General features: G+C 32.8%; 3 protein-coding genes, 1 long non-coding RNA gene and 1 other non-coding gene across 7 annotated transcripts; 2 read left to right on the top strand and 3 right to left on the bottom strand.

Annotated features, from left to right (window-relative positions):
* Window positions 1-1,508: 1,508 nt before the first annotated feature.
* Window positions 1,509-40,218, bottom strand: LOC126892921 (uncharacterized). The gene is made up of 5 exons (XM_050662836.1): window positions 39,542-40,218; window positions 35,150-35,314; window positions 31,518-34,877; window positions 16,932-17,009; window positions 1,509-2,027 (listed from the first exon to the last, which is right to left on the bottom strand). The coding sequence occupies exons 1-5, from the start codon at window positions 40,103-40,105 to the stop codon at window positions 1,719-1,721; spliced, it is 4,476 nt and encodes a 1,491-aa protein (XP_050518793.1). The 5' UTR covers window positions 40,106-40,218; the 3' UTR covers window positions 1,509-1,718.
* A 2,988-nt stretch (window positions 40,219-43,206) lies between these two features.
* LOC126892922 (uncharacterized) lies at window positions 43,207-47,918 on the bottom strand. Of its 2 annotated transcripts, none has more exons than XR_007701045.1 (2): window positions 47,557-47,918; window positions 43,207-44,088 (listed from the first exon to the last, which is right to left on the bottom strand). It is a non-coding gene; the product is annotated as an uncharacterized LOC126892922 (long non-coding RNA). The 2 variants fall into 2 exon arrangements; XR_007701044.1 differs by having other exon boundaries at window positions 47,547-47,918.
* A 3,100-nt stretch (window positions 47,919-51,018) lies between these two features.
* LOC126892923 (uncharacterized) lies at window positions 51,019-61,432 on the top strand. 2 transcript variants are annotated; one of them, XM_050662837.1, is made up of 4 exons: window positions 51,022-51,408; window positions 58,307-58,431; window positions 58,487-58,561; window positions 61,274-61,432. In XM_050662837.1, the coding sequence occupies exons 1-4, from the start codon at window positions 51,135-51,137 to the stop codon at window positions 61,331-61,333; spliced, it is 534 nt and encodes a 177-aa protein (XP_050518794.1). In that variant the 5' UTR covers window positions 51,022-51,134; the 3' UTR covers window positions 61,334-61,432. The 2 variants fall into 2 exon arrangements, with proteins under 2 accessions (XP_050518795.1, XP_050518794.1); XM_050662838.1 differs by lacking the exon at window positions 58,487-58,561 and having other exon boundaries at window positions 51,019-51,408.
* Window positions 61,433-62,131: 699 nt separating this feature from the next.
* LOC126892924 (uncharacterized) lies at window positions 62,132-69,526 on the bottom strand. The gene is made up of 3 exons (XM_050662840.1): window positions 69,411-69,526; window positions 69,126-69,337; window positions 62,132-62,275 (listed from the first exon to the last, which is right to left on the bottom strand). The coding sequence occupies exons 1-3, from the start codon at window positions 69,412-69,414 to the stop codon at window positions 62,147-62,149; spliced, it is 345 nt and encodes a 114-aa protein (XP_050518797.1). The 5' UTR covers window positions 69,415-69,526; the 3' UTR covers window positions 62,132-62,146.
* A 203-nt stretch (window positions 69,527-69,729) lies between these two features.
* Window positions 69,730-69,803, top strand: Trnai-aau (transfer RNA isoleucine (anticodon AAU)). Its single transcript has one exon. It is a non-coding gene; the product is annotated as a tRNA-Ile (tRNA).
* Window positions 69,804-127,812: the final 58,009 nt, after the last annotated feature.

The following is a 127,812-nucleotide window of genomic DNA, read 5'->3' on the forward strand; positions in this document are numbered from 1 at the left end:
TCAAGTCGAACGTAGTTTAAACTGCCATCGCATTGGTTGAACGTGAATTGAGAAAGACGATTTTGACTTTAAACTGACGTTCACTAAAAGTTAAAGTAGGTTAAACTGGAGTTGAACTCGATATGAGAAATTGGCCCTTTAGGTCATCTGTGTATCGTGGTTACCCCGAATATTTCAAAACTACAGATAGCCTGCTTCTTTCATATTTGCTACCATTCTTAGTCTATGCTACCTGTACTTTCACTTGTAGGTACTGTTAAAAAATAGTTTTTTTTAGCTCATATTCGATCTTCATACGATTTGTCCTAATATATACTAGTTGAATAAACTTTCGTTGATAGCGGATGCCCTTGTTTTAAACCTCTATTCCCTGTGGACTGTCTTGAAAACATTTTCTTTATTGTTGCCCTATTTATCGTGTTACACGCTGCTGGGAAAGAGTGTGACGTGCTAGGAGAAATCTGGCAACACTGCCTTAAACATCAACTCTTGCTGTCTGTTACCCGAACACTTTCTCCTAGCCAGGGCCGCCGAGAGGAATGAGCGGGCCCCGGTAAGAAGTGAAGAGCGGGCCCTCGGGAAGAAGTGAAGAGCGAAAACAATTGTTTAATTTTTATAGAAATAAAATTATCAATAATAATAAGAAGCCTTTCAAATATACATTTTATTAAATTTTGATTAAGTAGGTATATTTATAAAAGTGAAAATATTTATAATACAGGTGCGTTTCGAGTTTTCTAATTTGCAAAGGCAAAAGATGTCTACATTTTTCGAAAAATGGCATGATTTTACTAAATCATTCTCAATGCACAAGTTGCTAGGCCAGTTAACCTGTCCTGTTTCATTATAAATCTCATAGCATTTTTTATGCGAGAAAGAGAACAAAAGCATCTTTTGCTTCTGCGACTGTCACGTGGGTAATATGCAAAATATTCTTTTAACGCAATAACGACGTCGACGTTTAGAAAATAATGAATCCAATTTTGTTTTTGTTCAAATTCAGATGTTCAATCTAGTGGAGTTCGAGATTCATGAATATTATCCTGCTTGTATATCGCTCTCAAATGAAAAGTTTCATCTATCAATTCTTGGCTGATGTCTTCTTTATAAAGCTCGCACAATATATCAATTATTTCTCTTAAATTGTCGTCATCTTGATCTCGGAATGTCCATAAAATCTTAAATAGGGAATAAATTTCATTGCTGAATTAAATCTTCTGATAAAATTTCTTATTATACAATCAACGACAATGTCAAATATTTCACAGCCTAACTATTGCGTCGGGCTCAAAATTATCAGTCACTACTGAGTGACATTCCACAAACTGGTGGAATGAGAGGGAGAATTTATGTGTAAGGCAGTGTTGCCAGATCCCAGCACGTAGCACTCGTTCTGAGCAGCATAGGGAACTCCTTTTTACGAAAGACCCTCGTATGTACATGGCCTAATTCTACAACTTCTGTCAAAACAATGCCAAGCTGAGAGGAGAGGTAAAACAAATAATAAATACGTCAAAAATAAAATATATTCAATAGTACATAAAAACTATTAGTTTTAATAGTAAATAAATAAAAAAGTACATATAAAAAACACAGTCCTGTAAAGCATGCTTCTGTAAAGTCTGGACACCGAACAATTTTTTCGGGAACTACTCGTATCTAAGATTTTTCAACTTATGAGTTTCTTCTAAATAAAAATCGAGACAAATCACAATTGATCAAACTCCTCCGCTTTTTCTATTAGACGGAATAAGATATTTTTTGAAAGACAGTTTTCTATTTTGAGTTATACTGTCCAGAATCCATGCTTCACTGACACAAACGCCACCTTCGCTCTTAACATATTCTCCTACGACTACGGAAGCATTGCGGGGAATGGTTGTGGTTTTCCCTTTGCACAAGCTAATAAGCTCACGGATATCGGAACATCTGGGAGTACTTCCTTTGGCGACGTATATTGGACCGCAGTTTTGAAAAATGTCCATCGTATAAGTTGGGCCAAAAGCTTGCCGTTGTAAATGATTTTTCTAAAAATAAGAATAGTTATTAGCATTCTGTTTAAACAGTATTGTTTGTTATTACTGTAACAATATAGCTTTATAGTGAATATATATATATATAGGTCGCTGTTTAAATACTGCTTAAAGGACCACATGTATAAATTGAAGACCTAAGTGGAAGAAGGAAGTATGTGACATTCTCTAAAATTCTGTGACTTTACATCGTGAGATGTAATGTTGTTTGAAGTTCGCTATAAAAGTAATCATGGGTGATTTCAATGCAAAAATTGGCGAAGGAAAATGCTACCCTAATGTTTTTTTTTCATCTTTAAAGAGGGGCGGTCTGGAATCTTCAAAAGACATCTCAGTCCAGAACGCCGCCTGACTGACCTTAGTGCAGGATTCATTCTTCGTAGCCCCAGCGATAGTTCCCGAAGTACTTTAAAAACGCTCTCTCGTCGCCGAGGCTACGCCGAATGCCTACCTGCTAAACCAGACCCTCCTCTGTCATCCAGCGCTCCGAAAGCGGAATGGCCGCTGCAAGGTCGACATCGCTTCTGAAGCACTTTACCTTCATTTATCCACAGACTGTAAGCAAGGAGGCCCTTCCTTTTCCCCGTTTCCCCCTTTTTTTGGTAAAAAAATTGGGTTTTTGTTTGTATGTTTTTTTAGAGCTTCTTTACCACAGTCTCTCATACAATCTAACTCACCTATTCGCCTCACGCTAATGTAGGACCATATGGGCTTGGCGAACGAAACGACAGAGGGGATCGCCTAATAGAATTTTGCCAGGAGCATAATGTTATAGCCGCAAATACATTCTTTAAATTACCTAAGCGACGTCTTTATACATGGAAATCGCCAGCTGACAAAAACAACAAAATCGTCAGAAATCAAATTGACTACATCCTAATAAAGCACAGATATCGAAACTCAATTCAGGCAGTCAAGACATATCCAGGAGCAGACGTATCTTCTGATCACCGTCTTCTTATTGCTAGGTTTCAACTTCAACTAAAAAGAGACGCAAGAAAGCCGCAACAACAATAAACTTAACATACAGAAACTAAAGTCAGAAGAAACAAAAGAAAATCTGAAACATGAAACCAACACAAATCTAGACAAAAACCCAGGAAATAATTGCAACGTAGAACAGCAGTGGCAATTCTTCAAAACCTCTGTATTAGAGCCAAGTAAGAAAGTACTTACAACAACCAAATGTAAGAAAGAAGAATGGATGACGGAGGAAATTCTAGAGTTGACGAATGAAAGAAGAAAAAACAAAAACATCAATAAGACCCGCTATAAACAGCTTCAAAACCAAAAAAGAAGAAAAATTAGGGAGGCTAAAGAAACCTACTTCTCTGAAAAATGTAAAGAAATAGAATAACTGCAAAACAGATATCACAACTTCAACTTACATAAAAAAGTCAAAGAACTAGCCGGAATAGGAAATAAAAGAACCTCAAATATATTGCTCGACAAAAATGGAAGTATTATAATGGAAACAGAACGAAAACTACGACGATGGAAAGAGTACATCGAGGAACTATTTCATGACCAGAGAGAAGCTAGTAAATCCGTAGATAGCCAAATCGGAGATGTGGGCCCAGAGATAACCAAATCAGAGGTTAGTCAGGCAATAGACTCTATAAAAACCAATAAATCTGCTGGTCCAGATGAATTACCTCGCGATCTGATAAAGTTGGTCAACGAGAAAAACCTGGACATAATAGTAGAACTATTCAACGCTATCTATACTACGTGAATTATCCCTAGAGAAATGTTGACATGAGCATTTGTGTGTTTGCCAAAAAAAGTGAATGCCCAAGAATGCAGTGACTATCGAACCATAAGCTTAATGTCACATACCTTGAAAATTCTGCTGAAAATTATCCACTCCAGAATACACTCTAAACTGGAGCTGGATATTATTGACACTCAATACGGGTTCCGCAATGGTATGGGTACCAGAGAAGCATTATTCTCCTTCAACGTGCTGACACAGTGATGTTTGGATGTTAACCGTCCCCTTTACGTCTATTTTATAGACTACAATAAAGCGTTTGATAAAGTAAAACATGATCGACTCATGGAAATTCTGAAAACTAAAAACCTAGATGAAAGAGATTTAAGACTAATAACACTCCTCTATTACAATCAGCGAGCAATAATAAGAACTGAAAAAGAAACATCTGAAGAAATGGAAATAAAGAGAGGAGTCCGGCAAGGCTGCATACTATCAAGTCTGTTATTTAACGCGTATTCTGAAAAGGTAATGCGAGAAACTCTGGAAGATGAAACAGTCGGCATACGAGTAAATGGAGTCTTAGTTAACAACATCAGACATGCAGATGATACAGTAATAATAGCCGATAGTTTTCAAGACCTGCAAAGACTCACGAGTAAAATAGTAAGGTGTAGTAGGGAGTATGGACTCTCTCTCAATATCAAAAAGACGAAGTTTATGAAAATGAGTAAAAACAACCATAATACTAACGAAATCTTGATAGTAGAGGGCCAGCAGATCGAAAGAGTAAAAAAGTACACTTACCTAGGAACACTTATAACAGAAAATAATGACTACACTGCAGAAATCAAAGTCAGAATCGAAAAAGCACATTCTAATTTTATGAAAATGAAAAAGGTCCTATGTAGCAAAGATTTAACATTAGCTCTTAAAGTACGCCTAACAAAATGTTACGTATACAGTGACCTATACTATGGAGTGGAATCGTGGACGTTAAATGTAGAGACAATGAGACGACTTAACGCCTTTGAAATGTGGACCTATAGAAGAATTATGAGGGTTTCCTGGGTAGAGTTACGAAGTACTAAGAAGAATAGGTAAAGAGAAGGAAGTTGAACTTACAATTAAAGAAATAAAACTACAGTATCTCGGACATGTGATACGGGGCGAGAAGTATGGCATCCTGCGACTCATAATGCCAGGAAAGATAGATGACAGAAGAAGCATCGGAAGAAGACGAATTTCATGGCTGAAGAACCTGCGAGAATGGTTTGGATGAAGCTCAAAACCAAAACAACTATTTAGAGCTACTGCCCCAAAAATTAAAATAGCTATGATGATTGCCAACCTCTGTAGCGGAGATGGCACCTGAAGAAGAAGAAGAAGAAGAGAATAAGGTGCATTAGCATGGGAAGAGGGGATCGTTTCGTAGTCGACGTCGTGCAGTGTTGCCATGTAAAAGGTGTACACTGTATATCTAATTTAAAACTAAACGTGCTGTATAAGACACGTTATGATCTTTTTTGCACGATTGATCATTTTTATCTGTTTACCGTGACAGATTTTACGTCAGTAGGTGACATTTACTAGCAACTCGACGGTAAGTAATCCAACTCGACGGTAAGTACTCCAACTCGACGGTAAGTAATTCACTTACCGTCGAGTTAAAAAATCTCTTAATTTTAATTTATTTTTTGAAAGAATAAAGAAAACTAACGAATTATTTATTAATATTGAAACTTATGGTACAATTTGTTAAATTATTTAATGAAATCCCACTTGTTTGGGCTGTGTTTTCACTTCTAACAGAAACTCCTGCAGAATCGCATACATTAGTAGTATCCAACATTTTTTCTCTTCAAATACGCGATCAAAGTTGAAAACTTGGAAATATCAATACCATCATAAAGAAAAACGGTGGATTTAATCATTGAATATTCTGCCCAGAGGCTTCCAGGAGCTTTCAACTGCATATGTCTTTGAACGAAATATGCCAATAGAGTCTTTTCTTCGATTCTTAAATTCTTGCCTTCGCACCATTTTTTAAAACTTTGGTAGGTATTTTGATAACGGATTTTGGATTTTTCGGGAATAATTGCGGAACACCCTTCTTCCCAAGCCCGTTCAATTTCTTCAAATTCACTTTCGCTCATATTTTAATTTATAATAATCAAAATTGTACTTAAAATTATTGACAACTAAATAAAAACTCAATTCTCCATTGTTGTTATGCACCCTAGTTACTACCAAAGTATGTAACAACCAAAGTATCTATCTTGATAAAATAAATGAAACTAGTCAATATGACGAAAATGTTTAATTTTATAATTTATAATGGTATCAATCGTGCAAAAAACGTTATAAGCATGTCGAACGTTAAGGGTAACCGATCTCAGACAACAATTGTCTTCGATCGGTATAAAACCCTTACCGTTCTCCATACTTAATATACTGTGGCGTTCCGCCCCTTATAGAATCAAGTATTGATGGGAAAATAATATTTAATCATTGAAAATATTATTTAAATATTTTCGGGATTAACTTCTTTCAATGTTTATTAAGATACAACGTAAAGCAATCACATAATTGTTAAATGCTTACTGATGTCACATTTAAACGTGGCAACCTTGGTTCCCTCGCGTTGACAGTTAATGATTAGGAGAGGGGTACGAAGAATTTCAGCTGGTAACTGAAGGCCGTGAACGCGCCATTGTTCTCCAGTGTACGGTCTGGGTAGCGTTGCGGGGTCGTTTGAACGAAATTATTCACCTATAATTCAAAGTTCCAAATTTATTAAAGATTACCATAAATACTATAGTGAAGTTATCCAGCAGTGAACAGTGAATTTGAAGAATTTTGGAGAATATTATATACAATGAGTTCCGCCCCGGTAAATACACATTTTATTAATTAGTTTATTCAGCCATTTTGGAAGTCCTTGACATTTGCTAATTAAGTTTCACATAGTCTGTTTTCATGGTTTATTTTCATGAATCAAACTCATCTAGAGATAATTGAATGTTCGTTGTTAATTTGTGCTTCCAGTTGGAAAATAGAGCTAATTTAAACTCAATTTTTTATATTCCTTTCAAGTCTACAGATCTCCTATCTTTTGAACGATGATCAAATAAGTATCCATTGCCTAGTCATACTATATTTCATCCTTGTATAATATATATATATATATATATATATATATATATATATATATATATATATATATATATATATAGACTTTAGTTTTTTATTGAGGTTGCAGTCATTTATTTCTAAGGGGCAGGGTAAGAGAAACTCTGTGTTATAATCAAGCTTTCGCAAAATTTATTTGCTTGATTTGTTATTACTTTTGTTTTGCTGTAATTCATATTTAATCCAACTTTACTGGCTTCTTGGTCTAATTGTTGTATCATTATTTGTATTTATCCCGTATCTGTAGCGATAAGGACGATGTCGTCAGCGTACCTTAAGTGATTTAAATATTGGCCGTTAATAATGATTCCATATTCTTCCCATTGTAATCTCTTAAAAATGTCTTCTAGTGCTTGGTTAAAGAGTTTCGGCGAAATCGTATCTCCCTATCTAACGCCCCTTTTGATAGATATGAGATATGTATTCTGTTTCAAGTTGGATCGTAGTTGTGGCCTTACTATATATATTAGAGATTAGTTCTGTATACCTATAATCTACTCTGCTATTGTGTAGTGATTGTTTCACTGCCCAGTGTTCTATAGAGTCGAATGCCTTTTCAAAATCTATAAATGCCATATATATGGGTATTTGGTATTCATTCATTCATTTACATATTCATTTGGTATTTAATATATTTTTGGTTATTGGGTATTTGGTATTCAATATATATATATCTATAACTTCTAAAATTTTAAAATGCACAAGCAAGTAATAATCAAAAATCTAGTTCTTAACAACTTAAAATCAAATAAACAAATACCTACGAGTGTCTTTTTGACATTATTTAAGTGTCTTTCTGGCATTAGTCAAATTTAGAACTAAATTATTAAATCATATTTTTTATCATGAATTGTAAAAATTAAAACATTGAAACTTGAAAACCATTAGGATAAAGATTTTTTTAGATATTTTATGTTTTGTAGAAATGTCAAATTAAGGAACAAACCTCACGTTGTAAGTTTTTGTACTAATTTTTATGCAATGTTCTTTCATTTCGTTGTATTTATTTATAACTATATAATAATTTTAGCTAATCCTGACGAAGCAAATAAATTTTGCGAAAGCTTGATTATAACACAGAGTTTCTCTTACCCTGCCCCTTAGAAATAAATGACTGCAACCTCAATAAAAAACTAAAGTCTACATATTGTCAGTCAATAATACCAAACTTCTCTATATATATATATATTGCAATATATATATATATATATATATATATATATATATATATATATATATATATATATATATACCTGTGTATATATTATAATAAAATATTGAATAAAATTAACATGAAGTAAAACTCCCTAGTGTAGTTGGTATATTTAATAAAAATTATAAAAATTTTTAAAAATCCAAACGGATTACGTTCAAAACGTTTTCGGACTTATCAGTCCATCATCAGTGAACCTAAAAGTAAGTAATCTCACTTAGTAAAATTGAAAAGGGTGAAATTTTGAATGTTAAAAATTGAAAAGTGTGGTTACGATTACTTACTCTCTGTCCTTGCTAAATAGCCACAATGCCAAACACTGGTCAAGATGTATGTTCTAACTACATGGTGAAATCTGATCTACAATTTGGCTTACATTGGATGCCAACGGATTAGTACTAGGAACATGATGCTCTACTCCATTAATTAAGAGATTTTTTTTTTTATAATTAGGTCTACATTGAACTACGTTAAGGGCCGGTTGTTCGAACGCCAATCAACAATGATCATTATTAAATATTTAATTACTGTCACCAAAACTGTCAATGTCAACTTTGTTTGGGTTGCTGAAAACATAATTAATTACAATTATGAGATTTATTATTAATTATGTTAATAATTATTGTTATATTAATTGATTATAGTCTCAGAATTGTAATTAATTATGTTTTAACAATTGACATTGACAGTAATTAACCATTTGACAATGATCACCGTTGACTAGCGTTCGAACAACCGGCCCTTAGTCTGTCAATGATTTAGAAGGAAGTTGAAATACTTCAAATGTCAGTAACATTGACATCCAGGAAAGGGAATTTTTAAGGTATTAACCAAGGTCAAGATCCAATGTGGTTACGGAACTTTAAGTTTAAGACTGTGTTGGAATTTTAATTTTTAATATTAGAATTTAAAATTTACTATTTTTATAAAAATATTACAACCATTACCATAAACTTGACTATAAAATTAAATTTGATCGAACTTATTGTCATAATATTGTAATGAAAAAAATGTAGGATAGAATTATTGGTTAATGAAAGTTAATAATTTTTTTGGCCTAAAATAGCCTTGTGGGTGAAAGTTAAAACGTTGAAGTGATACAACCGTTGTTTAGTGTGTATAGAAATATAAATTTGTTAACTGTAATGTTGGTTGTATAAGTCTAGTAAGATATTGATTCTGTATGAAATTAACCAATTAAAAAATTTGGTGAGAATTGAGGTAACTGATATAAGATTGTTAAGTGAAAAATATAAATAATTGACGGGATGTGAAAATGTGTTAGTTATAGTCAAAAATATAGGAAGTATTATAACATTATGCATATAAAAGAAAATGGAATTATTTGATTGTTAAATTAAAACTAAGTTGATAAAATGTGTAAATGAACAAAAGATTCAAAAGAAGTGCGTCAACCGGATGCACAAGACACAAACTGTATTTGGAAAATAATTAAAAGTTAAAAATAGTAAAATAAGAATAAAGTTGTAAAGTTAGAGATTAGAGTGGCTAGAAAGATAGATGCAACATATTAAAATTTTTTGAATTTTTAAGAAAAAATGTTTTTTAAAAAAGAAGAAAAATGAAAAATAAAAGAAAAAGAAAGAGAAAAATAAACTAAAAAGGAAAAAGGACCTGTATGAAAAAGGAAGAATTAAATGAATAGCGTAGTAAAACATTTTGGAAAAGATCAAGGAACGAAGTAAAGACCCAAGCGGCGAATAGACAAATAGATAAGGTCAATGATTTATGAAGGGAAAAGTAGGGTGAGAAAATGGCAAAGGGTGAATTAGTTGTGTTGGTGTTACTGGGGGTTATAGAGTAAATGATTAGTATGAAAGGAGATTTTGGAAATAGAAGGAAGTGAAGTATGAAAAAGAATGAAAAAGAAGGTTAAGTTAAAGGTTTTGGGTGAGGTCAGGAAAGTTGCTAAGAGTGAAGGATAAATTGAAAAAACAAGGAATTTAGGAAAAAAGTTGACGGTGAATGGGAGTAAAATTGCGATTAAGGGAGGTTTGTCTATTCACACAATTGGGACTGGACCTCAAGTCTCGGATAATCTCCAAATCCTCATACAAGTCCAATCGGAGTGTGTTTTTCTGCTGTATATTGTGCACCAACTGGACACCCTCAGGAATCTTAAGTTCATGTCTATTGACTTTAAGGTGATGTGAGAAGGAGGAAGTAGTATCTCTCTTACTATGTTCTAGGGATCTGGTGGCAAGAGATCTACAAGTTCTACCGATGTAGGTAGCATCACAATCTGAGCAAGAGAGTTTATATACACCACTACGGTTCATGTAGTTGATTGGATCCTTAGTATTGGTCAAACTCTTGTTAAGGGTGTTATTAACTTTAAAAGAAATTTTTATATTATCACAGGAGTTGGTAATAATGTATTTAACTCTTTCAGATAGATTAGGGTTATGGAAAGGCAATGAAGCATAAATCGGAGTTGTTGTAGATGAAGTAGAAGAAAAAGCTGACTGTTGAAGTAATCTGAGCTCTCTTTTATGTTGGAGTTTATTGATGATATCAGGGTCATAACCATTGTTTATAGCAATCTGTTTAATGATGTTTAATTCTTTGTTAAATTCTGTTGATGAAAGAGGAATAGAATTTAATCTGTGGATAAAACTACGGAATGAAGAAAGTTTGTGGGAAAGAGGATGATTAGATGATGAATGAATTACCTGATCTGTTTGAGTAGGTTTACGGTAGATCCCAAAGCTGAAATGGTCATCTAGTCTGGTGATAGAAAGGTCTAAGAAATTAATGGAGTTAGAAGTTTCTAGTTCCATAGTGAAAGTGATTTTTGGATGAATTTGATTTATTTTATGAAGTAAATTCTGTGCTGAGTTGGAATCGCCTGAGATCAGAAGTAAACAATCATCTACAAAACGGAACCAGTGTAAAATCTCAGTATTTTTTATGATATAGTTGGATTCTAATATAGATATAGAATATAGATATAGGGATATAGAATCCAACTATATCATAAAAAATACTGAGATTTTACACTGGTTCCGTTTTGTAGATGATTGTTTACTTCTGATCTCAGGCGATTCCAACTCAGCACAGAATTTACTTCATAAAATAAATCAAATTCATCCAAAAATCACTTTCACTATGGAACTAGAAACTTCTAACTCCATTAATTTCTTAGACCTTTCTATCACCAGACTAGATGACCATTTCAGCTTTGGGATCTACCGTAAACCTACTCAAACAGATCAGGTAATTCATTCATCATCTAATCATCCTCTTTCCCACAAACTTTCTTCATTCCGTAGTTTTATCCACAGATTAAATTCTATTCCTCTTTCATCAACAGAATTTAACAAAGAATTAAACATCATTAAACAGATTGCTATAAACAATGGTTATGACCCTGATATCATCAATAAACTCCAACATAAAAGAGAGCTCAGATTACTTCAACAGTCAGCTTTTTCTTCTACTTCATCTACAACAACTCCGATTTATGCTTCATTGCCTTTCCATAACCCTAATCTATCTGAAAGAGTTAAATACATTATTACCAACTCCTGTGATAATATAAAAATTTCTTTTAAAGTTAATAACACCCTTAACAAGAGTTTGACCAATACTAAGGATCCAATCAACTACATGAACCGTAGTGGTGTATATAAACTCTCTTGCTCAGATTGTGATGCTACCTACATCGGTAGAACTTGTAGATCTCTTGCCACCAGATCCCTAGAACATAGTAAGAGAGATACTACTTCCTCCTTCTCACATCACCTTAAAGTCAATAGACATGAACTTAAGATTCCTGAGGGTGTCCAGTTGGTGCACAATATACAGCAGAAAAACACACTCCGATTGGACTTGTATGAGGATTTGGAGATTATCCGAGACTTGAGGTCCAGTCCCAATTGTGTGAATAGACAAACCTCCCTTAATCGCAATTTTACTCCCATTCACCGTCAACTTTTTTCCTAAATTCCTTGTTTTTTCAATTTATCCTTCACTCTTAGCAACTTTCCTGACCTCACCCAAAACCTTTAACTTAACCTTCTTTTTCATTCTTTTTCATACTTCACTTCCTTCTATTTCCAAAATCTCCTTTCATACTAATCATTTACTCTATAACCCCCAGTAACACCAACACAACTAATTCACCCTTTGCCATTTTCTCACCCTACTTTTCCCTTCATAAATCATTGACCTTATCTATTTGTCTATTCGCCGCTTGGGTCTTTACTTCGTTCCTTGATCTTTTCCAAAATGTTTTACTACGCTATTCATTTAATTCTTCCTTTTTCATACAGGTCCTTTTTCCTTTTTAGTTTATTTTTCTCTTTCTTTTTCTTTTATTTTTCATTTTTCTTCTTTTTTAAAAAACATTTTTTCTTAAAAATTCAAAAAATTTTAATATGTTGCATCTATCTTTCTAGCCACTCTAATCTCTAACTTTACAACTTTATTCTTATTTTACTATTTTTAACTTTTAATTATTTTCCAAATACAGTTTGTGTCTTGTGCATCCGGTTGACGCACTTCTTTTGAATCTTTTGTTCATTTACACATTTTATCAACTTAGTTTTAATTTAACAATCAAATAATTCCATTTTCTTTTATATGCATAATGTTATAATACTTCCTATATTTTTGACTATAACTAACACATTTTCACATCCCGTCAATTATTTATATTTTTCACTTAACAATCTTATATCAGTTACCTCAATTCTCACCAAATTTTTTAATTGGTTAATTTCATACAGAATCAATATCTTACTAGACTTATACAACCAACATTACAGTTAACAAATTTATATTTCTATACACACTAAACAACGGTTGTATCACTTCAACGTTTTAACTTTCACCCACAAGGCTATTTTAGGCCAAAAAAATTATTAACTTTCATTAACCAATAATTCTATCCTACATTTTTTTCATTACAATATTATGACAATAAGTTCGATCAAATTTAATTTTATAGTCAAGTTTATGGTAATGGTTGTAATATTTTTATAAAAATAGTAAATTTTAAATTCTAATATTAAAAATTAAAATTCCAACACAGTCTTAAACTTAAAGTTCCGTAACCACATTGGATCTTGACCTTGGTTAATACCTTAAAAATTCCCTTTCCTGGATGTCAATGTTACTGACATTTGAAGTATTTCAACTTCCTTCTAAATCATTGACAGACTAAGGGCCGGTTGTTCGAACGCTAGTCAACGGTGATCATTGTCAAATGGTTAATTACTGTCAATGTCAATTGTTAAAACATAATTAATTACAATTCTGAGACTATAATCAATTAATATAACAATAATTATTAACATAATTAATAATAAATCTCATAATTGTAATTAATTATGTTTTCAGCAACCCAAACAAAGTTGACATTGACAGTTTTGGTGACAGTAATTAAATATTTAATAATGATCATTGTTGATTGGCGTTCGAACAACCGGCCCTTAACGTAGTTCAATGTAGACCTAATTATAAAAAAAAAAAAAAAAAAAAAAAATCTCTTATATAAAAAAAAAATATAAAAAAAAAAAAAAAAAAAAAAAAAAAAAAAAAATCTCTTAATTAATGGAGTAGAGCATCATGTTCCTAGTACTAATCCGTTGGCATCCAATGTAAGCCAAATTGTAGATCAGATTTCACCATGTAGTTAGAACATACATCTTGACCAGTGTTTGGCATTGTGGCTATTTAGCAAGGACAGAGAGTAAGTAATCGTAACCACACTTTTCAATTTTTAACATTCAAAATTTCACCCTTTTCAATTTTACTAAGTGAGATTACTTACTTTTAGGTTCACTGATGATGGACTGATAAGTCCGAAAACGTTTTGAACGTAATCCGTTTGGATTTTTAAAAATTTTTATAATTTTTATTAAATATACCAACTACACTAGGGAGTTTTACTTCATGTTAATTTTATTTAACTAGATGGTATACAGCCAACCTTCGGGTATTATCCCGTTTTATTAATAAAATATTGTTCCACAGTAATTATATTTTGTATTTAAATTGGAAATTACATGTGTTATTTGACCAAGGTCATCTGATAACAACTTGATAAAAGGTCAAGCTGTCTAGTCATTCAAGTTTTTGGACTTAATGACCTATTTCTTCTTATTCCCATAGGAATAAAAACACTTCCTCGTATCTCTTGCTTCTTTTTTTGACATTGGTAGATTGGTAGTAACACCACACTGTGTTTTTTTTAGCACCTACCATGAAATCTTAAATCACCTAACTACAACACCAAGGCCAGACCACACTGAGAGAAACAATCACTAGGCGACCAGCCTGGATTATTTCCACACATTTTCTTTTGAGTACCTCCAGCTGCTTTCCACCAGTCTCGAGTACCTTCAGCTGCTTTCTACCAGTCTTCCTCTCCTGTACGTCCAGCAGGACAGCTGCTAGCGAGAGTTAGCACCCTTGGGTGCTCATTACATCAACTCGAAGATTGTGTAAAAGGGGTTTGTTTGGGAACATTTACTGTGCTCTTAGTAAAGACAGACTGTTTTTGTAATATTTAGTACATTTTTATAGTTCAATTGCACACACATTTTTCCTGTTTTATATTTTTATGGTATTTTTTTCCTTAACAACATAATATTTAATTGATAGCGTTCCCCAATACTCTGCAATATCTAAGGTAAAGATCTCTGAGCTCAGATATTTTCCCCTACAATAGTAGTCGGTACTCATATGTTGATTATTTTTATGCTGGTTTCCATTTTTATATAATTATTTAAACTCATTTCATTATTTTAGTATAGGTTGAATTATATTTTTCAAAATTACCTTCAAATATTATTCAAAATTTCAATTATTAACTTTATTTTAACTTTAACTTATTAAATTCCTATGAACTTCTGGACTCTATTCCCTCAGAATAGTTTCTGGTTTCACTTGTTATTATTATTATAAACTACGAGTTAGAAAAAGGATCTGTTGTATCCAACCGTAGGTTTATTTATTCGATAAAGGCTTGTGCCTGTCCAACTCACATTGAGTTATTTATATATTATTTACAATATCAGGTAGTATTTAATTAAGGTGTACGTATTATAAACGTACAATTATTATTTGGTGAAGGTTCTACTAACCTAGGTGTAAGTTGTACTTTCTGTATTAGAGGTACCCTTATTCAGATTTTCTAACCTTATTAAGATCATTCTTAGATCACATTTGTGTGATAATTTTGTAATTGACTTTCACTAGTATCATTTTTTTTGTCATGTTAGAGTCACATACTAGTTACTTGTCTTAAGGCTGTATGACACTATGCATTTTCTTGTATCATTTCTAATATCGTTTCTGATATCGTTTCTTGTATACATTTTCTTGTATCATTTCTTGTACGTACATTTGTGCCCTGTATGACACTATGCAAGTTCTTGTATCCAAAACTGTATGAAATTCGGCACGTGATTGGTCGAAATTTTGTTTGTCACCCTGTCACGTTACATTGGTATGGTAGTACTGCGTCTACACCTGATTTTAAGTATTTTATAAAATTTATAAACTTTTAAAAACAAATATTTTAATGTTATAATAACTAGAATTTTTACGTTGACTGTTGATTATTTGTGTTTTTTATTTTGTTTTGATATTTGTGCTAAAATATTTGCATTATAATTATCTTCAGTTTGATCCAAATTGGAACTAACTATTGTATTTTCCTCTATTAAAAAATTATGCAATATGAAACCCAAAGTTATTCTAATATGGTTATTAGTAGAACAGTAGTCCATACCAAACGGTATATTAAGTATCAATAAAATATTTATAAATAATACTTGCAAAACACAAATAAATTCATCAAGACATAAATCATATGATCTCATTTTCAGCCGCCATTATGACATTTAGAAGCACAGTAAAGGACAGAACTGTGTTTAGAAGTTTTACCAGCAGGTTTTACGTTTTTGCTCTTTGCGCAGAAATTGGCGCAGTTATTGTACAAGAATCTGTGCCTGACACAAATTCTTGTATCGTTTCTGATATCGTTTCTTGTATCTGTGTATGACACTATACATTTTTTTGACATATCAGAAACGATATTAGAAATGATACAAGAAAATGCATAGTGTCATACAGCCTTTAACTCGGAGATTGTGAACATCTAGTAGTTAAATTTAATAAATATATATTTATTGTGCATATTTTTTTTCTCATATTACTCCTTTATATTTGTACATTTAATATACTTTTATTACAAATTTAATATACTCTATAGCAGCGTAGAATACCTGGAAGAGGGTTAACCCAGTTATCCTTCTTCTGGCGCCCAAAAATTTATTCTATTTTCATTATATTATTATATTTACTCTATCTATTTTGTGAACATTGTCTTAATATCTTCTTTTCTAGCCATCATAGTCATTTCCTTTAATTTATTGTCTAGCCAGAAATAGCCGTGCAAATTGGCCGAATCCTTCCTTGAGTGTCAAGTGGCCATTCTCTTGCATATTGAGCTAGCTATTCAAGTTACATCTATCTATTCATAATTTTCATCTTCAGTCCTATATCAATTCTATACTCTTCGTCTTGGCATCTTTCCATACAAGTACTACTGCAAAGTAGTATTTTAGACTTCAGCTTCTTCAACGCAGAAGCCACATTTTTGTTCCTTTGGCTACATTAAGTAGATCTTCTGTTTCCTACTTCTGTTGGAGTTTATCACTCTCTGTGCATTCACTCCAACAGAAAATCTTCTTCTTTCTGGTTACAATACTATTACGCAAGGTTTAAATGAATAACAATAACTTACTTCCACAGCTGGAGAGAATTCAGTTGCTTGAAAATCTTCTTCCGGCAACCATCTTTCACTTTCTAATGACTTAAATAACTAAAAAAAAAATAATTCTATTATACATACTTATATATGAATATTTAATTATAAAAAAATAAAAGCGAAAATCTCAGTAGCTGCTCCCAGATCCAAACAATAAATCTAACACTTTATAGTCCAGAGAAATAAGGTTTTTGTCGGGACACTTAGCGGCCAGGTTGCAAATGGATTTTTTGGGATATACCTATACTTCGTCTAATTTACTAACCGTTGCACGTCATCGGTGTCATAGCCTGTGACGTCGCATGATACCAACACGGAATATTTAGGCGGTAGGTGTGTTCTTTTTTAGAATCACTTTGCCGAGTACACTGGAATTACAGCCACTAGACACATTTTATTATATACGCGTAGAAATAATATTTGAAGGTTTCTATTAATGTTAACCTAAAGAAATACACAATATTATGTTTCATTTAATTTGTATAAAAGGATAAAGCGTTTTTATGAAGCACATTTGCTCGGATCACACTGTAAGTGTAATCGAACGAAGGTGACATTTTAGAATAAATTGGTAACATTTATTTGACAGTTGCGGTGGTGACACTTCATATTTGTTTATATTCTTTACTATAAGTATCTGTTTTATTATATTTACTGTTTTTATTATTTACTTTACTATAAAAAGATCCTCTACAATAAAAATATAAATTTCACCTAATTTTATCACGACTTGGAATAATCGAGGTATCTGACAACTTTTTAAATTGTTATTGTAGACATAATACAAAGAAACCTATTCCCGGCTTCATGCCAAGAGTTCGGAGCCGTTTTTTAATTATTAACAATGCAGTGCAAAAACGCTTGCACTGAAAATCTTAAAAGATTATAACTTAATTCTTGTTCTCTATTTCTTAAGTTTTTACTTATTGACATTGAATAATAATTTGTTTTGTTGACAACGTTTACAATAATTATGTGATCTACTTGATTTGAAATGGATTCAGGATTTTTTTATACTTTGGCAACTATGTCAACTTAGATCTCTGGCGCAGATAATGACGTGCAACGGTAAGTATATAAATTAGATGGACTGTAATACATTATAAATACAAAAATGCCCGTCACAGTTCGGACGAGAAACTTAGTTATTAACAAATAAGGGTCAAAAATGGCAATTTTTTCGATTAAATCGCTACAGGTAAAAATGGGGTAATTAAATATCGTATTTATAATTTCTTCTTTTAGTAGGTGAGCCAAGGTTTAAAATGGCACTTTTTGAATTTTGGTCCGATCATTTTTTAATGATCGGAAATTGCAAAATAAGACTAAAATTTCAATAATTAAAAATGTGCTATAACTTTTGCGAAAATGGCCTTAACACTTTCATATTGCATAAAAAGTTGAGTCGAAATTTCCGTATAATGCACAAAATATTCTTCTTGCATGTGGAAACCACATGCAAGAAGAATAGTTATATTTTTAAAGTATTGAAAAAATCATTAAAAAGTCGTTTTTATCACTCCGAAAACAGTTTAGTAAAATAGAGTCATTTTTGGCTTATAAACAATTTGAATAGCTTTGTTAATATTGACTATAGAGTATCGAGTAAATCTACTTTTGGATTTCAAAAGCTGTTATTTTTACACGAATTTTCAAAAAAAAAACTTTTTGCCTAGGTTAATTAGGGTCAAAGTTAGCCACTTTTATTATTTAATTCACAGTTACTTCTACCGGGTGTCCATTTATATTTTCCCCCATTTTAACTACCTATAACTTCTAAACGGCTCAAGATAGAAACATGCGGTTTTCGCTGAAATGTTTTATTTTACTAAAAGTTTTGTATGAATCGATTGAGTTTTTTATATCGCTTTCAATTACGAAAATTAAAATTGCGGATTTTTGAAAAAAACTTTGTTGACTTTTTTTTAATGGAACACCCAGTATATTTTTTTGTAAATTGAAAGAACGATCATTCACCTATCCAGCGATATAAAGTTTTTTAAAATCGGTTGTCAAATCACTGAGTAAATAATTTTTAAAATGAGAGGTGCAGCGTGGATATCACATACCTAAATAACATGTAACTAAGCAAAATGATATTATGTTGTGATTTTCACATTGCATCTCTCATTTTAAAAATTAATTTCTGTCATTTGACAACCGATTTAAAAAAAAATTATATCGCTGGATAGGTAAATGACCACTTTTTCAAGTTACAAAAAAATATACTGGCTGTTTTAATAAAAAAAGTCAACAACGTTTTTTTTTTCAAAAATCCGCCATTTTTTATTTAAAAGCGATATGAAAAATGGCCATTTACCTAAAAAATTGAAAAAACGATCATTTACCTATCTAGCGATATAAAAATTTTCAAAATCGGTTGTCAAATGACTGAGCAATTAATTTTTAAAATGAGAGATGCAATGTGGAAATCACATAACATAATATCAATTTGCTTAGTTAGAGAGTTGCACCTCTCATTTTAAAAATTAATTACTCAGTCATTTGACAACCGATTTTGAAAAACTTTATATCGTTGGATAGGTGAATGACCTTTCTTTCAATTTACAAAAAAATATACTGGGTGTTCCATTAAAAAAAAGTCAACAGTTTTTTTCAAAAATCCGCCATTTTTTTTCGTATTTGAAAGCGATATAAAAATATTAATCCATTCAGACAAAACTTTTACTAAAATAAAACATTTCAGCGAAAACCGCATATTTCTATCTTGAGCCGTTTAGAAGTTATAGGCAGTTAAAACGGGGGAAAATATAAATGGACACCCGGTATAACATCAAATTCTCCTGTAACAGTGTTAGTTACCATACTACTCCAAAAAGGTTTGGTCGATTTTTATGAAATTTTACACGTATATCCTATAGGATGGAGAATAGTCTTTAGTCTATTTTTTATACCCATAAGTTATAAGGGGGGTTGCCCCCTAAAATTTTATTTTTATTTTTTTAGACAAAATTATCTACCTTAATTTTATATGATGTAGAATTAAAAAATACATACAACCCTTAATTTTCACTCTTCTATCACTAACCCCTATTTGTTAATAGCCATCTATATATTTACATCTATAAAATTCTCCTGTCACAGTGTTAGTTTCCATACTCCTCCGAGACCGCTTGACCCATTTTTATAAAATTAGATATGTATATTCGGTAGGTCTTAAAATCGGTCGTAATCTATTTTTCATATCCCTAAGTGATAAGCGGAGTTCCCCCTAACATTTTGTAATGTTAGGTGGGGATGTCTGTACATAACGTACTCTATAAGACTACGAGTACAACATACAAATTAAAAAAATTATGATCAAAATCCATCAACAAGCTCCGGCGATATTAATCGCAGCATATGTTTGAAGACACAGTTTCATTTTTTGAGTGCACGGATTTTTTAATAATTTCCCTCTACCGACCACGAATCCATTCCGTTAGGACGCCATTTTTAAAACTTTATTACCCACTCTGTTGAGGTTCAAAGTTTACTCAAACAAAGTAGACGTCAATTAAATAAAAAAAGTGGCTAACTTTGACCGTAATTAACCTAGGCGAAAAGTTTTTCTTTAAAAATTCGTATAAAAATACCAGTTTTTCAAATCCCATAGTAGTTTTAGCCTACAGTCAATTTAACAAAGTTATTAAAATTGTTTATAAGCCAAAAATGGCTCTATTTTAGTAACATGTTTTCGGAGTGATAAAAATGACTTTTTATTGATTTTTGAAGTTATACTTCTTTACGATCGAGAGTGAAATTTTATAATGCCGGGCGCATGCGCACACAGACAGTATGTAGTTCGTTGCTAATCTTTCAAGATATGTATGTATCAGAGCTGTCAGCGCAAATAAGTCATTAAAAGGATATATTAGTGTTTTTAGTAAATGTATTATTTATTATAATTTTTGTGTCTTTGGATTCCTCGGAAATAAAATATTTTATAATAATAGTAAGTATATTTAAAGTATTCTTGTATACTTCACTTGGTCTATTAAATTTGTCAGTATGTATGAGACATCTTGTAAACTGTCAAAGCAACAGAAATATAGCTCAGTGGTAGAGCGTGTGACCCGAGATCGAGAGGTCCCGGGTTCAAATCCCGGACTATTCATATTAAATTCTGCATAGAGACGTGTTTTTTACGATTTACTTCGACGAAAACTTTCCCAGGAAAAAGCGGGTTTTTCCAACAAAATCTTTAATTTTCAACTAAACTTTTAGATAAGTAGTTGTTAATCAATAATTAAATAACTTGGTAACGTAAAAGCCCTTTCCGTATATATTATAATTCCAGAAGTCTATGGAAATTGAATGAACATTTTAGCAACAATTAAAATGTTAATTAAAAATTTACGGTCGCTATAATAACGACAATAATTGTGATGCATAAGAATAACTATGATTTTTTCATAAAAATACACTATACCTATCTAATGTACTTTACAGAATAGACTAATAAAATAAAATAAAGTCAAAATGTAAATTCGTACAGGTTAAAACAAATTTTATATCAAAGTTTAGGTGGGTACAAAAGATATTTTCAAGAAAGTATCCAAATCATACAAGGGGATCATTGTTTAAATAATTAAAAAGGGGTCATTTTTGCAAAAAAAAATACTTTTTTAACTGCTGAGGTAATTCACTTATCAATGAAGGTCTATGGGATTTTTTTCTACAAAGCTGAAGGGCAAATCTTTCACATAAGACTTACTAATTTAATTTGACCCCCTATTTATTTAAATAATTGTATATAAAACTTAAAAAACAAATTCGCAAATAATTATTTATAGCGTTTTAAATAAGCACTATAAAATATCTTATTTTACAGACTAAGTTGCGCTATGTCACCAGTATTAAGCAAAAAAAATTGGTCAAAAAATATTTAATATTTTTTGAGATATTGAAGTTGTTTATTAAATGTTACTATATTTTCAATTGCAAAAACGCGGTTGTTGCCAAAGAAATATTCACCTGGTTAAGATCTCATTATTTTTATTTTTATGTATATTGTCGATAGTTGTATGGATACATTCGAATTTCAATTAAACTCCCCCCTAAAATGGCATTTGAAAATCATACAAATTTGTTTATAATTTGTTTTTTTAATAACGTCGCGGGGATTAAGTATTTTAAAATGCCGTTTCGATAATTGGGTTCCTGGGAATTTTTTACTAATTAACACAATTTTTTTGTCGTTTTTTCTTCTTCTTTTTTTCCTTGGAGTTATATTACTACGGGCCCTTTTAGGGTTAAATTTTATTAAGAATGTCGAGTCTATGAGATCTAGATTGTAGACCTAAAAATATTAAGATTTAACTAAAATCTCTTAAATAAAATGTGGCTACTTACTGAGTTACGGGGTGTTTTATTTAAAAATTTAAAAATTATTGTTACCAAGTACTTTAAAACTATTTAACGTATCCTTATCATACTTGGCAGAAAGTGTGGCTATTATACACCCTACTAAATTGTGATTAATAAACGTTTCTAGCTAGTGCCAGAGGCGTACGACAGGGGATAGTGAATGATTGACACTTCCCAAATTCTACGCCACTGAGTGAATTACTATTTTAACGAAATTTTTCGATTCTCCAATACTTTGTATGTAAATAACTTTATTCGTATCAATAAAGTCATCAGTTTGAGAGATATTGGAAGTTTAAAATGAATGAATGAATGAATCAAAATAACTATGCCGTTTCATTTTTAACGTCCAATATCTCGAAAACTAATGACTTAATCGTTACCAGTAAAGAGTATATTATTTACATATAAAGTATTGGAGAATCGAAAAATTTCGCTAAAATAGTAATTCCCTCAGTGGCGTAGAATTTGGAAAGGGTCAACCATTAACTATCCCCTGTCGTACGCCTCTGGTAGTAGCTAGAAACTTTTATTTGTCACAATTTAGTAGACTGTATAGTACCCATACTTTCTGACAAGTATGATAAGGATGCGTCAAATAGTTTGAAAGTACTTGGTAAAAATAATTTTTAATTTTTAAATTAAACACCCTGTAACTCAGTAACCAGCCACATTTTATTTAAGTGATTTTAGACCAATCTTAATATTTTTAGGTCTAGAATCTATAACTTAGAGATTCGACATTCTTAATGAAACTTAACCCTAAAAGGGCCCGTAGTAATATAACTCAAAGAAAAAAAAAGAAGAGGAAAAAAAGACAAAAAAATTTGTTAATTAGTGAAAAATTCCCAGAAACCCAATTATCGAAACGGCATTTCAAAATATTTAATCCCCGCGACGTTATTAAAAAAACAAATTATAAACAAATTTGAATAATTTTCAAATGTCATTTTAGGGGGAAGTTTAATTGAAATTTGAATTTATCAATACATTTATCGAAAATATACATAAAAATAAAACTAATAAGATTTAATACAGGTGAATATTTCTTTGGCAACAACCGCGTTTTTGCATTTGAAAACATAGTAACATTTAATAAACAAATTCAATATCTCAAAAAATATTAAATATTTTTGGACTAATTTTTTTTTATTAATACTGATAACATAGTGCAACTTGTCCTGTAAAATAAAATATTTTATAGTGCTTATTTAAAACGCCAAAAATAATTTTTTGCAAATTTGTTTTTAAAGTTTCATGTATAATTATTTAAATAAATAGGGGGTCGAATTTAATTTAGTAAGCTAAATGTGAAAGATTAACCCTTCAACTTTGCAGAAAATAATCCTATAGACCTTCATTAGTAATTGAATGACCTCAGCAGTTAAAAAAGTAATTTTTTTGCAAAAATGACCCCTTTTTAATTATTTAAAGAATGATCCCCTTGTGTGATTTGGATACTTTCTTGAAAATATCTTTTGTACCCACCTAAACTTTGATATAAAATTTGTTTCAACCTGTACGAATTTACATTTTGTTTTACATGTAGTGAAATTTTATTTTACTAGACTAGAATTGAAATTGGACTATTTAGGCGGCCTCAGGAATATTTTAAAATTATAAACAATTTTTTGGTTTATAAACAAATATAATATCTCGGGAAATATTAAACTAAATTAAATTGTGAAAACGGTATTCAAAAGACAGCGCCAGGACGCTTCTTTTAAAGAAAAAACGTGTAATTATGACGAGTAGTTCCTGAGATACAACCGGTCAAAGTTGACCGAAATTTACGGCAAAGATATAAACAATAGGATCATAATTTTCAAAACCATGACCTTTTTATTTTTATCCTCTTTCTCCACACCAATTTTCATATCTTTAAAATCCTCATAACATATATTATTATAATAAAAACTATCGATAATACGTGTGAAAATTGCCAAAAATAGCAAAATTCCAATCAAAAATTAGGTTGGAGAAAATGTAACCCTCAAAGTTCAAAATCGGTATACGTTAAAAAAATGCATTTTCTCGGCTTCCCATGGAGCAATTTCCTTCATTCTTTTTTTGTTCTCAAGTAACTCGAGTAGAGCCATCGAACTAACGCATTATTAAATATCAAACTTTTCTTTTGTTATAATAAATTAATTTATTTATTATAACACAATATTTTAATTTGTTTAAATAAAAATTGTTTATATAATTATACAGCTTTCAAATGAGAATATTTATGTTTTTAACTTTAAAAGGTACACTTGTAGTAAGTTTATCTAAAAGAAAACCTACAACTGAAAAAAATATGTCATTTTCTGTTCTTATAAATAAATTAATCTATTATAACAAAACAAAAGCAAGTTTGACATTTAATAACTCGTTAGTTCGATGGCTCTACTACTCGAGTTATTAGGGAACAAAAAAAGAATGAAGGAAATTGCTCCATAGGAAGCCGAGAAAATGCATTTTGTTAACGTATACCGATTTTGAACTTTGAGGGTTACATTTTCTTCAACCTAATTTTTGATTGGAATTTTGCTATTTTTGGCAATTTTCACACGTATTATCGATAGTTTTTATTATAATAATATATGTTATGAGAATTTTAAAGATATGAAAATTGGTGTGGAGAAAGAGGACAAAAATAAAAAGGTGATGGTTTGAAAATTATGATCCTATTGTTTATATCTTTGCCGTAAATTCCGGTCAACTTTGACCGGTTGTATCTCACAAACCACTCGTCATAATTAAACGTTTTTTCTTTAAAAGAAGCGTCCTGCCGCTGTCTTTTGAATACCGTTTTCACAATTTAATTTAGTTTAATATTTCCCGAGATATTCTATTTGTTTATAAACCAAAAAATTGTTTATAATTTTAAAATATTCCTGAGGCCGCCTAAATAGTCCAATTTCAATTCTGTAAAGTACATTAGATAGGTATAGTGTCTTTTTATGAAAAAATCATAGTTATTCTTATGCATCATAATTATTGTCGTTATTATAGCGACCGTAAATTTTTAATTGACATTTTAATTGTTGCTAAAATGTTCATTCAATTTCCATAGACTTCTGGAATTATAATATATACGGAAAGGGCTTTTACGTTACCGAGTTATTTAATTATTGATTAACAACTACTTATCTAAAAGTTTAGTTGAAAATTAAAGATTTTGTTGGAAAAACCCGCTTTTTCCTGGGAAAGTTTTCGTCGAAGTAAATCGTAAAAAACACGTCTCTATGCAGAATTTAATTGCGGTGAATTTTTATTCGGGTGTTTTTGGTCTAAAGTTAAAATCTTTGGAGTTATAGAGCAAAAATTGAAAAAAACACGATTTTCGGGCGCCATTTTGTTTATAAAAAAAGTAGCACACTATCTGCGGACTTTGCATATCTATATTATTAATACATACAATAATAAGATTCGATTCCAGCAATAAAATTGCTGGTAAATAACTTTTCCTTGTATTTTGCTAATTAGCCCAGAGTATTTACTCACATTCTGAGTACAAGGAATCAACTTTCATTGAAATTTTTCCTAGACGAATAGACAGAATGTGACTGCATATTGTAGAGTCCCTATCGTCTTCTTTATTCGTCGTCTCCTAGCTTTATAAATGGTAAAAGGCAGAGATTAAGGATGTTATCAGAAAGTGGTTCCACGAGAAGTTTCAGATTTATTGTTTAGATCTGGGACTTCTCACTTCTCTGTAACATAATTCTCTCAAGAACACACTTGAGAACTTATAAGTTTTAAAATAATATGACAAACGTTAACGAAGTTGTGGGGTGTCAATTTTTCCAAAAAAGCACGTAAACGCAACGAGCTTTAAGTGCTGTTTCACATTATAAGAATTTTGAAGGTGCGAGGGTTTTCTCTAGCGATAGTTTTGACGCACCTATCCTTTTCACACAATAAGAATTGAGTCGCACAAAGATATTTTGCTGTGTTGTTTGGTATATTATTTTATTTACACTTTGTGGCTGAGGTAGGTACATGATACGATGTCGGATATGTATTATTACGATGTATCATTACAAATGAGTATTTTTTGTCAATACTTTTGTCCTAATGTACTGTAGTGCGTATTTAATTCATTTTTTGCAATTTCTATTTTGTCAGTTATTATTTCTTATGTTTTTAATTAAAAGCCTTAATTTGTTTTTATAATCGTTGTTATACTAAGTTATTTGTGGGATCTTGGATCAGTTCATCTAAGTAGCTCATACAATATATGTAATAAACTATTCTAAATGGGAAATAAGCCACAATTGAAATAAAAAAAAATGATTTTATTAACGTTTCGACATCCGATTTGAGCGTCGAAACGTTAATAAAATTATGTTTTAGTTAAATTGTGGCTTATGTCCCATTTAGAATAGTTTATTATAAAAATTCCACAAGGAAACAGCTTCAGAACAACATTACAATCTATGTTTTTCATGTACAGAATTTAAAAGAACCTCTGTCATCCATTCATTTTAAATGTTGTTCCCCTCGTTTTAAATGTTGTTTTTAGATAAATTCACACAAGACGTGACCGCCGCCCTACTACAGTTTTCACCGAGTTGTTTACCACATAAAACTAAATATAATTTCGTAGAATAAAAGGTATATTTTATATGGAGCGAAATCAAATTATAGCGTTGTGTTTACTTTATCGTGGAAGGAAGAGAAATAAGAGGAACCGAATTCATTGGGTCCATCCTATTAACACAAAAATATACGACTTATATATTTTTATATTCACACATCGTCGACTTACTGCCAAAACCAACCAACTCCATTTTTAAAAGTTTTGAGAAACCCACCTTTAAACTTTAATTTGAAATGAAAAAACGTCTGAATTTAAATAATGATTTAATAATTGAAAAGTATGACAAAAATATTTTTCAGTTATTAAATAATTTTTTCAAATTCAGTCGATTTTCAATTTCAAATTAAAGTTTAAAAGGTAGATTTCCCAAAACTTTTAAAATGGAGTTGGTTGGTTTTGGCAGTAAGCCGACGACATATTGATGGAACACCCTCTATACTCAACGTTAATTGCAACTATGTAAAATAAAGTTTATTATAATATACTTAGCAGTTTTAATTACTGTTGTTATCAGTAACATATAATTAATTTTGCTGTACTTATAAAATGTGTTTTTTTCTTTATCACCTAATTCGTCAAATTAATTAATTCAAATTAAGTGCACGGCATACACCATTCCAAGCATTTCTCGTCAAGTTTCTGTATTTATATATTTCTATTGTTTTGTCCCAAAGAACAGGTGTCGCTTCAATAAATGTTATTAATATTTCACTATCAATCTGAGATATCATAATATAAAATATATGCACCTACTTCAAACAGCCACAAAGTGTAAATGAAAATAATGTACCAAACAACCAAAGAAACTACCTTCGTGCGACTAAACGACAGTATCATATGAAAGGATGCATTAAGTCCCCTATGCTACTGGGTACGTTAAGACGGCACGGCTGCCGTCTGTCTGTTGTTGTAAGTGAGGGACGACATAAACACGGCGACTTCACCGAACGTTCCAACCACCGCGACCGTCTAGTGAGAAAGGCTCCATATGATTACATGAGCCACCATTGGAATGTCGTCGTGCGTTTTAACCCTCGCACGTTTAAATTCTTTTAATGTGAAATAGCACTATTAGTCCAGAAAGCCACTGCGCATCCGATAGGAAAAATATTCTAATTCGGATTTTTTGCACAATCTTACTCAAAAAGGACTAGTGCAGTCACTGAACGTGGATATGAGCTATTACCTCCGATTTCGTTGAACCTCCATCGATTTGCATGAAAATTGGTGAGTGGTTAGAGGATATCTCATGGAACAAAGGTGACATGGTGTCAACTTGCGCTTTTACCCTGAAGGTGGATGCCACCCCTCCTCGTGGGTGAAAATTATTTTATTAAAAATAACCCCACAATTCGATAGAGGGACAAATTATAAGCAAAATTTGTTATATAAAGTTATTTAAATAAATCAAAACTTTTTGAATTATTAAAGATCAAAGATTTTAATTTTTCGTTAGAAAAATGCATGTTTTTAACCTATTTTTCATAAATAAATCAAAAACTATAAGTTTTTACGAAAAAGTTATTATTATCAAAATTGAGGCTAATAAAAAATAAAATAAACTCCTTACTAGAAAGACCTTTCAATGTTAAATAAAAGTGAGTTATAGGTAATTGAATGTATATTTCTTTCGTCGAGTACCCAAATCTAAGTATTCAAGCTTAAATAATGGGAGAATGATGCATTTTATAACATAAACTTATTAAAGATTTGTCAAAGTTCTTAAAAATATATATCAAATAAGCCCTCAAACAAGTTGATAGCATTAACATTTATGCACCAAAAATGTTTCAAAATTTATCTTTTAAAATTTTTTCCAAAAAATGTTATTGTTTTTTTGTTTTTTGTAAATAAGTCCGTTAATTTTTAAGATATCAGCTTCACCTAAAAACTAATTAGATTTATTAAAAAACGTCGAATTTAGTCTTTTAGATCATTAACTTTTTTAAGAATAAAATGTTAAATGGCCCCGGTTACATGGTTATCGCAGCAAAATTGAAACTTTAAACGTTTCTATCTCGGTTATTTTTTACTCCTATGGAAATAGTAAGATGGGTACAGTATTTGGAAGAGAAAAAACTAAAATTTAGTTAAATATTATTTTTTACGTATATTGAGTATTTTTGGAGTTATTATCAAAAGAAAATGGAAAGTACGATAATTTTAAAAATTCTGATTTTTTAAATTATATCTTTTTTTTTTTCAAAAATATGCATTCTAAACCGGTCAAACTTGTTGAAATCAGTAACTATGTTACCCTATAGAAATTCTTGTGAGCATTACTACAAATTTTAATTTTTGTGGAAATGGCGTATGTTTTATTTTTCACTTTTTCCTAAAAAAATCGAAAGGGTTCTCTTATTTTCATCATAACTTGCTTAATTTTGATGATATTAACTTCTACTGAAACTTATTTGATAGGTATTTCGAAGTACTTTGAGAAGTGCTTAACAAGTATATTCTATAAAATGCATCGTTTTCCCGTTATGTAAGCTTGAATACTTAGATTTGAGTCCTCGTCGAAAAAAAATATACATTCAATTACCCATAACTCAGTTTGAAATAACATTAGTTTAGTTTTTTAAGTGGGAAGTGTATTAAAATTTTTATTATCTTTAATTTTGGTAATAGTAACTTTTTTACAAAAGCTTATAGTTTTTAAGTAATACGTGAAAAACAGTTTTAAAACATGCATTTTTTTCAAGAAAAAATCAAATTTTTGATATTTAATAACTCAAAAAGTATTGATTTATGTTAATAACTTTATATAAGAAATTTTGCTTAGAAGTTGCCCCTCTATCGATTTCTTATATTATTTTTAATAAAAAAAATTTCACTCCCGAGAAGGGGTGGCATCCACCCCCAGGGTAAAGCGCAAGTTGGCATCATGTCACCTATGTTCCTTGAAGTATCTTATAACTACTCACCAATTTTCATGAAAATCGATGAAGGTTCAACAAAATCGGACGTGAAAACCTTCAGTGACTCCACTAGACTCCTTTTAACAAATTTGCATGTTGCCAGGACCAAAGGGTGGTCAAAAATTTTTTAAACGTTTTTTTTTGTTTTTTTTTTAAATTATTTTTTTTGCATGGAAAAAAGTTTTTTTAGGTTTTTTGGATCATTCCAAACAGAAAAGGTCTTTAGTGACTTTTCTCTAAAAATGATAGTTTTTGACATATAAGCGTTTAAAAATTGAAAAATTGCGAAATCGGCCATTTTTAACCCTCAAAAACTATGTGAAAAACTGAAAATTTGAATGTTGCCAAGGTAGGTAGATATTTTTTAAACATCGATTGATGAAATCCCGAAGAGTTTTTTGCAATACAATATTCAAAACTCCTTTGTTTTTTAATTGCTAATCAAGCATGCGCGACACTATTTTCCACCGACAGTATGGTGCAAATGAAAGGAATAAATTCGTTATTTCGTAAACCGGCGAGATTAAGGAAAAATCCCGAAACAGGTCGATTTTTATTTTTAAGGTATGATATTGTGGCATATATGGTATACTAGTGACGTCATCCGTCTGGGCGTGATGACGTAATCGATGATTTTTTTTAATGAGAATAGGGGTCGTGTGGTAGCTCATTTAAAAGGCTCTTCAATTCTCTATTCAGTAATGTAAACATTTACATAATTATTTATACAGTGTGTCCTTCTACTTATGTTTTTGTCAAATAATTTAATTTAATAAAAATTTTTTGGACACCCTGTATAAATAATTATGTAAATGTTTATATTACTGAATAGAGAATTGAAGAACCTTTCAAATGAGCTAGCACACGACCCCTATTCTCATTTAAAAAATCATCGATTACGTCATCACGTCCAGATGGATGACGTCACTAGTATACCATATATGCCACAATATCATAACTTAAAAGTAAAAATCGACCTGTTTCGGGATTTTTCCTTAAAGTCGCCAGTTTATGAAATAACGAATTTATTCCTTTCATTTGCACCATACTGTCGGTGGAAAATAGTGCCGCGCACGCTTGATTAGCAATTAAAAAACAAAGGAGTTTTGAATATTGTATTGCAAAAAACTCTTCGGGATTTCATCAATCGATGTTTAAAGAATATGTACCTACCTTGGCAACATTAAAATTTTCAGTTTTTCACATAGTTTTTGAGGGTTAAAAATGCCCGATTTCGCAATTTTTCAATTTTTAATCGCTTATATGTCAAAAACTATCATTTTTAGAGAAAAGTCACTAAAGACCTTTTCTGTTTGGAATGATCCAAAAAACCTAAAAAAACTTTTTTCCATGCAAAAAAAATAATTTTAGAAAAAAAAGCAAAAAAAAAACGTTTAAAAAATGTTTGACCTTTTGGTCCTGGCAACATGCAAATTTGTTAAAAGGAGTCCTTTTTGAGTAAGATTGTGCAAAAAATCCGAATTAGAATATTTTTCCTAGCGGATGCGCAGTGGCTTTCTGGACTATATCGGGTAGAATGTGAGTAGAATTGAATTTAGAGAATAAAAAAATTGGCAAAAACAAAATTAATCAAAAAGACAGGTGAGAAAAAGTAAGTCTGGGGTGCAGCTGCACCTCGCACCGGCTTACGAGGGTTAATACAAAAATGTTAACACTTACCCACTCCTTTTTTAAAACCCAACAACCTCTGGTTAGGGCTCTCAACATATTGATAGTCCTTTTAGGTTCACCGACAACCAAATGTGTGGTCTTACTGGTAACCTCATCTTCAACTTGAAATCCACCTAATTTCTTGACAATCTGCATGAACGTTTGGACCTCTTCTTTGTGCATCTTGGTACATACTATGCTGGGCTGAACGGGTTTGTCAATTTTTAACCTTTTCTTCGCACTTTGTGTTATCAATTGGAATTCTTGTGTACTTCTTCTGTTTCTGACAGAAGTAGATGGAGTGCACTTCAATGTTAGATTTCGTTTTTGTGGAGTTTTTGGCGTTTTACTTACTGTTTGTGACTTCTCCTTTAATTTTATCCTTGTAGATAATCTTCGGTCGTTGCTCTTTATTTTCTGGTTATCAGTATTAGATTTGTCAATAACGGAAGATTTAGTACTCTCTTTTGGTGGTTCCATATTTTTCTTTTTGTTTAAAAGCTCATTTAAAAGGCTAACCTGTTCATCATCGTCACTGTTAAATTCTGGTTTATCGTCTTTTTTCTTCTTGTTTTTATTCGGTTTTTTGTTTAAGAGCTCATTTAAAAGCTCGAGCTCTTCATCATCGTCACTAGTAAATTCAGGTTTATCATCACTTTTCTCTTTATTCTTATTAGTTTTCAATGGATTTATAATGTTTTCAATGTCTATGTTGTTTTTATCTAAAAGATTTTGCATTTTTTGGGAAACGATAATAGGTTTTTTAAACACACCAGGGTCATCTATGACTTTTTTGGCAAGTCTTTTTTCTTGTCTATCTCGATTGTCATCTATGCAAATTTCTTGAAGAGCAGTAGGACTATACAACCTCCTGAATCTTCTTCTTGGTTGAGAATCAGGTGGAATACTGACGTCAATATTATTTACATCTGTCGAGCTCATTGTTCTCCGTAGGATCTCTTTATCATCTCTTTTTGGTTTAACAGCCGAAGCACTGATAGTCTGTCTTCTTGTACTAGCTTTAACAGGTGTTGTTTTAACCTTCTTTGCAGGACTACCTTGGTCGTTAGACGAAACATTTTCTGTCGTTGATGGTGCCACAGTTTTTCGACGATTTTCTCTAGATTTGGGTTCACTAAATTCACTCATTCCTTTATCAGGAGGTGAGGTTTTAGCTTTCTTTGCGGGACTACCTTTGTCACTAGCAGAAACCTTTTCTTTTGTTAATGCATCTGAAGATGCTAAAGTTTTTCGACGATTAGCTTTCGATTTGGCTTCATTAGGTTCATTCTTTTCGGGACTACGTTGGTCATTAGGAGAAACTTTTTCTGTCGTTGTTGCATCTGAAGATGCTAAAGTTTTTCGACGATTAGCTTTCCATTTGGCTTCATTAGATTCATTCTTTGCGGGACTACTTTGGTCATTAGCAGAAACCTTTTCTGTCGCTGTTGCATCTGAAGATGCTAAAGTTTTTCGACGATTAGCTTTCAATTTGGCTTCATTAGATTCAATTTTTGGGGGACTACTTTGATCATTAGCAGAAACCTTTTCTGTCGTTGTTGCATTTGAAGGTGCTAAAGTTTTTCGACGATTTGGTCTTGATTTTGGTTCATTAGATTCATTGTTGGTAGGACTACTTTTGTCAATAGCAGAAACCTTTTCCGTCGTTGAAGGTGCCAAAGTTTTTCGACGATTTGCTCTTGATTTGGGTTCACTGTACTCAATTTCTTGTAAACTTACTAAAGGACCCATTGTTTGCCTTCTATTTTGCTTTATTACTCGTTTTTCTCTTTTCTTGATGTTAGAGTCATCCTTGACTTGAACATTAGCTGTCTGTCCAATATTTTCTTTTACATCACTTCCACTCATGGTAGCCCTTTTATTTTTTGATTTGTCAGTTCCTTTAGGTTTTTCTATTGGAATATCTTCATCTGATGTTTCAAACTCTTTTTCCAAGGCGCGGGCCAAGTTTCTAATATTTGCTTGGACATTTTTGGATTTCCCTACCTTTTTACCATCATATTTGTTTTCACTGGAAACCTCTTTTTGATTTTCTGGTTGATTCTTACTAATTCCAGTAGAGGCAGCTAAGGTTTTTCTTCTAGTATTTCGAGATTGTTTTACTTCATTTAAACCGTTCTCAACTAGTTCATCTTCGCTTTGAAATAGGTCTTGCGTAATTTTAGATTCCTCTTCGTTGATAGTATCTTTTTCTTTGGGAATTCGTTTCTTTCTAAGAGTAACGTGCTCAAAAGAAAGACTTTTTGCCTTATCACTAGAGGTGTTTTTAGTCTCAATTTCCTCTACCTTTACTTTATCATAAGAAGTGTCCTTATTCTTGGATAAACTGGGGTTTTGGTTTGATGTATCATTTTCTAAATCCCCTGATTTATCAGCCATGGACGAATTATTTTGTAAAGTTTTTAAAATATTGTTTACTAAATTTGCTTGTAGAGGACTAAAAGATGTTTTACAAGATTCAAAACTTGTCTTTCCAGTGGACTTACTATTATTTTTTGATTCTTCTGATATTCGAAGAGAAGACATATTGGTACTTGTAGATTTTTCTGTAGGTTTGCTAAACGTTTGTGCTACTGAACTATCTGTTTCTGTAGTAAGGTTTGGAGCACTTCCTTTTTCTTTATTAGATTTTGTGATATCTGGTGTACCACGACTAATATTTTTGCTAAAAATATGAAGACTTCTTGGTGTTAAAGCATTTGATTCGTCAGGTGTTAGCACATCGTCTTTGTTAAAAATTCTACAGGTTCGTGGTGTTCGTACTCTAGATTTTCTACCATTTTCAGGTGTACAAATATTATCAACATCTAAATTGTTCAGAACTGCTGTTCTTCTCCTGTAGATATCATCATCATTAACTTCTTCATTCCTTGGAGTTTTTGAAACACTCTTACCAGCCTGTTGAGTTTGTATTGTATAAATTTCTGGTGAGCTGTCAGGAGAACTAAATCTAAATGGAGGAAGAAGTGGGCTCTTTTGTAGATCAGTTAATTCCATATCTTCATGATTATTGCTGGTTTTTGATAAAACTTCACCATTTTTGACAGGGGTAGTTTTTACAAAATCTTCAAATAAGTCACTACTTCTATCCACTATATCACCATCTATCAGAGGTCCCAAATCAGATTCATCATCTGTAATATCTCCATCTGGTGTCAGTCTAATGGTGCCAGAAGGACCAGCTTGTAAAGATCTTCTCGTAAAAGACTGTACTTCTTTTCCAGCTGGAGTCATGACTATTGTTCTTCTTCTGTCAATAAGAGCTTTGGCAGAAGGCAATGGTGTACCTGCTTGAATACTACGTTGAAATTCTTCATGGATAATGTCTTCATAATCTTTTTGCATTTGCTGGAAACAATTTTTAGAAATTTTAGTTTGAATATGAAAATAATTAGTAACAATTCATTACAAGACAGCTAATGGAAAAATATAGGAATGAAGAAACAGATATTTCTGTAGTTTATATGCGGACACTAGAAGTAAAACCGGAAGTTGTAAAATTTAACTCATAATGGGTTTTTTCCACATGCAAGTGTTTTTAAATAAAAAAGCTACAGCTTTCACAGATAGCTTATTATAATGACGAATTCCACTGTAGCAACAAACAAAAGTATACTTACTGAACAAAGGGCAGATACATTGTGATCATAGGCCTCAGTGCCAATGGCAGGATAGTTTTTCTCAGATACCTTCATATGGCTAGATTTGCATGCTTCAAGCCATAAAACTGACACTAAGTGAACCTTCAGTAGGTTTGCTTTTTGATAAGTAGTAAATGAACCATCCTAAAATAGATTTAGTTAGCTACTTCATATAATACCTATAAACATTAGGCAGTCGTCTCCATTAAACGCCATACGTTGTGTACAGAGTCACTCCGTGTATGTATGTTTAATACAATAAATAATAGTTGTGGTCTGTTATCATACTCCGAACATAGCATGAAAATACAGTAAAACCTCGATAGAACGGACCTCTATTTAACGGACTTTGGATATAACAGACAAAAAGTCTGATCAAACGTAAAAAAAATTGATTACAAAAAATAAGAAAAATCTAATTCTGGAAGAAAAATCAGCAAGGACAGGATCTCAGCACTGCTTTGTACTAATGCCGATGGATCGCATATCTTTGCCAACAATTAGAGGAGCATTGGCAAATCTCGTAAACCTAGAGTTGTCAAAGATATTTTTTTTTTATTTTATTTAAAACTTACAAACACCACCTAGGTAGTAATTACATGTAAGAGTGCTCATTACTTGGTATAACAATATACACACAAAAAGTACAAAAAAATACAATATACACACAAGTACAAAATAAAAGTACAGAAAGTAAACACATTAAAAAAAGACACAAGTTAATAAAATTTTAAAAATGAGCCCATTACTTATCTATTGATGATAACATTTTTTAATATCCCTTACACTGCAGTTAAAGAGGTCTATATCACAGATCTTTATTAATGCATTACACTGATATTGCATATAGTTTATTATTGCACAAGGATTATATGGACTACAAGAAAATAGGTCATTACTGTTTACTCTTAGGTTGACCTTTGGCACATGAAACCTAATAAAATTGATCAAACCACATGTCTTATATTTAACATTGTTAATAATATTATGTATAAACACAACACATTGCATATTTCTTCTTTGCTCTAATGACTGCAAGCCAAATATTTGAAGCAACTCTTTTGATGGCGTAAGGTGACTATACACATTGTATTTCTTAAGGTATAAATACCTTAGAAATCTTTTTTGTACCTTTTCTATATGATTAATATGAAATTTGGCTTCAGGAGCCCATACCACTGATGCATATTCCAAGTTTGGTCTGACTAAAGCGTTATATAGTCTAATGGTTGTATTTATACTAAAGCATATAATGCTATATAAAGCTATATAATGCATCATCTGCCTGTTTCATATTATAGCTCTAATAAGGCTTGGTTCACCACAGATATTTTCAGAAATTGGCTTTTTTGAAGAATTTGAACCTGCTGTTAGAGAATTTCAAGAGAAGAAACTGGAAATACAGCCGAAGAAAGGTGGTGAAATGTTTATTGAATTTAGACAACGCTCCTGCTAATCCCCCTGAAACTATTCGACATTCAGCAGACGGCAACTTTAATAATTGTATATGGTATTTTTCAACCCATGGGTCAGTGAATAATTTTGGCAACCAAACGAGTATACAGTAATCCCTCTTCAACCGCGGGGGTTACGTTCCGAAGAGAAAGGTGCAGTTGGTGAAACCGTGGTTGGCGAGAGATCCCCGATCCAAAGAAGAATATGACCTATAATCTCAATTTGGATACGTATATTAGATTAGTACATAGAAAGAAATATGATGAAATTATGTACATTATATATAAATGAAACAATAAAATAAGTAGTTAGATAGTCATATTTTTTAAATGTATACATAGCATAAAAATAATAAAACATTCTCATTAAATATTCAACAGATATCGCAACCGTGGATAAGTGAAACCGCGGTTGATGAGTCCGCGGATAATGAGGGATTACTGTATTGCAGAAAGTTCTTAGATGAAGTAAAAAAGTAAAAAATATTAAACAAAACTTGATTCCTTTTTTAACTAACAGCTTTATACACTGTGTCTAAATACAGTACATATTTTCAAAAATAAATTTTTGATTGATTTTAAACTTATTTTTATATAACGTGTTCTCCGATTTTCTTTGTTTTATTTGTAAATAGTATTTTTGAATGTTTTAAGAACTGTGAAGCCCTGGGTTTTGCAGATGATTTGAAATTTTTTAGAGTAATTGGCAGTTTGGAGGATCAAAAACTTCTGCAGGAAGGTGTTGATAGATTAGATCAATGGTGTAGGATAAATAAGCTAAGGTTAAACATTTCTAAATGTTGTCACATAAGCTTCTTTAAACGAATTAGAAAATTGAATACTTCTTATTCATTACAAGGGATAACACTGAATTATGTTTCTAAAATTAAGGATTTAGGGGTTATTTTTGATGAAAGCTTAACTTTTGTGGAACACATTAATACAATTACAGTGAAATCATCAAAAATGCTAGGTTTTATAGTTAGGAGTTGTAAAACTTTTTCTGTAAATACATTCAAAATTCTTTATTGTTCATTAGTTAGGTCTAGATTAGAGTATGCTTCGGTGATATGGTCTCCATATCATGCAGTGCACATTGCAACAATTGAAAGCATTCAGCATAAATTCTTGCGGGTGTGCTCTTATAAACTTAAGTTGATTATAGTAGATCATGAGTATAGTGAAATTGAAAAGCAACTTAAATTACAATCCCTGGTAGATCGCAGGATTTGTGCTGGATTAATATTTCTGTACAAATTAGTAAATTGTACAATATATTGTACAGATCTATTGAATCAATTACACATTGGGATTCCCTCAAGAAATAGGAGAAATCGTTCCATCTCATTTTTTGTACCATTTCACCAAACAAACTATGGTTACTACTCTCCTTTAGATAGATATGCAAGAATTATAAATCAGTATCATCTAGAGGTCTTTGGTATTAGTTTATATTATTTTAAAAGTCAGTTAAGGAGCATAAATTTTTAGATTGCAATATGACGTGATGTAACCTACAGTCGGAAAAATCAAAGAATACCCATGAATGAACATATACAACACTCTGTATTTTCCTGGCACCGTGTCACAAAGAAAATTGTCCAGTGCAAGTACATGTAACAATACTTATTACATGTACTTGCGCTGGCCAATTTTTTGTGTGACACAGTGACAGGAAAATACAGCGTGTTTTATATGTTCGTTCATGGGTATTCTTTCATTTTTCCTACTGTAGTGTCTATTTAAGGGTGTATATGATAATGTATAATGGAAATAATTTATTTTAAATTTTTAATTTAGAATTAAGTTTATTTTCAATCTGTTTACATATTGTTATTTATTTTGTTAATTGTAATTTGTTAATGGGGTTTTCTCGTAAATAAATAAATAAAAATAAATAACGGACTTTCAGCTTTAACGGACATCCCGTCCCCCCAATTAGTCCGTTATATCGAGGTTTTACTGTACTGTACATTGCTTCACAGGCGGTGAAGCAGTGTACAGTAGTTCTTATACAATACAGTAGCTTTTATACAATAAATGATAGATACAGTCTCTATTGAATGTTGAACCCAGTGTCTATCTGCTATGAGCAACTTTAATGTTGGAAGCAGGGTCTTTAATTTTTGATCATTGCAACGTACGACTGGTAGAGGTTTTAACCTAGCGAAATGAGTAAAACAAGTACAGTAGAACACCGCAAATCCGAACCCCGCTAATCTGAACGTTCAGCAAATCCAAACCAACGGAAAGTGAAAAAAATTAAATAATTCTACACAAAACCTTAAAAACATGTTAATTATACTCAGCAATACCAGAAAATTGAACAATGTATGATTAATAGGACTTTGACATTTAAAATTTCTTAAAAATAAATACATACTGTAATATGTAGTGCTTATACAGGTTAAACATAAACTTACTTTGGTTCTCTCGTAGTCAAATTGAGTCCAAAATTATTGTCCACACTCTTGCAAGAACGTTTTGCGACTCAAAATCAATGACAATGAAAGCTTTGAATTACTAGTTAGGCTAATTTTCGGATAATCCGAACTTTTCGGAATCTGAACAGGCTGTCCCAATTTGTTCGGATTTTCAGGGCTCCACTGTAGTAAAAAAGAACAAGATGAGTTGCTTATCAATAAGTTGAAATATTGCACTTGACTGATAACGAAAACAATCGGAATCTTGTTGCTGGCGATCGACAAACGCTGTACCTAAACTACGGCATTTATTGGTGACCAGAACTGATTCTGGACGCGACCTACAGTGCTTATTGATAATCATGGCCTATGTTTTGTATTCACTACATGAAGTTGCTGGTGACTGACAAAGTCTGTATGAAACATCAGGCTTGTTGCTGTACGTAACCTACGGCATTTATTGAAGACCACAGCCTTAAAAAAATAAAACTTACTTTAAAAATCACATGTGTCACATCTTTTGTAATTTTCTCTCTGATAACAGCACCCATTGTTTGTAAATGGGCTTTCACAGCATCTGAACGATCTTTAGTACCAGTCTTGACCTCAACGAAAGCTATGACACCCTCCAATATTTTATTGTAACTAACTGGAGATGGTACAGTAGACGCCCCAGACTGCCCAGATGTAGGTCTACTATTACTACCGCCTTCTGAGTTTTCTGATGATTGTGGGTTATTCATCTGTTCTAAAGCCCTTCTCCTTAATAACTGAGTTGGACTCTCACAAGGTCTTTTCATTGTTTTCAGCAATGGACTAGACGGGTGCTTTTTCGCAAGTTCTTTCTTATAGGCTTCAATTTTATCTTTCTCTTTAGTTATAAGATTAATTATCAAATTTCGTTTTATTGGATCCTTCATTAGTTCTGAAAAGTGTTCCTCATTGAACACCAAACCTGTGTTCAAGTTATCTCTTGATCTTGCATTATTGTTTTCCCTTTTATCTTTTTTCTTTGTTGGTTGAGGTGTTAAATACCCATGGCTAATTTTTGGTTTCATTGTTACATTCGTTTAAAAAACATAAAAAGACATAAAAAAGTTTTTTAGTTTTTATATTCGAAACTTTCAAAACTGAAGTAATGCGATGTTGTTTATAAATATTGACATTTGACAGAAATGTTCCTATGATGATGTTTGTCTTCTTTGTCTATTAAATTTAGACCTGCAGACCTGCTCCATAGCCCTTATACGCCTAGTACATTGAAATTTGGCAACCATGTCTAGAGGTCCTATAAAAATAATTATGTGTGTTTGATTATAGGCCATTCCACGAACATACACCTGTTTTGGATTACTTCGACAACGAATGTTTTACTGTGCAACATAAGAAGTACGAAAGTAAATGGCGCTAATAATTATTCCAATAAACAACAATGTAATTTGCAATTTACTTTCGTTCTTCTTAAGTTGGATTTATAGTTTGACGTAGCGTAGACGTAGACGCAACGTAGACGTAAAGGCGCAGTCTCTCTTATGTGATTGTCGCATGCGTTTGACGCAAGCAGCAGTCGCAAGCGATGTTCTGTGCACTCCTCAAATATAAACTTGATACGAGCGGTCTGGCTTGTGCGTCCGACGCGAGGAATCGCATGCGCCTGCTGCATCGACTGGTTATGATAGCAGTGCTTTGCAGTGACTGCATGCGTCCATTTCATAAAACAACAAAAAATTTGACATAGAATTTAAAAGTTTGTTGTTTATTGTTTATCAACTTATGATAACGAGGTTCGAGGTTTAAGAAGCTTTGTTAATTAATATTTTAATAATATGTAATTTACAGATATAAATAAGCAATGCTGTTGTTTTCATAATTGCACAGAGAATAAACATTTTGTACTAACCTATGTGACACCAAGTTTGTCTTCTGGTGTTATCACTCTCTTTACCATTCTTGTAGGAGATTTTGTTGTCTTCCTTAATAGCACATAACAAGAAATGGAACTGGTTCTTCGTCACGCGAAAGAAACTATGAAACTTGGTCTCATTATCAACCATATATTTACTTATTAAATTGGTTTGGTATCCTTCCTCAACCCTATTCAGATACATTTAATCAGTTTTACTCTTTTTTGGTTTACCATCATTTTTAAAATGTTCTCCTCCAATTCTTGCTCTTTTAATATGTGAAGATAAACCTGTCTCTGTAGATGCTCCATTATTATTATCACTAATTTAATTACTACTTACTACTATTACTACTACCTACTAATTATAAATTACTAAATATTAGTACCTATTATTATAAATTACTAAATATTACTATTATTATGAATGACTAATGAATATTATTAATTACTAAGCATTAGGTACTATTATTATAAATACTATATATTCCTATTATTATTAATTACTAAGTATTACTATAATTATAAATTACTAAATATTAATATTATTATAAATTACTATGAAGCAATGTTACTGTTATCGGTGCTATTAGATAATATATAACATAACCCATTATTTTTAAAATTCCCGCTTTTCATCAGCTGTTATATCTGCGGTGGGATCACGATCGGTAGAATGGTAGAATGCTGACGTCACGTTGCCTAGCAACCGTCGATTATCGCCTGCAAGCGTAAATTTGGTATCACGATGAATAGAATGGTCGTTTCCAGTCGAATTTTATCCCCACCCTTGTAGAATAAAAATCCTCCTCAAACTACCACTTCTTAGCTGTAGAAAGGACGGTTAATCTCTTTCTTTCTCATGTTAATAAACAAAAACAGAACCAATATGGCAATATGACAGATATTTATTTTTCCCGCTTCCGTATTTTTTGTCTTGTTTATTGTTATTGTTTATGTTCACTAATATGTTTTACATAATATTTCAATCAACGGTTTTTCTCATAGACATGTAAAGAAAGTTTCTCGTGGTTTTTCATAGTGACTGTTTTGCAAAAATACAATTAGTTTTTATTTTGAGATAACTAATAGCAGGATAACGAAGCAACAAACCTAAATAACATGTTTGGCTTTCCTTTATTTGGAGACATCAACTTTATTTCTTCGTGATACTGGTACCTTAAACCTGTACAGAATAGAATTTTGTCTCAAAATAGATTGGTGAATGTATCTACTTACACTGTATGTTTCTTAGATGAATAAAACTTTTTTCTACATAATTGTAGGTACATTTTGATTTTATATACTGTTTAACAACCCATACTTATAGTAAATATATAAACCTACCGCTAATAACCCTAGTGGTTGATGCAGATAAAAAAAAGTTTGACCTTCACTGTGATTGTTTTTAATAAGTTATTTAAATTATTTGTAGTTTTTTTATAAAAATTTGTTTGAATTTAATCTTTTGATTAAAATGCTTATTCTTTTGCACATTATTTGTATTCTGAAAGCTTACCTATATAAAGATGTTTAATGCCTGGTTGCACCAACAGATCTTATTAAACTTTAGACGTGCCTTAAGCTCAGATTGCGAAATATATGTATGTGTGGCATCATTGAGTCTTAGATCAGTTTTCAGCTTGTCACAATGGATTATTTAATTTATTTAGATAAGAATCGAAAATTATGGTGCAATGTGAGTGAAACTTAAAGCGGCCATATCTATGAGCTGAGCTGAGTTTAAGATTTGTTGGTGCTACCAGGCATAAGTTTAGTTAATAAAAATATATGATTTACTATTTTATTGGGAAAAAGCCACAATTTAAGTGAAAAATGAAATTTATTGATGTTTTAACTTCCACTTCCGAAGCAGTTATCGAAATATAAAATATAAATTAATATAATCAATTTTAATTCAACTTATTAATGAGTACTAAAATATTAATTAAGATTTTGTATTTCAATAACGATTTCCGACTTGGAAGTTGAAACGTTAATAAATTTTATTTTTAACTAAATCGTGGAATATTTCACAATAAAATAGTATATTGCATACGATATCACAAAGAAGCAGCTTCAGAACAATATAAAAATATATGTAAATTAACTACAGAGGACAGTCTGACTTTTACAAAATTAACCTTAATTTTTGTGAAATATTTTTTCTCAAAAAATGCATTGTTTCTGCAGAAAAACCTCAGAATCCTCTTACTATTATCATTATAATTTTCAGGTTGAAATAAAAATCAATAATGGGTAAAACATAAACTTTATTTAAACTGAAGAAAACATAAAAACAAATATAATCCATGAACATTATAAAAATAACATAAAGACAAATCTTCATAACAAAGTTGTAGTACTTCTCTATTACATCCAAAACATTTTCTTTCATAGGACTGAAAAAGCACACAGTATTGTCTTAACATTGTTTCATACCAAGACTAAAATAAGAACAAAGAATAAATCACAAATAAACCACAAATTTATGTAAATTGAAAAATAATGCAATTTTACTCTCTATGGCCAGTTTCACCAACAACAAATAAATCAGTGAATAGTTTGATAATTTAAAATTAAATTGACAAATTTTCTTTATATAGATATTTAAAGTGAGATTAACTCGTCAATTCATTTGAAGAGTAAATATTTATTTGATGAATAAATAAAATAAGTACTATTTGACGTTAGAGAAACATAGTTGTGTCAGTTTTATCAGTTGAATAATTTTATTCATCGAATAAACTACTATTCATCTTTGGTGAAACTGGCCATTAGTCAATGAAGCTTTACAATTATTATTTCTAGTGCAAAAATAAGTAATAATATTAAACTACTTATAAAAATTATTATGAAACTTTAAATAAACATTTCTTTAAGATATTTGATCAATGCATCCATAAAACAAAAGTTTTATGTTCAAAATACTTCATAATAAGATATAAAGCTTCACCGTCCAGCAAAGATAACTAAGAAGTGAAAGTAATCTTTGCCAGAATAGAAATGGAAAATGCTTTGATCTCTATTTTAAACGATCTGCTGCAAAAAAGTTTTACATTTGAGTTTCTCCACATCATGTGTTGCACCTCCCCATCTAGCATCGATGTTTAAAATTTTTAAGTCTGGATCACACACCTAAAAGATTGTAATTTTTTACTTATTCTTTATTTTGTTAGTCAAAGTTTTTTCAACACAAATATCAACAAACACTACAAATTTTTGTGATATTTGCAATATAATATATTATGTGATAATACATTATTTTTATAAATTGATTATTGGCAGCATATAGTACATAATATAATATTACAAGTAAGTAGTGTTATATAACGAGTGTTACAATTTCTACATTTTTAGAAAGATAACTTTTCTATTAAGATAGTTATGTTCCCGTTCCGTTGGAGCAATTATAGCAACATGTGTGCAAACTATGGCCCCTACACAGCCAGGAAAGTTAAACTTCTGCATAAATTTTCTTTTAAAATTCTCTTTTTGAACGAATGTAGTAGGAAAGATAATCGACTCTTCACTTAGATGTTCAATTGTTAAATTTGTTACATCATTTAAACGGTTGCTAACAGTATTTTAGGCAATTGATATAGTAGTTATATATAGGCATAAAGTGAAACGTACGCCGATGTGTTTAGTATATTAGTATACAAAATGTATATACACATCAACGTTCATTTCACTTTATGTTTTGACTTAATTTGTTTGAAAATGAATCGCTACACGTGGGAAAAGTTATAGCGGACGAAAAATAACTGATAGCTCTGACCGACTACTCTTTGATAGGAACTTATTGCATAAAAATAAGTGAGGTAAAAATTTACAGTGAAGGCTCAACACTGCTTGGATGAACGGATTATCACATATTATGAGGTATAAGCCTCTCAAAAAAATAGTTCACCATGTCTGTTGTTAATATAAATAAATCTACAAACTCCTAAAGTAAATGCATCACTTTCCCTTCTCATTATTGTCCTCTATATTATACCTATTTATTTCGTTTCTTAATTGCTCATTTCTTTGTATATGAGCAGGAAGCAGGGGTGGCTTTACCTATTGTGCAGGGTGTGCGGTGCACACGGGCGCCGGGATGTTGGGGGGCGCCGAGCGCCAAAGAGCGGGTCCTTTACTTTGTTTTTCAACAAAAAATATGCTTTAAAACGAATAATGAAAAATTACATTGGATTCTACTACACCTTTGGATATTTTAAATTACTTGTATACAAATAAAATACTTTCATTGTTCCCAAATTTGTTCACTGCTCTTAGAATTTACCTCACATTGCCAGTGACAGCAGCGCACAGTGAAAGATCATTTTCTAAATTAAAAATAATTGTCGCTAAGTAATAACAACATTGTCGCAAAGTCGATTGACAAATTTATCACTAGTAAGTATTGAACATGAAATAAAAATTGAAGTAGGTGATGATATATTTATTCAAGATTTTGCTAATGCAAAAGCACGAAATGTATCTATCTTTTTTATCTTGTAGTATGTGTGTCCTGTTATAATTCGTTAATAAATTATTTTTTTTAAATAATCACAAGTTTGTTCTTTTTTATTCATCTAACCAATTCCTTTCTAAAAGTAGGGGAGAGTCGGCTATTGGTGCGCACCTAAGGTTACTTCAGGATATTCCACAAACTTGAAACATTTCAGTTTCCAAATTTTTTGAAGATATACTTCAAAGGCTTAGGTATATTGATAGTGACCTCATTTAATGAATGGTTGAACAGTAGAAGAGTGAGAGGTGAAATTTCCAAAGAGTGTAATGCGCACAATTACTTGACCTATTCGGCTAATGGTGCGCATATGTCGGATAACTGTGCGCAATAATAGAACTTAAAAATGACCTTCGAAAATGTAGCTTATTGAATATAAATATTAAAGGGACAAACAAATATACGGAAAACGATAAGAAACCAAGTTACACATATTTAAAAAAAATCTAAGTATTGCAGAATTCACAAATATATCCTTCTGAACTATCCTGTCGTATACACATGGCACGAGACCATTGGCAATATATTGAATACTTGCACCATACCTCATATTTTTGCTATTATCACCGCAATACACAGAAGTCATTTTGATCTGACACGAGATCTTCCAACTCATCATTATGGCACAGTTAACTTTCTGAAATAACTTCGGAGCTGCTGTGTTCAAAAATTTTTCTTTTTATACCTTTTTTCAATTTCGTGGTTTTTTTTTGCCCCTTTTTCTACTTTGACGGTTGTTTAACGCTTGTTTACGATTTATGGCGCAGTCACAAAACGTAAAAAATGCCTTTATATACCTTGCCGGCTAATTATGGGCAATACGCACCATTAGACGACGTTACACTTCACCACAAAACACAAAATTTGATAAAAACAAAAAAGAATCGAGCAAAACTAACTATTTCAGTGTTTAAACGGTAAATAAATAAAGGATATAAGTATCTACTATTTAACCTTTATGTCTGTCAAGAAAAAAAGTTATCGCTTATTTTCTCAGACACACAAATAATATCATACCAAGCGAAAACCTGTAAACGATAACTGCCAACCGGTAAAGTATCTCCCGGCGTTTGTTTGTTTTTACCAAAATTGGCAAAATTGCTTACTAAAATCACTAGCCAGTTGTGTCTGAATTTAACGAACAGACTATACCTCCGCATACTATGATGTTATATCGAGCTCTCAAATAAAAATTGGAAAAATAAAAAGACTTTACTACATTCATGTCAACATTTTTTACAAGAATTCTCAAACCATAGCAAGCTCTGCTTAGTTCTTTGCAAAGATTCTCGATATGATATGTGAAATCAAAGTTTTGGTCAATCCAAACCCCTAAGCATTTGACATATTCAGAAAAGGGTATTAGATGTTCATTTAGGTTAATATTGTCAGGTGTGTCTGGACCGCGGTTTGTTTTAAAGAATACAGCTTTAGTTTTTTCAGGATTTAAAACTAGTCTTGAATTCAAGAACCAGTTTTCTACTTCTGACATCAAAGAGTTACCTTCCAGAACTAGTTCAGGTAAATTTCGAGCAGAAACCAACAGTGTACTGTCATCTGCATAATTAATAATTAATTCCTTAGTTTTAATACCCCATGTACTAGTACTAGGTAGGTACCTATTCGACTATTCCATTTTGACTGCGCATCCACCAAAGGGCGCCAGGGCATCGACTGCACACGGGCGCTACATGGGCTAGAGCCGCCTCTGGCAGGAAGCATCTAAAAGTCGAACTATATCAGTATTTAATATAAACATCAAAATATATTAATAATAATTAATAATTAAATAGTTCACTATGTCTGTTGTTGATATAAATAGATCTACAAACTCCTAAAGTAAATGCATCACTTTCCCTTCTCATTATTCTCCTCTATATTATACCTATTTATTTCATTTCTTAATTGCTCATTTCTTTGTATATGACCAAGTATCCGAGCAGGAAGCATCTGAACGTCGAACTATATCGGTATTTAATATAAACATCAAAATATATTAATAATAATGATATGAACCTACAACTTATTAATGTGTTATTTTTCCTTTACAGTAACAGGAATTTATAGAAAAAATACCTACATAAAAATACCTTAATATAACAATGTTCTCTAGTCACAGGTAAAATTTAAAAATTTAGTGATTTCTAATAAAATAGTTCCAAACAACCCAAGACAAAAATATACAAATTGAAAATAATCACAAATTATAATCTTTCTTTAGGTTAGCTTTTTGAATACAACCACCACAAAATAAAGACAACCACACGTCAAACAGCAATATTTTTAAGAAGAAGAAGCGATATTTTTAACATGGCTAGTAGAATATCCGAACATTGCCGAGCACCGATTCTACTTTCCCAAGCGTGTTAACGTGATACCAAAATTGTCGATTGTAGAATTATTTTTGTGACGTCAGCATTCTACCATTCTACTGATCGTGATCCCACCACTGATGCGTCTAAACGCACAAGAGAGACCACCCCAACCACTGCGTTAATTGCTTGCGGCTGCTGCTTGCGTCGAACGCATGCGACAATCGCATAAGAGAGACTGCGCCTTAAGAAACGGACTGGAGACGGAAGAAAATATTATTCAATTTATAGATCGACGTAGCGGAATTTTTGCGCATGAGTAGAAAGAGTAAACAATGACTTAATTCTAATTCAACAACATAGCCTATAAATTATACGAACAGTAAACAAACTTTGTGTTTATTTATTTATACTTATACTATTATTTATTATAATATTTATCTGTTTTGTGTGTTACATGGATTAAAGGGCGCTTTACAGCTTGCAATTCCACCTGCAAGACGCAAGAAAGTTGCCTAAAGGCATGCGCAGTATGTCGTCAGTTGATTATTGCATGCAACTTCTTGCAATTGCGCGATAATCGGTTTGGTGCCATTTTTTCTGCAAGTTTTCATGCAAGTCTAGGGGAATTTGATTTTTCCACAATATCAAATGTCATTGACGACACGGATTCACGAATACATGCCGATCAGCTGTTTTCTGTTTGTGAAATATATCAATGATGGAAATGAATGAATAATGAAATGGCACTTTCTGAGATTCTATAATTATTGTAAATTGTATATTAAGCTACGAAAGCTCTCTCTCCTCTAGCTAAGTACCTTAGGATAATAATTAATTTGTGTTTCGCAGAAATAGTATTTCGAAATATAGATTTCTTTGTAATTGTTCAATTTTTCCCAAGGGTTTATTAAAATGTACATTCATTCCTAGAAAATTAGAGTCATTTTCATCATCTACTTGGATAAATTCTTCTGTTGGAGATATATTATTACCCCTCTTCTTGTTCAACTAAGATCTTACTCACCATCTCCGATCTCGGCGTTCTAAATTAGTGACTAAAAGGCTGGCTGCAGCAATAATAATACTTAAAGTTGCTGCTACCGCCGTTTTCCTTTTATATTTGGTTATTTCTGATAGTCTTGGCATTTCGAAATTTACCAAGTTAAATAAACAGCAATAAAGTAATTAAAAAAAACAATAAGTTAGGTTAAGGGTAAAACTTTCAAATTGCATGCAAGCCGGGTTGCAAGCTGTAAAAGACCATGCAATAGACTTGCATGAAAGTCTTGCATGCAAGAAATTGCAGCAAGTTTTCTTGCAAGCTGTAAAGCGGTCTTTAGGAAATAAACGAAAGTATGCTCTTTGGTGCCGCATGCCGTGGGATTTCCAACTATTTTGTTCCATTTCCTGGTCTTTAAATGTTTATTGGATTTACCTATCGTATAATATGTGTGGATAACCACGAATTAGGCTAATAAACAACTCATATTTATCTGAAATATTGAAATGACTCTATGATATATTTTTATTAAATTAATAACTTAACATCCATTGTATTAACAAATAATTAACAAAATTCGAATATGTTGACAATCAACTTTTTACACAACACAAGGAATGAGAGGGCGGGGCGGGTCCACTTTGAGTGACAGAACAAAATTCTGCCTTATGATTGGCCAAACGGAAGAAACGCACTGTAAAAGATGAAAGTTGGTCATCTCTTATGTTACGTTACGTTTCTCTTACGTTCCGTCAGGCGCTTGCGTTCATCTATAAACACGAGTACACAAAATTCGGTGTTGATCTTTTCCAGTGCGTCTCCGTTGCGTCTACGTCTACGCTACGTCAAACTATAAATCCAACTTTATTTTGCTCAGTAAAATATTCGTTGTCGAAGTAATCCAAAACAGGCGTATGTTCAGGGGCGTCATTTGCCTGGCCCTAAAAAATGACTGAAATTTACAAAAAGTACATCAATATTCATCATAACATCATATTTATAATGTATTGTATATATAGTGCTTGCCCCCCAAACAAAATTTCAAATGACGCTCCTGCGTATGTTCGTGGAATAGGGTAATAAAGTATGCTGCAAAAGTATGGAATAAATTGATTGTTTGAGGAACAGGAACAGGAACAGACGACTTAAAAATACTTCAAAGTACGTCAGATTTCATTTTTAAAGTATTTCATAATTATTGGTACAGTCGTTACAACGGATCTTTGTACAAACGTAATTGATTTGCAAACAAAACAAGTTAAATAAAAGTATAGGTTCTTCTTCAGAACCAGAACAATAAAAGACTTAATTCGTCTTTTAATAAAAATCTAGGGTTAAAACCCACTTTAATTTCCATCCCTTCTTTAATTTTAATATTACATCTAAATTTTGCCACATCTATTTCTCCAGATAATAACTTAACTTACACTTAAAATTTTAACTCAAACTAAAAAATCTACAATCACATAACTTGACGCCATATTGGCTTTTTTATTGTTGCCTAGCTATTTATAATTAATTCTCTCCTTTTCACGGAACCTGTTCCTTTTACTTTTAGCACTATCTTATTGTTTTGTCAAATATTTTGGATGTCCTGGAAATATTTTTGGAACAGTATTTTCTTTAAAAGGAGGTCTTTTACTTGAAAAAGTATTAAAAAACCAACTAAATGCATAATATTATGTAAACATACACACACAGATATTTTTATAGGACCTCTAGCCCCCATTGCCAAATTTAAATGTTTTGGGCGTTTTCTACGGGAGCCAGACTAACTTCATGGTACTCATCAAAAATAAAAACATAACCCCAAATTTGATTCAACTTTAGACCACAGCATAGAAAACGCAACAGCAGTGACACACTAGAAGGCGGGAAAAGTTCGCGCACTATTACGGCGCAGATCGTCGGCCATTTTGTGCGTAGTACCAGACAATGTAGAAAATCGACAGTGTTGCCGATTTGTACATAATTATCAGATTTACTTAACTTTTATGACATTCTGATAATATTAAATATTTTTTAACATAATTTTATACGTATGCCTGTAAGAATTATGTCAATAATTGGGACATAACACAAAATATTGACGATGAATGGCGATTGTATTGTTAATCTTTTGCATAAATTCCAGAAATTATTCAAAAAGAATCTCTCACGAGTAATAAAGTTGGTGACATCGGCAACACTGATGAACTAACACATCACATCACCACTGACATGTACTACGCGAAAAACGGCGACCCTGTACTTTTCAACTTCAAAGGCGGCATCAGGGAGTGTCCTTGCTGATTTCGTTTATTATGCTGTGTTTAGACTAAAATTTATTTGTTGTTTTGAATATGTTTAAACGATGGATAAAGTTAAAGAGAAAAATAAATATACTGAGTTTAAAGATATAAATGGAAATCAAATTAATTTACATATACAAGAAATTTCCCACTGTGTTAAAATCACAATAGTCAATTGTAGAAAAGGCCTATATAGGAAATGTATAATTATATTTATAATAGCAAGTCTTGATTTGATTTGTTGGGTGTTGAATATTCTTTCCATAAATGTGATTTTTACGATTTTATGCCTGGTATTGATTTATTTGTATTCAGCATGCAACATAACTACTGAAGGTAGGTAATTGTAAATATGTCAAAATTATTTAACAATTTTGATGGATAGACTCCTCTTGACTAACTTTACAACTTGAGTCTTCCTTGTATCCACTATTGCCCTCTATCTTCTACGATTGTGTACGTCCATTTTCCATTGTTGTTCTCCATCCTCAATCCTAGATAAATTGGCTTCAATGTCATCCTTCCATCTTTTTCTGGGACAGCCTACTGATCTACTGTCTGGTCTCTCAAAAAATACTGTCTTTAACACTAAGTCTTCCTCTGATCTTGCTACATGACGTGCCCATCTTATATGGTTAGATTTTATACGTCTGATGATGTTTTTAGTAGTAATAAAGAGTCACCAACTCAGCATTATGGGGCCTTCTCCAGTCTCCTGTCAATTGATCTCTTTGAGGGCCAAATATCATTCTGAGAACCTTCGCTTCAAATACCAGCAGCTTAATGGAAATTGAAGAGCATAATAATTATAATGTCTATCTTATAAACTGTATGCGCAAAATAATGTACTGTCGACTGTGGGGAATATTATAGACTTTACTGTGTCCATCCTATAGTCTATCATATTTACGGTGACCATATGTACTTATTTAAGTAGGACAGTACTTATTTTTAAATATTGTCCTAATGTACTTTAAAACCTTTCTAAGGACACGCGAATGTACTTATTTTTTCTAAAAAATGAATATTTTTATCTTTTACTACTTTTAAACAAATTTCTTTGTATATTTTTCTTTTTGTATACATATATGGTTTCCAATATTTCCATTCTTTTGTTGACTCTTCTCATGACTTCGTTGTTTGTTACAGTCTCGGTCCATGCTATCTTCAGGTACCTTCACCCACAGTTCAAATGCTTCCAACTTTTTAGTAGTCGACCGTTAATTGACCATGCTTCTATCCCGTAAAGCAGAGTCGAGAAAATATAACACCTTGCCAGCCTAACTCTCAAGTCTTAATTATTTCAGTTCTCTTGCACAAACTACCTTTCTTATTTTATTGAAGTTGGTTCTTGTCTTCTCTATTCGAACTTTGATTTCTTTGGAGTAAGTAATCGTTTGTGTGATTAATTATTGTGCCAAGATAGTTGTAGTCTTCAACTTGTTCTAAAGTTTTACCTTTAATTGTCAGGCTTTCATCATTATTTTGGGTTTTTGATATCCTCATAAATTTAGTTTTCTTGATGTTTACTGATAATCTATATTGTTCTCCACACTCAACTATCTTGTTCATTAGATTTTGGAGGTCTTGGAGGTTGTCCGCTATTATGATAGTGTCGTCCGCATATCTAATGTTGTTAATTGGCGTTCCATTTAGGTACCTTTATTCCTGCTTTTTCTCCCTCAAGAACTTTTTTCATAATTTCTTCAGAGTATGCATTTAATAGTAGTAGTGACAATACACACCCCTGTCGCACTCCTCTTTTAATTTCGAACTCTTCTGATGTGTGTTCGTTAATGCGTATGTGTGCCTGCTGTTTATAATATAGATTTGTTGTAATTCAAAGGTCATTGTATTGTAATTGTTTTGCTTTGAGGATGTCCATTAGCTCTGTGGCAGACTTTATCGAAAGGCTTGTTGTAATCTATGAAACAGACGTACATATTATCCTGGTTCACATCCAAGCATCCCTGGATTAGTAGTGTAAATCCAAAGTGGGTTTCTTCAATATCCATATCAAGTGTTTGGTAAATGCGTTTATGAATGATCTTTAAAAACATTTTAAGTGTGTGAGATATCAGGCGTATGGTGCGGTGGTCGTACACAAAACTTCACTGCACAAGTGAAACATTTTTACACAAAATGTGTAACCTACTTAGAAAACTGGAGTACAAATTTTCATTTTCATACACATGTCTCATGTGGAGAACAACATGATACAAAATCTTGTAAAAAAACCTAGAAACCCTCCGGCTAAGGCATATGCAAACAAGATCACCCTGCTAACTATAAGGGCTGTGTTGTCTACATGGAACTAGTAGAAAACAGAAATATGCCAAAAAGAGGAAACCAACAGCCCCAAAAAAAAACATTTAACAACCCTCATGTAAGTAATGAAACAAATCAGCTAAACACTACTCTACAAAATCATTACAGAACATATGCAAATGTGACAGCACATCAAATCAACCACGACCAAGAACCTAAAACTAACATAGAACTACAACTAATAACATTCCTTAACGAGTTCAAAAACATGTTCTCACAACTCATGAGTCAAAATAATAGTATGATATTAAACTTACTCACACAAGTCATTAACCGAAGGAATTGTTAATGTTAAACATACGTAGAATTGCCACATGAGCAAAGTTACTTCGCCAAAGTTGACCGAAGTCCGAAGTACTCTCTCTACACACTCGTTCTACTTCGCGAGGAAGTGCGATACCGATAAAGAGCGGTGCGATACCGACAAAGATCCCTTTGGCCAGACCGACAGCGACAGAGAATGGAAGTAGAACGAAGTGAGGCAAAGTTACACAAGGTGGCCGTCTACACTCTCGTACTTGTTGAACCTCGATCGACTTCGGCGAGAGTGTGGAGCTCGCATAAGAAGTGAAATAACATGGAACGATGTTTGTTATTCTCTCGAAGCTTTTAATAAATTGTAAATCAAGGCAACCATGTTAAACGAAGATCAACTCTTTGACGAACTGGGAATTTCGAAAGACATGGCTACAAGTGAAAAAATTGCTGAGTGGAACAGAGAAGAAAAAATAGTCAGGATCGATGGCTTAAAGTTTTTAAGTGTGTAGATCAATTCAAACTGAAAAACTTACAAATATTATGCAAATTTATTTTTTGTCTTCCGGGTACTAGTGCGGCTATCGAGCGTTTATTTTCTGTAATAAATAATTATTATTGGACGTCGGAAAAGTCACAAATGTCCATATCACTCTCAAGGCAGCGATGCTGGTGTACGCAAATTTTGATGAGACTTGTATGAAATGTTTCATTTACTTCAGTCGAAGCCGGACCTTCTTAAATTAATTTTAAGTTCAGAAAAATATGAATGATGCAAAACACCGGAAGAAGATGAGGCTATTCCAGGTCCCTCATCTAAAAACTCTTAATTATTACAGGCTTGTAACTTTTTCAAAGTTAATGTAATGTGTTATATTTAGTTTAATTGATATATTTTTTTATTTAGTTTAATTGATATATTTTTTTATTTAGTTTAATTGATATATTTTTTTATGTTTAGCTAGTAGTCCATTCTTTCACGGTTTTTGCTCTCTCTAAATTTTAAAGAACCGCTTGGATTGACATGAAATTTGGCGTACATATAGCTTACATGTCAAAGAAAAAAAGTGATATTGTGCCGATGTGTGCTTTTGCCCTGGGGTGACTTTCACCCCCTCTTGGGTGTGAAAATATATATGTCCAAACTAAGTCTGGAAATGGGTAAACTGACTAATTTTAAGTAACTTTTGTTCTATAGAGCTTTTTCGCCAAGTCAACACTTTTCGAGTTATTTGCAAGTGAATATGTTCATTTTTCAACAAAATAACCACATTTTTAGACGGTTTTTCGCAAATAACTCAAAAAGTAAGTACTTTGTCGAAAAAAACGTTCTTAGCAAAAATATAGCCTATAACAAAGTAAAAAAATGGTGTACGCGTTAGGTCTCTGAATCTCGTAGAACCAGAGTTATAGCTAATGAAAAATAGATTCATATTCACTAAATTTCAAATTGAATATTTCGACGTGAAATATCCAAAAAATTAAGCTCTTTTTGGGGAAAACCTATTATAACTTTTTTAAAGTGCTTTAAAAAAGCTTTATTTCTGTTTTTACAAAAAGTTTCTAGCATTAAATTTAAGCAAGTTACGCTCAAAATAAAGTTGGTCCCTTTTGTTTTTGCAAAAAAAAATCGGGAAGACCACCCCCTAATTAGCAACTTAAATTAAATTAATCGTTACCGCTCCACAAATTATTTTACTTATATTGTGTTTATATGATCTGTAAGTTTCATCGATTCAAAGTGCTTATTTTTGAAAAAATTTGGTTTCAAAGTAAAATTTTTAAAAATTTAAATTTTGAAAAATATGCTTTTTTTCAAAATAACTTAAACATTGTTAGAGATACCAAAAATCTCGAAAAACAAAAAAAGTAAGATTTGCTTTTCTGAATATCATGTATTTTTTTGTTTTTCTGTTAGACAATAATTGATTAAGATTTGGTGTTTCTAAATTTGCATACATTCGTGATCAGTGACTCGTTCAACCCCTTTTAACTACAGCTCTTTCAATAATAAGGACTTTGAACCGATGAAACTTACAGATCATATAAACAATATATATACGAGTCAAGAAACTTGTGAAGTCGTAACGATTAAGTTCATTTAAGATACTAATTAGGGGGTGATATTCTCGATTTTTTTACCAAAACCAAAAGAGACTAACTTTATTTTGAGCGTAACTTGTAATTTTGATGCTAGCAATTTTTTTTATAAAACAAAAATGAAGCCTTTTTTAAACACTTTAAATAAGTTGTAATGAGTTTTCCCCGAAATGTGCTTCATTTTTGGTTATTTCACGTTAAAGTATTCCATTTGGAATTTGACGAATATGGACCTATTTTTCATTAGCTATAACTCTGCTTCTACTAGGTCTAGAGACGAGACACCATTTTTTTAAATTGTTTACAGGCTATATTTTTACTAAGAATGTTTTTTCGACAAAATACATACTAATTGAGTTATTTGCGAGAAACCGTCTAAAAGCGTGGTTATTTTGTTGAAAAAAAATGAACAGATTCACTGCCAAATAACTCGAAAAGTATTGACTTAGTGAAAAAACTCTATAGAACAAAAGTTACTTAAAATTAGCCAGTCTATCCATTTTATGACTTTCTTTGGACAAATATGTTTTCACCCACAAGAGGGGGTGAAAACCACCCCCAGGGCAAAAGCACATATCGGCACAATATCACTTTTTTTCTTTGACTTGTTAGCTATGTGTATGCCAAATTTCATGTCAATCCAAGCGGTTCTTTAAAATTTAGAGGTTTTGCAATATTTTACCGTTAAAGAACGGACTATACATAGTTTATTTATTTTGAATGCCAAAAAGCTATATTTGTCCAATAACAAGATACATTTTGCGTTTTTAATACATTTTTGTTTTTTGTACTTTTTTTTCTTTAAAAAGATATGGTCACCGTAATCATATTACACCCATAAAGATTCATTTTTCAAAATGATCAATTACGTTTTTTTTCAATTTGTTGACAAAATCTGATTTGGCATTTACAATGTTGTTTCAGCAAAGTGTTCATTTGTTATATATATACAGTGCTAGTCAAAAGTCCGTACACCCCCTCGTATCTTTTGAACGGTTATACCAATAATAGTGAAATTTGGAGGGAGGAAATAAACAGACGTAGGCTTCTTAACTAGTTATGACAGGTGACGTAATAGTGACAGATGACTTTACAGCGCCACTGTGACAGATAATTTTAAATGGTACCTTATAGCAAGTGACACCTCGTTTGAAAGGTATTGCAAATACCTATTCAGTCATACTAATTTTGTTTAAGTTTAAGCTAATTTTGATGAATAAATGAAATAAATATAAAATTGTAGCTTTGCATTTAATTAATAAAAATTCAAAATTCCGCCTATGAATACTTGTCAAAAAGGTTGACGTTGACGTAAAAACTACTAGAGAATTGAAAAACGTCAACTCTTTTGACAAAAAACCCATAGGCGGACATTTGAATTTTTATTAATTAAATGCGAAACTACAATATTATATTTATTTAATTTATTCACCAAAATCAAAATCAACTTAAACCCAAAAAAATTAGTATGACTGAATAAAAATTTTGAATACCTTTCAAACGAGGTATCACTTGCCATAAGGTCCCATTTAAAATTATCGGTCACAGTGGCTCTGTAACGTCATCTGTCACTATTACGTCACCTGTCATGACTAGTTAAGAAGCTTACATCCGTTTATTTCCTCCCTCCAAATTTCACTATTATAGGTATAACCGTTCAATAGATACGAGGGGGGGTACGGACTTTTGACTAGCACTGTATAGTGACTGTACACCCCGATGTGAGGCTAAGTCACAAAAGCTTTCTAGATCCTATTTCTTGGGAGGATCAGTCTCTTTTGCTTATGTCATCTTCTTAACGATTTCTCTTCATTTTTCTTGTCTCTAGTTTTTCCCTACCATTTTCTGCCTCCTGCGTTTTTTAAGCCTTCTTCAACTTCTTGCAGCCACTTTGGTCTTGATCTTCCTCCTGTATTCGATTCTAGCATAGCATATGCCACTGCTTCATCTCCTGACCACCAGATGTGACCTAACCATCTAACTCTGCATTGCTTTATTTTGGTCACAATATCTTCTTCCAGTACTTTCCTAATCTCTGCATTTGTTCGGCTTCTATATTCATTATGCTCTGTCTCAGTGTGGTTCTCATGATCTTTCTCTCCACTATTCTCATCAAGTTCTTGACTTTGGAGGTAAACTACACGATGTCATTTCGAACAACTGTGTTTGCAACAAATTTTCGAGCACTTAGAATGTTATAAAAATCTGATACATCCCATAATTGTTTGATAGATAATATGTCCATATTTTAATGATAATTTATAACCAATTTGTATAATCCAACTAATAAAGTGAGTGCATTAAAAGAACTTATTAAAAACAACACTATGTCCACATAGTGCAGTTTACCTCCGAGGTCCAGAGTTTTCTTCATGTTTTGGTCATCATTAGGTACTTCTACTGTGAATAATAATATTGGTCTAATTATAGTGTTATACATTCTCATCTTGGTTTTCATAGTCAGTATTTTGCTTTTAAGTAATGTTTTATTCGCTGCCAATAATTTTTTTTCTTCATTTATTGACTAAAATATTTTTTTACCCATTTGTAGAAAGTCTAGTCATGATTAAAGATGTGGGTATCGAGATTTCATCGAAACAAGTGGTTGGTGTAAAAAAGATGTTTTTTCCTCAAGAACAAGTACAAAAGATTTTTATTAACGAAGTAATTTTTAGGGTAAGTTATTTTTTCAATTAAATATTAACAGAAAATTAAACAAAACATTTTTTAGAACAAAGTACTATTTATGTTGACATTATTTGTTAGAGATTTTAAAGATAATGAAAAGTTGGTTCCGCTATTTACTGTAAGTATATCAAGAATTATTATCTTTATGACCACTGTCTGCAGGGCCGCCGCTAAGGTGTTGGCCGCCCGTGTGCAACCTAATATTTGCCGCCCTCTTCCAATTTCAACCCTTTCGAAAAATGTACATACTTACTAGTTTTTAAAGAAATGTGCAGAATATGCATAACACTAATAATTTGTAAATAGATAAATACTTGATCATTTATTAGACTAATATCCATGATCCAACGTCCATTATATATGTATCCTAATATCCTAAACGTCCATTTAATTAAAATAAACCGTGAATAGATACTTAACATGAACACATAAAAAAACTAAAAACGGACTTTTCGGGCATTCGTTTCGGAAAACTTGTTGACAATGTTTAACAATGCTTTTTTTTGTTTGTTTTCTGGCCTTGGTGTTGAACCTTTAACAACGTAATTACATATACTTACATCTAGCTCAGGGGAGTTATGTGTAGTGTGTGTGTTGAGTAAATATCTTGTCACTTTAAAAAGTCGACTTCATTGTCTTTCCAAAGAGATGCTAATTGTATCAGAATGTCTGCAGTCCCTCCGGTGAGTACCGATTCCACAAGGATAGAAACTATTATTTTTAATAAATGAAATGTCTGTCTGTCTGTTCTCTTCTCCCTCTATTTCTCTTCCTGTTCTCTTTCTTTCTTCCTCTCTCTTGGTTTGCTGTTTCTCTCTTTCTTCCCTCTTATCTTCTGTCTTTTCCATTGCTTTTGTTTGCGCTGGTTCTACATCTGATTTATTCCTTTTCTTCCACTTCTCACCTCCAGCTTTTCTCCCCTCGAGTTTTGTTCTGTCCTTTTTACCTCCCTCTTTTGTTTTCTCTTTCGCCCCCTGCTCTCTCTCTTCCGCCTTTATTGTTTTTGTTTTTTGATACCATTTTTCTTCCAACGAGTTGGGTCGTCTAGGTAGGTGTCGGTTGGGTAGGGATGGGTGTCGAATAATAGTTGGGAGTATTAACTATCACACAGGGACAGGTTAGGTTGTTATGAAGAGCAGGAGAAGCTGTGGAGGTATTCTACTTGAGCCTCCACATTGGGACGAGAAAAATATCTAACAAGTCCGAAAGCCGCTTTGAATGAAAAAGTATTCCCAGAACTGCTTTATGACTTATATAGTTGCAAAAGGGCAGTGCATACAATAAATAATATTTTCTGATATTTTTGTTTAGATTAGGATGAAAAAAATATCTATAATTATAAATGAAACGCATTTTAGTATTATCAGATAATAATAATAGCTTACAGAATTATCTGAACCATTACTATTTAATTATTTGAATTTATTTTCGTTTTAAAAAAAGTATTATCATCAGTGGCCTGCTTTTGGCCGCCCGTGTGCGATGCACACATAGTAGCGGCGGCCCTGACTGTATACTTACTAATTTTTTTACTTGTTAAATATTGTTATATGTAATATGTTTGCTTTCACTTAATTAACACATCCTCATACTCATTGTTTTTATGTCTTTAAAGAGTAGGCTTCTATTTTTTACATTTCCCCATAAACTTCCTTTGTTCATACCAATATTAACCCTTTCACAGACATGCCTAGTCTAACTATCTCACACCAAAATTTCTCTTATTTCTCGCACACTGTTTCCAGGAACTTACCATTCACTTGTTCTTTTTGCTTATTACTTCAGCATTGACTGTATTCAGCCTGTGAGACAGGAGAGGCAAAGGAAGGGAATTTAAAAAATAGAAAATCATCAGGAGAGGGCAGAATACTGCATGAAGTATGGGGACCAGATCTGATCAACTATTAAAACTAATCCAAAATATAATGGAACAAAACAGAATGTCACAAGAATGGAGATCAAGCATCCTTATACCTCTCATCAAAAAGGGAGACCCCGAGCATTACGGATTAATTTATTAAATAACAAAAGTAATGAAATTATAATACTAACAGAAGAACAACATGGCTTTAGGTAGCAAGAGAAATCATTAGAATACAACAAACCGGCATATTTGTTTTGTGGACCTTAAGAATGTATTTGACATGGCCCAATTAAAGGATGTTGTTCACTTATTGTATGCAAGGCAGGTACCTCTAGGAATAATCAAAACAATCAATAATATCTACCAGAACAACACAGTAAAAGTAGATGCAGAACTAACTGATCTGTTTGAACCTGGCAATAGGATAATGTAGGGTGATTCCATTAGTCCTGTAGGTATTGTTCAACCTGATCATGGATGACATAATAAAAAAGTAAGAACTAAAATAGGACACCAAATGTGAGAAAACCAACTTCAAGATAATCTACTTGCAGCCTAAGGAACACTGATGATCTAATGTTCAACACCCAATCTGCCGTCCTCAAATAAAACACGGTATGTGCAGCCAACTTAAAACCGAGAAATCGGCTCTCAAAGTTTTTATCTCAGGACTCTATATGCACATACCTACGGCATTTTCCAATTTGTTGAATTGAAAAACTCGATTTTCAATTTTTTACAGATACCGCATTTTAATTGAGGACGGCCGTAATAGAAACTAGCAATTGATGGTTATTCAACATTCAACAATTAATGTCTTAAGATTTTTTCAAAGTCGTTTGTTTCTGAAATAATGAATCTATTCCATACTTTTGCATCATACCTACTGTATATTGTTACTGGATACAATTTTACCTGAACTTTTTAAAAAGTTTTTTTAGATATCCAAATGTTTTTTATTTTTAGGATATTTTACCACAATTAGCACTACTGAAAATTGTTTACAAACATATCAGACAACTTTGAATATTAATAGGCAATATTATATTTTTCTTTAGAGGAACTTTAGACTGACTTTATTCACATTTATAAATTGTTTATAAATAAAATTTATATATAAATTTGTATATTCATTGAGTTACAAAACTCCTCTTCCTTCCTTCATTTATTATTCCATAACCTTTTTTCTCTCATGGAAGCTGTCTGTTACAAACTGGTCGTAATGCAGGCAATTGAATTATTGTACACCTTCCATTCCTTCGTGATGCCCATTCAGGATTCTGGAAGCCTGTAACAGCTTACACGGGCCTGTACAATTTCGAACTTAGTGCAAAAATTTATAGTGATTTAATAAAATTGGCTACAAAATTAAGCATGATTTGAAAAACTTGAATTTTATTTCGTTTTATGGGGTTTTAGAATAAGCAAAACTTTATGTTGTTCTGAAGCTATTTTCTTGTGGCATTTTTGCAATTAACTAGTTTTGATGGAAAATAAGCCACAATTTTACTAAAAAAATGATTTTATTAACGTTTCGAAACGTTAATAAAAACATTTTTTTAGTAAAATTGTGGCTTATTTCCCATCAAAACTAGTTAAAAGCAAAACTTTTTATCAAGAATGACATTTTTCGCTAGAATTGAAAATAAAAAAGTTTTTTCTCTTGGACACCCCAACCGTGGACACACTGTATAGATTATTCATACACTATTATTCATACTAGACATTCAGCAATGAAATTTTACAACAAACCCCCTTAAATGTTAAAAGAAAAATTTATACTTCCTAGTTTATTCTTTGGACAATATTGTGCAAATGAAAGGAGGAAATTAAAAAAAATCACTTAAGTAAGATAAAGAAAATACCAGAATAAATTTCATCAATAATTTTATTAATGGCACAGTTCTTTGATCTTAAAATATCAAGTAATTTCATCTGCTCATACATCTTCTTGTTATCTCCATAATCCTAAAAGATAAATATATTGTTAAAATTCAAAATAGTGCAAAAATAAACACTTATATGAGACATCCAATACTAAAATGGTGTACCACACAGTTTTAAATTATTTAGCTTTTGTCATTGTATTAATTTAGATTTATAAAGGGTGTCCAGAAACTCTACCGACAAACGAAGACAGGAGATTCCTCAGATAATTTTAAGACAATTTAACTTCCTAAGGGAGCTAGAGCTCTTTGAAGATGGCGCCCTGTAATTAGTTTTTCTTAAATACCTCCAGAACGCTTCTATTTAGAAAAACGAAAATTTGTATACATATTTACTTTCCAGAAATGAATCGATTCCATCCATTGCGAATTTCTAATACCGGTCATAGGCGTCCGTTTTGGGTAGGGCAACGGTTATTTTATCGCATAACTTTTTTGTCTTCAACTTTTAAGCATTTTTGATCTGGATTATTAAATTGTGAGGTATTCTAGTACTAAAAGGTACTCTTACTTTAAGTCGGTAGGACACACCATTTTCTAGAAAAATCGATTTGAAAGTTTTTAGCTTTGGGAATTTGAAAAAAAAATTGAAAACAATTTAAAAAAAAACGATGTATTTTACCAACTTAAAGCAAGAGTAACTTTTAGCACTCGAATATATCATAATTGAATAATCTAGTGTCAAAAATACTTAAAAATTAAAGACAATAAAGTTATGCTATTAAATAACTGTTGACCTACCCAAAACGGACGTCTATGACCGGTACTAGAAATTCGCCGTTAATGAAATCGATTAATCTCTGGAATATAAATAAATGTACCAGTTTTCATCTTTCTGAATAGTTTTTTTTTAATCTTTTTTTTTTAAATTCAAAGAACGAAAAATTTTCAAATCGATTTTTCTAGAAAACGGAGTACCCTATCGACTTAAAGTAAGAGTACCTTTTAGTACAGGAATACCTCACAATTTAATAATTCAGAGTCAAAAATGCTTAAAAATTAAAGACAAAAAAGTTAGGCGATAAAATAACCGTTGCCCTACCCAAAACGGACGCCTATGACCCGTACTAGAAATTCGCAATGGGTGGAATAGATTCACTTCTGGAAAGTAAATAAGCATACCAATTTTTGTTTTTCTAAATAGAAGCATTCTGGAGGTATTTAAGAAAAACTAATTACATGACGCCATCTTCAAAGAGCTCTAGCTCCCTTAGGAAGCATTTTCGGACTAGCTGAATTGGGTTAAATTGTCTTAAAATTATCTGAGGAATCTCCTGTCTTCGTTTGTCAGTAGAGTTTCTGGACACCCTGTATAAGGATACAGGAGATTACAGAAAAACATGAAGAATAAAAATGGACAGAACATGCTTAAATTGTGGTATACATGAAGGTGAATGATTTATTAATAGTTAATAATTTATGGGAACAAGTTTGTAACAGTTTTTAGAAATAGTTAATACGTTCCATGCAGATGGCATACATGTGAGCCACATGATGCCTTTACCAGACGGCACGCATGTATGCCATTAATTATACACATCTTTACTGTGTTATTTTTGACTGTTTAGAGTTTGAAGTCTTAGGATCAGACATCCACACACAACATATTAAATAGATTCTTGTCACCAAAACAGAGAAAATACAAAATAATGGGACCAGAACATATTATTGATTTACAAAAATAAGAAGCGATATTTAAAATAATTAGACTTATCCGAATACGATGAGAGACACAGTGGCTCAGATACAGGATGGGCTAGCACCAACACTGTTTACTTTAGCACTGGAATATGTACTTAGAAAAACATAAGAAGGTATAAACAACATACTTATTGATAAATCAGACCAACTCGTATACGCAGATTGCATAAATATAATAATAAATAATAAAGGTCTTTATTTTTTCTTCAAGTACATACAGTACACAAAACATACAAAATATAAATGCATAATATAATAACAAGAAAGAAAAAATGCCGAAGATCAGTTGGTACTGATTTCAAGAAATCAGCACCTCTGCTTTTCATCTTACACAAGAGAAAAAAAAAAAGATATATTTTTTTTCATGTTCTGTAACAAATCGAAAACCGTCACTAATAGGAACATTTTGTAATTAAATATTGTCCAAAAACTATCACATCGTCTATATATGCTACATAGCAGGTCATTAACTATGGCACATGTGTTACTCAGTTAGAAATTTAGTTTTAAGAGATTTCTTAAAAGATACAATCGACTTTAATTTTAATTCTTTTGCTAATCCATTATATTTATATTTTTGATATTTGACATGTAAATGAGTTTTTGAATTGCTCTGTACGATGTGGTGGAGTTGTAATTGTATTTTTATATCTTGTATTGACATTATGTAAGTCAGTTTTATATACAGGGTGTCCCGAAAAGATTGGTCATAAATTATACCACACATTCTGGGGTCAAAAATAGTTCGATTGAACCTAACTTACCTTAGTACAAATGTGCTCATAAAAAAAGTTACAGCCCTTTGAAGTTACAAAATGAAAATCGATTTTTTTCAATATATCGAAAACTATTAGAGATTTTTTATTAAAAATGGACATGTATCAATCTTATGGCAGGAACATCTTGAAACAAAATTATAGTAAAATTTGTCCACCACATAAAAATTTTATGGGAGTTTTGTTCCCTTAAACCCCCCTAAACTTCTTTGTACGTTCCAAATAATTCATTATTGTGGTACCATTAGAAACACAACGTTTTTAAACCTTTTTTGTATCTTAGTATTTTTTCGATAAGCCAGTTTTTATCGAGATGCGGCTTCTTTTTTAATATATTTACATAAAAATTTTATGGGGATTTTGTTCCTTTAAACCCTCAAATGTTTGTGTATGTTCCAATTAAACTATTATTGTGGTATCATTAGTTAAACACAGTGTTTTTAAAACTTTTTTACCTCCTAGTCTTTTTTTGATAAGTCACCTTTTATCGAGATGCGGCTTCTTTTTCAAAATATACCTAAAAATGTAAATTATAAATAAATTTTCAGATTATTTACAGGTCTATAATTGTACTTAACCGTATAAAAATATGTGGTGGATTCGACAAATATTCAAAATATCTTGATAAACACTGGCTTATCAAAAAAGTACTAAGAGACAAAAAAGTTTTAAAAACATTGTGTTTAACTAATGGTGCCACAATAATAATTTAATTGGAACATACACAGAAGTTTGGGGGAGTTGAAGGGAACAAAACCCCCTTAAAATGTTTATGGGGTGCACAAATTTCACTTTAATTTTGTTTTAAGATGTTGCTGCCATAAGAATGCCACATGTCTATTTTCAATAAACAATCTCTAAGAGTTTTCGGTATATAAAAAAAAATCGATCTTCATTTTGTAAATTCAAAGGGCTGTAACTTTTTTTGTGTGCACTATTGTATATATGTAAGTGAGGTTCAATCAATCTATTTTTGACCCCAGAATCTGTGGTATAATTTATGACCAATCTTTTCGGGACACCCTGTATAACTTTTTTAAAAAGATATGCTGGTAATGAGTTTTTGATGATTTTATGGAATAGACAAGCAGCATGTAGATATCTTCTCTTTTCCATTCTCAACCATTTTACGTGTTTTAGTTTGTGAGAAATAGGCTGGTGTCTTCTTACACCACAGATCAGACGAAGACACGAATTTTGAACCACCTGAATTCTTCTCCTGTCATCTGAACTAATACAAGGCCCATACACAACATCACCATAGTTAAATTTAGATAAAAACTAAACTTTCACACAGTATTCTTTTTACCTTGTAAGATAGATAGCGGTGATTATGATAAATTATTGTTCTTAAACTGAGAAATGCTTTACTGACACAGGTGTTAATATGTTTTGTAAATTTTAGGTGATTATCTAAAGTTAAACCTAGATTTTTTGCACTAGTTACAGGTTTAATGATTTCATTATCAACAACTATTTCAATGGTGTTACTCATCTCTAGATATACCCGGCTAGGACCACAAACCACCAGATTAGTTTTTTTAGAGTTTATATTTAATGCATGATTTCTTGCCAATCAACCAATGATTTAATATCCTGATTAACAGTCTCAATAGCACTTATATATCATGAGCAGAACCAAACCAAGAGGCAAGAATATGTATAGAGACTTAAATCACTTGCTAAACAAATAGGTCTGTCAATAAACACAAAAAAAACTAAAACCCTAGTTCAAAGTTGATCAGGGAGGGCAACATGACCCTATGCGACAGTTAACAACTTAAAAAAAGTAGATAGCTGTATCTATTTAGGGGGCATTCATTTATTTATTTATTCATCAACGGGATACATACAAAATACAATAAAGCAGAGCTTTTGTCATAATAATGAAAATATAAAAATTAGATACACGTAAAACTACAACCATAAAACACAAACATAAAAAATAAAAAAGAATATAAGTAATTTTCAAATGATGAAGACAACTGATTCAATTACAACAGTTAAATCTATTTATTTTTTTTTCAAATTCAACATTCTATTGTTTAATAGAGGAAATTAAAGAACCAAACAGATCTATTAGATGACTAAACTTGTTTCCATACAGGGTCAATTTGCTAATTGGTGCATATTGACCATAATTTGTAGCATGCCGTTGTTCTTTGAATATTTGTGGATTTCGTGTCAATCTAGCAGGTATATTAAAGTACACAAGACTTATCAATTCTTCGGAGTTAATAACACCAGAGATAATTTTGCGAAGATAACAAATATCCAACATGACTTTTCTGCATTCAAGAGTTTGTAAATTTAATCTCATTAATATATTGTCATAAGTATAATTTCTAACTGTTAAACCCATCTTAAAAGCTGCAAAACGTAAAAATGTGTTTTGAACCTTTTCAATATTTAGGATTTGATATGCATAACTATGTGACCAGATAATAGAACCATATTCAATAATTGATCTCACGATACTGCAATATAAGATTTTTATTGTGTGAATTGACAAATCTTTTGATGAACGTAATACAAAACCCAACCTTAAATGCCTTCGAAACAGTATGGTCCATGTGAGAGTAAAATGTTAATTTACAATCAAATCTTATACCTAAAACCTGAATTTCGTTCACACATGTGACAGGAGTATTATTAATAAAATATTGATGGTGAATAGGCGAATGGGATCTAGCAAAAGTTATTAAAAAGCATTTATTAATATTAAGTTCTATATCATTTCTACCACACCACTCATAAAAATCATTTACTTGTGACTCAAGCTGAGAAATGTTATCCTCATTTTTGATAGTCTTATATATTTTAACATCATCAGCAAACATTAAAAAGTTAACTTCCTTAAAAATAGAGTGAACATCATTCAAGAACAAATTCAACAAAAGGGGGCCACAGAAGGAACCTTGCCGTACTCCAGATGTAGCTGTAAAAGCATTAGAAAGAAAACATCCTATTTTTACACTTAAACTTCGATTAGTCAGGTAACTTTGCATCCAATCAAAAAGACTTCCAGAATTACCATATGCTGTAAGTTTCTCAAGTAAGATATTATGATTGACCCTATCGAATGCTTTAGAAAAGTCAGTATAGATGGAATCTACTTGTAACTTGTTTTCCAAAGCAATAACAAGGTCATTCTGATAAAGAAGTAAATTAGTTACTGTAGATTTACCCTGTACAAAACCGTGCTATTCATTCACCAGAATACTACTGATTCACAAGTAAGCTTCTTAGTAACTAAATAATCTAATAATTTTGGAACTGCTGATAAAGTACAAACTGCTCTGTAGTTTTCAACATTTGACTTTCAAGTATTATGTAACGCGATTTTTGACTCCCCTCCCCCTATGTAACGCAACGTAATGGGACGTTTAAGTATAATGTAATGCAATTTTTGAAGATTTTTGACCCCCCCTCCCCCCAACCTGCATTACGTAATACTTGAACAGCCCCTTAGGAGTCAACAGTACACTTACAGCATCTTCAATGGAGAGGCCATGTATGTAGGATGGAAGAAAACAAACTTTAAATAAACTGTTGAATGCAAGTGAAGCTACCTATTGGAAGGCTGAGAAAACAATGGGAGGATGCTGTGGTCAAGGATGTAAGAAATCTCCCTGGCAATTGATTTTGGAAGAGAATGGCTATAGACATTGGGCGGAATGCGTAAAACATAGTACCTACTAATGCTTCAAGTATGTACTACAATTTTGAAGATTTTACTACACCTATAAAGCATTAAATGCTTTGTAAGTGTAAAACACTCACAAAGCATTTGTAAGCGTAGTAATGCTTTGTAAGTGTAGTAAAATCTTCAAAAATGTAGTACATACTTGAAGCATTAGCAGGTACTACGTTTTATGCATTCCACCCATAGAATGTAACGATTGGAGAGGTTTGATTAGGGAGGCCAGGGCCCGAATTTTGCTGAAAGCTATAGAATGGGCAAAAAGAAGGCCAGACCAAACCAGAAATTGACTAGGCCATTTGGTTTTCAAAAACCATGTTTAGGGTCTATATAAGAATACTGTTGAACACAAAATAAATTAGCAAGATGATAAGCACCAAGTGATAGCCTGAGATACATAGTCAAGAAATCAAAAACTGGAAAATAGTTAATCTTTGTCTAAGAATGTTGTGGCTTAGAAACCTGCGAGAATGGTTTAACAGATCCTCTGCATCCCTTTTCGGAGCTGCTGTCAACAAATTTCATAGTCAACGCTCAATAATCTAGCACAGCACATGAAGAACAAGAAAGAAACTTTACTACACTATCTTTTGTTCAACATACACGTGTACATTAATTATTCAATTTCTCAAAAAAGTGTACATCAGTTCAGGCTTCTATCAGCCTCTTATGTTCTAGCATACTTGTCTTACACTATGATTTTTCAATTCTTCAAGTTTCTCTATAACATCGTTAGGTATTTCACATTTTTTTATGTCCGAATTCGTCAAATCTATTTTGAGTTTTCTCAAGTTTTCCACATAATGTCTGTATATCCTATTATGTGTTTCGTAAATTAAAGGAGGGGCTATTTTTCTCAACTCTATCATACGTTCTATGCATTGTTTAACACCAACTTCGTCATCTACGATAAAAAGATATATAAAAGTTAAATAATTAATTAACATACATCGACAAAAGAATATTAATTTACCTACCCATCAAAATAAAAACGTTAAAAAATATTTTGAATTTGAATTATTGAGGTTAGTTTCAACTGTCATCATTTGTCTTTGTCATCAACTGTCATGTTATTTTACCTAGCTGTGAACCGAGAAGAACAGACCACCGATAGAAAAGTAGTGTTTTAAAGTTTATAGTTTATTATCAAAGAAATCAAATTAATAATATAATTTGGTTGTATAAAATAATATATATAAAATAAGAACTATTTACTTCAAGACATATCTCAAATTATTATAGCGCCTACATATCTTGACAAGTTTATATACAGCATATTTGACAATTATTTCAAATGGCCCATTAGCTCAGTTGGTTAGAGCGTCGTGCTAATAACGCGAAGGTCGTGGGTTCGATCCCCCCATGGGCCAGTTGTTTTTATTTTTCTTTTAATAAATTTTATTATTATTTAATAAGATTAATTACATTTAATCCATTAAGGAACCGATAACTGAATAATATAAATATTTTTCAATAATTTGTAGTTTACACTGTTGGTAAATAAAGTGTTTTTCAATTAAATGCCGTTAATTACCTGACCTGTGTTCCGTAGAAGTCGCTTTCCATCCTTTTTGTTAAACTGTTCCCAGTGTTCATTTTTTGTTCTTTTTACCAATTGCTTTGTTTCATTTCGTATTCTTCTAAATAGGTGTCTCTGGATTCTGGAGTGTTTGATGTTTTATACTTCATGTAGGCCTCTCTCTTCTCTTTACATTTCTCTTTTATTTCTTTTCTGAACCATGTTGTATTGTTGTTGTTTCTTTTGTTCAGTGTGACTTTGCGTTTTCTAGAGCTTCTGTTGCTGCCGTTTCTGACGAATGATAATAATCAATCGTAATTCTATGACAATGATCTGTTTTCGTTTTCATCTATATTTATTTCGTCCTACGTTAAATTGATATTTAAATTATTAAAAAATCTTGCCTTATTATAGGTACGATACGCAGGGCCGCATTTAGGTCAATTGACGCCCTAGGCAAAAAATGTTATTTGATTTTAATTTTTATATAGGTACATACTATGTAATATTTTTTGTACAGTATTTTTGCCGCCCTCTCATAATATGCCGCCCTAGGCAATTGCCTATATTGCCTAATGGATAAAGCGGCCCTGACTATACGATACAGTATTTGAATCTATATTTATCAATATAGAGCTTTAAAAAAAATGGCAGTTTAAGTTTCTCGCAAAATACCGTTTAACCTTCTATTTTCTGTTTAGAAACATTCTTCCTTTATTATTTGGTACATTATTTTTAGAACAAATTTATTATTTGCTGAATTTTCCTTAAGTCAGGAGCGTACCAATATTTTAAAAGATTAGGTAATAGTTTACTAAAAGATCTGCTAGATCTTTTTTAATGTCCAGGACATTCAAACATTAATAGAACTTTGATAGTACACTCCTGGAATGTTTTGTGTTGGTAGGGTGTACGTACAATAACATTCATTTTTATTTATATATAAGAGGAAATATTTAGATGGCTATTAAAAAATAACGGTTCGTGATAGAAAAGTGAAACTTTAGGACTGTATGTATCTTTTGATTCTACATCATATAAAATTAAAAAAGAAAAGTTTGTCCAAAAAAATAAAAAATAATTATGACGGGGCAAGCCCCCTTTTCACTTAGGTCACTCGTACCAACTAAGAAACCTTCACGGGTTCATGTACAACAATTTTGATTAAGGTCATCATATGATGGAATGCATAGTTTGAGAGCCCATAAGGTACATACATACATACAAACATTCATTTTTATTTATATAGATTTGCATATCATATCAATATTGTGGAGTAACATATTATAATTTTTCTTCTTCAATGATAGTAGGTATGAAATATACGTCAATTTGACAATTTCAATTGACAATGAATTATTTAAGAAAGTTGCAAGATTTCTCCACTATTCGCGCACGATCGTTTCTTGTATTCCCTCCAAGTACTTGCACACGGCGAATAGAAACGGACTTCGTTTGCGACAAAATGCAAAAAATTCATACGAAAGCTGCACTCTTTACCTTTAAAACACATTTTGATTTTTGGGAAAGTTCGAGTTTGGCAAGCAAAGCGAGAGGTCGTGTGGCCCGTGTATTGGCGGTAAGGTAATTTCGGATTCGAAACCTATCACAATAAAAACACCGGTTTTTAAAAGACCTATCGTTATCGTTATCGATAATCGTTAAACTTAAAAAGCGTTCTTGTGCGAAATAAAAATAAACTTCTAAGTGTATAATAATATTTGTATTAGTGCTGAGGATAACATTTAACATTTAATTTAAAATGGCCAGTGGCGGAACAGGAACAATCCGAAAGGAAGCCTATAAAAAGAATGAAGAACTATCTGATAGTAGCGACGAAGAATCTAAGAAGAAAAAATATAAAGAAGATAAATTATATTTTGAAAAGAGTAACCTGACGAGACGAACACCGAATAAAAGCAACGACACAAATGAAGAGATGATAAAAATGATGCGGGAAGTTATGTGGAAAAATGATGAAATGATGGCAGAAATAAGAACCATACGGAAAGACCAAAAAGAAACGATGGAATATATTTAGGAGATGAAAGAAAAAAACGAAAAATTGGAAGAAGGTTTAAAAATGGCAAACAATAGAATAGAACAATTGGAAAAAGATAGACGGAGAAATAATATAATATTAAAAGGCCTAACACTAGATGCTACCGACGGAAAGCCTGTAAAGGAGTCAGTAGAACACTTCATAGGAAGAAATCTGAAATTAGAGGTCAAACTGAGAGGAGCGGTGAAGATCGGCGACCAAATCTTTGTAGCAGAAATGGAAAACCTAACGGATAAGCTGAGTGTACTAAAAAACAAAGGAAAACTGAAAAATCTACAGGGACAAAAGGTGTATATAGAATCAGATTTAACAAGAAAGGAAAGGGAAATACAAGCAAAAATTAGGAAAATGGCAAAAGAAGAAAAAGACAAAGGTAATACTACGAAGATAGGATATATGAAACTGGAGATTAATGGAAAGGAGTGGAAATGGGACCATAATAAAGAGAAACTTATACAAACTCACAGAAATATCGGGGAAGGGACTCCAAAAAACTAAAAGAAAATAATGAGACCGGACCCACAACAATGACGACCAAGGCAATGAATGGGAAAAGCGATAGGGAAAAAGATTATACAAAGGTAAACAAGGATGAAAATAGGAAGAAGGGGAAAGCTAGATTGCAGAAAAAAGGAGAGATAAAAATGGGAACATGGAATGTGAGAAGCATCAATGGAAAAGAGGAAGAACTGGTAGAAGATATGATAAGACAAAAATAGAAATACTAGGAATAACAGAAACGAAGATGAAAGGAAAAGGTCTTAAGAAAATACACAAAGGATATTGGTTACTTTGGGTAGGAGCGGATACAAAAGAGAGAGCAAAAGAAGGAGTCGGGATAATAATTGCACCGAATAGACTACAACACGTTATAGAAGAAACATATGTTAACCAGAGAATATTATCGGTGAAAATGAAACTGATGGACGAAGAAATATGGACAAAAATAACAGCCTAAGGAGTAAATGAAGATGCAAGAAAGGAAGGGAAAGATAAATTTTTCGAGGAGCTCCAAATGCAAATTGATATTGGGGAAGAAAACATAATTGTAATGGGAGATCTAAACGGTAGAGTCGGAAACAACAACAGCGGAATAGAGGAGTGCATGGGAAAAGAAGGAGAAGAAATGCTTAACAGAAATGGTGAAAGAATAATAGAAATATGTATGGAGAACAAACTAGTTATAACAAATACAAAATTTAAACATAAAGAAGTACACAAATACACGAGAGTACAAGAGAGCAGAAACGAAAAATCAATCATAGATTACTTTTTGGTAAGCAGCAACAAATGGAAAAGAGTACAGGATACGAAAGTGAAAAGAGGCTCGGAGATTGGCAGTGACCACCATCTAGTAATAATGAGAATGAGAACAACAGAGGAAAAAGAAGAAAAGAGCAGAAAGGTAGTAAATGAAAAAATAAAAAGTTATAAATTAAAAGAGGAAATATATAAAAAGAAATTCCAAGAAAAATTAGATAATACTTTGAAAGGTAGGGCAAAAAATACAAATATAGAAAAAAAATGGGAATATCTAAAAACCAGCATAATCAAAGCAGCTGAGGAAACTTGCGGGAAAGCAAAAATAGCAAATACTAACATGAGGAGAACAGAATGGTGGACGGAAGAAATACGAGAGAAAATAAAGAACAAAAAAGACAAATGGAAGAGATACCTAAGCACAAAACACCCGGAAGGTTACGAAGCATATAAAGAAAAAAGGAAAGAGGTTAAAATAGCGGTGAAAGCAGGAAAGGAAAGGTCATGGGAGAGATTTGGACAAAAAATGACAAAAAATTATAGGGAAAACCAAAAACTCTTCTACGGTGGAGAGAACATTTCAAAGAGCTAACTCATGTAGACAAGGACAACATAGGGGAGATACAAGAAAGGAATGAAGAACAACAAGTGGAATCCATAACAAGAGAGGAATTAGAGAAAGCAATAGAAAAAGTAAAACTGGGCAAAGCACCAGGCAATGATCATATCACCCCGGAAATGATAAAATTCATGGGGACAGAGGGAATGGATAGCATGAAAGAACTAATGAATGATATCATAAATAGAGCAGAGTTACCAAAGGACTGGAAGAAAGACATCATATTACCAATACACAAAAAGGGAGACAAGAGAAACTGTAATAATTACCGAGGTATCACCATATCAAGTATCCCTGGGAAGGTATTCGCAAGAATAATAGAGACAAGAATAAAAACCCAAATAGAAACAACTATGAAAGACACACAGTGTGGATTCAGGAAGGACAGAAGCACGCAAGACCTAATATTCACATTAAGACAAGTAAGTGAGAAGGTAATCAAGAAGAATAGAGAGATACATATGCGCTTCATTGACCTGGAAAAGGCGTTTGACAGAATCCGAAAAAAGGACGTTTGGAAGACACTAACAGAAAGGGGAGTCGACAGACACATAATAGAAGTAATAAAGGATATGTACAAAAATAATACAAATACAGTAAGAACCAATAACGAGGAATCCAGAGAATTTTCTACAAGTTAAGGCGTCAAACAGGGATGCGTGCTGAGTCCACTGCTATTCTCAGTGGTACTTAATGAAGCGATAAAGAAAGCCAAGAGAAGAATGAGAAAACTAACATTAGGATACTGTCAAATGAAACAGACTCAACTATCGGAGCTACTATTTGCAGACGACATGGTATTGATAGCAGAAAACAGAGAAGACTTACAGAAAAATCTTGAAATCCTAGAAGAAGAACTATCAAACATAAATATGAAAATTAATACAGAGAAAACAAAAACAATGATAATTTCAAATACGAGGAAGACACACGCAATAGAATTAGACGGGAAACAACTAGAGCAAGTGGAATATTTTAAATACCTAGGAGTAATAATCGAATCAAATGGTAAACAAGACATGGAAATAAACGAGGGAATGGGACGAACAGGAAGCTTATTTAACACTATGAAAACAACATTTTTTGGGAAAAAAGAGATACTGGAAAAAGTAAAAACGGCAGTCGTTAAATCAGTAGTTAGACCAACAATCATGTATAGCAGCGAGACATGGACATTGACGGGGAGACAAAAATCCAGAGTCAATGCTATGGAAATGAGGTTCCTGAGGAAAATAGCAAACAGAAAGAGGACAGACAAAATACGAAACAAAACAATTAGACAAAACCTAAAACTAGAACCAATCAATGAAAAAATAGTAAAAGGACAACTTAGATGGTTCGGGAACGTGTGTAGAATGTCGAACGAGAGGCTAACAAAACGAGTGTTCGAAACGAGAGTGCAGGGGAAAAACAAAAGAGGGAGACCAAGAGTTATGTGGGTAGATGAAATCAGGAAAGAAGTCGAGAAGAAGGGATTGACATTGGAAAGTGCAAGAAACCTAACGCAAGATCGGAAAGCATGGAGACTACAATGCCAAACTCAACTCCACCAGCCTTACACCTAAAGGTAGAAAGGCTTAGGACTAAGTAAGTAAGTAAGTTTGATTTTTGTCGATCAAACGATATCGAATTTTTACCGTTGAGTGGATACAAATTTTATTTAAAAGATTGATATCGCGAGCGTAACTGACATTGAACATTGCCGGTCACTTCAAGCGATATTTCTGAACGAACGTTCGTTCTATACAAAAAGTGCTAATACATATACATTTTTGTCCAAAATTCTCTCATTTAAGTACTTTTCTTATTTGAAACATTTTTGAGGTCACAAAATTGACTCTCAGCAAATTCAGCTTGATCGTATGATTTTTAGAGATTAAATCTCTGACGATCTCTCTCTGATGATGGCTCGGACATATTCAGCGACAATAAGATACGAAAACGACAAAGAAGATATTGCAGTGGAAGCCAGTAGGAAGGCGAAAAAAAAAGAGGAACGCCCAGGACGAGATGGTTGGATGATGTGGAGGACGACCTGAAAACCATCAATATAATAGACGGAGAGGCAGCGCTGAAAAATCTCTTTGAATTTACTAAAGCTAGATTTTCCACAGTTGATTACTGTGAGTGTGTAGAGAAACATACTGCGGTCGGTCAAGCGAAACGTAGAACAGGGGTTACTGAGAGGGTATCAAAGTTGCTTTGCTACAAAGGTAATTAAATCCATTTAGTAAGGCTGAAAATCAGTACACACATTCTAAATTAAATATAAATAAAATTTATTATAGTCGGTCAGCTGTATGACGTGACAGAGTCGGTCGGTCGGCCCCAATAGTCGATTGAGGAAATGAAGCATTTTGGCTCGCAATTTTTTCGTCCAGCATGGATTTACTTGAAATTTTCACAGAAGGTAGGGAATAGTCCAAGAATCATTTTCTATATAATGCCGCTATCATACGCTAAAACCTTGGGGGTGGTTGCCACCCCATCTCGGGGGTGGGAATTTTTTATTACATTTTAATCATGTAATTCGACGAAAAACTAACAGTTTTTCGACGAAAATATCCACTTTATTAGAGGGTTTTTTGAGAATACCTCGAAAAATATGCATTTAATCAAAAAAACTGTAGATGTCAAAATTGTATCTTTTAGTAAGTAACACAAACCAAATTATTTTCCAATAATATCTTTTAGACCAATACAAACCGATATATATATATATATATATATATATATATATATATATATATATATATAAAATATATATATATATATATATATATATATATATTGTTAAGATATGTAAAATTTGAATTAATATGGTTTCGATCTTAATATTTTAGAAAAGTTAAAACATATAATAAAAATATACCAAAATTCATTTCGAAGAAATGAAAGTCAATTATCTTTGGATGGCCGTAGGTAAACAAAATTTAAATAGGGATTAAGTATTTTCTTTGTACAGTTAGTATGATAAGAAAGTGGTTATGTGTTTGGACAATGAGACCGGGTTTCCCAAATGGACTTTTGCGGCGAGGGAACAATTGTATTTAGAAATTTAAATGAATGTAATCTTTGTTTAGATATTAAGAAAGGAAAAAAAAACCGATTGGCATGTAATTAGTTTTAGGAAATTTCTAATGGTAGGGAAAATTGGTGTTTGTTATCTGAAAGGTAGATGGGGATAAAATTGAGGAACTCGGATTGGTGAAGAAGGAAAAAGGAGGGGCTAGGTATGAAGAATGGGAGTTTAGCGAAATGTTAGAGGGTGGAAGAAGAGTAAGTTGTTAAATGATCGTTAAGTCGACTAGTGGTGATCTCTAAGAGTCTCCTGAAGTAGTAAGGCAGATAAGTGAATGGTTGTGAGTTTGTTGAAATAAGTGTCCTGACGGAAGCTCATCACGTAAAGCATTGTAAGTTATATTGTTCTACTTATATTCCAAGAGTCACCGTTGCATGCCGGAACGAGAAATAGATTCAGTTTATCGAGAGGAGAAAAGGCTAGCATTGTTTTTTGAAAGATACGTGCATCTGTAGGGGGTCATTAATGACAATAGGCTTGCAATAATTTGTTGCGAGATTGCTGACTACATAGGGGGCTGCTAAGAGTAAATTGTTGGCGACCAGAGACAAGAATTTGGACAACTCATCATCCGAGAGACAGTTTTATTTTTTTTGTAGAATTATTCATAACGCAAATTTCAATAAGTACTTTAGATAGTGGTAGGGTTATTTCAATAATCAGAATAGGAGATATTATTTTTAGAGGATATTTTGAGGGTGAATTTATTTCAATAGATGCTTTTGTACCATATATGTGTTTTATTCCGTTAATCTTTGACCTTATTTATCATATGTAAAGCAAAGGAGATATTGAAGCACGAGAATATAAAACCCTGAGATTAGAGCATTAAATAGTGTGATTAAATCATAAGTGCATCATTAAAATTAAATTTAATTAATTAGTTAATTATCTAATCAAGTGCTTTGAGCACACCGATCTTTGAATATCACATTAACTGGAGCCCAGAACGTGGTGGCTTAAAAAATATCGCAGCTTTGCATTTGATGGTAGGGAAAGAGATAAGGAATAACTACAGGTGATCCAGAGATAATTTGACAATTTTTCCAGGTGTAAAAATATTTTTGATTTATGGATTGATCGTAGGTAGTTGATATTTACTGCTATTGAATTATTTAATATTTTTACCAATCGTACATTTGATATTTATTTTGAAATTTACTGATTGCATATTTGATATTTGTGGCGAAAATTTATTAAATTTGGGGAGAAATATTTGTCGTGTTCTGCAACTTATAGAGTGTTGTAAAATTTCACATTTGGCGGGGACAAAGAAAACAGTAACAAAAAGAAACAACATGTCGACCACAAGGAGGCAAAGCAAAATGCAAGAAAGCAGAGAGAATAACAGAGAAGAGGAAAAAATTGTTGAAGAAGGATTGGGTAATGAAGGAGATACAACGATTATGGAGAGAAAAGAACAGGAATTAACAGGAATAGAGAAACTATTGCAACTGATGCAACTCCAATCACAACAAATGGATAGAAATCAACAGGAAACAAAAAGGACAATGCAAGAAAATCAACAGGAATCAAAACGAGCCATGGAAGAAACACAACAAAAAATAGAGAAAAATCAACAGGAAGCAAAACGAGCCATGGAAATAACACAACAAAAAATGGAAGAAACACAAAGAGAAATATCACAGAGAATAGAACAGAAATTGGAAGAGAATGATGGCAAATTGGAAAAGCATTTGGAAAAATATGAAAATGAAGTGAAAGCCTGTTTAGAAAAAGTTAGAGAAGAAACAGAAAGGAAACTGAAGATGCAACGAGAAGAAATAGAAACTAAAATGAAGGATATTAAGACTGTGCAGAAGATGGAATTAGAACAGTTAGAAAGCAAATTTGAAAATGCAATACAAGAAGACAGGCGAGAAATAGAAGAAAAATTTAAGCAAAACGAAAAACAAATTGCGGAACTCAAGAATCAACAGAATTGTGGAGAAAGAAGGGAAATGATTATCCTTGGTACAAGCGACGCGAAAATACAATTTGGAGGGGATATTAGAAAAACACACCCAGTACCATTTGTTAAAAATTTGAAAACCAAATTGCAACATATTAGATATTTTGACGACTGCAAAGAAACAATTAGAAACCATCTGAAAGAAGGAGCAGCGTTATGGTATGAAAGTAAAGAAGATGAGTTTGAAAATTGGACAGATTTCGAAAATAAATTTCTCAACTATTTCTGGGGGAAAGTTAAACAGAGGGAAATCAACCAAGAGCTACAGAATGGAAGATATCACGAGAAAATGGGAATATCGGAAGAAAGATATGCTTTGCAGATATATAACAATTCCAAATATCTAGACTACAAATACTCTACCGAACAACTGGTAGAAATGATAAGCAGACATTTCGAAGAAACGCTGGAGGACCACGTGATTTTGAGAAACTATCAAGATATTGATAGTTTGTGCCAATTCCTTCAAGTAAGGGAAGCAAAAAGAAGAGAAATGCGAAACAGAAGACAACATGAACAATATAATGGACCGGCAAGAAGGTATCAATCAAATTATGACCAGAGAAACCGACATGCCCAATCAACAAACGAAGATAGGCCGAGAGAATACCAAAATTACAATAGACAACAAAATTATGATAACAGGAATCACGAAAAAAATAGAACATATGAAAATCACAACAGAAACAGAGATGCACAAAATCCTCCGACTAGGAATACGAACGAACAAAGGGACGGTAGAAACAATCAGAATTTCCAACGACAAAATAGAAGGGAGATGAATCATGTAACAATAGAAAACGAGGAAGAAGATGTATGCAATGAATCCAGACAGGATTTTCAATAAAGCATCCACTGAACAAACATAAACAACTCTCCGGTATATTTTGTCATCCGAGAGAGTTTATACAGTTGGCGGGAAATGAAAGACAAAGTTCTAATTCAAATTTAATATTCTTAGATGCATTTATAAAACATAAAGCGATTAAAATTTTGATTGATTCTGGATCGGAGATATCGTTAATCAATAAGAAACTAGTAAAAGAATTAAATTTGGACAGATTTGTGTATAAAATTCCTAGGGTTGCTTTAGTGGGTGCAAACAACAAAAAATTGACGACAGTAAATGAAGGTTTGGGAGTGCGGATCAGAGTGGGAGACAAATACTATATTATGCAATGTGTGGTGATCGAAGATTTAAACCATGATATGATAGCGGGAATTGATGAATTGAGTGAAAAACATATCACCATAAATTTTTCGGAGAATAAACTGGAAATCAGAGCAGAAGCAGACAACATAGAAGAAGAAACGGAAATAGAGAGGAAAATAATTGTTGAAAAGATAAATGAACAGGAAAAACATAAAGAAATCAATATGACTGTAGAGGAAAAACCGAAAGTACAAGAAAAAAATCAACCAGAAAAAAAAAAGAAGGAAGAAAAAGAAGAAGAGTTCAAAAAGAAAGAAGGAAAACACGGTGGATACAAGAGAAAGACAGGAAATCGAAGATACGGAAGAATTGTCGGCAATCGACGATAAAACAGAAAGGAAGCAGGAAGAAAAGGAAGTTCTCATAAGAGAAATGAAAGCAGTAGAAACATGGTGCTCGGGATACCAAATGGAAATTGAAGATAAAAAAAAAACAGAAGAAGAAATAAAGGATGAGGACAGAGAAGAAATGGCAATAATGGACGAGAATCCAGAATTTTATGAAGAAATATTATGGACAGTGAACACATGCGAACAAAATGAGGATGAAAGAAAATTAAAATGTGGAGAAAACATGGAAAAGGAAGTAGAGAAGATTCTAGAAAATTATGGAGATTTGATTAATGAAGAAAGCCGAGTGGCTAAAAATTATGAACATTCTTTTAAAGTTAAAAACTTAGAAAATTTTAAATCCAAGACATATCCAATCCCGTATAAATACAGGCAAAGCGTCGGACAGGAAATTGAAAAAATGATCGAAGACAAGGTGATAGAAAGATGTGACTCTCCATATATCAACCCGATAGTATGCGTTAAAAAATCGAGTGGTGATTTGCGATTATGTTTAGATGCAAGAAACATTAATTCACACACAATCGCGCAATACGAAGCGCCTTTGAACATCGAAGCCATATTTGGACGAATCACAGGGTCACACATTTTTTCCAAAATCGATTTGAAACATAGTTTTTGGTTAATACCTTTGGCAGAGAAATGTCGAAATTATACCGCTTTTTCGATCGACGGAGTGGTATACCGATTTAGGGTGGTACCATTTGGCCTACAGAGTGCATGCGCTGCTTTGGTTCGCGCATTGAACACAATCTTAAATAGGCATGAAGAATTTGTTGTACATTACATAGATGATTTATTAATTTTCTCACCAGATATAACAAGCCATCTACGACATATTCACACTGTGCTAGAAGAACTGGATCAAGCGGGATTGAAATTAAATATTCAAAAGTGTCAGTTTTTCCAAAAGGAAATACTGTATTTAGGATTCAAATTAGACACAAAAGGGATTAGTCTTGCAGAAGATAGAATCGAAATTATAAATAACTACGCTAGGCCAACCAATTTAAAAACATTGCGGGGATTTTTGGGAATGGTAAACTATTTCAAAAAACTAATACCAGACATCAGCACAAAAGAAACACCGTTGATAGCATTACTTAAGAAAAATGTTAGGTGGAAATGGGGAACGGAACAAGAAATGGCTTTCAAAAATTTAAAAGGAGCTTTCTCCACAGCTGTAAGAGTACACCACCCAAGATATGATCAACCTTTCATTCTCCGGACCGATGCTTCCATAACAAAATTCGCAGGGGTGTTATCACAGATCCAAGACGATGTAGAGGTGCCAATCTGTTTTGTCTCCCGTGTAACCAAAACATATGAGAGAAAGTACAGCGTTACTGAATTAGAGTTCGCCAGTGTGTTATTTTGTGTAAATAAATTACGGTTTTACCTACTAGGGGCACAATTCACCGTTGAAACAGACCATGCAGCTTTGGTACATATAATGAAAAATAGGCTGGTAAATAATAGAATTCATAGGGGCATTCTTTTACTTCAAGAGTATGATTTTGAATTTAAATATATCAAAGGAACTGACAATATCTTGGCTGATGCGTTGACGAGAGATGAACAATTCCGCAAAGAGGACCACAAAACTCTCCACGTTGGCATGAACATAATGAGAGAAGAAGCAGGCTTATTTTCTTTGGCTCAGATCAGGGAAAATCAGGAACAACTGGATGAAAGAGAAAAGCAAAGGGCCGAACAAGAAGATAACTTATATTTTAAGAGGGTCGATGGTAAAGAACTATATGTAATCACGGAACAGATGGCAAAAGAAGTTTTAGCAAAATTACACTGTGACAACGGACACATTGGAAGCAGGAAGGTGTGGCTTATGTTCAGGGAGAACTACATTTGTCGACAGGACTATACAATAGCCAAAGAGATGACTCGAAATTGCGAGACATGCCAAAAGTGTAAAAGTAAGAATTTCAAAAACGAAAACATCACAAAAAACGTCATAGCTCGGAAGAAACTGGATATTGTCGCCATTGATATGTTGAGCGATTTAATAACAACAACACAGAGGAATAAACACATATTAGTTATGGTGGATGTTTTCTCAAAGTATTTAAAACTGTACCCATGTAGAACCACGAAAGGAGCTGAAATACTTCGGAAGATAGACGATTTTATCGAAACAGTGGGAAGACCAGACAATATTTTGTTGGACAATGCGACATACTTTAGGAATGACCGTTTTAAAGGGGAATTAAGAGAGAGAGGCATAAATACAAAATTTGTAAGCATCCGACATCCACAGAGCAACCCATCAGAGCGTTTTATACAAGAAGTCACAAAATTTCTAAGAATTGCTGCGGAAGAACATCATCGACATTGGGACAGAAAAGTGTTTGAAATAGAGACGTATTTGAACTGTGCACCAAATACGGTTACCAAGGAGACGCCTTTATATGTAATGAAAGGAACAATGCCTACGAGACCGTGGGAAGACACCGCCCCCAGACAATACGAAGAAGTGATCGAGGTGGTTCAACGAAGATTGAGACGAAGTGGAGAGAAATATCTCCAAAGGCAAGAGAGGACCCGAAGAAGAAGGCCGGTTACATTCCAGAAAGGGGATAAAGTTTTAGTGAGGGCACTGAGGGTGTCCAATTTACAAAATGGTATTTGTGCTAAATTGATGCCGGTATTTGAAGGTCCATATAGGGTCAATACGGAAAATGGGGTAAATAGTTATGAATTAGCGCATATAGAGACAGGCAAGATACGGGGTATTTTTAACATTCACGACATTTATAAGTATCATGAGTAGAGTTTGGTAACATAATGGAATAATTTGATCCTAAAAAAAACTTGTGTCATTTAAATAAATAACAGAATTTTTTCGGCAAATCAAATGGCGGGGAGTTGTTAAGATATGTAAAATTTGAATTAATATGGTTTCGATCTTAATATTTTAGAAAAGTTAAAACATATAATAAAAATATACCAAAATTCATTTCGAAGAAATGAAAGTCAATTATCTTTGGATCGCCGTAGGTAAACAAAATTTAAATAGGGATTAAGTATTTTCTTTGTACAGTTAGTATGATAAGAAAGTGGTTATGTGTTTGGACAATGAGACCGGGTTTCCCAAATGGACTTTTGCGGCGAGGGAACAATTGTATTTAGAAATTTAAATGAATGTAATCTTTGTTTAGATATTAAGAAAGGAAAAAAAAAACCGATTGGCATGTAATTAGTTTTAGGAAATTTCTAATGGTAGGGAAAATTGGTGTTTGTTATCTGAAAGGTAGATGGGGATAAAATTGAGGAACTCGGATTGGTGAAGAAGGAAAAAGGAGGGGCTAGGTATGAAGAATGGGAGTTTAGCGAAATGTTAGAGGGTGGAAGAAGAGTCAGTTGTTAAATGATCGTTAAGTCGACTAGTGGTGATCTCTAAGAGTCTCCTGAAGTAGTAAGGCAGATAAGTGAATGGTTGTGAGTTTGTTGAAATAAGTGTCCTGACGGAAGCTCATCACGTAAAGCATTGTAAGTTATATTGTTCTACTTATATTCCAAGAGTCACCGTTGCATGCCGGAACGAGAAATAGATTCAGTTTATCGAGAGGAGAAAAGGCTAGCATTGTTTTTTGAAAGATACGTGCATCTGTAGGGGGTCATTAATGACAATAGGCTTGCAATAATTTGTTGCGAGATTGCTGACTACATAGGGGGCTGCTAAGAGTAAATTGTTGGCGACCAGAGACAAGAATTTGGACAACTCATCATCCGAGAGACAGTTTTATTTTTTTTGTAGAATTATTCATAACGCAAATTTCAATAAGTACTTTAGATAGTGGTAGGGTTATTTCAATAATCAGAATAGGAGATATTATTTTTAGAGGATATTTTGAGGGTGAATTTATTTCAATAGATGCTTTTGTACCATATATGTGTTTTATTCCGTTAATCTTTGACCTTATTTATCATATGTAAAGCAAAGGAGATATTGAAGCACGAGAATATAAAACCCTGAGATTAGAGCATTAAATAGTGTGATTAAATCATAAGTGCATCATTAAAATTAAATTTAATTAATTAGTTAATTATCTAATCAAGTGCTTTGAGCACACCGATCTTTGAATATCACATTAATATATATATATATATATATATTGTTTGAGTTTAATTCTTGAACCTTGATATATTTTTTTACCAATGTTTCTTAGGTTTAGGTTCATAAAAAAAGCTTGTCTATGATGTTATGACCATATTTATTGATATATTATCCGACGTTTCGGCAGGAAATCCATGCCTTTTTCAAGGATTGACTAAAACAACATTTATTGAAAGCTACAATACAATTTAAAAGAAAATCAACTTACCATGCATGCAGGCATGGGTGAAATTGTGCCTTTCTATCGTGGTATTGAAACCAATTTTGGAAGGACAACCGTCCAACAAATGAAATTCTACAATAAATTAATGGCTAAACAGACAAATCTAAGAAATCGAAGAATTTTTCTACTAAGATGTAAAACAGAAAACTTAATACCAAATTTTTTAAATTTACGTATAGAACATATTAATTTGAATTCTGTAAACCTTGCGCGTAAATTTGGTAACGTTTTTAATCTATTCGTGAAACAAACATTGAATTTAATCATAGCGGATACCACTATTTCATTAAAAACTTTAGACTCGGACCTAGAAAAACTGGAAGCAAAACTAATCGATTCATTACCAGCTGATATTTTAAATACATTTAAAGAAATATCCATACAATATAATGAGCGTATTTTTTGTCAAACACGAGATAGAAACATCCAAAAAATTAATAGGCTATTGTTAAGATCAAATAATAAAAACCATAAAAATACAATGAAAGATACTTGGTTGGAAAATTTAACAAATGTAGATATTCCCAGTGACGTACAAGAGGTTTTAAGTTTAGGAGATAATTTTGCAGTTCCTATCCGTAATAAAAATGATATTCCAACATCAGAAATTATCTGTTCAATTGAGAGTTCCATTTCTAATTTAAGTAGCAATGTACAGGATGATATCAGAACAAAATGTTGCAATATTTTGACTAATTTTAAAAACAAAAACAAATTCTCATTTGAAGACAAAACATTGCATAAGAAAATTAAAAAAACCAAAGCCTTTCTAAATGAGAACCCAAATTTAATTGTTCTGAAGCCTGATAAAACAAACAAAACTGTCATTATGGAATCCAACGACTATGACAGTAAAATGGATTCTCTGTTAAATGATAAAACAACATACCGTGAAATGAAAAATGACCCTACGAACATCTTCCAAAAAAGAAATAACGAATTAGTTGATAGATGGGAAAAAATGTGTTACATCTCACCAAACACCGCAAAATCTCTCAAGATACATAATTCTGTAGCTCCAAAAATATATGGTCTACCCAAAACACATAAAGAAGGTATGCCTCTGCGTCCTATTGTCTCATGTATTCAGTCTCCTTTTGAAAACCTTTCTAAATATTTGAAGAACATTATTTCTAACGTAATTAACAAAAATCCGCACTATTTAAAAGACGCTGAGGACCTGAAATCTAAACTCAAAAATATACATTTACCTACAACGTATAAATTAGTGTCTCTCGATGTTGTATCTTTATACACCAATATTCCCATAGATTTAGCGAAAGACGTCATTAGAAAAAAGTGGAATGAAATAAAAGTATTTACAGACATCCCTCTAGAAGAATTTGTTTCAGCAGTCGAAACAACATTAAAATCAACATATTTTATATATAAAAACAAAATTTTCCAACAAACAGATGGATGCGCTATGGGTGCTAGCATATCTAGCGCCATAGCCCAATTAGTTCTAGAGCACCTAGAGGAAATTGTTTTGAATAAAATAGATTTCAATATTCCTTTTTTCTATCGATACATAGATGACTGTTTAAGTGCAGCACCAGAGGACAAAATGAATGTTTTGCTAAATGAGTTCAATAACTTCCACCAAAAACTCAAATTCACGTTAGAAGTTGAAAAAAATTGTCAAATCAATTTTCTGGACCTGACCTTACATCGAGACAACAGCATCATAACTACTTCATGGTACACCAAAAAAACCTGGTCGTCAAGATACCTAAACTTCAACTCTCATCACCCGTTGTCCCAGAAGAAATCAGTAGTTATTGGCCTAGCCGACAGAGCCATCAGATTGTCTGATCCCATCAATAGACCTCATGCTATAAAAAAAGCAAAAACAGCACTAACACTTAATTCATACCCACATCACCTCATTGAAAACACCTTCAAATCACGACTACATACATTTTACAACAACAAAAACAACAACAAAAATAATAAGGAAAAGAAGAAATATATGTCTTTGCCTTACATACAAGGGTTATCTGAACAACTTTCAAATCTCCTAGCCAAGCATAACATTACAGTTGCTCACAAAGGATATAATCTCTTGAAAAGGAATTTTACTAAACTTAAAACTAAAACACCGCAATCAAAAAAATCACATGTTGTATATGAAATTCCTTGTTCAAATTGCGATGGGGTATATATCGGACAAACCAGCCAGCTACTAAACTCTAGAATTCGGTCTCACAAATATGACAAAAATAACACTACAGCCCTCACAAAACATGAAAACGAAAAGAAACACAAATTTGATTTCGATAAAACTAAAATCCTAAAAAGTGAACCCAACAAAAAGAAGAGGGAACTGCTAGAGTCCATAGAAATTAAAAAAAATAACAAAGCTGTCAATGATAAACGGGATGTCAAAAACCTTAATAGGGTATATTTCAACTTAATCTAAAATTAACTATATAATATTTCAGCACGCCTATGAGACGAAGACAACTATTTTGACTTAACATAAAATCAAACATCAATAAACACCATAATAATTTTTGACACAGTTCATTACTCTCTTAACGCAATGACTTAGTGGGTCCGTTCCTATGCTTTAACATTTTAACATTGTTTTAATTGTGACGTCTATTTGTGTACTTGTTTCAAAACTAAATTTACGATTGCATGGTAAGTTGATTTTCTTTTAAATTGTATTGTAGCTTTCAATAAATGTTGTTTTAGTCAATCCTTGAAAAAGGCATGGATTTCCTGCCGAAACGTCGGATAATATATCAATAAATATGGTCATAACATCATAGACAAGCTTTTTTTATGAACCTAAACCTAAGAAACATTGGTAAAAAAATATATATATATATATATATATATATATATATATATATATATATATATATATATATACAAGCTGTACGCTCCCGAGGAAGCTGAAGCTGTTTTCACTTGAAGATCCTTTTTGTGGGGGATCATCCCATTCTGACTTTGGTTTTACAATTGCTGGTGTGACTTCGCTGTTTCCACTACCTTTCTCCATTCTTCTCTCTCTCTGATTTTGCTTCCTATATTTCTAATTTCCATACTTCTTAAGTCTTCTTCCACTTGTTGTCTCCATCTGAGTTTAGGCCTGCCTCTGGTTCTTGTACCTGGTGGTATCCATTCGGTTATAACTCTTAACGGATTGTTCTTCTCTCTTCTCATTATGTGTCCATACCATCTAATTCTCTGTGCTTTTGTTGCTCTTACTATGTTCTCTTGACCCATCCATTCTTGTATTTCGTGGTTCATCCATTGCCTTGCATCCTCTTCGTTTTCCCTCTTTGGTCCCAGAATTTTTCTCATAATTTTTCTCTCAAAAACTTTCAGCTGCTCTTCTTCTCTTGCTGTTAATGTGAATGTCTCCAAAGCATATAGCACTATTGGTCTTATGGTCGTTTTGTAGATTTTCATTTTTGTATTTCGGCTTATCTTCTTGTCTTTGAAAATTTTTTTATTTCTGTAGAATGCTTTGTTTCCTGCTTGAATTCTTCTTTTCATATCTACACTTTCATTTCTTCTGTTGACTAATACTCCCAAATATTTGAATGTTTCAACCTCTTCGAAGCTGAGTGCGTCTATTGTCATTTCTGTCAGTTGCGTCTTCTTTTTTTTACTTACATTCATGTATTTTGTTTTATTTTCATTTATTTCCAGTCCTCTTAGTTTGGATTCGTTTTCTATTTCTTGAAAGGTTTTCTTTAATGCCTTTTTATCTGTTGCTACTATGGTTATATCGTCCGCATATCCAATTATTTGTACTGTATTTTTATTTATAGTTCCTGCGTTTGACAACTTTTTTATTATCTTATCTAATGATAGAATAAATAGTACAGTTGAGAGCGCATCTCCTTGTCTTACTCCATTTTTAATTTTTATTATTTCTGTTCTCTCTCTTCCGGTGTCTATTGTTGCTTGGGAATCTCGCATTGTCATTTCTATCATTCTTATAATTTTATTTGGTATTTTGCTCTCTTGTAAGTCTTGGATCATTTTTCTTCTACTTAGTTTGTCAAAAGCCTGTTTAAAGTCTAGAAAAAGTATATGTGCTTCTCCGTCGTACTCGTATGTTTTCTCTATCGCTTGTTTTAGTGTATGGATAGCATCTATCGTGGATCTTCCTTTTCTGAAACCGTACTGGTAGTCTCCTATGCTTTGTTCTGTGTATATTGTTAGTCTGTCTCTAATTATACCAGTCAGTACTTTATATGTTACATTCAACAAACCGATATACGGCATGTTAAAAGTTAGCTTTTTTCGTCAAATGCATAATTTGAAATATTCAAAGCCAAATAATGGGAAAAATTTGCATTTTCGAGGAAATCTTAATCTTTTTTTAAGTATACAATTAGACCTTAAAAAAAATAATAAAAAGTTTTTAGCGTGAAAATTAAGCGACTTATAATCAAAAAAATGTCGGTACCTGCTTTTCTCCTCGAAAAAATCAGTGAAAACAACCCCCTAACTACCTTCCTAATTCAAAATTGGTCTTCACCTTTCTGTAGTTCCTTTTATATTTATATTGTCAATACACTCAAGGAGCTTGACCTATTTAAAATGCCTAATTTTGGAAAAATTGGAGTTTAAAGAAAAATTGATTTTTTGGAATTTGGTATTTTTCACCTTTTACTTCAAAATATCTTCGAAAATACGGGAGATACGAAAAAAATTATAAACTACTATACTATACTAAACTACTATACCATACTATACTATACTATACTAAATCATAAACTACTATACTATACTATACTAAATTGTAGCTTTTTTAATGACTAAAATTACCCTGTACATAGATTTTCATTACAGTGAATAGTTAGCCAGATATTGCTGTTTAAAATCTCTATTTACCAGCAAACACTCCCTTATTCGAGCCCTTTAAACCCGTCCCAATTAAAAACTAAGGGATCTTACGGAATTCAATTTACAGAGTCTTATAGCTCTTTAAAAATCCTACAAAATCATTTTTGAACAAACTTTTTATCGCCAAAAATATATAGAATATTGTTCGAGGTATTCTCAAAAAACCCTCTAAAAAAGTCGATTTTTTCGTCGTAACACTGTTATTTTCAAGCACGAATAACTCGAAAAATATTAGTTTTACGAAGAGAATGTAAAAAACATTTTTTTCTTAGAATCACTTTTTCCATCGAATACATGGTAATGGTAAAACGGTAAAATGTAATAAAAGATTCCCACCCCCGAGATGGGGTGACAACCACCCCCAAGGTTTTTGGCGGGATGGCGGTATGATAGCAGCAGGATATAGAAAATTATGCTTGGGTTATTCCCTACCTTCTGTGAAAATTTCAAGTAAATCCATGCTGGACGAAAAAATTGCGAGCCAAAATGCTTCATTTCCTCAATTGAATATTGGGGCCGACCGACCGGCTCTGTCCCGTCATACAGCTGACCGACTATAATAACTTTTATTTATATTTAATTTAGAATGTGTGTACTGATTTTCAGCCTGCGTAAATGGATTTAATTACCTTCGTAGGAAAACAACTTTGATACCCTCTCAGTAACCCCTGTTCTACGTTTCGCTTGACCGACCGCAGTATGTTTCTCTACACAATCACAGTAACCAACTGTGAAAAATCTAGCTTTAGTAAATTCAAAGGATTTTTCAGCGCTGCCTCTTAGTCTATAAGACAATGGAGGAGAAGGGCCCAAGAGAGATCTGAATGGAAGGACATAGCCAGACAGGCAAAGACCCATCCAGAGTTATAATGCCAAAAGTAGAAGAAGAAGAAGAAATCTCTGACGATTCGACCAAATATACTTTAAAAAGAATGATTTCTTAATCCCTTTAATCCTTTTAAATATGTGCTTTTAATAAAGATCCGCTTATGAAATAGGTCGAATGACATAAATTAGCAAAATTTCCAGTCTGAAAATTTTAACGGAATGGTGAAAACATAAAGTAGGTAACGAAGCTAAATTTAGAATACCTAAGCGCTTTACTGTGGACCATTTGACTCACGAAATAAATTTGATTTTTTAGTAATCCTGAAATCGCAATTTATAAATTTTGCCAGCTGCTTATGGATACGGCATTTTACTTTTCTATAAGAAATATTTTAAATACTTTGTATTAAAAGTTATTTATGCAAGATTTGAAAACAGCTCGATAAAAAACATGGAGAGCTTCGTATTGGTAATTTGAACAGCGACCATTTACAGGATGTCTCATAGCTACATGATGATTTAAATTATCTAATAAAAATAACTAATATTATAATGAAATATAACATAGTAGCATATAATAATATTTCTGGACCTCGGAGGTAAACTACACTATGTCGACATGGCGTTTTTTTGAATAAGTACTTTTAATCCACTTATTTTATTAGTTGGATTATACAAATTGGTTATTTATTATCTCTAAAATATTGCTATATTGTCTTTCAACCAATTATGGGATACATTAGATTTTTATTAACATCCTAAATGCTCTAAACTTTGTTGCAAACATACGCTAAACAAAATTGTTTGAAATGACATAGTGTAGTTTACCTCCGAGGTCCAGATTTGTGTTCATTCCACGCAAGTGATATTATAAGAACAAAATGTCACTGGCGCTCCCTGGAAACGCCCCCCCCCCCCCGGGCGGCCAATCCTTCCACCACTGGATCCGAACAAACAAACGAGAATCAACGGCTCTTCTCAGAGCCTACATTGACAATGATGACCATAAACATTGAGGGTATTACTTGTAATAAACAGGAAATTTTGTCTGAACTGTGTCAAATCCACAGATGTGATATATTATGCATACAGGAGACTCACCGTGACATATCAGCACATAGACCTAGCGTTGAGGGAATGCAGCTTATCATTGAACATCCAAGTGCAAAGCACGGAAGCGCCATCTTCGAGAAAAGAGATATTCATGTAACATCAGCTCAAAAAACATGCTACAATGATATTGAAATTCTGACCGTCGAAATAGGAGCCTGCAGAGTTACATCTGTGTATAAACCACCGTGGAGAGACTTTGTTTTGTCCCTTCCAAAAATTTCGCTTCTCAAAAAACCAGATTCATTCTCGGGGATTTTAATAGTCATAATGTTCATTGGGGCTACGCTTCAACTGATAAAAATGGAGATCTTGTGGAATCGTGGGCTGAACAAAACAACCTGACACTGCTGCATGACCCAAAACTGCCATACTCATTCCAAAGCAAAATATGGAAGAAAGGTTACAACCCTGATCTCACCTTCATCAGCATGTCTTTAAAGAACCGTTGCGTCAGAAAGATATATAAGCCTATACCAAAGACACAACATAGGCCCGTGGGAATGTCCGTATACAGCGCTATAATAGCTCCCAAAATCCCTTTCAAACGAAGGTTTAATTTCAAAAAAGCGAACTGGGAAAAATATACTGATGAATTGGAAACACAAGTGAAAAATATAGTCCCGATCCCCAAAAACTATGATGCATTCATCAAACTTATAAAACGAACCTCATGTAAACACATACCCAGAGGATGTCAACAACATTACATATCTGGTCTGAACGATGAAGCAAAAGACATTATGACAAAGTACACTGAAGAATATAGTAAAGACCCATTTAGCGAAGTTACTGCAGAGATAGGGGAGAGAATGCAGCAAATACTAAGCCAACGCCAAATCAGATAGCCCACCAACTGCTTCTGAATGGCAAAACAAACAATCGTTGCAAAACGCCAAAGATTATAAGAACTCAAGACCAGGAAACAACTCTATTTACCATCGAAGAGCTTAAAAATGGTATTGACTGTATGAAAAATGGAAAATCCCCTGGGATGGACGAAATCCTAACAGAGCAGATAAAACACTTCAAGCAAAAAGCGAGGCAATGGGTGCTAGATCTATTTAATATCTGTCGCTCTACCTACCAGATTCCACAAATGTGGCGTAAATCAAAAGTAGTAGTCCTTTTGAAACCTGGTAAAGACCCTGAACTACCGAGTAACTACTGTCCGATATCTCTTCTATGTCATTTATATAAATTGTATGAACGCCTCATTTTGAACCGCATCCAGGAAACATTAGATGCAGAACTAATCCCATAACAAGCAGGTAAATCATGCACAGGCCAATTGCTGAACCTAACAGAGCACATAGAGGAGGGATTTGAGCAGAGGGAGATAGTGGGAGTAGCCTTGATAGACCTCACAGCGGCCTACGATACGATAAACCACAGAACCTTGCTAACTAAGATCTATAACACTGTGCTTAACTATGACCTGGTAAATATCATTAGACCACTGTTGTGTAATAGACGCTTCTACGTTGTGCTAAATGGAAAGAAGAGCAGATGGAGAACCCAAAAAAATGGGCTACCTCAAGGAAGCGTTCTGGCTCCGCCCCTATTTAACATCTACACCAATGACCAACCAATGCACCCTCGGACTGAGAGTTTTGTGTACGCTGACGACCTTGGTATCGCCGTAAAGGGGAAAACACTCACACAAGTAGAGTCGACAATGGAAGAGGCTTTAAACATGATGTTAACTTACTACAAACAAAACTCATTAAAGCCAAACCCTACTAAAACCCAAGTATGTGCATTCCACCTGAACAACCATCTGGCGCATGTAAAACTGAATGTTTCTTGGGAGGGACAACGCTTGAAACATACTGATAGGCCCAAATATCTTGGAGTGATACTAGACCAGTCACTAACGTATAAATTCTACTGTCAGAGCACAAGACAAAAGGTTTCTACGAGAAACAACCTTCTCCGGAAACTTTTAGGGAGCAAGTGAGGTGCAAACCCCCAGGTCTTAAAGTCAACAGCTGAGGCCTTATGTTTCTCAACAGGGGAATATACTTGTCCCGTCTGGGGTAGATCTAGAGACGCCCAACAAGTCACCACGGCGTTAAATGAAACATGTAGAATAATTACCGGTTGTATGAAGCCTACCCCTCTACCATTACTGTACCGGGCAGCTGGATTCGCATCACCAGACGACCGTAGATGCGCCTCACAATATGTGGAGAAGTTCAGGCAAACTTTCGATGAAAGGCACCAATTATACGGGTTTGGCGAACCGCCAGGAATCAGCCGACTTAAATCAAGGAAAAGGTTTATGAGAAATGTCACCGTCGAACCACCCGAACTGTTCCCCTACATCCAGAACGACCTAATGGAATGAACCTGGACTGGAGAACCTGGCGGACACTCAACCGAATACGCACAGGTGTTGCCCCTGTAAAACAGATCCTTATTAAATGGGGCATCAAGACAGATAACGACGCACTTTGTGAATGTGGGGAAATACAGAGCGTGGAGCATCTGAGAGTATGCAGACTTTGCCCATCACAGTGCACCCTCGATGATTTATGGCTCGCAAATACAAAGGGTGTAGACGTAACCCGATATTGGGCAGAAAAACTGTAGTCGGATCCAGACACGAAGAAGTAAAAAGTAAGTTGTGTTCATTGACCCCAAAAACCACGCGTTTGCACTGATTTTGTATCGAATTTCCACAAAATTCCAGGAAACGAGGCCCGTCCGAGCACCAGGTGCCTCGGTGACCTTCGCCGTCACGATATTCGTGATCAGCGACCCCAAAACCGCGGAGTAAAGAGGCCCATTAATTTTGTATGGAGTTTTCGTAAACGCACCAGGTGTGTTGGAGGTCATCGCCGTCATGATATTCGTATTCAGTTAGCCCAAAAACCATGGTGTGTTAAGGTATTTACACCTTAGGCATTGAAGTGAAAATCCAATGATATCGAAACAATATTAACGAATAGTTGTATCAAATATTTAATGTTTTGTGAACTTGAAACGTCCATCAAGTTAGCAGAACAAAGTCAGCAGAACACAGTTATTATTATACCATAATTAAGTGTAAATAAGTTCCAAGAATAAGTGATAATGTTCCAAGAAAAAATGTATTGCTCTTTTTTTTAAGTTATCGCATGTTCTGCTAACTTGATAATTAAGCTAGCAGAACAGTAGTTCAAAAATTTGATAAATCATCTATAATTGAATGCCAAAGTATTCTCTGAATTAAATGCAAATTTAATGTTCCAAGAAAAAATTTATTGCTCTTTTTTTTAAGTTATCGCATGTTCTACTACTAAAATCTACTATATTTTCTACCAGATTCTAAAATCTACTAGATTTAAAATTTTCTCACTAAATCACAAGAAATTCTACTACATCTAGTAGAAAATCTACTAAATTAACAACCCTGAATATAGTACAAAAACTTATATTGTGCAGTGAAGGAGAATGGCTCTAGAGTTTCTGATCGCATCTGCTTTTGGTAGTAATTATTGGTAAAATTCCCTCGGTTTATTAACTACTTAATAAAATTTAATTTTCCAAGAAAAAATTCATTGCTCTTTTTTTTAAATTTATCGCATGTTCTGCTAACTTCATAATCAAACTAGCAGAACAGTAGTTCAAAAATTGAAAAATCATTTATAATTGAATGCCACAGTATTCTCTGAATTAAATGCAAATTTAATGTTCCAAGAAAAAGTTTATTGCTCTGTTTTTTTTAAGGTATCCCATGTTCTGCTAGCTTGATAATCCAGCTAGCAGAACAGTAGTTCAAAAATTGATAAATCATTTATAATTGAATACCAGACCAGAGTATTCTCTGAATTAAATGTAAATATAATGGTCCAAGAAAAACTTTATTGCTGTTTTTTTTTTTAAGTTATCGCATGTTCTGCTAACTTTATTTCAAGCTATAATAATAATATAATAATAACTACCAAAAGCAGATGCGATTAGAAACACTAGAACCATTCTCCTTCACTGCACAATAGAAGTTTATGTACCATATTCAGGGTTGCCAATTTAGTAGATTTTCTACTAAATCTAGTAGAATTTCTTGTGATTTAGTGGGAAAATTTTAAATATAGTAGATTTTAGAATCTGGTAGAAAATATAGAAGATTTTAGTAGTAGAACATGCGAAAACCTAAAAAAAAGAGTAATACATTTTTTCTTGGAACATTAAATTTGCATTTAATTCAGATAATACTTTGGCATTCAATTATAAATGATTCATCAATTTTTGAACTATTGTTCTGCTAGCTTGATTATCGAGTTAGCAGAACATGCGATAACTTAAAAAAAAGGCAATAAATTTTTTCTTGGAACATTAAATTTGCATTTAATTCAGAGAATATTTTGGCATTCAATTATAAATGAATTATCAAATTTTTGAACTACTGTTCTGCTAGCTTGAGTATCAAGTTAGCAGAACATGCGATAACTAAAAAAAAGAGCAATAAATTTTTTCTTGGAACATTAAATTTGCATTTTCCATCCATCCAATGGCACTACAGCCCAAATCGAGCCTTGGCCTCCTTCAACAAGCTTCTCCGATCATTTCGATTTACCGCTGTTCTTTTCCATGAACGCGTTCCCAGGAAGTTCCTGGCATCCTCATCGACTTCGTCTTCCCATCTCTTTTTAGGTCTTCCAACAGGTCTTTTTCCCTGCATTCTTGCATTTAGCAATTTTCTGGGGATTCTATTCTCATGCATGCGGACCACGTGTCCTGCCCTCCGTGATCTCTGCAGTTTAAAGTATTGTGCTAGAGTTGTTTCGTTATATTGTTCGTATATTTCTCTATTATACCTAATTCGCCAGTTGTTATTTTCACTTATTGGGCCCAGTATCCTACGTAATATTTTTCTTTCAAACACATCTAATGTATTGGCAGATTTCTGTGTCACCACCCATGTTTCACAGCCATAACTTACTATGGGCCTGATTATTGTTTTATAGACCCGGAGTTTTGTTTTCCGGTATACGTCTCGCGATTTGAATATGTGACCCATTTCGAAATTGGCTTTATTTGCCAGCACAAGCCTTCTATTTATTTCCGGTTCTTCTTCATTGCTTGCGACCAGATCCATTTCTAGGTACGTGAATCTATTCACATGTTCTATATCGTCAATAAAGTGTTGTTGCACCGGTCTATTTGATCTGGTTTGTATGAGTAGTTTTGTTTTATTTGTATTTATTGCTAGCCCTACTGCTTCTGCACTCTGTTTCAACTCAACGTAAGTTTCTTCCGCTGCATTCATTCTTCTGCTCAATATATTTATATCATCTGCGTATGCTGCTAATTGGGTAAATTTGTTTGTAAGTATGTTATTTCCGCTCACCGTCAACCGTCTAATTACATATTCAAGAACAAGATTAAAAAGCGTTGGAGCCAATCCGTCGCCTTGTTTCAGTCCTTGCGTTATCGTAAACGCATCAGTGATCTGTCCTTGAATACATACCTGTGCTTCTGTTTCTGTCATTGTAATTTGCACTAGTTGTATTAATTTTGATGGTATGCCAAATTCTTCCAATATATTAGGTATATTAGGTAGAATTGTTCTATCTATTGAATCTAATTGCTTAAAATCTACAAAGAGATTTGCATTTTATTTACACTTAATTATGGTATCAGAATAACTGTGTTCTGCTGACTTTGTTCTGCTAACTTGATGGACGTGAACTTGAACTCAAAATGAAAAAACCAAATATATATTGGTTTCTAAAAACTCCCGAAATATCCTACAGAGAATTCAAATTAACAATCATACCTTTTAACCCGGTCTATATAGACATTTCAAATAACAAAAATTGCCGGAGAGCCAAATTTTGGTGGAGAGCTAGGGTATACCATAACAAATAAAGTTTAAAAAGTCCCCATCGATCCCATGTGTGCGTCAAAAGTTATTCGGGGTCAAAGGTCAAAATTTGAGATTTTTTGGATTTTTTTTCGAAAACGGTAAGTTTTATCAAAAAAAACCTTAAACCAAAGTTGTAGATCTTAAAATTCTGTACAAAAATAGTCCTTACTATTTTTTTTCCTAAGAGTTGCCATTCCTGAGATATCCCGATTCAAAGAGTCACATTATACATGATATGCACACGTTTCCAACCACCTGTGAGGTAGTGTACTCGGCGCGTTTTTTTTACCGTGGTTTCCCCTGTAGGTCTACTCCACTAACTGTTTTGACAATTTTAGGATAATTTAAGGAAACAATACCGGTCAAGTTCTAGATATTACCTTATTATTGATATTGATTATTGATATTGCTTTGATTATTAGGTTAACTATTGTTTTGATTTCTTTAGATATTTTAATCAGATTCATATTCTTGAAAGTCTACTTCAACAGTCAAGTCTTGGATGTTCAAAATTTGTTCAAATGTGACTGAGTCATTGGTCTCTTCATTAAAATCACAGGAGTCTTCCTCTGTTGTACTAAACTGGACATACACTAGAGAACACAGCAACCCGACTTTTTTACATCCACATTTGGCACTACAACCTTTTTTGCAATTGCAAAAAATCGTGTTAAGGAGTTTTTCTGGAGCAGGTGGGAGTAAGGTTTTAATCGGTTCCAGAGTATTATCTATTAATTTCCAACCCCAGTCTTCTGGATTCAGTTCATTGCCTAGCCATGTTTGAACTTGATAATATACTCGATACAAATGTTGAAAAGCAGATGCTGATGTTGGAGGAAGACATGATAGTTGTACTTGTTTCTTGTTTCGCGTATTTTTTACAAAAGTTAAGTATGTATCGGTACTTATCAAGACAAATAATTTTTTTTTGAGCTCCATAAACCGCAAGAAGAATTCCTTCCGTAATTATTGTTTGCGGTGTAGAATCAAGTACTGTAAAAACTTTCCAGCAGTCAGTCAAATCTTTTTTTTTCGAATAATTTAAGTACTGACGTTTTGCCCCTTCTGTACATTGCGGACGTAGTGTCGCAGCCGGTTATCGCATGTAAAAATAAAATGTACTTTTGGCATTTGGGATAAGCCGATAAACTATTCGAAGAATATCTGTTCGCTGTTGAGCCCTTCCAGGTTTCAGAAAATAAATAACTTTATCTACTGGAGTCCTTGCAGTAATCAGTACCAACAAATCAACATCTTCACCAACTACAATTGTTGTGTTTGTTGCCTTAAATTTTTCAATTGCTGTCTCAATTATAAGGATATCTGCGTAATTTTTAGCTTCTTTCACTTCAATATTCGCAGCTGTTAATTTGTCAGTTAACATGGAAATGAAACGAGATTTATTATTAATGTTGGCGAAAAATTGTTGTTGATTCGCTGGAACTGTTATATTTTCATCAAAAATAATCTCGGAACCCGATGATGTTTTTGTAGTTCGACGACGTTGTTCTGCAGCTTTAATATTCTTTGTCGAGTCATTGTAGCCATCAAATACCACTGTCACTGTAAACCCGTAATGTCTGCGTAGATACTGAACATATTTATCAAAAAAAAATAACGCTAGCCTCGATTAAATTTTGCATTTCACGATCAACCACAACTGTTTTAGTTTCACTTAAAAGTTTATTGCAAATAAAGCAAAACTGAGACATTTTTAAAACTATAAAATTGTACAAATAACGGTAACGGTACTAAATAGTAGACGCTTGTAATAAGTACTTATATTCACTTGAACTGAACCTTTAGCACTAAAAGAAACAGATAATATTATCAACCAGACCTACGGACAATACTGTAGCCAGTGCCTATAATAGACAATCTGTTCTTTTTTAAACAATGGTATAGCCAAATGTTTTTCAAGGCCACGTGGATAGAGGAAATTCAGTTTGGGACTGATTACCTTTTGAAGAAATATTTTCAGAATAGTATAATATACTATGTATATAAAAGAGACACACATAGGCATTTATACTTGTCTTAAGGGCCACATATGTATATACGTGGCTTATATGTGCATATAATGTATAAAGTAACTTTTAAACTCGCGATATCTCAGGAATGGCAACTCTTAGGACAAAAATTGTAAGGACAATTTTTGTAGAGAATGTTAAGATCTACAACTTTGGTTTGAGGTATTTTTTGATAAAACTTACCGTTTTCGAAAAAAATACAAAAAATCTCATATTTTGACCTTTGACCTCGAATAACTTTTGACGCACACATGGGATCGATGGGGACTTTTTAAACTTTATTTGTTATGGTATACCCTAGCTCTCCACCAAAATTTGGCTCTCCGGCAATTTTTGTTATTTGCCAAGCATTTTGATGTCTAAGTTGACCGGATTATTTGAGCAAGTCAAAGAATTCACATTTATATTGGATCGCTAGTAAACTCAATAAACACGACAAGCAACGAAATAAAAAGACGCATAGCAATAGCAAACAGAACTATTCACGGTCTTCACAAACATTTAAAAAATAAAAATATAAAACGTGCAGTAAAGCTCGATATATGCAAGACCTTAATAAGACCAGTTTTGATATATGGGGCTGAAACGTGGACCTTATCTCAAAATGATGAAAGACTTCTTGATATTTTTGAGAGAAAAATTCTTAGAAAGATTTTTGGGGCCGTAAATGAAAATGGGCTATGGCGTCGAAGATACAACTTTGAACTTTATCAGTTATACACTGATCCAGATATTGTGAAATTCGTTAAAGTGCAGAGACTTAGATGGGCTGGACACATTGCTAGAATGCTAGATCACGAATACACTAAGAAATTCACTTTTTCAAAATCAGATGTCACAAGAAGTAGAGAACGACCACGAAGAAGATGGATTGATGATGTGGAAAAAGACCTAAAGATTCTAGGGGTCAGAAGATGGAGGAGAGTTGCCAGGAATCGACAGGAGTGGCGGTTTCTTTGCGAGCACACCAAGATCCACAACGGATAAGTCGAATACTTATGATGATGAACTGAAATTGTAGCTTTTTTTTTTTGATTCTGGTCTTGGTTTAGAACCTTTAGCCACGTAATTACATATAAAATTATTATTCATTCATACAAAATTGTACAGTATACACTTATAAATAAAGACTAATAAAAAATAAAGCTTACAAATAACAATGTCTACTTACTATGTTAATAAATACAACTATGCTAACCTCTCGGAGATTTAGAACCTCTTAGTGATTTTTTTTTAAATATTTTTTTAATTCTTTTTATTTTTTTTTAATTCATTTTTTTTATAGATATATTTTTTTTCTATATTTTTTTTTAATCTTTTTTTATATATAATTTTTTTCTGAACATAGGTTACAAAATAATATAATTCATTACAGGAAATATTTCATTAATACATAATACAAAGGAAATTGTAGTTAATTCGCGTTAAAGATAATAAACAATATTAAAATGCTACAAGAAAATAGCTTGAGAACAACACTTTTATCTAAGTATCCGAACAATTTTTCTTTAATTTTCAGATTGCACGTTTAATCTGAGTTTTCTCGTAGGTAGCTAAAACCAGTTTAAGATCTGGATCGATGCCAACACCCACTTTATTTTCAAATATTTAGGTTATGACTCAAATACATTTTGTCCTCTAGAGGGTACAGACAAACTGATTATAAACAAATGAGAAATTTCAGTTTTTCCGCTGAATTTCTCTGGTGATTGTAAATTTAGTTATAATCACCAGATAATTTATTTTCTTTGTTGCTTTTGATATGAAAGTATAAATCATCTCTAATATAATTTTATAAAAACAAATCGCATGGAAAGGAAATGAGAAATGATAACATGGAAAGATGCTGCAACGTGAAAATAATAAAGTATTGAGGAAAAATAACCTTTAATAAATAAAATTCAGTAAAATATCCCTTTTTTATTCAATGTACATATACACTGTGGGCCGAAATAAAGGAGTACATTTTTTAGTTGAAAATATCTTTTTTGTTACTTGGGCGATTTAATTTCTTTTTGCAGGGCTAATAGCCTAACATGGCTGCAAATTTGAAAGCCAAAATAACGTACAGGATCGGACTTATATAAAAATTTAGGTAACGTGGCATTTGAGCTGGTTGCAAATGAAAACTGTCTTAGCTAAAATTGAACTGATATGCTCTTTTGGTACGTTAGCTACCCAAAACACTTCAGTAAGAAGGAAATATTTCAAAATTACCGGATTCGCAAAATATCATTTTTTTATTTAAATAATGTTCAGAACACGCCTTCGTCATGAAATTTAAAAAAATCCCGAATTTGTAAAATACTTATCATTTTCTACTTAAATTAGCAAATCTTATTCGAGTACTTTTCTAATATGTTCACCAGAACGAAACCCTTTTAACACTAAATTACATTTTCATCGTGTTTGCCTCATATTAGCAGTAATTTTTGTTAAATGTCTTAAGAATTTCTCAAACGCTCAAATATGTCAATTTTACTTAGTAAGCCATGACTGCTTAGGTTGCCATAGAATTTGTTTGACATATATAGTTAAATAAGTAAATTGGCCAGTTCATAATGCCACTTTTAAGCAAAGAGGACAGAATATTAATTAAATATTACCGTGAAATATACATATAATTATGGTGCAAGAAAAAATTGTAAATGCATTTCCTGAGAAACATTGTCATATTGGAACGATAGGAAAGTTCTTAAGACATCTAAGGGACCCCTTGGATATATTGAACATAAAAGTGGAAGAGGAAGGAAGCGAATCTCAAAAACTGAAGAAAATATTGCTAGAGTAAGGGTTGTTTTAGGAAATTTGCAACCTGGCCAATCTTATGAAACAATTAAAATCCCAAAAGAAACTAGGATTTCCCGCACATCAGTTTGAAGAATCATTAAAGAAGATTGCCATCTTAAAATATTTAAAAAAGTTTACTGTCACTGCCAAGACTTACTGCCGATGTAAGAGAAAAACAACTGGAACAAAAGACATTAGAAAAATATGGTTTTCAGATGAAAAAATGTTTTATTTACGGCTTCCTACAAATACCCAAAATAATAAGAGGTGTATTCTGACGTACAATGAGAGAAATTCCTCTAGAGCATCTTTTAATTGAAAAAAGTCATTTCTAAAAAGGTGTAATTATCTATGTTGCCGTATCCATGTTGGGAAAATCTCGTCTGATTTTTATTTATGCCGGGCAAAAATTAATTCCGAAACATATCAAGAACAAATCTTGCAGCACCTCTTACCTGAAATTGAAGAAGTATGTTATGATTACACTTTCCAGCAGGATGGTGCTCCTTCACACACTCCTCACAATACAATGATATTCTTGAGTGAAAATTGCCCGAACTATATTGAGCCAGAGATGTGGGCACCTAACAGCCCAGAATTAAATCCGGTTGACTATTCAATTTGGCGAATTTTCGAACAAAATTTGTATGACGGACAAGCTCAAAGATAGAATGCAGTTTGTTTGAAACAATTTTGAACAGGGTGTAATAAATGGGGCTATCAATTTATGGCGCAGACGACTTCAACAAGTGGTAAAAAATAATGGTGGCCACATTCATAATATTTTAGTCCAACTTTTAAAATTATTAAACTGTTTTCAGTAGTAATAACCCAAGGACATTGATAATTGTTCGAAAAAATTTTATAACAGATTTCGAAAGCTTGTTGCTTGGAAACAGACCGACGCCGTAGGCGGAGGTCTGTTGCCTGTAAGCAACAAGCTTGAGAAAGTTGTTAAAACATTTTTGAGCATTTATCAATGTTCGAGGGTTATTCGGATAGAACATTTTTTGCTGGTTATGAAAAAAAAAATACAGAGCAGAAACAATTTATTTAAATGTGCAATTAACAAAGGAACAATTAGAAAAATTTAATGAAGATCCAGACATGTTAGTTTCTATAACTGATGAAGATGTATTTCCACTACGCATGCTGTTAATAATTTTATTATGATGTTCTTCGTCAATGTTCAAGTACGGTTTTATTGAGTTGGGATTGTTATGCCCATCTCATAACATTATTTTATGTTATGATTCTTCCACCGTCCGATTTCCATCTAATTCATATTTTCTATCATTGCAAAAGTCTATAAACGCTTTCCATACAAATTTTTTACTGTAAACAGTATTCTTTGGTATATTTGATTCGATAATTTCATTAATATTCTCATCAGTATTACAACCAAATCGTGACATTTTGAAATATTGAATATTTGAAATGTCAAAATCGAAATGAAACGAAATGTAGGTATCCATAGCTACATGATTGAGTGAAAACAGCCCATGGGATCTGTTTTCAGTATAATGTTGGTTTTATTGGTTGTATTCAATCAGATGACCACAAATTAATTGATTTCATTGGATTTCTAATTGAGCAAAAAATTTTCATAAATGATAAATTAAATAAATAATTTAATAACTAATTTAATAAAAAAATGATATTTTGCGAATCCGGTAATTTTGAAAAATTTCCTTTTTACTGAAGTGTTCTGGATAGTTAACCTACCAAAAGAGCATATCAGTTCAATTTTAGCTAAGACAGTTTTCATTTGAAACGAGCTCAAATGCACCGTTACCTAAATTTTTATATAAGTCCGACCCTGTACGTTATTTTGGCTTTCAAATTTGCAGTCATGTTGAGAACATGATAGGCTATTCGCCCTGCAAAAAGAAATTAAATCGCCCAAAAAACAAAAAAGTTATTTTCAACTAAAAAATGTACTCCTTTATTTCGGGCCACAGTGTATGTATATATAATCTATCCTAATTTTTCTATCTAGTCTAGTACTAATAATATCCTAGTTCTACATTGCATTGTTTAATAAAATCGACCAGACGAGTTGCCCATGTAAAATTTATTTTATAAAATTATTTCTTAAGCCGGGATGCAAACGCGCGTGGAATGCCAGTCCTTGCCCGAACACGGTTAGCGCAAAAACAGGCGAACCACTCTTGTGTCGCCAGGGAGGGTACAACGGCCTCCTTAATTCAGATGGACTTACCCAAGTTTTTTTATGTATTTTGACCCGTAGAACACGAATTTTTTGGGTAACAGTTGATCCGGATGTCGATAAGATTGTTATAAACAAAGAACTTGAGGAATTACATAGCAGCGATTTTTCTCAAAACGAAACATTTTTTTTGTATTTTTTGGGTGATTCTCAGCAAAAAATGGTCTTACAAGTTTTTTCGTAGGATGCATAGTTTTCAAGATAAATGCGGTTAAACTTTCAAAAAATCGAAAAAGTGCAATTTTTGAACTCGAATAACTTTTGATTAAAAAATAAAATAGCAATTCTGCTTACTACATTTGAAAGTTTAAGTCAAATTCTATCGGTTTTGATTATTTGCATTACTAAAAATTAAGTTATTTGTTAAACAAAGCTTTAAACACATAGTGTTTCCCGTGCCCAATGCATGCGTTTTAATGTACGTAATATACGTAGAAATTGTATGTATGCGCGCCTACTCGTTCGATTTCAAATGAGAAATGCATTGAAAACATCATTCAATCACTATGTGTTTATAGCTTGGTTTAACAATAAAAAAATTAATTTTTAGCCATAAAAATAATCAAAACCGATAGAATTTGACTTGAACTTTCAAATGCGGTAACCACAATTGGTATTTTATTTTTCAATCAAAAGTTATTCGGGTTCACATTGAAATTTTTCGATTTTTTGAAAGTTTAACCGCGTTTATGTCGAAAACTATGCATCTTACGAAAAAACTTGTAAAAACATTTTTGAAGTTATACTTCTTTACCGGCGATAGAGGGTGATTTTTTTATATGTTAAAACCTATCAGCCCGGCGCATGCGCATTATAACTTTGTTCTGATTGGATGTTCAAATGACATGTCAAAAATTATCCGATATGGCAGCTGTGGTTTGGAGGTAAAGGTAAAGGTAAACAAATGTATAATATATTAGTTTTATTGTTGTGAGGACAGAAACAAAAAAGTTTATAATATTGTAGTGACTTTTAAATAGTTTTTAAAAGCAACAGGTACGTAATAATTGTTAATGTATCATGGGTATAAACCTACCTATTTGATCTGACAAAATACATAATATGTAATACTTTTATTTATATAATTTGATTACCATCAAAATTTCTATCAATATTCACCTAATATATTGTTTTTTTACTCTATGTTTTGTTGTATTTTTTCAATTCTAAATCATTTCAATTCAAAATTAAAATAATTTGATCAATTTTCAAAATATCAAAATATCACAAGTTTAATCCGTTTAGTTAGTCGATCTTCGTAAATAATGACACATAGTGTCCGTGGCTAAGCGGAGAAGGCGAATGAATTCCAATACCAACCGCTCTTATTAGCGCTGGTTCGAGTCCCAATAGCAACTTTCTTTTTTGTTTTTTTTAATACATTTTATGATTGTAAGTATATTTATTATATAATTGTATTTTCAGAAAATACGTATTTAGTTAAAACGTTTTTCGACAATTAATGTTCAGACATCATTTGTGGCTTGTTTAATGTGTTTGTGTGTGTTTTATTCTTTTATTATTTTAATTTTTGGCACTGTTCTAATAAAAATGTTTGAGAAGTAGTAAGTATAAATTAGTTTAATATTTAAACAAAATATAAATAAAAAGTATATTAATTTCGTTTAAATCATATAATAGAAGTATAACTTCTTACGTGCGTACAAAGTACACACACATTCTTTTTTTGCTTAGAATAACCCAGAGAATACAAAAAAAAAAATGTGTTGTTTTGCGAAAAATCGCTGTTATGTGATTCCTCAAGTTCTTTGTGTATAACAATCTTATCGACATCCGGATCGACTGTTACCCAAAAAATTCGTGTTCTACGGGTCAAAATACATAAAAAACTTGGGTAAGTCCATCTGAATTAAGGAGGCCGTTGTACCCCCACAGGCGACAGGACTATCTGCAGCGCTACTCTGTGGATCCACAAAGTGGCTTAACCCATTAACGAGAATTTTTTTTGGTTTTCGACAAAATTTATTAAAAATCGTTAAACGTAACAGTATTCTGTACAAAACGTAACAAGAAATTCTTTTGTAAATGAAATAATTATTGAGAAAAAAACTGTTCCCATATGGGACCACTAGGCACGAACCCGATATATGTTCGATAAGAGTTACTTGGTAAAAAAATTGCGAAACCAGTCAATACAAATGACCACATCATATTTGCAGCACATTGTTCTCCCTCAACTTAAAAATCAAATCCGTGTGCATCTTGTTCTTTTGTTTTCTGGTACAGAAACCACAAAATATTTAATCCCTCGTACCAAATATCTCCAATTCGAGAGTAACTTCTTGCAGCTGTGGGCACTCTTCCTGGTGGTTTCGATGGGATTTTATATCTTATTAGATACATTTGGATAATTTCCCGTGTAAAATCCAATTGGCTAATGGTACGACCAGATTTCCTATACAACTTCCATGCATTTTTAATGTTCGCTTCCACTTAGTCCAGAAAGCCACTGCGCATCCGCTAGGAAAAATATTCTAATTCGGATTTTTTGCACAATCTTACTCAAAAAGGACCCCTTTTAACAAATTTGCGTGTTGCCAGGACCAAAAGTTGGTCAAAAATTTTTTAAACGTTTTTTTTTGTTTTTTTTCTAAAATAATTTTTTTTGCATGGAACAAATTTTTTTTAGGTTTTTTGGATCATTTTAAACAGAAAAGGTCTTTAGTGACTTTTCTCTAAAGTTGATAGTTTTTGACATATAAGCGATTAAAAATTGAAAAATTGCGAAATCAGCCATTTTTAACCCTCAAAAACTATGTGAAAAACTGAAAATTTGAATGTTGCCAAGGTAGGTAGATATTCTTTAAACATCGATTGATGAAATTCCGAAGAGTTTTTTGCAATGCAATATTCAAAACTCCTTTGTTTTTTAATTGCTAATCAAGCGTGCGCGACACTATTTTCCACCGACAGTATGGTGCAAATGAAAGGAATAAATTCGTTATTTCGTAAACCGGCAACTTTAAGGAAAAATCCCAAAACAAGTCGGTTTTTATTTTTAAGTTATGATATTGTGGCATATATAGCATACTAGTGACGTCATCCATCTGGGCGTGATGACGTAATCTATGATTTTTTTAAATGAGAATACGGGTCGCGTGCTGGCTAATTTGAAAGGTTCTTCAATTCTCTATTCAGTAATATAAACATGTACATAATTGTTTATACAGGATGTCCAAAAAATTTTTATTAAATTAAATAATTTGGAAAATTGATAAAAAAATTAAATTATTGGACACCCTGTATAAATAATTATGTAAATGTTTATATTACTGAATAGAGTATTGAAGAACCTTTCAAATGAGATAGCTCACAACCCCTATTCTTATTTAAAAAAATCATCGATTACGTCATCACGCCCAGATGGATGACGTCACTAGTATACCATATATGTCACAATATCATAACTTAAAAATAAAAATCGACCTGTTTTGGTATTTTTCCTTAAAGTCGCCGGTTTACGAAATAACGAATTTATTCCTTTCATTTGCACCATACTGCATACACATGCAACGGTGGAAAATAGTGTCGCGCACGCTTGATTAGCAATTAAAAATCAAAGGAGTTTTGAATACTGCATTGCAAAAAACTCTTCGGAATTTCATCAATCGATGTTTAAAGAATATCTACCTACCTTGGCAACATTCAAATTTTCAGTTTTTCACATAGTTTTTGAGGGTTAAAAATGGCCGATTTCGCAATTTTTCAATTTTTAATCGCTTATATGTCAAAAACTATCAACTTTAGAGAAAAGTCACTAAAGACCTTTTCTGTTTGGAATGATCCAATAAACCTAAAAAAAAAATTGTTCCATGGAAAAAAAATTATTTTAGGAAAAAAACAAAAAAAAAAACGTTTAAAAATTTTTTGACCAACTTTTGGTCCTGGCAACATGCAAATTTGTTAAAAGGGGTCCTTTTTGAGTAAGATTGTGCAAAAAATCCGAATTAGAATATTTTTCCTAGCGGATGGGCAGTGGCTTTCTGGACTAACTAGGTATGTAAAAATAGGCCAATACCATTTTTTTGGAACGGATTCCAATTCGATAGCAAGATAAATCGCTAACCATCAAATCAGTGTCACCCATATTATTATTGTATTTTGAAAAAATATTTTTGGCCTCGGAAAAAAAATTTTTTGTTTATCCTGTCTTGAAAACTTTTTAACAGGTCTAGTTGGTGTAATCTAAATAGTTTTAAAGGGCTTGAACCAGCATAATTTGAGTTATCAGACTCTGGAAAATCATATACTGTAGAAACCAAATCCTTTTCTTAGCAAACATCTTCATTTTGCTGCCACGTGAACATAATTAGACCTCCATAAGTTGGCACAAATAGAACTGCTCTGCTAGTACGGGGTGTATCTAAGTGGTTTCTTCTACGATTGTGTCTTCAGCAGTGCTTTCGATTCTAGACCCATTCGAAAAACAATTTCCGCGCCTGAAGGCAGCTGGTTACGATTTCGATTATCAGTAAAACCTGCGTCACCTTCATCTGCCGAATCTTCGTCTGTCAAAATGTTAGTATCTGGAGATTCTATGTAAACGGCAGAAACATCGTTATTACTTTTGTTTTCCTCGAAAGCTATATCAAGATCTTCTTTCAAAGAAATTCCTCTAAAAATAAGAAAAGTAAAAAAAAGAATAGTGAAAACAATATATCCAGCAAACCGCCTAGCGGTTCCATTTGGGAACACCCATATTTTTGCCCTAATTAAGAAAAAACCAGAAGCTGAAATATCACGAAAACCCATACAAGGTTTTTATTAAAGTTTGTAGAAAATCTTTTGAAAATAAAAACGAGGATCCTAGTGCCAAAAAAGTAATAAATAAAATACTTACTCGAAACGAATGTCCATATTTTGCCACGAACAAAACCAACCGTAAATTCAAAAATTTATTACACTGGAAAATAGGGATAAAACTTAATTTGGGTTGTTCATTCAAGAAGAGGTAACCTTGAATTACAAATAGGCCGAATCTTTTCTGCTAAATTTTACCTAACAATATGGTAAATACTCCGATGCGTACGCAATTTGTTGGCTCCGTATGGTAACCGTAGGCGTTAATGGGTTAAATAGGCAATTTTGTAGCCTCAATGATTTTGTAATGGACGCCACAGTGGCAAGAATATGCGATAGTGGCAGGCCACCAATTTTGGTGACCATTGGTTTTGGATTTTTGTTAAATTCTTGATTTAATAAACTATCAAAATAATATTTTTATCTATTTTTGACATCCTTTTTGTGAACTAGTATTTGATTATTTTCTCCCTTCTATTTTATCGTCTCTCTCTCTAATTCCTTCTAACTCCTTCCTATTTTATCATGCCTTACTCTGTAATAATTGTAATAATTCCTGCGCATATGTAGTTCAATTGTTCCGAAAACTTAGTAGTATAGGATAAGCTGCAGTCTAACCACTCTTGTTAAAATACCGATGCGATGGTTCAAAATCGTCTGCTGGTGTGGCTGTGTGCTGTGCCTTCTATATAGAAAATACTCAGGATTATTTTCAGTATAAATTAAAATCAGATTGCTCAATATTCACAGCTGAACTGGTAGCCATTGTCAAGGCGTTGGATTGGATAGTTAATACCACATTAAATTTCGAAAAATATATAATTCTGTCCGACTCACAATCCGTCCTCCTCGCATTAAGACACTTCTCTAAACACATATATACCAACAGACTAATTGTAGATGCAATTGACAAGATAAGGCTTCTAAATTCGCTAAGAAGATTTGTTAGCTTTGTGTGGGTAAAAGGTCACTCTGATATTTCAGGCAATGAGAAAGTAGACCATTTTGCTAAAGACGCCACTTTGGTGGGCCTAGAATACAATGAGTTGCCCAAATGGGATATAGTTGCAGCTAGGAAGAAACACGTTAGACTTAGTTGGGATTTTGAGTGGCCAATCCTTTACTAACAGTACACATACACTAACAATACATATCCAACTCTTCCATCTTCTCCTCCAAACGAGAGAAGCCCCATCTCTCGAAAAATTTACACCATGTACATTAGATGCCTTTTTGGATATGCTACAGTAAACTCATACCTATATGAAATAAAACTATCAGAAACAGATACATGTGAATGTGACGGCAGTTTTGATGACCTTAACCACTGATGTTCCAGTGTCGGTAAAATCAAGAAGCCATAACATTTTTATTTCAAGCCATTTCCCATCAAAAAATCATATTGCCATTGAACGTGGCTTCTCTCCTATATTTAAGAACGATTAAAGTAGTCGTAGCGCAACCATATCGACTTTATGGGAATTTTTCAAACGGACCAAACGGAAAATTTTAACTCCCTTTCAAACAGTGTTGCGTGAATGCGAAATGTTAGGGCCGTAGTTGTATTTTCCTACTGTTTTTCCTTTTATGTTATTTACCTTTAACCGTTGCCTGTATTGTATAGTTTGTTTAAAAAAAAGTCGCTATGAGGGGCACCTTGCATGTAGCGTGAAGCGTGTGTCCATTTTTATTCCTTGTTGTACAATCTTCAACAGTATTTCCAATGGGAAGGTTAGGAAATCGAGTGAATGTGCGCAATGGAAATTGACCGGCATAATTATTTTACTGTATATATACCGGGTGGTGAATCGTAAAACGGGCCATAGGAAACTCAATGTAAAATCCTAAGCTGTTGAATTCCTGCTTCCCTAATTATTTTACATTAAAAGTCATGAGAGAATATTTGTAGAGAATTGAAATCTGTATCAAAATCAAAACTTAAAATTGTTCTACGATTTAAATGCATTTCAAAATTTTGAAAAATATGATACATTTGCCACAGTAGGTATGTGTGTAAAAGTTAGGCCACACGTTACTATTTAACTGACAGTGTTCACGCCATTGACTGAATTATATACTTTCTCCGCAACTGAGGGTATATTATTAAATGTATTGTTTTTAAACAATAAATGATAAAATAAAAATATTGACAGTTCAAAAATGTGAAAATAATAACTTCATTGTAACACATTATTGCACTGTGTGGCCTAATTTTGGGCTGAAAAACTGAAAAATGTATTACGTTTTTACAACATTTTGGAATTTTAACAGTTGTTTTCAATACAGATTTTAATTCTCTACAAATAGTTTCTAATGTCTTTTGATGTAAAATAATTAAGCAAGCAGGAATTCAACAGTTTAGAATTTTACATTGAGTTTCCTATGGCCTGTTTTCCAATTCACTACCCGGTATATTATTATAAAATGTATTTTTTTTTACTTATTAACCAATTGTCTGGCTAAATAGGTCTTGAACCTAAGGCCAAAAAAAAAAACAAAAAAAAACTTGTTTTTATTCTACTAAACCTTACGAGATATTTAACATGATTATTGAAACTAGAGAGGTTATATACCTACCTATCTAAATACAATCGTGTACTTTATTTCAGATTAAAACCAGCTATTATATAAAAATACATCTTCCAACTCTACCGTACATTTCTAGAAATTTGTGCCAAATTTAAATATAAACGTATATTTACACTCGCAAATTTATTATGTTTAAATGAACTGCCCACAAACAAATGAGCCGTATATAAAGAAAAGATATTAAATTTGCGAAGAAACACATTTCCAAAATTATCCACTCATCAGGTGAACGCTCGCTCTGGAAGTTATTTCCAGAAAACCGATGCGTTATGGAATGAAATCCCATTCCGAAGACATGTCAGCAAAATATAAAACACTTGGGGACAGGGAAAGAATTATTTCACCAGGTAGAACACAGTTGCCAAGTTATCAAGAAGAATGTTTATGATTTACCGAGCGTGTTTAAATATAGCAAGCTGGCCAAGATGGGAACTTGAAGTTATCTGTAGATTTTGGTTTTCTGTCCAACTCATTAAAGATCTGTTCGTATTTCAATTCTGACTTTCTATTATGCTAATAGTCGAGGCATTAAAGCACAAAAATAGGCCTTACTGTCGATTTTTGGCGCAGTAAGACGGATTTTAATGCAGTTTGGTGCGTTGGATTCGTGAGAATGTCAGGAAACTTTGTGAACTAATGTAATGAATAAGAAATCTCAAATTGCATTTGTGCATAAGAAAAATGCATTTCAAAAATGCATTTCGGTAAATAGTGGGAAAAATTGACTCAATTTTCTTACTCGGTGGTTTTTGGGGTCGCTGAAAACGAATATGAGGTCGGCGAGAGTGTGCAAACTACCTGGTGCCTACAGCGGGTGTAATAAACGTCTTCCTCTCGAGTATTGTGGTAATTTATCATATAATTGGCTTAAACTCATTACTCGCGGGTTTTTGGGGTCGCTGAAAACGAATATGAGGTCGGCGAGAGTTTACAAACTACCTGGTGCCTACAGCGGGTGTAATAAACGTGTTCCTCTAGAGTATTGTGGTAATTTTTCATATAATTGGCTTAAACTCATTACTTGGTGGTTTTTGGGGTCGTTGAAAATGAATATGAGGTCGGCAAGAATGTGAAAACTACCTGGTGCCTGCAGCGGGTGTAATAAACGTCTTCCTCTGGATTATTGTGGTAATTTATCATATAATTGGCTTAAACTCATTACTCGGGGGGTTTTTGGGGTCGCTGAAAATAAATATGAGGTCGGCGAGAGTGTGCAAACTACCTGGTGCCTGCAGCGGGTGTAATAAACGTCTTCCTCTGGAGTATTGTGGTAATTTATCATATAATTGGCTTAAACTCATTACTCGGGGTTCTTGGGGTCGCTGAAAATAAATATGAGGTCGGCGAGAGTGTGCAAACTACCTGGTGCCTGCAGCAGGTGTAATAAACGTCTTCCTCTGGACTATTATGGTAATTTGTTAAATAATTGGCCCAAACTTGTTACTCGGGGGTCTTTGGGGTCGCTGAAAATAAATATCGCAACGACTAAATTCTAATTTCATATCATTTAAAGCAGTTTGAATTAAGGTGCGAGTGAATCATGTAGTTTTGCCTTGAGAGAAAATTACTAGATACAGAATGTACTTAAAAAATAAAAAGATTGTCATTGAAAAAATTCTTTCATCTGTTGATGCATTTACCCAGCATTTAAAAAGGGTATATTTACAAACACAAATTTGGCTGCATGGAGAGGACAGTAACATGAACCCAACCGATTGGGGATGGAAATTACAAAATAATGTACTAATTCCAGTTAGAATAACTCAGCCACCTGGTCCTCCATACATTTTAAATTTAATATTTTGTAGTTGTAAGTCAGACTGCGACAACATATGCGGGTGCAGGAAGCATATGTTAGTTTGTAATTTAGCCTGCAAAAATTATGCAGGCTCTGATTGCACAAATTTTGCATTGGACTCGAGAGAGGAAGGCAATAATGAAGAAGAAGATGATAATGATGAAGAAAATGAATTTTAAAGATAAATTACGATAAATTTTGTATAATGAACTTTTTTAACCATAAATATGTTATAATAATAAAAATTTATGTTTATTTATAAGAAAAATACCCCCCTTTTCGATCACTATAGTTAAATCGAAGAAAATAGATTACCCCAAAAACTCCCGAGTAACGAGTTTAAACTAATTATATAATAAATTACCATAATACTCTAGAGGAAGACGTTTATTATACCCGCTGCAGGCACCAGGTAGTTTGCACACTCTCGCCGACCTCATATTCGTTTTCAGCGACCCCAAAAACCCCCCGAGTAATGAGTTTAAGCCAATTATATGATAAATTACCATAATACTCCAGAGGAAGACGTTTAGCAGGCACCAGGTAGTTTACAGACTCTCGCCGACATCATATTCGTTTTCAGCTTCCCCAAAAACCCCCGAGTAAGAAAATTGAGTCAATTTTCCCCACTATTTACCGAAATGCATTTTTCTTATGCACAAATGCAATTTGAGATTTCTTATTCATTACATTAGTTCACAAAATTTCCTGACATTTTCACGAATCCAACGCACCAATCCGTATTAAAATCCGTCTTACTGCAAAAAAATCGACACTTCAATCCTTCAATGCCTCGACTATAACCTGATCCTACAATTCATATAATAGGTATTATCTTTTTTTCCACTCCCCATTCTAAATTCCCGTCACGTCTTATTCAGATTTTATTAGCATCGTATTATCTTTTCTTATTTTTCCAGAGCTTTTTTCTTTTCAGAGGTCTCTGTTCCTTATTTTTCTTCGCCACTCATTACTGTCCACCGTGTTGTCTTCATTTAAGCCTTTCTGTCTCAAGTCCTCTACCAGACAGTACATTCATCTCCTCCCCGGTTTTTCTATAGCAACTTTTCCTTCAACTTCCTAGCAGCTATATCCTTCGCCCCACATCGTTCTCATTTCTAAGTGTGACGTGACCAAGGTCATGTAATTTTTTCTCTTGAATCTTTTTTCAGACTCTAGTCATCGCGGCTCTTTCTTGAATCATGCCGTTCATGATCTTGTCCCTTTTAGTCTTGCCCAACAGCTAGCGTAACATTTTGATTTCACTTACCTATATCTTATCTTTGTGAACCATCTTTACGGGCTATACTACACCACAGTACACCAACGCAAGCTTCATCACATATCTTTACCTTCAGTCCTTCACCGATTTTCCAACCGCACAGTACCCCGCTCTTCGCTTCCAGTTAAACCAACCTTATGTATTTTATTGGCAAATTCTTGATCTAGTGTCCCACTTTACGTTATGTGGGAGCCAAGGTATTTAAATTCTCCTATTCGTCCTAGATTTTTGAAGTTATACTTCTTTAGGCGCGATAAGGAGTGAATTTTTATTATTCTGCGCGCATGCGCACAGAGACAGTATGTTGTACGTTGCTAAATCTATTAAGCTATATGTATCAGTCCAAAAAAAGGTGTGGAAAAATATATTAGTGTTCTTAGTAAATATATTTATTATAATTTTTGTGTCTTTGGATTTGTCTTCCTCGGGAGTAAGGTAATACGTATTATTAAAACATTTTTATTTAATACTTCACTTCGTCAATTTGTTACCGCGGTTTGTCATAACGTCCGAGAAACCGTCAAAACAATGCCTTCGTAGCCTCGTTGGTACAGCATTCGACTACGAATCGAGAGGTCCCGGGTTCAAATGCGAACAATTGCTGTCTTTTTTTTTAATTTTTGGATTTTTGGAAAGTGTTACGTAACTATTAAACTCAGTTTAATATTTAATAAAATAAAAATAAACTGTTACAAATATTTTATTTCGCTGAAATCATATAATAGAAGTATAACTTGTTACGTGCGTACAAGGTACACACACATTTTTTTTAAGAAATTCGATGTTTCCAGTCAATCCTGTTTCTACCAACTACATATTATACTCTTTTTTCCAACTTCTCCTCCAACATTTATTTGCTCTCTTCCCTCAGCGCGATATAATTCGCAAAGAGCATTGACCAAGGAGCTTTCTCTCTTATTTTCCTTCCAGTACATCCATAAAAATATTAAACAAATACACATGGAAAATGATTTCCTGTAGCTGGCCGTATACCATATATCACTAATATTAAACAGGTATGGGCTCAGTGAAGAATCTTGATACAAACCAATCGTCACTGGAAAACTTTCTCTTGCAGCTCTCTTTCCTTCTCACCGTACTTCTCTATTAACTGCCACAAGCAAACAAGGCATCCGTTGTCCTTCCTTCTCGTTGTTATTCGATGTCTCCCTCCTTAATCTTCGCTATGTAGTTCTCTCCCAAGTTTTCATAGTGTGCTACATTAACTTTATCCCTCTATAGTTCTTACTGGTTCTTAGTAGTAGTTCTTTATATCAAAAATGAATAACCATTTTCAATTTAGTTGCAACACGAAACTACAGCTGCATCATTACTCCAGTCCAATCAAAGAGTGCAGCAAGCACCTCTACCGGTTTCAAAACTTATTAGTCTCTCATCAGGAGGCACATATGCTGCTCTCTCTGACCCAACTACAACAAACTCCGGCGCGCAGTCACGGATTGCAACGAACGAAATGGCAGGGATGCCCTAGCGGCAACTGCTAGCAAAAAAGTAAGTTTTCAATCTAATAGCACATAAAACCCATAAAACACCCAAAAATGTTATTCCACATCCTACCAGACTGAAAACAACTGGAACCTTCTCTGGTAACACCTCCGAGGCTTCTACAATTTGCAAGCTATAATGGATGCTGAGACTAAGGAAGATGAGGGAATTTTACAATTTATAATTCACGTCCCATCTGCCCAGCGCGGTAAAGTTCCAACGTTAATGGTTCCTCCCTTCGTACTCCAATCAGAGTAAACATGTAAATCAGAAATTAATAACCATTTTCAATTTCGTTGCAACACGAAACTACAGCTGCATCATTATTCCAGTCCAATCAGAAAGTGCAGCAAGCACCTCTACCGGTTTCGAAACTTATTAGTCTCTCATCAGGAGACACATATGCTGCTCTCTCTGACCATAACTAGGACAAACTACGGCGCGCAGACACGGATTGCAACGAACGAAATGGCAGGGATGCCCTAGCGGCAACTGCTATCAAAAAACTAAGTTTTCAATCTAATAGCACATAAAACAACATCAAAAATATTATTCTACATCCTACCAGATTGAAAACAATGGGAACCTTCTCTGGTAACACCTCCGAGGCTTCTACAATTTGCAAGCCATAACGGATGCTGAGACTAAGGAAGATGAGGGAATTTTACAATTTATAATTCACGTCCCATCTGCCCAGCGCGATGGGAATCTGTAAAATTCCCTCATCTTCCTTAGTCTCAGAACTCTCTTGAAAACTTACCTTTTTTTAATTCTTTATACTTTCATGTATAAAATTTCTTGGATTTTAAAATTTTTTCTCTTTTAGCAAAAGCTACACGGGGAGTGATAAGGAAGCATCAGCTACCACTGCTCAGTCGACCGCCGCCTGGCCAATGGTATAGGAGAGGTTGAATCTGTCAGCGGGTTTGTGACACCCACCTTACGCTACTTGCGACGAATTTGAACAAACACTTTTTTTATTTTCATTACTTTTTGCATTGCTTTGCTTTATGTTCATGATAAAAATCTAGAACATAACCAATGTAGATTATTACAACTTTAGAAGAAGCTGAAGCTAGTTCTTCTGGCGAATCTGGTAGTGATCAAAATATTGATGATGTCAGTGAAAGAAGCTTGGAAAGTGAGACAGACCAGGAGTTGAAAGATGGAGAATCCTGTAGAGGGCGAAGGGAATGATAGCGAAGGCAATGGTAGCTATTTGTTGGGAAAAAATGGAACGAAATTGTTCGCAGTACCAAACAGGTCGAATGTACGTACCATGTCGGAAGTCGTAGTATTAGCATGATGTAGTATAAGTATTATTTTGTTGTTATGTTTAGTCTACCCACCAGCCACAAAGACATGAACCCCAGACTTGATTACAAAACTATAACATAGATAGACCGTTGATTGATAAATATACAGATACATACTCTGTACATAAATATACGGGGTCCGGACAAATAATCCCCGGACAAATAATCCAGGACAAAAAATCCCCACAAATTATCCCTGGACAAAAAATCCCCGGACAAATAATCCCCGGACAAAAAATCCCCACAAAAATCCCGGACAAATATTCCCCACAAATTTTTTTGGACAAAATATTCCCAAAAAAATCTCGGACAAAAAATCCGCAAGAAATATTTGCTGCCGAATAGTTCTCTAAAAGTTTTCCCGAAATTTTACCAAATTTCGAATTCCAATTACATGCTGAAAACTTTAAATTTTACATGACAAAATAGTGTGAGTTTGTTCAAAAATCGTGGAAGATATGGGGAATGAGCTAAGGACCCGTTCTCATGACAGGCGCTTAACGCGGGTTTTCATAACGCGCGGTTACAACTACATACCTTTTATACTGAAGACTGTTCATATGCTAACGCGCGTTTTAGGTTATTAAAACGCGCGTTGGCATGTGAACGGTCTCAAGTAAAATGCATGTAGTTGTAATCGCGCGTTATCAAAACGCGCGTTAAGCGCCTGTCATGTGAACGGGGCCTTAGCCTCCCCATATCTTCTCACAGTCTTTTGTCATGTAAAATTTGATGTTTTCAGCATGGAATTGGAATTCGAAATTTAGTAAAATTTCGGGAAAAATTTTAGAGAACTATTCGGCAGCAAATATTTCTTGGGGATTTTTTGTCCGAGATTATTTGTGGGGATATTTTGTCCAAAAAAATTTGTGGGGATTATTTGTGGGGATTTTTTGTCCAGGGATTATCTGTCCGGGGATGTTTTGTCCGGGGATTTTTTGTCAAGGGATAATTTGTGGGGATTTTTTGTCCGGGATTATTTGTCCGGGGATTAATATTTGTCCTAGCTTCGGAATCCCCCATTCTCAAGTCCGTAAACCCGAGAATAAGAGACCCGTAAGAGAATCGCTTCTCAGCCTCTGGCTAAGATCAAAGTGTAAAAGAAGAAGAGATGTTTAGTCTATTGTTAGAAGAACAAATACTTTACGTGGTTTTTATTTTCATATATTTCACCAGAAGTGATAAACAAATGACTTAGGTAACTAATAAATGTTAGAATTGTTAATTTTGTTAATTTCATACATAAATATTTCACCCTTAAATTAGATAAATATAAAAGTAAATAACAGTGGAGTAGTCAAAAAATAAGTATTAATAATTGATAGTAGTGTACCACATGCCTGCCTGCTCATTTTAGCTCCTTGCTTGATTCTCTTTGAAAAATATTTTTTGATTTTATTCTTCATTTTCAGCCAAGAAATACAATATGATAGTATTAGCAGAAAATACCAAATGTATGACAACATCTAAATACCCACTATGATGTAACATTTTTTTTATATAATAGGATTAGTAAATAATTAATATACTTTTTGGAGTAATTTTTAAGTAACTTAACTTACTCACTTTTAAGTAACTGAATTTATTATTATAAACGGGACCATTTTTTTATTGCAGCTTTGCCGAAACGCAATGTTTTGGAAATACACCGAAAGTCTCTTATTTTATATAGCTCCTGTTATTGTAATCTGTTTAGTATAAAAGGTACTTATAAATAACCTCCCAAAGTTTACTACTAAGATCCCGTTAGGTACTCCACTCTATTTAAAACGGGCATGTTTATTGCAATATTTTATAACTATTTTCCGTTTACTTTCGATTTCAAAGGACACCTTTTTACTCAATAACTTACCTTGTTCTGCTCTTTCGTCATTTTTTTTTATGTTCCGTTATATTGTTTAGACTACCGAGAATCAACCTGGTTTGGGCGAAAGCAAAGTTTTAATTTTTTTTTGAGAGAGGATATACCCCCACTTTTTTTTTTTAAGAAAAAGCATCGAAAAGATTGCGAATAGGAAAGGACTTGGTGGCTGAGTATCTTCGAGTGCAGACGTGTGTCTCTCGTATCTAATATCTTATCTGCAATATATCTTGAGAGTGAGAATTCACTCATATTTTTCTGTATTTAGATCTAACATCAGATTAGGTCCAATATACAATATAAGTAACTTAATTTCTTCTATTGGCCCCACTTCACGTTCCAAAAGCTAGTTTCGAACCCACGACTCACTTTCCACCAATCAGCTGGCTGCCGTTCACAGTATCTCCATTGGTGACCTTTCTAGCACCATCCAAAAAGGTTTCCGAGGTTACAATGTAAAATCGAAATTGATGGGAAAATGATAAAGCTGGAAGCAAGGTTTAGATATATCTAGGAATAGATATAACTAGTTACGGAAATTTTGAAGAAGAAGTACGACAACAATGCTTAAAAGTAAGTAAAGCGGCGGGATCTCTTAATGACACAATCTGGAAAAACAAACATCAGAATGGCAGAGCATAGGATAGTAAGAATAGCACGAGATAAGTCACCAAATGGACGAAGAAGTATTGACAGACTAAGAAAAAGATGGTGCGATAATGATTTAAACAATTCAGGAGGCTAATATAGAAGAAGAAACAGGCTTTAAAACCTACATACAAGAAGGAAGAAGAAGTTCTTCATTTTGTTGCTGGCGGTTGAGAAAATATATCGTATCTTACCGTACAATATCAGAATATATTCCGAGAGCGTCCAGACTATTTATAAATAGAGAAATGTCTCAAAGCAAATGGACTGATTACTTCAAAAGAATAGTTGGTTACGAATTGATACCCAAAACAAAGAATAGAAAATAATGAATGCTATTAAGGGAGGCTTATTTTGGACGAATAATGGAATAGCTAATGATGTGATGATTATGATCCCAGTAGTAAATTAAAAAAAAAATAAACTGAAAAGTCTCAGAAACAGAATCCACCATTATAATAAAATTAAAATGGTAAATAGTTATTTAAATCTGAAAACTTTTCTTGTTGGAAATTCTTTCTGGTACCTCCGTAATCTGGGACTTTTACGATTTACAAGACAACAGACGACGAATATAGAAAACGAAAAGGACTCTACTATATGCAGTCACATTCTGTTTTCATTCGTCTAGGAAAAGGACAAAAAGAAATTTCCTGGCTGTCCAGGGATTGTGCATCCCTCTGAATCGAAAGCAAGCATAAATCGTCTTTTTCTTTCTTAAATAAAAAAATATAAAAAAAAATTTAAGAAACGCTTTTCTTTAGTTACGAGTGACTAAAATTGAAAATATTATAAAAAAATCACCTAAAAAGCAAAAAATTCAAAAAAATTGAAACAAGAATGTGTGTGTACTTTGTACGCACGTAAGAAGTTATACTTCTACTACATATTATCTGATTTTTAAGACAATACCAAAAATTTTAAAAAATAAAAGAATAAAACGCACACAAACACATTGAAAAATGCCACAAAGAAAAAATGATTTCTGAACGATAATAATTGTTGGCAAAAATTTTAAATACGCATTTTCTGAAAAAAAAATTATATAACCAATATACTTACAATCATAACATGCATAAAAAAATAAAACTTGCATCGGGAATTGAACCCGTGAATTTCGTGGCAAGCGTATACTCACTCGTCCAATCCCACATTCTTTATCATGTGGAAAAATACGGTAACTAAACGTTTTACTGTTTGACAGTTGTTTTGAAAATTAAATTATGTAGTTTAAATTTTGTGGAAGAGAATATAAAAATATAACAAACCAGTAAGAAAACAATATATTAGTTGAAGATTGGTAGAACTTTTGTTGGTAATCAAATTAAGTATGTAAATCAAAGCATTACATACCTACTATAGATAAATAAATCTACGCCAAAAAATCATAATTTAAAAATAAAAATCGAACCTAATTTGGGATTTCTCTCTAAAATCCGCATTCTTGAGAAAATAAATGTATGTATTTCAACCTAATCCAAATGTATAATTACAATATATATATATATATATATATATATATATATATATATATATATATATATATATATATATATATATATATATATAATCGGTTTATAACGTTCTACGACGTCTTCCGATTCCCAATCGCCATTGCTCTCGATCGTAGCACATGTCTTCGTTCAAGCCTCTTTCTCCGATTTCCCTATGGATTCCTTCTATCCAGCTTTTCCTAGGTCTTCCTCTCTTCCGCCGTCCTTTTGGTGCCCATCGTAGCACTTGCTTGGGTAATCTGTCTTCTTCCATACGTTGTACGTATTACAATATGATTATAATAAAAACTACTTACCAAATTAGGATGAGTTTTCCTTGTCCAAAATAGTCCAAAAGTCCAAAAATATAGGTATATGAAAACTATTTAAAAAGGCAGTATAACTATTAACTAACTTTTGTTTGTTGTTTCTTTTCACACAAATTTTAAAACGCAACAACCATAAATAATCTAACTACAGCTGTGCCACAGCCGCCATATTGAATAATTTTTGACATGTCATTTGAACATCCAATCAGAACGAAGTTATAATGCGCATGCGCCCGGTCGCTAGGTTTTACCATATAAAAATTCACCCTCTATCGCCGGTAAAGAAGTATAACTTCAAAAATCTAACACATTCGTCAAAGAAAAGCGTGACGCGTGTTCATCGAGTAAACGGTTTTCGCCCCACGCTTTTCTTTAACGAATGTGTTCAATTTTTTCAATTTTTTTTTATTTTTTGCTTTTTAGTTGATTTTTTTATGTTTTCAATTTTCTTTCATATTTTTTTATTTTATACTTTTTAGTCTAACACTTTTCAAACATTAAAATATATCGTCATGTTTATTAAAATAGGTATAAAACATATGGTGTACTAACATGAAAAGTAGTCGGAATCGGCAAAAAATTTGAAACTTTATTGTTTATTAATGAAGCATAACGTCAACAATTACCGTAAAAAGGGAAATTATGTATTGTTCATATCATTAGCTATACAATCTGTAAAAGTTTCAAGTTTTTACATTGTAAAAAACAAGAGAATTTAAGCGTTTTCCATTAAAATGGTTTTTTTTATTTAAACAGTTAAAAAACATGAAAAAATTTTTTTTTATTAACTATTCGTGTATTGTTCCCGCGAATGCATATGTCTGCAAATTTTCATTCATTTGCATGGAAGAAAAGGCAGTCAAATTGACGTCTAAAGATTTGACGCAAAGTATTGAACTAAATAAAAGAGTTTAAAAAAAAATAGTCTTTTGTGCTATAACTATTGATCTTTCAATTTCATGAAAAATTGAATTTAGTGGCAACTCCGTCTCGTACACGGTAAGTCAGAGCAACTCCACATCGCTATTATTTAGTGTGAACGCGCGTGTCTATAAAAGGACGCCCCCCACCATAGGTAACTTGAGCTAAGCATCTCACGACGTCGCTTTCTTAAAGCAGACTACGACGTTGCCAAAACTCTCATTTTGTCATTAGTCTTACTGATATTATTATCTCAAAATTGATCTATAAAATCATTAGAGCGATTATGTTTACAGTTGTTTAAAAAAGAACGAGTAAAATATTCAAACTATTCATATGGACGTCTACGGCAACATTGGGTACGATTTAAATATAGCTTTTGTTCTGGAAGTAAAGGAATTTTGTATTGTCAGAAGATAAAAAAATTCTGTTATAACAATGCGGACTGAAAATTGATATGTATGACTTGGATCGTAAAATGTTTACTCCTTCAATTATTTTCTTTAATCTTATTTTCTAAATCTCAAAATAGAACGTTTAATAAGCACGATTATTACTAGAACGAATTTACAATGTAGGGGAGACCGGGGTTGGTTGTCATAGATTCGCCTTTTACATTTTTTTTGAGATTAATATTACTTGTTTTGAAAAGTGCGTATTACCGTAAGATAAAGTGAACATTACCTCAATACTACCTTTTTTTCTAGATCTCTAGATATATTCCAACATACTCAAAGAAAATAATAAGAGTAGCTCTTCAACCTATGTCAATTTACCCCGTGATTGGGGCAAATTGTCACAGCCCTTGGGGTAGGTTGGCATATAGGTATAAAACATAAGTACACTTGAAAAATATGCAAAGGAACAGCAATCAATAATAAGTAGGTATATAAAATAATAGAAGCCGAAAAAGTATAGGTAAATGTATTTAATTTTTTTTAATTAATAAAATAATCAGAAATCTGTATTTAGAAATACTGTTAGTATTCATCACAATCGCAGTTTTGACATCTATGTGGCACAATATTGCCATCGGTGCATTTAAATTGTGCTGAAAATTTGCATTCAATGCATTCGATCCACTGTTCTCCAGGGCGACTATTGGAATGTGGCTCCATGCAAACTAGACAGAAAGCATTATCCTGGTCTGAGTCTTCATCTGAAGATACTGTTAATGGACGCTTTTTCTTTTGTTTTCTCATGAATAAAGCTTTTTTGGCATTATCAACGGTCGTTTTGGTTGAAATGTAAGCAAAGTTTCTTGCGATTCTTTTCTCTTTTCTAGTAGTAACTGCTGCATTCTTCTTCCGTGCTGAATTTTTTCCTCTTCTAAAGCTTTTTGATTGGTGTGTCTGTGAGAATTGCAGTGGAACGTCTTTTTCTTCCTTCTTTGGTATTTGTTTTTCTGTCGCCAGCTTTAAGAAATGGTCTTAAGTTTATTAGTAAATTGTTACTGGAAATATGAGCACGTACAGTTCGTTCCATAACGTCAGCAGGTGTTTTTCCTCGCTCTGTTTTTCTTTTATAGGTTCGCATGGTTACATCTGCAAATCATTAGATAATATAATTATATAATACTTTTGTTAAAATCAATCGATTTCCTAGTGATATACGGAACAGGTTGGCACAACGTGACAACCTGCTCCATTCATAAAAGGCCAACCAACCCCGATGACGGTTTTTCAACTAAAATGGCTAACACGTGTTTACGAATTCATAAACTATAAATTTGTTTACGTCAGATTAAAGAGCTATCAATATACTTTCACACCATCATCACAGAAAATAACTTAAATGTTTCTACTAGATTATATTAAAAAAAGTGTACGAAAACGAAAAATTACTCACCAAATGTAAAATCACAAATCAGCACTATATTCACTGGATAACGTTACAACTTTGACTGATAGTATGGTAACACAAGCGCCAACGGTTTGTGCATGCACAGGCCGACGCGCTATGTTTTCCTGTGAACGGCGCCTAATTTAAATGCACAATGTCAACGTACCCCGTATGCCAACCAACTCCGGTCTCCCCTACTTGTAGTCCTGTATGTAAATTGAAGACAAAGTTTTTTTTTTTAATATCGTGCGCAAATTTTGGGCGTGGATAACTTCCATGACAATTTGCCGATATCGTTCTCGATCTTGCGCGGCATGTAACAATTATTCATCTGCTGCTAAGTCAGTCCATTGACAAGGTTTCGAAGTCATGAATATTTCTTCCTACCAATTCCCCTTTTTCCGTCGATCTTTCCGTTGAATATTAATTGTAGTATTCAGTATCAGCTACCTCTCGTTATAAACCCCAGATATTCAAGTTTCCTCTTTTTTATCATCTTTATCACCTTCGCGTTGACCTATTCTGTTTAAGACTTCTCTGTTTTAAATACGTTGAACCCATGATATTCTGAGCATTCTACGATATGACCACATATCTTCTAATTTGTTCATCATATTAACCTTCATGATTCAGAGTTCATATCCATATAGTAATACAGGATACACATAACATTTTAGAAACTTGTTTCTTAGTTGTAAGTTCAGCTGAGAATTGCTCATTATAGACAGGGCCCCCGTAAGAGGTACTGGCTCCTGTGTGCAAAAAAGGATTTTGGCGCCCCTCAAGGCATTTTGGATCATGTTTTTTATTATTTTTTGAAGGAAGGTAGGTGCTTGAAATAAACCAGAAAACTGATCTTCAGAATGTGAGTTTCACCCCTTCTCGGGGGTGAAAAATCATACTTTTAAAAAAGTCCGGAATTGGATAAAATGACTAATTTTAAATAGCTTTTCTTCTACAAAGATTTTTCTCTGTCAATACTTTTCAATACTTTTCAAGTTATTTACGAGTCAATTTATGTTCATTTTTCAATAAAAAAAAACAAGTTTTAGACGGATTTCCGCAAATAACTCAAAATGTAAGTTTTTATCAAAAAAATATAGCTTATAAAAAAATGAAAAAAAATGGTGTAAGTACCTATGTATGAAGTCTGCAGACCCAGTAGAAGCAGAGTTGTAGCTGATGAAAAGGAGGTCCTTATTCGTCAAATTACAAATCAAATATTTCAACGTAAAATAACCAAAGAATCAAGCACTTATCAGGAAAAACTCACTACAACTTTTTTAAAGTGTTTAAAAGAAGCTACATTTTTTTAACATCAAAAATAAGTAAGTTAAAAATAATGTTGGTCCCTTTTTTTGGTAAAAAATCATGAAAACCACCCCCTAATTAGCATCCCAAATGAAATTAATCGTTACCGCTTTACCACAAGCTACTTTACTTATGTATTGTTTATATGATTTGAAGTTTCATCGGTTCAAAGTGCTTATTTTTGAAAAGGCTGTAGTTAAAAGGGCGAAAGGGCTGAACGAGTCACTATTCATGAGTGTATGCAAAATTTGAACAGCCATATCTTCCAATTTTTGTCTTTCAGGAAAACCAAACATCCAAAATATTCAGAAAAGCAAAATCTCCATTTTTTTACTGCTTGAGATTTTTGGTATCACTAATTAATTTAAAAATTATTTGGAAAAAGAAATTTTTTCAAGATTGAAAAAAATTACTTCAAAACCAATTTTTTTTTAAATGAGCACTTTAAACACCGATGAAACTTACAGATCATATAAATAAAGCTTTTCTTAATCATTTTAAAGAAGTTGTAATGAGTTTTCCCCGAAAAGTGCTTAATTTTTGGTTATTTCACGTTGAAATATTCGATTTGGTATTTGACGAATAAGAACCTACTTTTCATTAGATCTTTGCTTTCAACTGGGTTTTGCAGACTTCATATTATTATACAAATTTATTTTTTTTCACTTTCTTTTAAGCTATATTTTTGGTAAGAGTATTTTTCGATGAAATAATTAGTTTTTAATTGCGAAAAACCCTCTAAAAACGGGGTTTTTTTTGTTGAAAAATACTCGCAAATAACTCGAAAAGAATTGACAGTGAAAATATCTTAGAATTAGTCAGTTTATCCAATTCTGGACTTATTTTGAACGAATGTTTTCTCACCCCCGAGAATACCCCCAGGTATTCTCGGGCGTATTCCCCTGAGAATACCCCTTTTAACCCCAGAGTAAAAGCACACATCGGCACAGTAGGTATCACTTCTTTCCTTGTAAGCTATGTGTATGACAAATTTTATGTCAATATAAACGGTTCTTTAAAATTTACAATAAAAACCGTGAGTAAATGGACTATTATGGAGTATAAAAATGAAACAAACAGAATAAAAGCATAATAAAATAAATTAAAATGCCTGACTTCTGACATGTTCTCGCAAATGGGAATCGGCAGTCGCTGGATGATATATGTACTAATAATTATATATATGTTATATTTAAAATTATGTTTATTATTTTAACGAATCAGTACCGGGCTAAACATGTTTAACACATTTTATGTTTCGTGTTTCAGAATATATTTAAATAAAGTCTTTAAACACAAACACATATTTAAATACATACAAACTTTTAACAATATTTTTAAAAGTTTTTAAAATCCCTCTTATTGTTCCTTAAATTTGCATATACCTAGACAAAGGAATAATGAAGTAATTCGTGAAATCCTTAAGCCAACAACCGTCTTTAGACATTCCCAATTTTCTAGTAAACATTTTGTAAAAGAAAGATAATAATTACTTGTTACTATAATAAACCTT

Source organism: Diabrotica virgifera, chromosome 9 (assembly GCF_917563875.1).
Source record: "Diabrotica virgifera virgifera chromosome 9, PGI_DIABVI_V3a".
NCBI classification, from domain to species: Eukaryota; Metazoa; Arthropoda; class Insecta; order Coleoptera; family Chrysomelidae; genus Diabrotica; species Diabrotica virgifera.

What these genes read in the sequence shown, in the direction of transcription:
- LOC126892924 (XM_050662840.1), bottom strand. An exon ending in AAGAATTGAAAAATCATAGT is followed by an intron (nt 62,276 to 69,125) that starts GTAAGACAAGTA and finishes TTTATCTTTTAG; the next exon opens with GATTATGGAGATAACAAGAA.
- LOC126892921 (XM_050662836.1), bottom strand. Translation starts at nt 40,105, where the DNA reads ATGAAACCAAAAATTAGCCATGGGTATTTAACACCTCAACCAACAAAG. An exon ending in TGACACATGTGATTTTTAAA is followed by an intron (nt 35,315 to 39,541) that starts GTAAGTTTTATT and finishes AATCTATTTTAG; the next exon opens with GATGGTTCATTTACTACTTA. An exon ending in GGGTTTTAAAAAAGGAGTGG is followed by an intron (nt 17,010 to 31,517) that starts GTAAGTGTTAAC and finishes TTTTTTTTTTAG; the next exon opens with TTATTTAAGTCATTAGAAAG.
- LOC126892923 (XM_050662837.1), top strand. Translation starts at nt 51,135, where the DNA reads ATGGATAAAGTTAAAGAGAAAAATAAATATACTGAGTTTAAAGATATA. An exon ending in ATGCAACATAACTACTGAAG is followed by an intron (nt 51,409 to 58,306) that starts GTAGGTAATTGT and finishes ACCCATTTGTAG; the next exon opens with AAAGTCTAGTCATGATTAAA. An exon ending in TTAACGAAGTAATTTTTAGG is followed by an intron (nt 58,432 to 58,486) that starts GTAAGTTATTTT and finishes AACATTTTTTAG; the next exon opens with AACAAAGTACTATTTATGTT.